Source organism: Furipterus horrens, unplaced genomic scaffold, assembly GCF_987537825.1.
Source record: "Furipterus horrens unplaced genomic scaffold, mFurHor1.1.pri manual_scaffold_6, whole genome shotgun sequence".
Taxonomy (NCBI): Eukaryota; Metazoa; Chordata; class Mammalia; order Chiroptera; family Furipteridae; genus Furipterus; species Furipterus horrens.
The window spans coordinates 188,398,629-188,542,320 of record NW_028327176.1 but is presented as its reverse complement, the minus strand read 5'-3'; the positions used below and the strand labels follow the sequence as shown (position 1 = coordinate 188,542,320).

The 143,692-nt window shown below is 49.2% G+C and overlaps 1 protein-coding gene across 1 annotated transcript; it reads right to left on the bottom strand.

Annotated features, from left to right (window-relative positions):
* Positions 1-52,182: 52,182 nt before the first annotated feature.
* FNDC1 (fibronectin type III domain containing 1) lies at positions 52,183-131,625 on the bottom strand. The gene is made up of 23 exons (XM_090280043.1): positions 131,442-131,625; positions 111,033-111,251; positions 108,645-108,731; positions 108,170-108,238; positions 96,524-96,730; positions 95,865-95,963; positions 92,933-93,050; positions 90,943-91,130; positions 90,114-90,221; positions 87,596-87,784; positions 83,693-86,218; positions 81,881-81,981; positions 79,629-79,740; positions 78,078-78,479; positions 69,458-69,529; positions 67,312-67,458; positions 65,078-65,308; positions 64,204-64,312; positions 59,058-59,137; positions 57,344-57,373; positions 56,456-56,617; positions 54,806-54,928; positions 52,183-52,956 (listed from the first exon to the last, which is right to left on the bottom strand). The coding sequence occupies exons 1-23, from the start codon at positions 131,548-131,550 to the stop codon at positions 52,841-52,843; spliced, it is 5,604 nt and encodes a 1,867-aa protein (XP_090136169.1). The 5' UTR covers positions 131,551-131,625; the 3' UTR covers positions 52,183-52,840.
* Positions 131,626-143,692: the final 12,067 nt, after the last annotated feature.

Here is a 143,692-nt window from a genome sequence, read left to right as displayed (position 1 = left end):
ATCAGTACAGGGTGACTTGTCTCACCACGTTGTGGCGCTGTATGTTGGGGAGGGGTCTGAAAGGAAACAAAGCTGCTTGCTCAGCACTCACACCTTTTCCAGGCACTTCTCCCACTTCCCATATGGGACTGGTGCCCCTCTAGCTGTTGCCCTGGTTGTGGTTCCCAGAGTGGGTGGGTCTGCAGATGTTTTAGGACCGTGGGGGCCCTCTAAACAAACCAACTCTGCTGAGAGACCAGTAGTTTCTTCCACCCCAACCACCACTGTTTTTCACAGTCAGAAGCAATGAGGCTTTATTTTCCCTGTCACTGGAACTGTGAGCTGCGTGGTCTGGCCTGGGGCTGGGATCATTCCCCAAGTTTCCCTGCCAATTTTTCTAATGTGTGACTGCGCTTTCCACCAGTGGTCACAGACACTGTGCTGCTGCTACCACCACTGCCACCACCGCACTGAGTCCTCTCTGCCTTGGCTCCGCCCCTCCTATCTGTCTGGATGAGGATTTCTTTTTTATATCTTTGTTTGTTGGACTTCGATTCAGTTCGATTTCCTGGTATTTCTGGTTGATTTTTTTGTAGTTTTGAGGTAGTTGTATTCTTCTTAGTTGTGAAGGGAGATGCAGCATGTCTACCTTTGCCTCCATCTTGGCCGGAACTCTATTTTTGTTTTTTAGATTCTACACATAAGTGAAATCCTATGGTATTTGTCTTTCTCTGTCTGGTTTATTTCTACTAACACAATACTCTCTAGGTTCGTCCAAACTATTGGAAATGGCAAGATTTCATCCTTTTCATGGCTGAGTAATATTCCATCAAATATATACGCCATGCCTTCTTTATTGACTTATCCACTGATGGACACTTAGGCTGCTTCCATACCTGGACTATTGTAAGTAATGCTGCACTGAACACATGGATGCAGATGTCTTTTTGATTTAGTATTTGGGGTTTCTTAGACTAAATACCCAGAAATGAACTTGCTGGGTCCTTCTTTGTCTCTTGTTAAAGCCTTTGTTGTAAAATATTTTATCTGATATAAATATTGCTACCTGAGCTTTTAAAAAAAAATTCCTTTTGCATAAAGTATCTTTTTCCATCTCTTTCCATCTCTGTGTGTGTCTTTCGATCTGAGCTGGGCCTCTCGTAAGCAGCATCTATGAGTGTCGTGTGTTCTTATCTGTTCAGCCACCCAGTGTCTTTTTATTGGAGCATTTAGGTCATTTCCATTTAAAGTAATTGTTGATAGGTATGTAGTTATTGCCATTTTATTATTCCTATTTTGATCTTTTTTTCTTCTTCTTAAAGAAGCCCCTTTAACATTTCTTGTAACACTGGTTTGCTGGCAATGAACTTCTTTAGCTTTTGTCTTGTCTGGGATCTATCGCTTTCTTTACTAACCTCAGAAAGCACATGTGGCAAGGAACAGAGGGTGGCCTCTGGCCAGCAGCCAGCAGGGAAGTGAACTCTGCCTGTAACCACTTGAACTTGGGTGTGGCTCTTTCCCCAGGGAAGCCTTCAAATCTTGCTGACAACTTCATGCAGCCCATGAGACCCAGAAACAGAGGACTCAGCTCAGCCCTGCCTGGAGTCCTGGCTCACAGAAACCGCGAAAGAAGAAATGTTGTTTTAAAACATTTGATTTGTGACTAGTTGTTTTGCAACAACAGATAACTGGCCCAAGTAGTGCCCTTAAAACCTGCTAAAGATACCTGAGGATATGTAAGTGGAAGGTGCTGTTACTGACACCCAGGGCCCTAGGGCCCTTTTGCTATAAAAATGTGATATTAAAAAAGAAGAGCAATCAGGTTTGTAGTCACAGGTTGATGAAAAGAGCCTAGTTATTTGGGAAACTCTTTGTGAATTCCTTGTTTCTTAAAATGACCTATCGCACCCTTTGCTTGGAACTGCCTCCCTCTTGTCTCCTCACCCTCCTGTTGCCCGCCCGGAAACTGCCCTCCTGCCTCCCTTCATGGACCAGTGATTCAGTCAGACCCTGTGCCTGTCTTTGATTTTAGTTTCTTCAGAAGGAGTTGATTCCCACTGGCTCTTTTCATGGCATCTAGTGATCAAGGGCAGCTGCCCATCCTCCCCCCCCCCCCCCCATGCTCAGGTCTGGGTTTGGGGACTTTGTATCCCAAGGGGCACCAGACCCTCCGAGCCCTCATCTGTCCAGAGAGGGGGACTGGACATGACATGCATCTGTTCAGGAAAGACTTGGAGCAATCAAAGTATAATCAACGCCAAATGAGTCTGCAACAGGAGCGATATTTAAGGGAATAGCGTGCGGCTTTAAAGTCTGAAGCCTTGGAAGCCAGCCAGGCCCCCACACAGCCTACTTGTTGGGATCGCTGTTTCAAGTGGAATTCAGGCTAGAACACGGGACAGAATGCAGGCCAACCCCTGCTGGCAATGCCACGTTGCCTGTGGTCCTTCCACCAGATGTGATCTGTGGTATCCACTCCTGATGGTGGCGATTCCAAGCAAGGCTCTCCACCACAAGTCTGGAGAAAGCCCAGGGAGCTTTGTCATCCGGGAGGCTGCTACCTCCTGCCGCTCACCATGTCTCGGCTTTACTCTATCTTGATTAAGATCAAGGCCTCATTCCTCAGAGTGTTTTCTCTCAGTTGAAATCCAGTCAAAGTGGAGAATTGGCGTATTTCAAAGTTTACAGTTGAATTTAGAGTATTCTTATGTCTCCTCAGCGTTTCAACTCCTGCTCCCAGGCCTGGTGCCCGACGGACACTTCCTTGGTTGTTGCCTTTGTGACGTTGCAGGTTCTGCTGACAGACGTTCCGAGTTTGATGAAACCCTGGAAAATTTTCTGCAATGAACAAATGTTGTGTTTAGGAAATTACCCACATTATGTTGTCAGAATATGTTTTCCTGCTTAACTTGCTTTTTATCAAAGTATTTGGATGAAGTTTACTTTCAAGATAAATTGGGAGGTTTTCTTTAATACAACAACCATTTGTATCTCCTTACTTTGACGACCAAAAACAAATAAACAATCACCACCTACACGTGAAGAAAGATAAAAGTAAAAGGATTCATACATGTGACCACTTACTTTGTCACGCCTGACCTTCACACAGATGTTCTGAGACAAAGGTTAAGTCAGACATGAGATCGGCCGAGTAAATATTCTCTTGCCAGTCTTTGCGTGCAGCATCCTTGGCCTTGGGAAACTCGTTAGTTTCTAGGCCAGGAAGGAAGCTAGCTGGGTGAACCCAGGCGTGCCACAGGGTGCTGAGGATGCTACAGCCTCAGGCTGAGCATTGGGTCAGGTAACTCCCAACTCTTCCATCCTGATAAACTTATCTGCCGGACTCTGTCCTCCTATGGCCACGGGAGCAGGTGAGCTGGAGGAATTCTGTAGAATGGAGGTTAGAGGGTGGGTGTGCTCACCTGGACATCGTGAAAGCCCAGAGCAAGGGACAAAGCAAAACTGAATGGAGTGTATCCCAGCTTTTCTTTCTTTGGCACTGGGTCTCCGGGGATCTGGCCTTGGCCTGGGAGCTGACCTCGCAGGGAGGAGGGATGGGGCTGCAGACCTAGAGCACATTCAGAATTGAACAGGCAGAGTAGGAAGAATAGAAAGGGACTGGGCGGAAAGGAGAAGCCCTGTGGCAAAAGGACTGTGCCCGGGAACAGCAGCAAGAGTGAGGACAGGGGCGCGGAGAGGAGGATGAGGAGGTAAGAGACCCCGGGAGACACTGCATGGCGCAGGGACCTCTGCAGGGCCTGCCATCTTGTCTCTGGTGGAGAGGGAGCAGGAAACCTGGCTCAGCAAAGCAGACCCACGGTTCACAAGCCAGGAATGGAGCCTGGAGGGTTGTCAGATGTAGAGTTAGCAAGACGAGACCAAGTTCAAATAAGGACCAATCGCGAAGGGATATGCAGGGTGGAGGGGAGACTTTGCCTGGTCCAGGAAACGTGTTTAGTCTCTGCTTGCATTATTAAATCAGCCAACTCACAACTCACGGGTGGATCAGGTGGGCTCCGGGAGGGCGGGGGCTGGGAGTGATAACGTGTGCTTACCATGGACAGTCGCCGCACACGGACGGCAATGGCTCAGGGTGGGAAAAAGAAACACGAGCCATAAGGCCTTTAGGCCCTGGTTCTGCTGCTCTCCAGTTGTTCGTGGGGAGCAGTGTCTGCTGTGGAGAAGGAGGCAGAGGCTGGATTTAGGTCTTCTGCCTGGTGCCCCAGGGGCCAGATGGAGGTCTTGCGGGGGGAGAAGGCAGGTTAGGGATTAGGACATTTAGCTGACTTTTCTGGAAGCCCATTTAGCCCTTGCGATCCTGGGGATGCTACCGATGCCGAAGAAAAATTGCTGAGGACCGAGAATGCAAATGTGCCAGCTAGAGAATTCTTTTTTCTTTGCTGAATTTAGCATTTTCAAATTTTCCTGCTTTGGGTTATTTTGCTGTGAGGATTTTTTACCTTATTTTTTTTCCTTTGCCAGTAGGAAAATGTTTGTTTCACATTTTTCTTGAATGTCTTCTTCTTTTTCCCTCAAGGGCGAGGGTGGGTCTGGTTTTGTGAGGCCTGAAGCTTAACAAGTTGGGAGGGTCCTCTTTGAGATGAAGAATATAAAAATTCTCACATAAAGTTAGGTACTAAAGTGATAATATTCATTTGGAATGAGAAAAGCCACAACATCTTCCAAATTTTAAAAAACTGTCAGATGTAAAGTATCGTAGGATCTAGAGAAATATCGCACTATTTTTATTAATCAGCTTCCTTACTGTACCCCACATTTCCTACATTTTTGACTGCATGCTCTGATCACCTCCGCCTGTACCAACAATTTTCATAATATTCAGTCCTCTCTTGAGTGTGGCTGTTTCAACTCATTTATGACGCCATGTAAAGTTTAGGATTATTGTCAACTGGGAGAATGTCTCCATCAATCTCCCTTCTCCGAGGGACTGTTATGAACGTGCCTTGGTGGGGCAGGGCTGCTGGCTTGTGCCCGTGAAACACAGAAGTTCCCGTAAAGTCCGTTTTGCATGATTCCCCTTAAAGAAGAGCAAAGCTGTACAACACGTTTATAATCCCACGCACTGTCTTACGGAGTCTGTTCTGTGGGAGGGAACTTGAGTTTTGAATAGGCGTTGAGGGGAACTAAGTCCTCTGCTGACAGTGTTCATGCCTGCTGTTGGAAAAACTTCCTGCGAAGTAACTTCTGACTGTATGCATTTCAAACCTTGTTTCTCCTCCACTGCCCACGCGCGTCCAGGGTCCAGCACCAGAGGACACATTCATGCTAATTCCCCGTGACCTTGTATCTCTGTGTCTGACCCGAGTGAGTCAGCACTTCCTGGAAGCCATCCTCGTGTCGGGACAGCTCGCAGTGATTGTGAGGCATAAACACATAATCCCACGAAGCCCAACTCAACTTCTCTTTACACAGACCCCCAAATGCCCTCTGACTCTCCAGTGGGACCTCACCTGGGCGGAGGGGCCACTGGGGGGAAGTCGCAGTGCAGAGAGACAATGCGCTTGACTGTGGGCAGCCTGAACATCCTACTTCATCCACGTGACTGGAAACGTGGCCTGTGACAAGTTGCCAGGGTCCCGTCTCGGGAGGAGCTCAGTAAGTGCGCAGCCCAAGGCGCGTGTGCTGGTCGCTGCCCACGCCAGCCTTCCCTCCAATCCCTCGTCTCCCCGAAGGCCTGATTTCAAGCTCCATGATTCCGTTCTTAGTCCTAGGAGAGCGCTTTCAATTCCTTCTCTTTCCCGCAGTTTATTTCTCTCCTGGTTTTTGCCGTGGGCCCTTAGCTGGTTTCCCGCCGACCGGGGTCAAGTCCTTAGGAATTTGGATGTCAGGTTATGATTGTTATTTGAAGAGGGTGGCATTATCAGATGTAAGATTCGTTAAGGTTAGCGCGGCGCGGGCGCGCACAGAGAGGGCAGCTCCCTGTCTGCCCCCTGGCAGGGGCCCCTACTTCCCCATCAGCTCCTGCAGGTGGGCGGGCGGGGACTCGGGACGTCCCGACAGCGAGGGCATTCCAGGGCTCCCAAAGGAGGCCTCACTCCCAGGAAGTTGTCGCATTTTAAATCACCGGTTAAAAAAAAAAATACACGGGAAATGTAAATGTCTAAATGTTGGAAATGTTTAAAAAAACCCAGGAGGCCGGCAAATTATGATTTCCTAACTGCATGCACACACCCCCTGTCCGGCGGCGGCTCAGCTCTGCGGTGTCCCGACGAGCCTGAAGCCGGGGCCGGCGCACCCACCGCCGGGTGGCAGCCTGGCCGCTTCCAGACCCCGACACCACGTCACTTCCCCGTGGGTGCAGTCTGCCACCTGGGCAAGGAGGAGCGTGGCAGGGGAGTCCCAAAGGCCCTCCTGGTTCTGCGACTCCGGGTAAACCCAGGTCTCTTTTAAAATCCTGTGGCCCTATTTCTGTTGGAACTGTTTTTTGTAACATTCAGCCCCCGTGCAGAAGAGAACCCTCAGTCACCCCCTTTCACCAGCAAGAAACGAATGTTCTGCAGAACGTCTGTTCCGATGAGATTGAGCTACGGAGCCGGGCGCTCCTTCTCCGTTTGGCAGGAGAGCATAGCCCGGGCCCCGGCAAGAGAAGAAAATGCTTCTCATTTAAGAACCTCCGAGCAAGAAGGTTCCAGAACCCACTCATTCTTCCCGTCATGTAGCAGTCGTCCGGTTAGCATGGACAGGGGCCTCAGTGAGGCGCAGGGGACGGGAGGAGAGCAGACAGCCTGCCGGGGAGACTGGCACCGCCCCGCTGGGAACAGGCGGGGAGCTGGGGGGGTGCAGTGCGGGGGTCTCACGCGGCCTGCGGGCGGCTCTGGCTCCCACGCCTTTTGTTTGGCCGGGATGCTGCTGCGCTACATTCTTTTTGGAAGTTATAACATCGTTGCCAACATTGGAAAATTAGGAAAATTTATGCTCGCTCCCTACACATGCACAACTCGGGTTTCCACCGTCTCTTTAAAAACGGAGGAGAGAGAGCCGCTGCTCCCGACGGTCCCCGCCACCCGAACGCGGTCTCGGAGCGGCCACCCGCGTTCCCAGCCCGCCTCTCTGGAGTCCTTTGACTTGACCACGCTAACAGAAATATAACGCCCACCCCAGATGCGAGCAACATATGTAATGTACAGTGTCTAGCAGCCATGGTTTTAAAAAGCAGGAATACACAGGCAATTTTAATAATGTATGTTGTTTAGCCCAATATGTCAAAAATAGGATGCAACCAATATAAAAATTATTAATGAGAGAGTCACATCATTCCTACTAAGTCCTCAAAGTCCGGTTTCACTCCAAAAGCACGAGGCAAGGCCGGCTCAGCCCGCTACCCGTGAGGTGAGGGTCGCGGGTCAGAGTTGCGGGTCGCAGGCCGCCTGCGCAGGGGGGCCCCAGGGACGCGGGGGAGGGGGCGAGGCTGGACGGCGGGATTGCAGAGAGAGGCTGGGGCCCGATCATGGGGCCCCTAAAGAAGGTGCTGCTTCCTGTGCTTCCTTCTATCGACAATGAGCAGCCCTGGGAATTCTGTTTGGGGGCCTCAGTTGAAGGCTGAAGAACCCTTCATTGTACCCTGCCTTCCCGCTTCCACATTTTAAATCCATTTCCTCTTGGACTGCCTTGAATGGACGTGAGCGGGTGCTTCTAGAGGTTTCCAAACTGTTTCCTTTCGAGCACCAGGGTCCCAAGGAGGGAGCTCAGAGGAGCTGTGGGTGGGCGAGCAGACCCGGGCTCCATCCCAGGCCCGGCAGGAGCACCCCCTCAGCTTCACACACATGGGTGTGTGCGAGGTTTTATTATAGAAAAGGCTCTACAGGGTTTTGTTAGGTTTTTTTTAAAAAAAAAAAAACTGTTTGAAAAACACTCTTTTATGCTAGAATCCTCCAGAATATATAAAATAGTTGGCTGTGAAAGGACTTGGTATGTTCCTATTCCCTTCATGTGCCTTTTATGGATCCTTTATTCACTGAAAACCGCTTTATCTGGGTGGCCCAATATAAATCGTGCCATGTATGGTCATGTTATGCTAAAGGAGGCTTTTAAAACACAGTCACATATAATGCCTTACAAACCTCAAGGGGTTATTTTGTTACCATGTGTCTTCATGAACCTCATGTTAATGAGTAACTGTAGGTCTGATTGTAAAATTACAAGCTTTAAAAATAACTGTTAAGCTCCTTTTTTAAATTAAATAAATCTGGGCAATGGTCTTTTTGAGAAGCAGATTTTCTCCAAGGAGGAAACGGACTGTGAGGAAAGACTTGGCCCCTAAGCCTTCTGACCAGACTGACCAGGCTCTGCCACTCTGTCCCAAACCCATTTGTAAGCAGATCTCTTAGCAAAAGAGAAACAGGCTTTCCATGTTTATGACTTCTGTGCAACAAACACCGTCTCCGCCTCTACACTGTGACCGTCTCTGACTTTCCTGTAACCTGTGGTGAGAGGGTGCAATTCACAGAGAAGGTTCTGGAACTGCGTAGACAGGCTTTTGGGGAGTGTGTCGGCCTCTGCTGCTGAGCTGTCTGGTCTCCCTTCTCTGCTCCTCAGCGCTTTCTTTTTGTTTTAGTTGATAACCGATCATGTCTTACCTGTCAATCAACTGAAACATCTTATGATGTTTGCAAACACAACTTTATAGCGCCAGGTAGTTTCTTTTAATAAATTCTTTCCATATGAATCTGATATGTCCAGGCAAAGCTGGGGACAGAAACCCAGCTGCACTCAGAAGTGTCTGCAAAGGAATTCCTCAGGGTGGATTTGGCTAACTTCCTTAGCGGCCCTCGCAGACTTCCAAGAGGGCAAGCAGGGAAGCCAGATGTGTCTGTGAAGTCACAATGGCTAATGTGACAAGGACTGGGCAGGGAAAGCATGCTTGGGGACTTTGGGTAGGACCAGAGGCAGTGCCCCAACCACTGTTCAGAGCTCATTCATCCAGGGCTGAGCACAGGGCACCCTCCGGAGAGGGGACCCAAGTCCAGGAAATCCATTCTCGGGAGAAACGTGGGAGGGCGCCCACGAGCAAGTCCAGCTAGGTGGCCCCAGCTCCACCCCTTTGCTCTCACAAGAGATCGTGTAGAAGAACGCAAGGGGGGAAGGTTGCTAGTACAGCCGTAGATTTAAGTCAGTCCTAACATATATAAAACAGTAAATCATTTGCAAACTTTGGTACCTGAATATCAACCTATCACATTCCATAGAAATGATCCCTGCAACCCATGTCTTTCAGTAACAAGTTCAAAGGCAAAAAGACTCCAAGTATCCTGGTAGGAAAAGATGGCACATTCATCGTCATCGGCAGCCGTCCGTCTCGAGAGACGATGGCGTAGCTTCTTGAGAGTCTATCTGCACCGCCGAGAATGGCTGTGCAGTCCGACTCGGGAGTGACAATCCCTGCCGCACTTGTTACAGGTGAAGGCAGATGGCTGTTGTTGCTGCTGTTGACGCTGCTTCCGCCTCGATCTTTTCTGGACCGCCTCCTCGTTGCGCACAGCCTCCGCGCGTGACGTACCTTGCCTGACCGCGAGCCTCCAGGCTAGGCGGTCGTCTGCTTGAACTTCCCATGTGTTGAGATTGATGGAGCATTGTGTCATGTCCTTTTTGCAGATGTCTTTGAACCGCAGTTTTGGGCGCCCTGTCATCCTCTTGCCTTCTGCTAGCTCGCCGTAGAGGAGGTCTTTGGGGATACGGCCTGCATCCATTCTTTTGACATGGCTGAGCCACCTGAGGCGTCTCTCACTAAGAACTGCATGCAAACTGCTCATATTGGCTCGCTTCAGCACCTCGGTGTTGGGAACCTTATCCTGCCAGGCGACATGCAGGACGCGTCGCAGGCACCTCATGTGGAAGCTGTTGAGTTTCCTTTCGTGCCTTGCGTAGGTGGTCCACGTCTCGCTGCCATAGAGGAGAGTGCTGAGTACGCAGGCTTGGTAGATGCGCAGTCTGGTTTTCTCAGTGAGGCTGGAATTGTTCCACACTCGCCGGTTCAGTTTGGCCATAACTGTGGCTGCCCTGGCGATTCTCCGGTTGACCTCCAAGTCAACTGACAGAGAGCTCGAGATGGTGGACCCGAGGTAAGTGAAGTCGTTGACAACCTCCAGGGTGTATCCGTCGATGGTGATGCATGGGGGAGTCCCCGTGCCTTGAGCCATAACGTTCGTCTTCGTCAGGCTGATGGCGAGTCCGAACTCCTTGCATGCGTGGGAAAGGGAAGTGACTAACTGCTGGAGTCCCTCTTCGGAGTGTGATGTCAAGGCTGCGTCGTCGGCGAAGAGCATCTCACGGATGAGCACCTCTTTGACTTTGGTCTTGGCTCGTAGACGGGCCAGGTTGTAGAGCTTGCCATCGGATCTGGTGTGAATGAAGACACCCTCGCTGCAGTCCTTAAAGGCGTATTGGAGGAGCATGGAGAAGAAGATTCCGAACAGCGTAGGCGCGAGGACGCAGCCCTGCTTTACTTCGCTGCTGACTGGGAAGGCCTCAGAGGTTGCGCCGTTGTAGGACACCGTGCTGTGCATGTTGTCGTGAAAGGACATGACCACAGCAAGCAGATGTGGTGGACAGCCAATCTTCCGTAGCAAGCTGAAGAGTCCGCTTCGACTGACCAGATCAAACGCCTTCGTAAGGTCGATAAAGGCGAGGTAGAGTGGTTTATGCTGCTCGTGACACTTCTCCTGCAGCTGGCGTAGGGAGAAGATCATGTCCACTGTTGATCGGCCAGCTCTGAAGCCACACTGGGACTCTGGGTAGACGCGGGAAGCAAGGGTCTGCAGGCGGGCAAGAGCGACCCGGGCGAATACTTTGCCGACGACGCTGAGGAGAGAGATGCCCCGGTAGTTGTTGCAGTCGCTGCGGTCTCCTTTGCTCTTGTACATGGTGATAATGTTGGCGTCTCTCATATCCTGGGGGATGTAACCCTCCTTCCAGCAGCGACAGAGTAGATGGTGGAGCGGCTGTAGCAGGACTGGTTTCCCGCTCTTTAGGATTTCTGGAGGGATTCCGTCGCTTCCTGGTGCTTTCCCGCAAGCGAGGCGGTCGATGGCTTTGCCGAGCTCTGCCGCAGTAGGTGGGGTGTCTAGCTCCTCCATGACTGGTAGGTCTGGGATGGCGTTAAGAGCAGTGTCTGTTACGGTGTTCTTCGTTGCGTACAGCTCGAGGTAGTGCTCAGTCCACCGCCGCATTTGCTGTTCCTGGTCAGTGATGACCTCACCTGTCTTGGACTTAAGGGGGGCGATCTTGGAGGGGATTGGGCCTGTTGCCTTCTTGATACCCTCATACATTCCTCGTGCGTTGCCTATATCGGCGGCTTCCTGGATGCTTCTGCACAGGTTTAGCCAATAGGTGTTGGCACAGTGGCGGGCGGTCTTCTGGACTTTGTTCCTGGCAGCCCGTAGAGCTTGAAGTGTACTGGGAGTGGGCGTGACCTTGTAAGCCAGTAGGGCCTTCCTCTTAGCCTCGATCACGGGTTCCATTTCTTCCCAGTGAGCCTCGTACCAGTCAGCGTTCTTCCGCTCTTTCTTCCCGTAAGCAATAATGGCGGAGTTGTATATGGCGTCGCGGAGACGTGGCCAATTGGATTCGATAATGTCATCTGCCGCCACTCCCTCGCCGAGTGCATGTTCCATCTTGTTGATGAATTGCTGGGTCTTAACTGGGTTGCTGGCACAACTGGTGTTGATGCGTGGGCGACCCTTCATCTTGGAGTGGTGCAACCTCTTCGGCATTATGCGCACCTTGCTTACCACGAGGGCATGGTCCGTGTCGCAGTCTGCACTGTGGTAGCTGCGGGTGAGGAGGGTGCTGCCAATATCCGTTCTTCTGGTGATGACGAGGTCAAGCTGGTGCCAGTGGCGGGAGCGGGGGTGCCTCCATGACACCTGGTGGATCTCTTTGCACTTGAAGAATGTGTTTGTCACGCACAGGCCGTGGTGACACAAAAGCTCAAGCAGTCGCTGACCATTCTCATTGGTCTTTCCTCTCCCAAAGTTTCCGAGGCAGGTGGGCCAGGCCATGTGGTCGGCTCCTACTCTTGCGTTGAAGTCTCCAAGGAGATAAAGAGCGTTACTTCTGGGGATCTTGGATAACGCTTCGTCCAGTGCATGGTAGAACTGTTCTTTCTCTTCAGTGGTGGCGCAGAGGGTTGGGGCATACGCGCTAAGAATGCTGACTGGGCCGAAAGTTGTTGACAATCGGAGGGTAAGTAATCTCTCTGTGCCTCCTGTGGGTGGCTCTATGGAGTTAACAAGCGTGTTCTTCACAGCGAACCCAACACCGTGCTGTCTTGGTTGGTCCGGAGACTTCCCTTGCCAGTAGAAGGTGTAGTTGGTTTCTCTGATAGTTCCGTTGTCGGCCAACCGGGTCTCCTGTAGAGCCGCAATGTCGATGTTTAGTCGTGCCAGTTCCCTGTCGATGACGGCGGTTTTCCTGGCACCATTGATCCACGGAAGGTCTGCAGTAAGTCCGGGACACATGGTCCTGATGTTCCAGCTAGCGAGGCGAAGAGCTGGAGGTTTCTTTCTTGTTGTTTGCTTGGAATTGCCTGGTGCGAGTGTTTTGTGGCCCACTTTTCGAGAGGCGCCTCTCTGATCCCCACGCACCCAGTGGGGCAGGCGAGCCATGGCGAGACGGCACCTAATTGGCTGGGGCTGCCCAGCTTGAGGCGGGCGGTAGCTGTCCAGTGAGGTGCGATGACCTCTCCCACCGTCAGAGGAGACCCCTGGCGCTCGTTTCCTTCGCCAATCGGATGAGCTTATAACCGGTAACTGTCTCCTCCCGTGTTGAGTCGACATCTTGCGATGACGCTGGAGTGTCCTCTCCAGTGAAGCTGAAGCTACAGAGCCTGGGCAGGGTGATATGGAGGGTCTGCTGTTGCCCATGCAACAGACCCCCCCTCTCTTCACAGCTGAAGGATCCAAGGGAAAGACGGAGTCAATACAGCTTGGCTTCAGGTGCGCCTCAGGAGTTGCCGGTGTTGACTACAAGGTCAAACCGCCTTAGGGACTCCGGCTCCGGATTTTCTGTCGGGGTTTACTCCCTTAGCCTTTCCCCTGAAGAGGTATGCCGCAAGGCAGCGGAGGTTTTTTGGAGTCAGAGTTTTCCTTCTCTGATGTGCCCTGACCGGAAGATCGAACCAGCGACACTTAGCTCGCAGGCCGACGCTCAATCCACTGAGCCAAACCAGCCAGGGGGAGATGGCACATTAGATGAGGATAATGAAGGGAAGTTGAAGATTGTGATTATTTGCAAAAAAATGTAAATAGACGTAAAAGAAACCAACATGGAACGGTGAAGCACAACAGAGCCAGCTACAGCAAGGAGCCTTTACTCCCCTGAGCCCAAAGGGAGGGCAGGTGTGGTCAGCAGATCCCCGAGACTCTGCGGGGAGGTCCTCAATGGGAGCTGCAGCCTTTGGGGAAAATGCTGACACCCTGCAGCTCAGCTCCCTCTGTCTTCCGGGTCGCTGCTCGTAAATGCCGCTGTAAGCCAGGGGGCCAGGGATGCTGTCGGGGCAGCTCCTAGAACCCAGCCGCCCTGGGCACAGAGCAATGTGGGCAGCGGTCAGAGGACCAAAGGGCAAATGTCCCGCTCAGGTATTATTCCCAGGTCCAAGAGGACGGGGCTGTTCATCAGCCAGTGGCCCAGGGAGTCAGGGCCGCGTGGTCCACAGTTGGAGTTATCAGCATCTGAAGCGGAAGAGCACATTTTCTCTCAGTTATTACTTAAAGCATGTGCTACTCTAATGAATGGTTCATTCTATATTCTCTCTCACACGCCAGACTGTGAGCTCCCTGCAGTAAGTGCACACCTGCCTCTGGGCACAGCTTCCTGCAGAGTGGCTGACGTACAGTAAATGTTCAACACATGGCGGTGGGCTGGATACAGGAATGTTCCAGGCCACTACTGAACTGACACTCTGTTCCTTTTAGCTCTCCCCCTTGGTGAGGATCGGTCTTTAAGACTGTACAGGTCAATGAAATGACGAGTTAGTTTTTTGAAAAGAGAAATAAAATGGACAAATCATTAGCTAGACTTACCAAGAACAAAGAGTGGGGACTCAATAAAATTTTAGGTGACTGAGGAGACATTGTAACTAATGTCACAGAAATACCAAAGATCATGAGAGACTATTAAGAACAATTATACACCAACAATTAAACATGCCTAAATAAATAAATAAATAAAATCCTAGACGCATTCAACCTCATAAAACTGAATCATGAAAAAATAGAAACTCTGAACCTACGAAGAACAAGGAAGAGACTGAATCAGTCATCAAAAACCTCCCAACAAAGAAAAGCTCGGGACCAGATAGCTTGACAATGAAATTCTACCAAACCTTTAAAGAAGCATTAATACTAATTCTTTTCAAATTCCTCCAGAAAGTTGGAGAGGAAAGAACACTTTCAAACTCATTTTATAAAGCCAGCATGTCTGTGATATCCAAGCCACATGACGACACTACAGGAAAAGAAAACTACGGGCCAGTATCCCTGATGAATATAGATAGACGCAAAAATTCACGACAAAAGACTAGCAAATAGGATTCAACAGCACAACAGAAGGATCACACACCATGATCAAATGGGAAGCCAGGATGGTTCAACATGTGCAAATCAATAAATGTGATACATAACATCAAGAGAATGAAAGAGAGCTCTGGCTGGTGTGGCTCAGCGGATTGAGCTCTGACTTGCAAACCAAAGGGACACCGGTTTGATTCTCAGTCAGGGCACATGTCTGGGTTGTGGGCCAGGTCCCCAGTTGGGTGTGTGCGAGAGGCAACCACACATTGATGTTTCTCTCCCTCTCTTTCTCCCTCCCTTCTCTCTCTAAAAATAAACAAATAACTAAAATGGAATGAAAGATAAAAATTATATCATCACCTTACTAGATGCAGAAAAGCATTTGATACAATCCAACATCCTTTCATGATAAAAACGCAGCAAGTGGGTATAGAAGGAACAAACCGCAACAGAATGAAGGCCAAATGTAACAAGCCCACAGCTGAAGTCGTACTCAATGGGTGCGACACCAAAAGCACAGGCAACAAAGGCAAAAGTCAACAACGGGGACTACATCGAACTAAAAACCTCTTCAATGCAAAACAACAACAACAAAATGAAAAGTCAGCCTACAGAATGGGAGAAAATATTTGCAAGCCAAACATCTGACCAAGGATTAATATCCAAAATGTATCAGAAACACATACAACTCAAAAGCAGACACATGTGCACACACACACAAATAATATAATTTAATAATGAACGAAGAACCGGAACAGACATGTTTCCAAAGCAGACGTGCCCATGGTCACCCGGTGCCCAGCATCACGAATCATCAGGAAGGTGCAGGTGAAAAGCAGAGCGCGCCGTCACGTCACACCTGTTAGAGTGGCCACCATCGAGAACACGAGGGATAACAAACACTGGGGCGCTGTTGGTGGCAATGAGAACCGGTGCGGTCATTATTGAAAACAGTATGGAAGTTGTTCAGAAAATTAATAAACTGATTAGGAGAACTACCATATGGTCCAGAAATCCCACACTGGGTATGCAGGAAACAAAATCATTATCTTGAAGAGATATCTGTACCCACATATTCACTGCAACATTATTTATAGTAGCCAAGATATGAAAACAACCTAAATGTTCATTGATAGAAAAATGGATAAAGAAAATGCGTGACACACACACACGCACACACACAGGCACACTGGAATATTACTTAGCCATGAGAAAGAAGAAAATCCTACCATTAGTGACAAGGTGGCTGGGCCCCGAAGGCATTATACTAAATAAAGTAAGTCAGACCGTAAAAGAAAAATATTGTATGATCTCACATGTGAAATATTAAAAGACCAAACTCATAGAAATAGTAGACCAGCAGTTGCTGGGTGCTGGGTCGGAGGGGAGATGGGGTGTTGGTCAGAGGGTGCAGACTTCCAGTCATATCAGATAAATAAGCCCTGGGGATGTAATGTACAACATGCTGACTATAGTTAACAATATTTTATTGTGTACTTGAAAGCTGCTAATAGACTAAAGCTTAAATATTCTCTCCACTTTCACCACAATAAAAAAAAAAGTGCTTATGTGAGGGGATAGATATGTTGACAACCTTATGTGATAATCATTTTGTAATAGATGAGTATCAAATCATCACATTGTACACCTGAAACTAACACAGTGTTATCTGTCAATCACGTCTCAATAAATCGGGGTGGAGGGAAGGGAGGAAAGTGTTGTGGTGCTGACCCATAGGGTTAGAGGCATTGGAGAAACTTGGGGTTCAGATGCTTATTGGCATAGCTGAAATTGGGGGCAGTAGTCATGGTGCTGAGGCTTCCCAGCCCCAGCGGTGTGTTTGGAAGGCTGAGCAACCCAAATGCTGGCAGGTAGGCAGCTCAGTGGGGCCCGGAGGGTTTACTCATCCCAGCAGCAGGAGCATGAGCAGGCCTCTCCGTGGGCTGAACAATAGTCTGGACATCTCAGTGGAGGGCAAGTTCAAAGCCTGTTGATATAATCCTGACACCGATGCAGACCATAATAAATGGGGCAGGCCAAGTAACAAAGACAAACAGCTCTATGCCTGAACTTGAAGAGCAGACTCTGTGTATATAGACATACAAAATACACAGGTTTATAGGACTGCAAAAATGACAATAATTGATCCATTTTTCCTGAGGACTTAAGAAAGTAAATCGGATCATCTTTCAGGCTCATTGTTTCTGGTAAAGTCACATAGATGTGCATAGATAAATATACACGTCTTTGCAGTAATTTGAGGTTTGCCACAATAGTTTAACTCTGTAAAACTTATGGTGGTCCTGCCTCAAGGGCACCATGTTTACCCTACAGAAATGCAGTTGGCAGGGGCTGTATTCTTCAATAGGAGGACCACCATGCACTTGGCCCGGCTTAGATGTGTCATTTCTTCCTGAATTTGGGGACTTGGATCAGTGAAGCCCTCTTCCAGGGCCATAAGAGTCCTCACGTGATATTCTTAACAGTTACTATGTTTGGATGCCATTTAAGACAGTTATGCTTTTCTGCCATATTTCCTTAGGGGTAAAGTAAAAGTCATTAATCAAAGTAACCGCTTAAACCCCCAGACCTTTTAGGACAATGAGCAGTGCTTTTAATAATAGTGAAAGCAGTAGGCTATAACATGAGTTTATAGTACATTGAGTGAGTTATGGGAAATTGGGAAATCCACTCTAAGTCAGAGAAAGAGGAACTGGTTTTGATTTTCCCATTTTCTTCCTCTTGGAACCAAGTTCATCCAGGAAGCCTCCAGTACTGAAAAAGGATGTAGGTTCTCCTACTGACAATGACGTAGAGAGAGCACTAGTTCTCTTTATGGGGCCTGAGCTTCCAGTACAGACTTTGACCCTTTGAGTGTGTGGCTGACTCTGGCTGAAATAAGAAACCTCAGTCCACATCCTTCCTTGAACAGCCGCTGTCTGTAAGCCCTTCCTGGGACTCAGTGTTCTCTGGAAACATGTGACTTGCAGCTTGTCAGTTTCTGTCTTTCGGATCCCTGAGCCCGCCCACCCCTTTGTGATGTGATTCCCGTAAGACCACCAGGAAACATTAGCAGGGAGTCTAACAGAGCTGGTTTGACCCTATTTTCCAGTAACAGCAGGAGAGTTCCTTGGGATTCTTGTGGTCCTGCAGAGAATTCGTCTGTTTCTCTGTTAATTCAAGTTTTGTGGATGTACCCAGTGTTTTACTTTCTCCTCTAAAGCCTTGAAAGAAGCCGTCCCTCATTCTTATCCTCCGCTGTCATGTTCAGTCCCAAGTTAGGTAAACCAACATGAAGAATTTGAGGTCAGCTTCATTCTGGAGTCTAGGATCTGATTGCACCAGTAGCTAGGAAAGCCCAGGCCCTACAGAGAAGTGGTGGTTTAACTGCCTGATTCTACTCCTAGAAGCATCAGCCAAACCAGGCCTTGCTTGCCCAGTGGAGTGGGCCTGGGACTCTTGCTGTGGTCTTAGGGTAGACTGAATGAGGGAAGAGGACTCCTGCATGCAGAAGTAAGGAAACTTGGAATGCTCCTGGCTGTCTCCAAGCCTGGAACCCGAGTTCGCCGAGGAGGAGGAAGCCCAGGTATCCAGGCCAGTTCTCAGTGGGTTTCAGGGTGTGATTCTGTCCTTATGCACAGAAATTGAAGGTCTGATGAAGAGTGCTCACTTCTCTGGAGGGACCCCAAATTACCTTGTCTGACTTCAGCCCTATAAGAGTCACCCCTACAGGGGTGATTGACTAGCCCTGATCTGCACCACGGACAAAAGGCTCCAGAACAAAGCTGACCCTTGTTAGGGTCTCTTACAGCAGCTCTTCTCCCTGATCCACATCCTTCTGGAGGATTTGCTGTTCTTCCAGGTTCTGTCCCTGCTGGTCTCTAGTCACAACCTCTCCTGGACACAATGTCCTCCATGGACCAGCTCACCCAAGGGTGACCAGGCTGGTCTGATCATCTCCTTTGGATATTTACAACCTAACAGCATCCGAAGAGGTCTGAGTCCACCCTTGACTGGCAAGGTGTCTGTCATCAAACCAGCCAAAATGAAGAGCTAAAAATTCATGTCCCTTCTCTATAAGACCACTCTCAAGAGCGAACACTGGTTTCTCTATCAGTTAACTTAAAATACATATTTTTCACCTTGGGAAGAAATTATTGTTTTTTGTCCTGTGAAGGATAACTCACTGGGCAAAGATATGCTGAAGTGGAAGATACCCAGTACGCCCCTGTCAGTGACTTCTCTGGGCATCGGCAGATTTGTCCTGCTGAAACGGCAACGGCAGGAGGTTGTTCCCAAGAAATCACTTGTAATGTCTCCTAATACTACATTCACCTTAACATTGTTCTACACTGATATAGCCGCCCATGGAGTAATGAGCTTTCTTCTAAGAAGTTTCCACTTAGTGAGTGAGAAAAAAGACTGGCATTTGATCATCGCTAGTCTGATTCCCATGAGGCCTAAACCCATGAACTCAAATGTCCTTCTTCTTTTCTCATACGGTCTCTTTGTTCTGTTCCGTTATAAAATGAAGATTTATGTTAATGAACTTCTAGTCATGGGAACATTCCATGTATGGTGGAAATATAGAAGTGGCTTTGGTTCATACGTTCTTCAGAAAGTCCTAAGAATTCCTATTTATAAAGCCCCAGCCTGGTGCTGAAGAACACGGTCCTCCCCACAGCCCGGCCAGGAGGTGTGGCTTCCCCTGTTCTGCAGAGGCTCAGAGCAGGGAAATAGAGCCTCAGCGGTTGGATAGCTAGCAAGTGGCAGCCCCTGGGTTTGATTCCTAGTTGGTGCCAGACCCCAAAGCTGTGTCCTTAGCCCCTCCTTGCAAGTAACCAAGAAGCAGCCCCCAAACCTCACAGCCTGCAGTGCCTTTGTGCCACGAGATGGAGGATTAACGTGGCTAGCCTGGGGGTTTGCCAGTCCCAAGGCACGACTCCCAAAACGGACGATCCCAAACGAGGGAGCAGAAGTGTTAGAGGAAGTACATCAGCCGAGCTCCCAACGGGGCGCACAGCCCTGCGAGGCTTTCAATAGTGACGATTAAGATTCCTGTTTGAAACCCAATACACTTGACAAGTGGCCCTGGCTTCAGGCCTCTCCCGAGTTTCCACATGGCTGGGTCACTTACACGGCAGTGACAATTTAGGGATTTGTCTTGTTCCAAGTGCATTTCAAAGTGGAAAGTTTGCTCAAGCCTCATTGCCTTCCTTGGTGCTTTAAATCCCTGGCCCAGGACACAGCGGCAGGGATCCCTGGCCACCAAAGCAAAGCAGGACAGGCCCAGGGCTGGGAGGCCGGGGGACACGGAAGCGCACCCCGCTGAGTCCAGGGCCTCTGCTGGCTTCCTCCACACTGTGTTTCAGACCCTCCCCCTCTTTCCTGGGGGTTTTGGTTTACAAACGCGAGCACGGCCAGTGAAGCCCGGACACGAAGGTAAAAACACAGCCTCCTTACGCTGGGGCTGGAGCCGGAGGGTGCTGCTTCCTTGCATCTGCGGAGAGAAAGTCCAATTCGCTAAGGTTTCAGGCTGCAGCGTGCCTTGAGGCTGAAGTGAAGATGCCTGGGAAAATGTTACGAGGATTTGCTTTTATTGCTAGGACTTTAATTTGCTCTGAAACTCGGGTACATCTTGAAATTTCAGTTTCAAACGTGTGTTTTTATATAAAGCCCACCTCACCTTTTCTTAAAGCTTCCAGACCGATTTCCCAAAGTCCTCATTCCTACAGAGAGTCTGTCTGATCAAGCCGTTTTTGTCCCCAGGTGGGTGATGGGCATGTTCTCTTACTGAACGCTTTCAAAACTGTTATTTTCTTCTTGTGGTGCTCAGAAACTAACAACACAATGAAAGAGAGAGAAATAAATTCAATTAAAATTTGAAAAAGAATAAAAAGAATAGAACATCTGACATTTTCAAAGTTGTAAGGCTTTGAGTAGTTTTTTCAAAAATAAAAACGCTATTCTTGCTATTGTCAAGTTAAGGTAAAAACCGGGACTCAACCAGTTCCTTATTCCCTAATTCAATCAGCATATCTTTAGCATGCCAGCAGCCTGGGTGTTCTGCCCTGAGGCTGCATAAAGCTGGCATTGAGCCCAGAACACGTATGTGCGAAGAGGAGAAAGACACGCGCATCAAACAAACGTCATAGTGCAGAAGAGCCCCACGGTACCTGGTCAGCAGGATGGGCTCCATGGCCAGCAGTGCCCCATCCTGTGTGCAGGTGGGGCCCCTCCCATCAGGAGGTGAAATCAACTTCCCTCCCCTGAGTCAGGGCTGCCCGGAGACTGGCTGGACCATCACGACATGGCACAGGCAATGACATGCTACCTCGGAGGCTGGACCTCAGGAGGCCTTTTGTCTGCACCCTCTTCAAAGCCAGCTGCTAGGTTGGAAATTTGGGGTAGACTGTGAATGGTGAGAGGTCATAGGTCACAGGGAGGGAGAGAGGCCACGTGAATGAGAACTGGGCCACCCAACTGCTCTATGTGAGGCCACGTGGATGAGAACTGGGCCACCTGGCTGATGCCACGTGAGGACACGTGGATGAGAACTGGGCCACCTGAGTGTACCACATGAGGACACGTGGATGAGAACTGGGCCACCTGAGTGTACCACGTGAAGACACGTGGATGAGAACTGGGCCACCTGAGTGTACCACGTGAAGACACGTGGATGAGAACAGGGCCACCTGACTGATGCCACGTGAGGACACGTGGATGAGAACTGAGCCCCTCAATTGACTTCTTCTCAGTCCTGCCCAAACTCCAAGGGCACAGGATCTCAGGCAGGGAGCCGGCCGTGGCTATGAGCCCCTGAATTTTGGGTGGTTTGTCACAGAACAAAAGATAACAAAAGCAACAGAGGTGGCGATCTACACAGTTGGGAGTGAAGAGAAAATACGGTTAATTCCACCTGCCTTACCTGAATGTGTCAAAGAGGCCATGGTGTCTGCTGGGACAGAGGACCTCCTCGTCACAGGTGACAAATGCTGAGCTCCCAGCAGGAAGCAGTCATGGTGGCCACAGCGAGCGCCCGCCTGCGTGACGCTTACCCACGCCAGGTGCGCAGCCTTACACCCAACGCACACGGGCCTCGCAGCAAGCTTCTGAGGCTGGGCACCGTGACCAATGGGCAGCCGCGGCTCCGAGGGAATGAAGAACTTGTCCCAAGTCACACAGTTAGGAAGTGGGGGCACATCCTTGGCCCTCCAGGCCCTGAGGCACCGGGGGAGGCTTTTAGCCTCCACGTGCCTCTCTGCTCAAAGCAGGGGGTCAGGCCGGGGCCCAACTTCATCCCTTAGCTGTTAGAATCCTGTGGAGGGAAAGGTTCTGGGATTCTTCAACTCGATTGGCTGTACCCCCCAGACCCCAGACCGCTGATTGCTGCGTGTCTCTGAGCACACGCCTCCTTTTCTGTGCCACTCCCCCTTTCCTGCATCAGTCTGGCCATTTCTAAAGGCTGCAGGCCCAGGGACACAGTCCGATTCCCCACTTTGCATGGGACCCTCATGCAGGGCAGGGCTGAGGGGATGAGGGTGTCTGCCAGGAATTCGTTACCTTCTGCACGAAACCAGAAGACAACCAGGGCTAGAGTGCAGCCCTGTTTTTTAATACTTCAAAGTTTTATTCAGATTTTCCTAGGAAAAGGTCACTTCTTAATGGAAAGCTGTATTATATGCATATTATTTGGGGACCATATCAAGAATGGTCTGTGAAGTCCAATGAAATCGACGCCGGAGGTCACAGTGATCCCGCAGAGTGAGTGCCACCGCCTCAGGAAGCTTTCACTTCTTCTTGCGGAAATCAGAAGCAATTCTGTCCCCAGGAGGAGGGTCCGACGGGGAAAGGCCATCCTGCCTCACAGTGGCCGAGGCCGAGGGGCTGGTCTGCAGGTGCCGGCCTCAGTTCTCAAGGGGGCCCTGGGTCCGTCCAGGCCTCCTCGCACAAACACTTGAAAGCCTGCCCCCTTCCCACTGGGGCCCCCGCCTCCTTCCTTTCTGGTCCTTTCCCACTGAGTTCCTGCGGCCATGTGTGGTCGGTCCTGCTCTCCATTAAGCTGAGCTCTTCACAACCATCTATGCAGGGAACCAAGAAAAACAAGCCTCTGGATCGGCGACAGGCCAGGCCAGGGGCTGTGGAAGCCTGTCTGGCCCCACACGGACCCGGTACCGCCCCAGGACTGAGGAGAACCACATTCTCCTTTTGGCTCTGACGCTCACGTTGTCATGTGACTTCGGGCAAGTCACCTTTAGCAAGTCAAGCTAATCACGCGTGCTCTCCCAACTTCCCAGACTAGTCATGAGAATTCAGTGAGATGTGGCAAAAGTATTGACTAGATTGTGCCCGATGTCGGTGTGGTCTCTTAAATGACAGCCGCACATTAGGCAGAGTTCACTTCTGTCACGGAGCTGAGGCTCGTTGTGCCTTCTGTCCGTGCTGTGTTTTTGATAAGAGATGAATCGTGGTAAGTTTAAGAATATTCATCTCATGCCAACCTAATTTTTTTCTAGTGTACTAGTAATAAAAACCAGTTCAAATTTGTTCTGCTGCATGGGGAGAAGCCACATGTTAGATGTGATCATCTTCAAACAAAAGGTCAGTGCCCACGGGTTGTCCTCTGCCTTTCAGCAACCCCCTTGCTGCCAGGTCACAGAAGCAGCCCAGCCATCAGGGCCCCAGCTGGTGACAGGGGCCTCCAGCATCTGCTCGGAGCCCAGAGAAAGGCCCCGCCCAGCAGCGGTGGCTGAAGAGTAGACCGTGTTTCATGGGGAAAAGGACAGTCGCCAGCCCCATGGTGGGGACGCTGAGACTCCGATTTGACCACCGAGTCAGAAGGCAGCAGCCTCTGGGTTCTCTCGGAGGGATCCCGCCAGACCGGAAGGCCGAGGACCGCAGGCCTGCGACTGCAGAGGCAAGAATGCTCGGCTGGGAGCAGACAGAGCCGAGGAAGTTTGTGTTGGAAGCTGCCATCAGGACACGTGTTTCTTGGCTCCGGGTGGCTCCCGCAGAAGGGTGGCTGCACTAACCAACCCCCGCTGGAGCAGCGGGAAGTGGGACTGAAGCCTACTGCTTTGAGGTTCCCCGTGGCCGAATCGGGTTTTTCTGCTGTATGAGCAGAAAGTTTCAGCGTCCTGGGGTTGGCAGGGACATTGTTTTTCTGCTCCCATCACATCCTAAGGGACCAGTGGCTGGTGAGGGCTGCCCTTCTCCCCTGGACCTAAAGCCAGTTTCAGGAGAGGCTGGCAGGGAGCTGAGGCCCCAGCTGGGGAGGCCTGAAGCCACGTGACTCTTGAAACTTCCAGAACATTTTAAACCTCCGTTTACTATACCAGAAAGCTTTCCTTTTTCTAGTTTGGCCTCTGATATGCTCTGCCGTTTTAAAAGGTGATGTCTAGTTAAGGACATGCCCTGTTCTCTTCACCATTTCTGTGTCCTCGTGCGTGTCCTTGCAGCTGCTGAGGGGTGGGGGGTGGGGAAGTGGGAAGGACGAGCTGCTGTCTTGGGAAGAGATGTCCCCAGTGTGGCGGGGAAGGAGGACCCCAGTGGGGGCTCAGCAATGACGGGAAAGAGTCGCGATATTTTCCCTTACCCCTTGCATTTTTGCCTGTTTCCTCAGCACATTTTCAAGTTTGGGAACTTTGCAGACACTAGCACAGACGGTTCAAACCCTTCATTAAAAGTTTAGATGTCGGGATGAAGTCAGGCCGTGGATACGGTCAGAGGCGCTTTCTCTCTGAAAATGAGACAGATGCCATCTGTGCAGCCGAGCGCCACCCCTGCATGAGGCCTGGTGGGTGTGGGGGACCTGGACCCTTGCCGGGGGACACAGAGCTCCAGAGGGGCTTGCGGTGGCGGGGGGGGGTGGGCAGAGGCGACACTTCCCACCACACCACGATGCCCACCAGCGAAGTCCAGAGATGCTCACTTCCTCAAAACAGGAACTAACAGGAAAGGCTTCTAAGTCAGTGAAAGTCAATACATCTATTCAGTTACCTTTTTTTCCCTTTATTAGTTGGTTAATATGGTGAAATAAATGGAAAGAGTTATGGGGGAGCCCTTCACTCTGGAGTGAGCAGAGGCTGAACTCAAAGGGCAGAGGATGAACCTGGAAGGAATCTGATAAGTCTCCCACTCTTCAGCTCTGAAGAACAGTATGCTTTTATTTATTTTTTAACTTTATTTTTATTGCTGACACTATTACAGATGTCTCCAACACCCCCCCCTTTGCTCACCTCCATCCAGTCCCTGTCCCCGCTTCCCCCTGGCCGTCACCACACTGCTGTCTGTGTCCGTGGGTCACGCATCTGTGTTCTGTGGCTGATCCCTTCACCTCCTTTCACCCAGCCCCCCTCCCACCTGACAGCTGTCAGTCTGTCCGTGCCTCTTTCTATTTTGTTATCAGTTTACTCTGTTCATTAGATTCCACATACAAGTGAGATCACACACGTCCTTCTCTGACGGGGTTGTTTCACTTCGCGCAATGGTCTCCGGGTCCATCCACGCTGTTGCGTGCTATTATTTCTGAAACAAGTCCAAAGTCTTTATAAGTTGAATCAGGCCGCTTAGTTATTAGCTATTTTCATCTTTTCTTAGGCCTTGCACATTCTGTGATTTCCTTTCTCTATGGAATTTAAAGATATAAAATTATGGGAAGATAAATTATTTTTTATACAACCCCCAACAAACTAACAAATAAAACCTCAAGGGTATCTGGCAAACATTTGGGCCGATTCTGGATGTATACTTTCACCTCGTAATCATAAGCCCAAACCGCTGCGAGTGGAACTGCTGGCACGCTCCACCACGGAACAAACCACGTTGTGTCATTCTGGCCCGAGGGCACCTAACTCTGTGGCCCCTCCTCTTTATATATAAGGATTACCTCCAAGCAGAAAAAATAGAGCGTTAAATCTTTCTGCAGGAATAATGGAAACTATACTTGCTGCCAGCTCTCTGCTCCCCGAGTTGAAGGAGAAGGACAAGGGGTCATGACTTTGGAAGGACCGCCGCCATCAGCCATGCAGAAGGTCGCAGGGTCTCCCTCTGACCGGGGAGGTGTCAGGTGGTAGACACTCAGCCACCTTCTTGGAGAGGCCAGACAGATATTCCCATGAGAAAAGTAGGAAGACCAAGGAAGGAGCAGTCCAGGAAACTGGAAATGAGGACAGTCTATGTCGGAAGAAGCGACAGGAACAGACTCCAAATTGTCGAGAACTCCCAAGCATGTAGCTGTCAGAGGACCAGACCTCCAAGCCAACTCTCTCCCATGTCCTTTGTTGTTAGAAGTTAGACATGTAAACATAGGGTCTCTAAGGGTGTTCCAACTGCTCAGAACATTTGTTTGATTTAATGAGCTCCCGCGCCCCAGACGTCCTGCAACTCAGCCTTCCACAGAGCATGATGCTCATACATCCGATCTGGATCATTCCTTTCAGATCCGGGTAAAAGAAAAGATCAGAGAGTGTGTGGACCCTCAGGGAGGTCTTCATCCGGGAGGGCAGGCACACTGTTCCAACAGGAAAGCACTTCCTGTTGTCCTGCTGTTTATCAATATCCAAGACAACCTTCCTTCCCTGCCCCACAAAATGCATCTAGAACTTCCCATTTGTGGAGGCCAGTTCTAGACACATAGGGAACAGAGTTTTGGAAGGATGCTTTACCTCTAAATGTAAACCCACGAGTGGCTGCAACATTAAAATAATCGCAGGAAATTTTTAAAAAGAATCTGTTGGAGGTAGATTTCCATTGCAGTAGACTGCCAGAAAAGCCTCTGTGTCTTCCCGTCCCCTGGAGGACGTGCCGGCAATAGCAGTGTGTGTTTGTCATTCCCCCGGTACCCGCAGTGGGTTACCTGGAGCTGCCCTGTGCTGGTGCCTTTCGAAAAGCGGCAGGTGCGCCTTGCCGTGGCTCAGCTCACAGCTTAGCTCCTCCATCTGCTCTTGCTCCTGCATGTCTGCGTTTGCAGACGTGGTTTAATGTGCAGACAACCACCGTATCAACACCACCCGTGGCTCTCAGCGGAGGCGGCTCTCCAGGGACTCACTCTGAGCTCTGGGCCGGAGCCACGCCCATCAGTGCAATGGTTTAGCTCATTCATTGAACAAAGCTGAGTCGGTACCAGCAGAGGGTACCAGCCTCTGGGACCGCTCCTAACTGATCTTCCTCCCTAACTGATACCACCCCATAATACTCATTTGTATAATGGCTTCAGAGATGGCTTGAAGTGGTTGGAAGGAGAAAGCAGGAAACAGCACCAGATCGACTCAGATCTAGTGGGAATCTCAGGACAAAGTCATCCTCGGGGTGGTATTGAGAAATATTGAAGTTTCAAGTGTTTTCCAAAATACTCTGACAACTACAAGAACTACAAGCAGAACACAGCTGGGGATAAGCCCTTTATAGTCAATAACACCAAAGGGAAGACCCCCAAAAGTTCTAATATTGGTAATAAACACCAAGAAGAACAGGGGACTTGATTTAAAGTAAAAACTTTCCGTATGTGAGTCCCAACTTGGCAGCCCAAAACACTTTGAAGGTTATGACTACCGTTTTACCCTCTACCCCGGTTACATTATTATATCCAGTGAGTCAGAGAGGGGGCAATGTCAAAAAGCAACACTCTTAGAGCACTTTATATTTTACTCACCTCAACAGCACCCACACCCATGTGGGAAATATCATGTGCCGTATTTATTGTCCACATGGCTTTACAGACCCCTTTGCCCTCTACCCATCAGGGAGCCGCTGCCCAGAGTTTGGGGACCATTAGTCTGTTTGGCACAATATTGGTGATGCTACAAGGTGAGTTCTGGGAGGACATCAAGCCTTTGAGACTCACTCAGTATTTCTGGAATCATTGGTCCACTTACTTAGGTTGGAGAGCAGGAGGAACTGAGCCTCAGAGGTGCATGCTTTCTCTTGTGATACGCAGATTATCTTGGCTGACGTCCTCATGAAGTCCCCTTGAATCAAAGACAGCAGGGGAATGACCATATATTTTGTACTATAAGACGCACCTAGGATTAGAGGAGGAAAACAAAAAAAATTCCGAACCAAATGGTGTACTAAAATGTTTAATAAAATATAACAGAATATTTAAACCATGTAAAGTGAACAGCAGTCCACAGTGGTATTAAGAACCATCATCACTGTCATTAACAAATGAAGCGAGACTTTAAGCTTCAAGTACTCTTCTAGTTTTCTGGGAACCCCAAGAACTCATCATTGTTAGTGTCAGAATTTATGGGGGCCTTTAATAACAGGCATTGAGGGAGTTAAGAGGTATCACTGGTTGTAACAGTCACTGAGAGAATCACTATCCTAGTTACAGGTGCTGGCGGGTGACCCCCAGTGCCTGTTACGGCTGGTGACACCCCTTCATCCCCACAGTGCCTGTGTTACTACTAGAATACTGACCCCACCATGACTCCCTTTATATACTACAAACTTCAGCACTTATGGCTGCTCGCCCAGTTACTGCTGGCCTCCTCACACAGAAACTGGGGTGCACTGGAAACTGTATGGAGGTAGACGAGACAGCTGTAGCACCTAATGGAGCCAGTCGTCGTCGTCGTCGTTGTCGTCGTCGTCGGCAGCCGTCCGTCTCGAGAGACGATGGCGTAGCTTCTTGAGAGTCTATCTGCACCGCCGAGAATGGCTGTGCAGTCCGATTCGGGAGTGACAATCCCTGCCGCACTTGGTACAGGTGAAGGCAGATGGCCGTTGTTGCTGCTGTTGACGCTGCTTCCGCCTCGATCTTTCCTGGACCGCCTCCTCGTTGCGCGCAGCCTCCGCGCGTGACGTACCTTGCCTGACCGCGAGCCTCCAGGCTAGGCGGTCGTCTGCTTGAACTTCCCATGTGTTGAGATTGATGGAGCATTGTGTCATGTCCTTTTTGCAGATGTCTTTGAACCGCAGTTTTGGGCGCCCTGTCATCCTCTTGCCTTCTGCTAGCTCGCCGTAGAGGAGGTCTTTGGGGATACGGCCTGCATCCATTCTTTTGACATGGCCGAGCCACCTGAGGCGTCTCTCGCTAAGAACTGCATGCAAACTGCTCATATTGGCTCGTTTCAGCACCTCGGTGTTGGGGACCTTATCCTGCCAGGCGACATGCAGGACGCGTGGCAGGCACCTCATGTGGAAGCTGTTGAGTTTCCTTTCGTGCCTTGCGTAGGTGGTCCACGTCTCGCTGCCATAGAGGAGAGTGCTGAGTACGCAGGCTTGGTAGATGCGCAGTCTGGTTTTCTCAGTGAGGCTGGAATTGTTCCACGCTCGCCGGTTCAGTCTGGCCATAACTGTGGCTGCCCTGGCGATTCTCCGGTTGACCTCCAAGTCGACTGACAGAGAGCTCGAGATGGTGGACCCGAGGTAAGTGAAGTCGTTGACAACCTCCAGGGTGTATCCGTCGATGGTGATGCATGGGGGAGTCCCCGTGCCTTGAGCCATAACATGTTAATGGAGCCAGTAGCCAGTCGAGAACATGTTACTTCAGCTCCACCCACCTGCCTCTCGTGATTGGCAGAGCTTAAGACACAGTGATTGGTGATCGGAGGCAGTTCTACTGACACAGGCCCCGCCCAGTGTCAAAGACAATTGGCGCCTGGCACTGTGACTCATACCCCTTATTAGCCTCAGCTGGTTCGACAGGTCAGCGGTTGTAACTGGGAGCGTCAGGCGGCTCTGCGCTCTCCCAGGTCCGGGTGATGGGCAGAGGCAGATGGCAACTGACCAGATGCCCTGAGATTCAGCAGGAAAGTGGGACATTTAAGCGTCCCAGGGGGTTTTGTGTGGGCCCACCACTTCCTCTTCTAACAGCTGTCGCCACCGCTGACAGGTCAGGTAATGCATGTCACGGTCTGTGATGCAATATTTGCTCCATAAGACACACAGATATTTCCCCCCACTTTTTAGGGAAAAAAAAAGTGCATCTTATGGAGTGAAAAACATGGTATATCTTCTTTGGGCTGTTAATAAGTGACACCTTGGTTTCTGGACAAAACATAATGGTGATTACATTTCTACAAGTGTAGCAGGCAGTTAGACAGTCGTGAGCAGGTCAGGAATGATGAGCCAGGTGCGGAGGGTCACCAGGCTGCAGAGCCCGGGGGTCTGGCAGTGGGCAAAACGACAAGCCCTTGCACGGCCACTCCCTTAAGCGTTAACCCACGGAGATGTCATCTCGGCCTCAGCTGTGTTTCAGCTCTGGGCCCAGAGAAGCAGCAAAGCCAGGTGAAGGGAGGCTGTGGCTGCCTTCAGGACCAGGTGCAGTGACTAATGACGCCCTGCCCCGGTGCTGACCAATCCATGGAGACCACAGTGAGTGTTCTATTGAGACCCACCCCTGAGACCTCAGATGAAAACCTTCAGGAGGGAGCACCCAGCTGCCTTTCTCTGCAGCGCGCTCCCAGGCCTTTCCACAGCCCCTTCTTTCCCTGCGCTCCTCCCCCCGCCCTCGCCAGAACCTCTCCCCGCTCTCTTGCCTCTCAAGGCACAAGACACGTATCTCCTGCACCCTCTACCCCCAGCTCCAAGGGCCTTTCTTTTGCTGAAACTTGTTTCCCGAGTCCATTTCTTCTACCACTCACTTCTTCTGCCTCTATGATTTTCTAAATAAACTTTCTCTTAACATTGAGTCTTGGCTCTGAATTCTTCTCTTAGCCAGAACTCAAGAACTGAGGTCGCTGAACCGAGGCAAACGCCTGGTGCCGTTTTTCCACTGCCAGCGGAAGGACTCCACTTTTTCCAAATCTGAGCCATTCCAAGTTTATATTTGTCTAGACAGTATTAGGCGTTTTTGCTAGTGCTGCCATCAATATTTTTGCATGTGCACTGCTCTTATGAAATAGGCTTTGCCAATTATTTAAGTGTTTTTTAGAAGTTAAGACATTTGTTTTACTTCTTAAATTTCAATATCTCATTTTAAAAACAAAACATATTTTACATCAAGCGCCATTATTCAAATGCCTGGACATCTATATTTATGAAAAAGTCACAGCACACGTTTGTGTTGGTGTGTTTTATGGGTCTTAATAAACTGAATATAAATGGCCGGTATTTGCAATAAGCTGCCCTAGCCACTGTGGACAGATAAGAAACTTTCCTGCAGAGCCCAAGACAGGAGCCAGGGCCATGTGTCCACATTTGACAGCAAAGCCACCCACATTGCCGGGCTACTTCCTCTGAGATCAAGGGGGTCACCAAAGATGGCGTTGAACCGGCTTCCCAAGTACAGCCTCCTCCTGCCCTGTCCCTGGGGGAGGTGAGTCTGGCTCCGGCAGCTGCGTTGGAAGGAAGTAGGGACTCTTGGAGGGTTTTCAGTGGCCTCATGTAACGTGATCTCCTCGGAAGCGTAGCGAAGAAGACCTTTAGGGGAGAAAAACCTGTCACTCTGTTTTCTCTCTACTTAGTCGTCCTGGAGGAGGGCAGTAGTAGACGGCCCAGAGGCAAGAACAGGCAGATATGTAGAATGGGAGGGGCTGAGAGTGGAACCAAGGAAAGGTTGTCAGAGAGGAGGGGGACACAGCGAGGAGCGGGGAGACCACGCCTGCTCCTGAGTGCCGCCTGCAGCACCCCATCCCGTGGGAAGAGGAAGCCGCCAAAGTGCCACGGGAGCAGGAGATGAGGACCTGGGCGTGATGAATCTCGAACCCCAGATGAGGCAGGGCCGGAGCTGATGGAATGGGATGCCCGTGCTCATATGCATCAGGGCCGCACAGAGGCAAAGCAGCCACTCTGTCCCCACCGGCCTTCACCAGGCCATGCACCTCTGGTGGAGATCCCCGGGCCGTGCCGGAGAGCTGCGGAGCTGGACAGAGATGGGCCATGGGGGTGCTGCGTAGTCTTGGGAGCTGAACACAGCCGCTTTGTCCCTAAAGAGCCAATGACAACTGCCTTTCCCGCTTGAGAGCTCGAGGTGATGGGGGGCTTCAGTCCCCAGGGGCCCCTTGCCAGGATATGCTCATGCCAATTGGAGTCTGCCGGGGAGCTGCAGACCCTCGGTGACCCAGGCTATGGGCAGGCGAAGAAAGCAAGGTGAAAGAAGAACCCAGTAAAACGAGGCGGGCACTGAGGCAATGATTTAAAAAATAACAACCCTTGCCCTGACTGGGTAGCTCCGTTGGTTGGAGGCGTCCTGATATTACCAACGCTGGGGGTTTGGTTCCAGTCAGGGCACATACAAGCACCAACCAGTGAACGCTTAAATAAGAGGAATGGCAAATCCGTGTTTCTCCCCCTCTCTCAAATTATTAAATAAAAATCTTTAAAAATGACCACCCACATTTTCCAAATCATGGGACACACTTTCCACCTCTTATATAAGCGTCCCCTAACCTGGTGGTTGTGACAGGCACCAGGAGCAGACACAGCGCAGTCGGCCCACGCGTGTGGACGAGAGAACACAGGCCAATGTGTTCTCTTTGTGGAGAGGCGTGGAGAGGCGCAGAGGGGCGTTGCTTGGTGAGACTCCGAGGCCCACCTTCTGTCACCCCGGCGCGCGTGTCGGGTGAATCTGTTTTCTTCTCTACTATCTGTCCAGGCAGGCGGTGGCTCCCGCTCACAAAGCCATGGGAGTCTCTGCCGCTGGGAAGTCCAGCCAGTGACGTAGGGCCTTCTTTCCCTTAGAAGCTGGTCCCGCCTTCCCACCCCACATGCATACGTGTCTTCGCCTTCCCCGGACCATGTCCCCTCTGGCCAGTTGCCCGGCAGTGAGCAGAGGGGCAGCCTGCTGCGTCTGAACGTGAGCTCCGGGCTTCCCTGACCCCCGCTGCTTTCTGCCAGCCCCCGGCTAGGCCAGCTAGCAATCAGGGTGGTGGCAGGTCAGCTGACGAGTGGAGGACTTCCAACACAAATTTCCCCTTCTCACCACAGCTTTACAGCACTTTGCAAAGATGCACATCAGCACTTCTGCAAGCTGGGCTTTCTCCTGAAAGGAATCTAGCCTGTCAAAGCTCTTGACTTTTATGTTGTTATTTTTAATGGTTTAATCAATTACCCAGCACATGATGTTCCCGTAACCCTATCCTGAGCCATAAGAAGAGGGTCGAATCCATGCCAGGGTTTCAGAGAAATCCATTGGCCCTACCAACCAGTTTTATGTAATTCACCCCCTGTTCAGGGACCCACTTAGTGTATTTTCTCCCGTGTTCTCAGATTCTGACTGCTTTCCTTTATCCTGACAGCTCCTTACTGTCTTTTTACTGTCCTGGAGTGCATTTCAGGTCTGACGCGGCGAGGCAGTGTTGCCATGAACCATCTTCCTAGCCTCTGCTCCTACGTGGATCCCCAGCAGAGAGGGCCGCTGGCTCAGGCTGACAGGAGTCCTGCAGGAGAGGATGAAAGTGAGAGGTGATAGCAGAGTGACAGCCCCCCATAAAAGGGCATCAACTTCTAGCAAATTCCAGAAATGCGTTATAGGCTGCTGATCTCATTGTGCTCTTTGGTCAAGGAGGCTTATTGTGCAATTACTTAACTTTTCTGTGTTTCTCAGACAAAAATTCAGAGCTCCCAAGTGGGAAAGGCAATTTCATTGTCATGACCTGAACCCTTCCAAGTGAATCAAAACTGGTGAATGGCGCCAACCGGCTTCAGAATCAACATTGGGGCTTCCCTTAAATTATAATGTTTTTCATGTCTATGCCAAAACAAAAACCTGACAAGGAATTATTTTGATTTAGAGGTCTGATTGGTCATATAGTATGTGAGCTCTTTGATGGCAAACTGCTGCATAATTTTCCTTTTGTCAAAAAGTACTTTTTATAATGGAATGGAACCTAGCACTGAGGGCTTGGCGCTGTCCCAGAGGGAGGCCCCTGGCCTTGTCTTGCACAGCTGTCTACCTGGACTCTCTATCTGCCAGGGCAACACCTGCTCATCTCCCAAGATCCCCCTTGTCCAGAGTCTTCCATGAGCCCCTTGCATTCCCTGCACCCTCCCGGGCCTGTCGCAGTAGACTTGGTCATCCTGTCCATTGCGTCCCCACTGCATCCTGTATAGTCCTGGTACCATGACACACCCAACACTTCATTGCATGCACAGTTCGACACCTGGATTTCACTTTCTCAGGTGGGTTTCTCAGTCTCTGTACTATTGGCAACGTGGGCCAGATGACTCTTTGCTGTGGGAGCTGGCCCGTGCATTGTGGGATCATCCCTGGCCACTACCCACTAGGTGCCAGCCACTAGCACCCCGCCCCCCCAGTAGTGACAACCATGTGTTGTCAGGCAAATGTCTCTTGGGAGGCAAAATCGCCCCTCCTGAGAACCATTGTTCTAGACTGTAAGGTCAGATGGGGATGACAATGTTATATTTATCTTTAAATTCCTAGCACCTGGCAGAATCCCTGCTCTATTGTGGGCGTTTGGTCCTTGTTGAATTTTGAGAGTCAGCTGAACTAGTACCTGTTAATACGGTGTTCATATTCAGTACATGTGGACCACTCTGCTGTTACCGGGAACTGTCGCCCCTCACAGCTCTAGTGATGAGTCATGCCAACTGCACAACTTTACGGTGAGGCCTACGTGGCGTTGGTGCCTAGCGCCTGTGGTGCAGTGCTGGTCGACTCTGAACTTGGGCCAACCTCTGAATGGGTCATGATCATCAAAACTCTGGACTACCGCTGGCAGGTTTGATCCCAGACCTCTGGTAGTCCTGGCTTCTGGACTCGTAGTTATTGACGTTAGTTACTCGACCTTGCTTGGGTGACATCAGTCTCTTGGTGACATCTGCTTTCCACATGGAGTTGGTGACATGCCAAAGTGATCCCTGCACAGAGGGGTACACATCCACCCTCTTTTCTCCTTCTCCTAACACTACTAACATGCAGCCCACAATGAGGAGCCTGATGTGGGCAGAGATCACAAAAGCTGACCTGTCAACAGGGCTTGCACCCCCACTGGCATTTCCCAAACTGGACTGCTCATTTATTCATTTCATTCATTCTGCCCATTCATGTATTTGTTCATTCAACAGACATGGTACTCAGTACCCATGATGCACCTGTGCTGTGTGTGCTGAGAGCTGGCATTCAGGAATTAGTGAGAACGACACAGGCCCTGCTCTTGTGAGTTTTGGTCAAGTTGGGAAGACAGATAATAACCAATAATCATGCAAATGAATCGACAATCTGCACTGCAGCCGACCCTACAGCGAAGTCAGGGAAGGCTTCCCCGAAAAGGTGATGCTTATGCTACATTCTGAAGGACAGGCAGGCGTTCTCTAAATAAAGTGTCAGAACAGCACGGGTGGCTTAAAATACTTCCTCCTCTGTAGGAGCAACCTTCAGAAATTCTGACTCAGGAGGTCTGAGGCGGGCCTGGAAGGTGCACTTCCTAAGAGCATGCCTGAGAACTGCCTTGAACTGTGCACCCCTTACAGAAGGGTGGCCCCCGACCACAGAGAGCTCTGTCCATTGAGAAGACAATTCACAGGGCCAGAGAATCGTGAGCACGTCGGGGTGGAGACCAAGGGAACGCAGGCTACAGAAAGTCTGATCTGTCCCCTTGCTCCCAACCCTCTTCCTGAGCTGGGGCCCAACATGCTATGATTCTCTTGGACTCTTTTCCTTTTAAAGATAATTCCCATTTAAAATAATTTCTAATACTCATCACCTCCAACTCAGGTGCATGCTACTGACATTGGGCTCTAGTCCTACTGGATGCTGGCTGAGCTGGTTTTTCCTCATCTGCTTTGTGTTACTTACTAGTATCTGTGCGAGGCCCTGGGCCCCTCTGAGAGATCCAGTTTCTTCAGAAGCCTAGAGCTTGCAAAATTCACTGTGAAAGTTCATCCTGGAAGGGATGTTCCAGAGGTCTCTTTAACTATTTCTGAGTGAGCGATCAAAAAGCAGGATTGTGTTCACTGAGTTAGTTTGCCTTTTTTCCTTGTGTGAGTTCAACTTCAAATCCAGCAGGACTGAACCCATCAATGGGAAGAGTTGGGAACCCAGGAAGGCTCCTCAGCATTCCCTCAGCCAGGTCAAGACCTAAGCAACTCGAGACCCCAGAACACGAGAACCACATCACCAGACACCTGTTTGCTACCACGAGCACACAAACCTTAATAAACTGGTCATATATATACGTGTGTGTGTGTGTGTGATTTAAAGAAGGAAGCCAATCAGTAAGTTTCAGAGGTCCTGACTCGGACCCTGATGGCCCATTGACGTGCAGGATCCAGTCTGTGGCATTATAAATACAGCCCTTGGAAGGTCATTTAATGTATTATTGAACTGGTGTCAAGAAGAAAATGTCAGAATACTAAAAACAGACTGAAGTCAAAAATCTGGCCCCGGTCCATTAGAAGTTTACTTATTCCTCTGCTTTTATACACACAGAGGTGATCTCACCCCGTCACATGCAGTGGGAGCAGAGTAACATGAAAACAATCAGATGGGCTGCACAGAAGTTCCAAAAGCAGGACCTCGTGAGTGAGGGTGGGGGGAGGGAGGGAGGGGAGGGGGAGGGGCGCGGCCCTCAGAGAGAAGCAAAGGCCAACTTCCTGCTCTGTCTGCCCCAGCCTCCCCGCTCCCACCCAAGACCCAGGCTCTCTGGAGTTTGCCATTTCCATCAGTGCCTGGTTCGGCTGTACCGAATCAGATCTGGCCGATGTAAATTCATTAACACGTGTAGAGTTGGAAGAGTATTTAAGGGATCTCTTGTTTAGTTTTCAAAATGTGTGCCTCCATTGCTAACATTCCTTGCAGAAATTCCAGAGGATTCCATAAGATGAGACTGAGGAGAAGACAGTGAGGGTCAGAGCCCAGGCTCCAAGCCTCCTCTTCAGCCAGACACATCATGCTTTTATCTGTTATTTATATTAGGGCGCTGAATTCAGATCATTTTTAAAAAATGCTTTCAAAACATTACACTCCCTCACCCCTGCTGAAGCTCAGATGTCCAGAAGGGCTGGGGATTGCCCAAGACCACATAATTAATCACTGGAAAAGTACAGTGGAGTCTCGTTCATCTGGGTTTCAATACACTTTGTAGATTTTGAAATTTCAATCTCAATTTCAGATTTCAAAGCTCTCTGCTTAAGCCCTCAAACGCTTCTTTGCAGTCATGGTTGAATTCATGCTGTGAGTGGACTGGAAAGAATTCAGGAAAGATTCGTTTTGTTTTAGTTCATTCTCCACCAACAGGTCCTCGTAATTACCAACCTACTTTATTTTCTTAAGCACAAAGCCTATAGGCACAGACCCAGATGAAATTCTCCAACTGGGAATCCATCTGAGCATTTGTATCATGTATTCCAGGGATGGAGAAGAGGCTTAGTTAACATACCAATGCTGATCTCTTGGTGGTGACTGACTGAGAAAGATCCCGGGATACTGCTGGCCACAGAGATATGCAGCAATGATTAGCAATGTCTGCCAGTGAAACCGGAGAAGCTGGTGTTCCTGCTGCCTGTCACCTACCAGACCCAATAAGCAGAGACAAGGGTTGAATCTGTATGGACGCTTTATTCAGATGGTCGGTGATCTGAGAAGATGGTGGGTTTGTTTGTACCATAACAGACCGTCTTAAATTCCATTATAAATGGGCCCTTTTTATAAGGAGAAGGAAAGTGTAGTAAGGGGTTTGGAATTCGAGGAAAAGTTAATCATATAAAAGCTGCAGGCGGTGGTCCCTGTGCCCTGGGCAGTGGTCTCTGAGCCCTGGGTGGTGGTCTTTGTGCCCTGGGCGGTGGTCCCTGTGCCCTGGGCAGTGGTCTCTGAGCCCTGGGCGGTGGTCTTTGTGCCCTGGGCGGTGGTCCCTGTGCCCTGGGCAGTGGTCTCTGAGCCCTGGGCGGTGGTCTTTGTGCCCTGGGCGGTGGTCAATGGCTTGGTGATGGCCTGCAGTTCTCCTGAGGCACGAGGTGGAACTGCTTCTGGTCTCCTGGAGTCAGGCTGGGCCACACCCCCAGTTCCTAAAGCAGCAGCTCTTTATATACATTGATTACCAAGCTTATCAGCTGTTACCTGAAACTAAAATTCTCCCGCATTTGAGTCCCTCATCTCCACTTGTGTGGAATTACAGTGTGGTAGGACTGCTCACCTTTGTCAGCCCTGGCTTCTCCTGAGTGCCCGGCTTTGGCCTACCAGTGATCTTAGAACTGTTACTTCTTCCCAATTAAACCAGGAGCTTTCAGATTTAGAGACTGATTGAAACGCCCAGCACATTGCTGTGTAAGAATGGAGGTATTAATAAACAATAAGTGTGACGGAACTGAGCTGAGCTGAACGAAATCAAATCAAATCGCATCAGATTGAAGTAAATGGTGTATCTCCAAAGGAACCTCAACGTGAACACTCAACAGGGAACACATATCTAATCAGAGGCTCCAGAATATTTGCAGCAAAACTTAAAAACATTCTGGATTTTATCTGAGACCATCTCCCAACCAGTTAGTTTAAATTGGCACAGGGTTTCCAAAAAAAAAATTTGTCTGTAGCGTATCAAAAGCATTGGGTCTTGGAACAAAATGAAGCTTAAACAAAATTAAATGTATTTTGTAGCTGTGCTGTGCTTGGCTGCTGGGTTATCAGGAGTCGTGAAAAACTGGGAATGTAGATAACAGGAAACCGAATCTCGGACAATTCGAAAAGAGTGATTAGAAACAGGAATGAATGAGATCACAGGATGGAGCCAACGCCACAGAGATTTGTAAGCATCACGAGGATGGGGTTTGTCTTCCAGAGATGCTATTTTTGAATGCATTGTCTCTTCCCAGAAGCCTTTGCTCTCAGCTTTCCTCAGCAGCTTCCCATTCCTCAGGCAAAGCAGGAAGTGCATGTTTCTGAGCCCACTCAGGCTGCTCAAACAGAGCACCATAGACTGGGGGGCTTAAACAACAAGCCCTATTCCTCCCAGCTCTACAGGCTGGAAGTCTGAGATCAAAGGCCAGCAGGGTCGGGTCCTGGTGAGACCCTTTTCCCGGCAGGGGAGGGAGATCGCAAGCCCCCTGGGGTCCCTTCCTATTACTATAAGGGCTCCACCCTCATGACCATATCACCTTCCCAAGGCCCTATCTCCTGACAACCTCACACTGGGATTAGGGCTTCAATCCATGAATTCTGGGGGCACACCGACTTTCAGTCCATTGCAGAGTGTGAGAAGAGGGCTGGGTCTAGGGCTGACCTGGGGACAGTCTAGCCTTGCCTGACTTTTGAAGCGGGAACGTCAGCAAAGAGCAGAGGAGGTGAGGTGGCAGGGGCGGGAAGAAACTGGCAGGGCCCAGTGTCCCCCCCTGCTCCTTGGGGTGGAGCTGGCTCACTGACCTCCCCAGGCTGTCTCCTGCCTGGTCAGCGACAGGCCGAGACTCGTTGTCTTACTTGGACATGCAGACCTGTTAAATTTGCTTTGCTGCTTTTTAGTATGGGTTTCAAGTACAGACTATCTCTAGGAAGAAATGTTATTTGTGCCTATTGGATATAAATCTCAGTCCACCATGTGACAATGGTGGAAGCTGGGTTTTCAGCCTCACGGCCCTGACTCCACTGAGCGGCAAACACAGACTGTCGGTTCATTTCTCTGGGGTGGTGGCTAAATTCTAGAGGGCGTACATTAAACCAAGCCATTGCGCACGTGGGAGGGAACAAGGACATGCTAGCCTCAATTTTGTCTGTGCGAGCAGGTGTCTGCTGAGACCTCTCTCCTCTCATTGGGCTCTGATTATCTGTACATGTAGGTCCTGTTGACCGGACCCCTGCAGACTCAGGGACTCTGCTGTTTCCTATGCTCCTCCACTGGGTACAGGGACAGTTTTCCTTCTGACTTGGGAACCTTCATGAGACTTGCCCTGTCTGCCTGGATTTGCTCTTCCCTCCCCAAGATCTAGCCACTCGGGCAGGATTCTCTAGGAACCAATACATAGGCACCCCCCCCTTGGTTTTTCTGGTCTACCCCAGACTTTTTTTGCCTTGCCAGGAGGCGGGATGCAGAGCCACCGTCCAGGGGAAGGAGGAAGTAGTCCAGCCACACTTTTCTCAAAGCTTGATCCATCCGCCATCTTGTTGTCGCTTGAATTATCTGATTCTCAATAGAGACGCTCGAAACTCAAAGCCAGAAGAGAGTGTGGGCTCCATGATTCACAGCTTGATCTTTAGAACTGAGATCTGTGTCGGGCACGCAACCTTAAGGGTAGTTACGAAATGAGTTCATACCTGACTAAATGAATGAATGTCTGCTCTTCACCCCTCCTGAGGCAGTGAGCACCGAAGAACCAACCACAACAGGGGAGGGAAAAGGAAGAAAGAAATCTTGGGTGGTGGTGGTAGAGTTTAATATTTCTGAAATATTATCCTGACACATGTACTTTGACCTGAATTTGTAAGTAACTCAAAAATAAGTCTCTGCAATTTAAGATTACACTTATAAAATAAATTAGACCTCACCTAGAAAATAGTTCCCTGATGACTAGGATTTATGGTTAGTTGAGTTGGGTGATAATCCTTTATGTGGTAAATGTATTAAATATAGGAGGTTGGGTAAAAAAGACCTTTACTCCCAAGCAGCTCTGTGAGCATCTTGGGCTCCGAATCTTCATTTGTAAGCAAGAGAGTTAGACTTCTCCTTTGTTCATTCAATGAACATTGGTTGACCACTTAGAGCACCTGGCACTGGGCTGGGGACAGAGATGCTGGCTTCCAACCTAGTGAGAATGGCAGCCGTTAACCAAACACCTAATTACAAAATACGCTGAGTGTAATGTAGGAATGCAGAGGACTGTGGGGAACCAAGGTCCTGCCCAGCTCCAAAGTTCTGTGATTCCACAGCGATCTCCACCCTTTCCCACCCTGGGGTCCCCGCAGTCTCACAGTGGGCACCGTTCAGGGAGTTGGAGGCACCATTACAGGCATGAAGAGATGCTGGGGCCCAGTGGCCTGCCAGGATTCCACCACTGGCCTGTCTGCTCAGGTCACCTTGGCCAGTCTTTTTCTTTGAAGCCTTAAAAGGAAAATGAACATCAGTTGAATTTAAAATACTTTCTTGGAGGAGAATGAAGCATTTCTCAGAAAAGCCTTCACCATTAAATTCTTCCTTTGCTCTGATCCAAACCTTTCTAGTTGCCTCACAAACCCATCCACGGATGCTTGTCCTTCTCGAGATGGAGGACACCTGCTACCACCACCCACAAGCTCCTCCAGGCCAGTCTCTATGTGCGTCTGCTCCTGCACCTCTGCAGGGAGACCTTCCCGTCTCTGAGAAACTCACTGTAGACGTACCCCTCCACCCTGAAGTCCTTCCAATCTCTGCCAATGGAACAACATGAAAAGTAGACCCAACTCTTGGGAAAGGCTTTCAGCAAGAATGGAGAGTAGTAACGTTTACCTTCCTTTTCTGGTCTTCCTTGTCTTTCAGTTCTGAGCAACAGCACCTCGTGATTTTACTACATCTCAAATAGCAGTTAGACTAGTTAGAGTGCCATTCACTTACTCGCATGTAACCTTCCAAGCACTAGCGTTCTAAGTTCAGGGTGTCAAAGTGGGATGACAGAGTGAGAGTAACCGCAACGCTGTCAGCCATAACGGTGTCGACTCGGTGAGCAGACGGAGCTTTGGCAAGGGTTATGCTACATTTCTGGGATGATTAGTGAGGTTGGTTGTCGTCTGTCTGTACTGCTAACTAAATTTGGCCTCCGGAAATGTATCCAAATCAGTTCAGACAACAAAAAACAAGGGAACTTTGTTCAGCACCAATTTCATTATGAAGTACAACACACGTATTTTCTAAGAGTCCTGGGTAAAAGAGAATCTTTTTCTTAGTCTGCTTTTTAAAATAACACTATACTGGAAACTTCAATATTTCTATAGTCTTATATCAGTCCTTTCCTAATTCTACTTTATCATTTTTCTAAAAATAGTTACTAGGCAAATATAAAGTTTATAGATATTTTTCTGTTCATAGCAGCACTATTCACAATAGCCAAGTGCTGGGAACAGCCTAAGTGCCCATCAGTGGATGAGTGGATGGAAAAACTGTGGTACATTTACACAATGGAATACTATGCAGCAGAAAAAAAGAAGGAACTGCTACCATTTGTGACAGCATGGATGGAACTGGAGAGAATTATACTTAGTGAAATAAGCCAGGCAGTGAAAGACAAATATCATATAATCTCAGCTAATACGGGAACCTAATGAACAAAAGAAACAAATGAGGAAAATGGAACCAGAGGCATGGAAACAACGGACAGACTGACAGTGACCAGAGGGGAGGGGGGAAGGAGAGAAGGAGGGAAAGAAGAGGAAGGGGCTAGTCAAGGAACTATAATAGTATAAATGGCCCATGAACATGGACAACAGGGTGGGGACTGACTGTGGGAGAGGGGGGACATGGGCGGGGCAGGGAAGAGCAAAGGGGGAAAATGGGACAACTGTAACAGAACAACAATAAAAAGAAATGAGAAAAAAAAAAGAAAGTATTCTACTTTAAGCAGCCCCACTGTGCTATAGAAAGAGATGCACATGATTTATAGACAGAGAGCACTAAAGGGGCCAGGAACAGAGCGACATCAGGTTCAAGGAGCTGAGTTTAAAACCCACCGCAATTTAAAAGAGCTTCCTTCACAGCCAACATCTCTTGAAGGACGTTGACGATCGCAATCCAGGGTCTTAGACTATAGAGTCATTCACAAAAGTCTTCCGTGTCTCTCAGCCGCCCCAGCCCTGTACCTCACAAATTCAGTCCATGAGTCTTAGGATCTATTTTGATCCCATGGGGCTTAGCATATACTATTGCACTCTGCTTACCTCTCTTAATTTGTACTTAAGAATTGTCTTGGGGGAACCCAAGGGATGGGGGAGTCTGTGACTTCTCCCATTGTTCATGGCTTTCCTAAGTGTATTATTCCGTACGGTTTCAGTTCCATGTCTCAAACACCAACTCAAACCGAAGTGTGTGCAAAAGCCACGCTATTGACCAGTTTGACTGTGATTTAGCTATAGCTGGATCCAGGTGCTCAGATCACGTTTCCGGGAATCCACTTCTCTTCATCTCTTGGCTCTGCCTTCTTCTGTGTTGGCTTTGATCTATGTCAGGCTCTCTGTGCCAGTTGGTGGCGCGGTGGCCCCATCAGGATTGGACTTATGTCCTGGCATCCTAAACACCCTGGCGGAGAGACACTCATTAGCCTACTGAACCATGGACACTGTGGATCCTAAAGAATGACACTCTCATGGGCCTGGCTCTTCTCACTTACCCGTTCCTGGAGCTGGAGGACAGGCAGCTCCACCCACATCACATGGGAAGTTGGTGGGACACTGGGGGGTCTCTTTGAGGGAAACCAAGGGGCTTTTATCTGAATAATAGAAAATGGATGCTGGAAAAGTCAGAACAGCATATGGTAGTCAGGATGGGCTAGGATGATGTGTAGTAACCAATAACCTCCCATCCCTGGGAGAAAACAAGAGGATGGTCCCTTGCTCCGCCACACTTGCTGTGTGCATCAGAGGGGACCTCTGCTCACTGCTGTCACCAGCATCTAGGACGGTCATGGATTCGTGGCAACACTTTTGCCTTCATAACACCCAAAGCAGGAAAAGAGGGGGCTGGGGGCCTCACCTGGACAGTTAAGTGCTTCTGCCTGGAAGTTACACACATTAGTTTTGCTGGAAGGACAGGTGTTTGGAAGGAAGAGAACTAGAATATTTGGGAAGAGCCCTGATGATATCCTCTGTCCATTTACTCTGAAGACAATAATGTCTGGAACAGGAAAGAGCCTTGGGCCCTATGGACACATTTCTGCAGCAGTCACACAAACCTTACCTCTGTCCTAGTGACGGGGCCAGGTGGACACCTGTGGCCATAGACCCAACTTGGAACGAACACAAGTCAGCAGCCCACCCCCTCTGCCTTCCTCTCCTTCTTCACCTTTTTTTCATCTGCAGCCTCTCATGTCTCTACCAAGATTTTCCTCTTTCTAAAGAGAAAAGAAACTTTGGTGCTGATGAGGTTGAAGATTTTCCTCGCCATGTCTCCATCCGGAAGAGCCCTGTGTCCCACACGGCCCCTGGCTGACGGGGCCGCATGTCTGCCTGGGCACATACAAGGTAAGGACAGCCGGAGCTTCCGGGCATTTGAGGAACCGGGTACCTTAAATAAGCAACGGGCGTTGTGTCTTCTCGTGTCAGTGGAAGGAATTCAGCAACAGATTATGATAATTTGAAACATGAGGAAACTAATAGAAAAGCAGAGATGGAGTTCTTAAACATCCTCTTTTTAACTAGGTCTTTCCACATGCCTGCCCCGGAGGTAGCACGTATTCACTGTCACATGCACAAATACAGCAGCACAGTCCGCGGGTCCTGCGACAGTTTTTGCAGACACTCTTAAGCAGCCATCATTAAATATAAGTGCCTAGAAAGTTCTCCCAAGGCCCAGGCCTGGCTGCATGCTGGGTTTATAATGTCAAAGGACGTTATACAAGCAACATTCACCCAGGGCTTGTCTCCAAAAGACACTCTAAAATGAAGCTGATTTTCCCACAGAAACGGGCATAGAGAACTTTATAATTCCTATCTTATATACATATATTTAATTTCCACATTTAAGAAATCATTTATGATGGTGTCAAAATTCAGGTGGTTTTCTTTAAGGAGGGTCCATCAGCAATATTTGGTAAAATATTTGGAAAGGCCTTAGAGTATCTTGGTGGCTTTTGAGGGGAATGTTTGTTTTGTACCGGTTATTATAGCAGAAACCAAGTAAGTATGAATCTTTTATGGATGGAGCACTGCCCATACTGGCCCAGATCAGAAGCCACTAAAAATTAGTGGCTTTTAGGATTTCAGACTAAATTCAGATTTTTGTTATTCCTCAGCTGCAAAAATGTGGCTTTCGCTTTTTTCACAAAGCAAAGACAGCCTTGTTGGCTCCAAATGAATAGGATTTTAGTCAATGAGATGTAGATGGATCATCAACATAGGAATCAAATTTCTATTAATAGGTGGGTGGAATTCAAGTTGCAGAGAGAGTCTGCCTAACTGCACTTGAATTTTAATCAAACCCAAAACATACAAACAATGGTTCTGAGTGATTAATGAGCCCATCACAGTCTGAGGGGTTCACCCACCATAACCTGGCAAGAGACACGGGAAACTGCAATCATTCATGAACATGCAGTTGACTCTCTGAGACCAGAGAACTGAGGGCAGATTGTTGGTCATCGGGTAATAGTTGCAATTGTTTGACTATCGACTATATGCGAGGCACTGGGCACCTGAAGCAAATTATCTTGCTCCATCCACACAATGGTCTTCTGAGTATTTACGTCAATGCACCCCTTCCTCTGTCTACCTCTGGGAGGTGGTTCACCACTCATGCCTTAAGTAGTTCAGTGCGCACACAGAGTCTGGAGTTCACTCACCTGTGTGCTGGATCTTTCCCGAGTGCTCAGCACATCACACATCCCTGAGCTCTTGGAGTTCCCACCCATGATGGTTAATTTTACGTGTTGACTTGACTGGGCTTTGGGCTGACATCATACCGAGTGGCGAAAGGTCAGATGCTGTCCCCCAGGAATCAGGAGCATGGCAACGATGTCTTCTTGCACCATCCCACCTCCTCAGTACAGAGGAGGTCCTCAGTAGAGTGACAGGCAAGAAAAAAAAGTAAGAGGCATAGAGATTGGTGAGGAAGAAATAGGACTGTCCTTGTACATGACATTCTGGACAAGGCAAGATCAGGGAGACAGGAAGCAACAGGGCTGGGATGGGGAAGAGGGATTTGGGGACTGATGGGACTGGTGGCTGTTTTCATTACAGTAACGCTTGCACAACTATAAATTGGTCAAAATTCAGAAGTGTATAGTAGAAATGTTTAAAAAGTGAGCAAAAACCTGAGGCATACACATACAATGGAACACGATTCAGCCTTTAAAAAGAAGAAACTCCTGTCAACTGTGACAATATGGACACACCCAGAGGACATTATGCCAAGTAAAGTAAGCCAGTCACAGAAGGACAGATATTGCATGAGTCCACTTCTACGTGGAATCTAAAATGAACTCTTGAAGCAGAGTGTGGAATGGTGGTTGGCGGGGTGGGGGAGGGGAAGAGGAGAGGTAGTAGTCAAAGCTACAAAGTCTCAGTTATAATATTGAAACAACATGAGTAAGTCCTAGAGATCTACTGCCCAGCATGGTGCCTATGGTTAACAATACTGCATTGTATACTTAGAATTTTGCTACAAGTGTAGATCTTATGTTGTGTTCTTATCATACACACAAAATAATAATAAATAGAACGGTGGGAGGAGCCTTTCGCAGGGGATGGGTATGTTTATGGGTTAGATTTTGGTGTTGGCTTCAGTTACACTCAGCTTCAAACTCATCAAGTTGTGCGCATTAATTACACACAGCTTTTTGTATGCCAGTCATGCCTCCGTACAATGGCTTTTAAAAAATCAAAAAAGAAAAACACAGAAAGAATGACTCTGAGCTTGGAAGAGCCCCTGGCACTTGGAAGGGACTTGCTACAATGGTCTGTGACGGGTGTATACATGAACACATTAATCACAGTTGCCTTGTATTGGAGCTGTAATACCAGCTACTCCCCACTCAACAATCACAAATTACTTCGGAACGATCCCGGCCACAGAGAAAGCCGACTTAGTCAACAAGCTGCGTACCTCTCAGGCCACCATCTGTTTCTCGTTAACTAGAACATTCTCAAAGGACAAACGGCATCAAAAACAGAACAGGGCTGCAGTCCCCGAACAAATATTTCCAATACAACAAGGCAACACAGAAACGTAGTGAACGGAACTTAAGAGTCTCAGAGCGGTGGTGCCTGGGCAGAGCCCGAACCACAGAGGTGACAGCGGACAGAGTGACCCATGAGCACAACGTGCCTCTCCACAGGCCCCGCTTTCCCAGCGCGGCTTCCCTGCAGGCTGAGTTCTGACGTGGCCGTGGCCCGTGCGTATCGATCGCTTGAGCATGCTCCCTATCACACGTGTGGCCACTGAAAGTTTGTTGAATTAAGGAAAGGACAGACACCTGCTGAGCCCCAGCGACAGCCCGGCATTGCTTCTGCACATCATTGCGGGCAGTGGGCCCCAACTGGGCTGCACTCGTGCCCCCAACACCCCCTGAGTCTGAAGTGGGCGCCCACAGGAGCTGAGCCAGACGGGGTGCAGTGCGGGGAGCCCCACGCACACACCCACCTCCGGATGAACCGCGGATGTTTCTGGAGCAGGACTGGTCCCTGTGCAGTGCTTTCAGATCCTTCTTTGAATCCCCCACGGAATTCCCGAGGCCCAACCTCTTACTTTCAGACCTTCCCAGAAGGTGGTAGCAGGGCGGGCGGGGGTCTGTGAGCCAGGCCTGCACAGGGCCGTTGGGGGGCTGGGAGCGGAGGGTGCCTGGCTCCTGCTGGGACAGGGACGAAGGAGGGCGAAGAGCTCAGCAATCGGAGGTCACAGGAGGTGGCCACAGGAGGCCTCTGGGGTCAGTCCTGGGGTGTGCGCACAGGAGAGGCATCTGCGCCTCCCCCTAAATCTGGCTGAACTTGGAGGCTCACAAACACATGTGCTCTTCCTGTGGCCTGAGCCGCAGCGAGCGCAGTGCTGAGTGCGGAGCAAAGGCTTAACTTGGTGCTGAAGGAACCCATGATTGTCAGCCATGCCCACACTGGGTTCCCCTGGGGGGAAAACTCTGGTTTAGTTCCAACTGTCCTTTCTCCCCTATTCTGACCACATAGCGAGGGGCCCTGAGCGGGCAAGGTTAGCTCTGATAGTAGCACACCTGGGAGACATTTACAAGGGTGGGGGCAGAGACGGCAAGGAGGTTGGAACTCGACAGTGGGTGCTCTTCATCCGCAAGGTCAGGGTTGGCAGTGATGCTCTCGTCTAATGCAGATTCCACACGAAACGGCCTCAATGACGAGCAATGTCTGCCGGTGTCTGGGGAGGGGGCAGTGCCCACACCGGTCACCTCTGTGGGCCGGACGAGCAGGGGCTGAAACGAGGTGTGACTGGCAGGCCACTCCGGGTTTCAGGGTCTCAGTTTCCTTAACTAGAAGATGACTTAAACCAAGGCCCTTTAAAGCCCCCACCTGCTCCAGGAAGGGAAGGGAGTGTGAAGGCCCTTGCTCCTCCCGTGAGCTCTCTGACAGGGGTCCCGAACTCGCCCCTCTGCACGCTGTCTCATCTGAGCTGAGAGCCAGGGTGGCTGGGAAAAGGCGCCACCACTGCCCAGAGGCGGCCATGGCTCCGCAGAGCTGCCCCCTTCCTTCCCTCACCCTGCCCTCTGCCCGAGGCGCCCACCTGCTGCACGCCCTCACCTGGCTTCACGTGGGTGTGGGCGATGGGCACCCCTGCAGGGAAGAGGAGGGGCTGCAGGAGAAAGGGGAAGGGGAAGCAGGGAGGAGAGCGAGGAGGAGGGAGCCGGGCTCCCTGCCTGCAGGGTCGCCTTGGTCCCCAGCTTCTCGGAACTGGCCTCGTGTCTGAGGCTCTGCTGGATTCTGCTAACCACCCCGCACTCTGGGCCGCCGGGCTCAGGGCTGGTGGGGACGATTCAGGTCGGGTGCGGTGGCAGGTGGTGAGTGATGTGGGGGTGCTGTAGTGTTCTGGGATGCACACGAGGGGAGCGTGGAAGGAGACATTTTCCCCGACACGGGGAGATGCTAGCTGGGGTCCGGCCAGGAGCAGGGCCCTGCAGGCCCCGAGGCACGTGTGGGTGAGGACGGCTGCGGCCAGCCTATGAGAAGGGGCCTGCGCACCTGGAGGCTTCCAGCTCACCCCCATCTGAGCCTGATCCCACCCCGACACGGTACGGTGCAAGGCGGCGTTCACCTTCAGGGGGCCCAGAGGCCTGGGCAGTGGACACAGCACGTGTGACAAGTCACCCCTCCTCCCACTCACTCAGCAAATGTCAACTGAATCCACGATACGTGCCAGACACTTGCAGACGCTGCAGCTCCAGGGTGATGCAAGCGGCCCCGTCCCCTGCCCTCACGGGGAGCCCGCTCTGCGTCAGGGCTTCTGAAAGAAACGCCGGGGAGAGAGCTGCCTTCAGGTCTGTCCCTGAAGCACCGAATCCCCTTGAACAGGCGTGGGAGGCCCAGCTACCCTCTGGGAGCCGAGAGGGAGAACCCAGGAAGAGAGAGGCTCAAGAATCCCGAGCTAGACACACTGCCGAGTGCTGCCCAGGGTCACACAGAAGACCGACCTCTGTGCACTGGATTTTGCTGCCAGGAGAGATGGGGCCTGGAGAGTCAAGTGTGGCACCCTGACACAGGCACCAGAGTGTGGGGATGCGGGAGGCGTGGGGGACCCAGGAGGCGGGCGGAGGGGGAGCGGAGGTGACTAATTCAGGCGCTCAGTTCAAAGGAAAGTGTGAGGGGAACAGTTGAAAGGGGATGTGGGTGATGAAAACACATTTTAAAATTTAAATTAACAATAAATTTTTTTAAGAGGAGAAAGGCTAGCGGATGCCTGAATGTTGGGGAAGAATCTTTTAAGCAGGAGACAGAGCAGTTGCACGAAGTGAGTCTCTGAGTTCTCTGGGGAGCTGGGCACTGATCACCGCAGGTCCCAGGGGCCCCACCCAAATGTCACTTCCCGTCCTGAGGTGGTGTGGCTGGCCTCACTCACCCAACCCTTGACCCTTGGGGCACTTCTATTCTTGTCTAACAACCAATCTCTGCTTGAGAGAGTAGTGCTTTCCCAGTCTGGACCAAGAATTTTGTGTGTGTGTGAAATGTATCGCCTTCCATTTCTATTCTAATTTTATTTCACTTTTATCCTAAATCCTTCGGCGCTTAGCTCTCGTTTTGATTTCTAAATTTTATGCATTAATAATCTTACACCTAAGATTTAAAACCACATCTCCCTTCATAGCAAGTGCACTCTGGGTTTTCCTACAGTTTCAGTGAGCTGACCCTAATCTGAGAATCAGGGCATGGCTGGAAGGGTATTTTACTTTTGAACCTCACTTTTTACCTCCAACTGCAAAGTAGAGGCCTCTCAAAGAGCTGGTTTCAAGGCACCTACCGTGTGTAAGATGTTACGGAGCCACGAGCTGATCCTGCGGGTGGAATGTTTTACCTTCGTGTGTCATGACTAAGATCCATGTCCCAGGCCGAGACATGCAAGCCCATTCTAATTCCATTCGTCAGCACACTCAGGTCCCCCACCCTCGTGAACTTCCAACACATGTGGCCGGAATAGATCAAAAGGGAAAAAGTGAGTCAAAACTTACCCGCGGAGGCCTGGAAACCTTGTTTCCACCAAAGGGCAATATTAAATATGCATGAGGCCACCTAGAGAACGAGATGCTCCCTGAGACCACAGCACAAGTGAAGGGCTTGCCTAGTGGGAACTGGGACTTCAGGACCCCATGCCTCCACAGAGAGCTCAAGTTCATGGGTAAGAAAACAAATCAACTCAAGTAAGAGAAAAGCAAACAAACGTCTACTAAGTAGGAGATGATAGTTCGGACTTGGCGTAAACCTTCTTTACACCTCAGGAAAACTAACCCATGGCTACACACACTTCCTTATGGGGTAAGGCAGTCAAAATTATAGGGCTGTTTCTGTTTTTGTTTTTTGTTTTTGCTTGTCTGTTTGTTTGGTTTACAACACTTTAAATTCATAGAAATCACTCTGAGCCCGCAGGGCATGTGAAAACAGGCCGGGAGCCTCCAACGGCAAGTCAGGACATTTCCAGGTCTGCCTCGGGCTTTTCAGGGACAGACACGTCACCGTTTTCCAAGGAGGCTCATGTGGCAGTTGAACGGAAACTCTTCATCAACTTGAGTCATTTTCTTCCCCTTGAAGTCCCACTTCGGTCTACTTCTGACCTCTAGAGTTGGCAAACTCTCTTCTTCTTCAGAACCCTTGAAGCAGACTGAGACTTCTCTAGGAAAACAGTCCCGTCAATGTCCTCCTAACAGGGTGTGAAGTGGTTCTCAGACCCACGGCGTTGCTAAAACCTGGCCTTGCAATTTCACACGGTGCTGGCGCCTGGACGTGACCAGCAGACACGCCTTCGAGCTGTGTGGTAACCGCCTTTGGACAGGATAGTGGTGATGATGGCACCTATGCTCAGAGCCTACGTTTTTGTTTTGGCTGCCCTATCACCTGGGGTGTGTAGTGATTTCCATCAAAACTTGCAAACACTTATTTTTAATAAAAGTTCAGATTTCTATAATCAAATACAGTCTAAGGTCCCCGGGCAGGGCTTGAAAATCACTGCACGAGGGAACAGCAGCAAGATCTTTTTACTTCTGTGAAATCAGCATGAAATCCTTCAGAAGGAACGTGTCCTTTCTTCCATGAAATGAGCATGGAACATGCCACCTAGTTATGAGAAGAGCAAGTCGCAAAGGAGAGAGAGGTCGCCTGCTGGTCTGTGCTGATCTGACCGCCATCTCTTCCAAAGGAGGCCCGGAGCCAAGGCGGGCTTGTGGACCAGACCGAACGACCCTCCTCTTGCCCATGCCGACAAGTTACTTACACCAAAGAAGCTCCTTCAGAAGACTGCACCCTGCTGGCCCCGCCCCCAGGGACCGCATCCTGGCCCTGCTCTCTTCTCTCCGACAGTGCCTGCTGAAGCCAGACAGAAGTCTGGAGGAGTGGGTAGGAGAACTAAAGGAAGCTAGTTATGTGCTTATTAGGAAAATTCATTTATATTTAAAGATCTTATCTCTGGCTTGGCATTGTGAAGAATGTGAGTATTAATAGAGTGAAAAATAAGGTGTTCTTCAGATATCCTCCTTTAAAAAATAATTAATTATTAATTCCCCTTTTGTGTACAAAAATCTTCAAAAGCCGCTTAAAGATTATTATCCCATTTTGCACATGGGGGTATGAGTAACATATGAACTGGGTATAAGACCTGTGCCCTAAAGATTCTCCCAGGTCGTCAGAACGCTCACACGGGCTTTCCTGTTGCTCCCTGCACAAAGGGGGTGACGGAAGCTGAGGGATGTGCTGGCCATCGCAGCCCCATCACAAAGATTTGCAACATCATCACTTGCTTCCTTTTAAGTTTCACCCTCAAGCCTGCAAGATGCATTAGGTTTCACTCAACACAGCACCGGCCCAACCACAGTTGACTCCAGGAGCCTGGACTGCGTTCTGCCGTGACAGCCTTTACGTGAGTGGTGAAGCCAGCGGGCCCCAGAAAAGCCTTTGCCTCTAATCCATTCCCACCCCAGCTTCTCTCACGTGGAGCCCTTCACCCTCCATCCTGCAGAGCTGTCGGAGGGTGCGGAGGAGCCACGCACAGGGAACGGACACCATGTTTTCCAAAGAATTAGAATAACGTGTCTTTAAATAAACCCTCCTGTGCTGGAGTGAAGAGGGGTGAGATCCTTCTATTTCAAGGAGTAGACACTGAGGTGGGCAGGAAATAGAAAAGCAGGTTTGTGTTTTGTGAGACTGGATGTTCAAACCATTTGGGACCTATAATCTTAATTAATTTGAAAACATACTGGGTGTGTCCCCATAGAGGCAAGGAGCACACCTCTCACACGGGTATGCAAGGCGGAAGGCACTCGGTTTGCTGCTGGTTTGTCATCCCTGCGGCAGCGTCCCCAGCGCCCCGCAGTCAGCGGCACGCACGGGCAGGAGGCGGACCTTCCCGTGCCCGTCTGCTCACCTGCACGTGCAGCTGTGGGCCCTTCGGAAAGAGGTTAATAACTAGCAACTTCACTCCAAAAAGTCCCACACACATTTATCTGGTGAACAGGTACAAAGTTAGCGATTTTAATCAATGTTCTTGCAGAGAAGTGCAGATATGTATATGCATATATACATATATATATCAAAATGAGAATTTACAAAGAAGATTTGATACATTTGGTCTAGCAGCAGGTAAGTCCACGGGATAAATCTTAAGTAGGTTATATTTCCTTTGGTGGTGATTTTAGTAGTTCAGCTCTACTGCACAGAAAAAGACCCGAAGCTTAAAGTGAGCTAGGTTGGGAGGCGTCCAGTGAGAAGAAAGAAACCATGTAGCCTCCCATGAAGCCAGCTTCTGCTGTTCCCTGGAGGTACGGAGGGGTCTGGATTTTTGTGCCTACGGAGCGTGACAACCGCCCTGATTCAGTGGGCAGTCCCTGTAGCCATGGGCTTCAGTTGTCTCTGGATGTGCTATCCCAAGCGAAATGGGTGGAGAAGCAAAGTGAACAGCGGCGTGGAATCCTGCGTGCGGCCCAGGCCAGGAAGTGGGGCTGAGGTCCAGACTGAAGGTGCCCCGCATGTCCAGTGTCCATCTTGTGGCCTCGCTGACACCAGGGCAGAGGGGCTTGGGACACCGTCTTCCTTTTCCCGCTCCTGGCCCCTAGTGCAAGTTCGCCAAGTGGGCCAGGCAGGGAGAGCGGTCAGTATGCTCGTCCTGGGGTCACCACTTCCCTGGGATGGAGACCCCACACTCGTACCAGCCCACATAGTAGTAAGGGGTCCCAAAGCCAATGCTGCCAAAGCTGACAGGTTCCTGGCGGTACTGGCGATGGTAGCCTGCGAGGATAAAAGGAGAGAGAGGGAGAGAAAATGCATCTGTGATGTTGCAACTGGCAAGGAGAACTATGTATTCAGTCTTCATTCCTGTTCCTGGCACAGAGCTACCAAAACCCTTGGGATTTCCTAAGTCATAAGATCAATAAAGGTGTGTTGATATTCGTAATGAAACCCTTTCAACCACACCTAAGTTGATGTTAATACGGTGACTTTTGAAAAGCACCTCAGCGTGGAAGCTGGGCACCAGAAGAACTAACCATGTGATAAGTGGGTTGAAACTTTCAGTGTGAGCTCCCCCACCCCCAAACTCTGGCAAAGGGAGGGGGGCTGGGGATGACTTCGGTCATCAGTGACCAATGACTCCATTCATCATGCCTATGTAATGAAGCCCCCATAGAACCCCAAAGGGCAGGGTTCAGGGAGCTCCGGGCTGGTGGCCATGTGGAGATTTGGGGAGAGCGGCGCCTGGAGAGGGGCCTCCAAGTTCCATGCCCTTCCCTGCATACCTCGCCCTATGCATCTCTTCCATCTGCCTGCTCCTGAGTTACAGCCTTTTATCGCAGACTGGTCATCTAGTAAGTAAAATGTTTCTCCGTGTTCTGGGAGCTGACCTAGCAAGTTAATAGAACCCAAAGAGGAGGCTGTGGGAACCCTGGACCCATAGCCATGGGTCAGAAGCTCAGGGGTAACCTGGAGTTGTGACTGGCGGCCGAAGCTCATGAAGAGAGGCACTCTTAAGGATGGAGCCCTCAACCCATGGGGTCTAATGCTACCCCAGGGAGACAGTGTTGGAACTGAGCTGGATTACAGGACACCCGGCTGGTGTCAAAGTTGCTTGGTGGTGTGGGGGGGAAACCCACACTTGGAACTGGCACTAGAATCATAGCATCAAAAGTGCCCAGACCAACAGGAAAAATTCCCATCCTTACTAACTTGTTCAGACCGAAGACCTCTGACCATTTCTCTCATGAGAAACGTGGCTCCCAAGTACACAGAACCATTTCTGGGTGGGGTCACAGTAGGCTCTGAGGCTTATCCCCAGCATGATTATCAGGGACAATCCAGGCCCCACACATGGCGGACACAGGTAGAAAGGTGTCCATCAGCATCCCCCCTCCCTCTCTGCAAGAGAAGATAACCTAGCCCATCGCTCTGGAGCACTCCCCACAAGGCACGGTGCCCGCCTGGTCCTCACAGACCTCAGGCCTCGTGACCTGCCCCAAACCTCAAGCCTCCGAAGTTTACCTCACGGAGTCTCTGGTAGACTCTTAGATCTTTCAAGTAAACGCCTCAAAGGAAACAGCGCTGTGGCATTTCTGACCACTGATCCCTTGAAGTGCAGGTGATGCCCCAGCCTCCCCAAAAAGTTATTTTTGGTGACTCAGCAACAGCTCTCATCCTTTGGCCCAGTTTACTCCTTCCAGGTGAGGGGTCACCTGCCATTCCACCAGTGAGTGTATTGGTTAACCAGCACCTTTGTTCAGAGCCCAGTCCATGACCACAGTTGCAGAAACACAAAAATAGATTTATTTTCTCCTTCTGGTAATGGATCGTATTCCTGAAAGTAGGGATAAGGTCTTATATTCCATTGTAGCCCTGCCCTCCTTAGGCTCACCCCAGTTCCAGCATGTGGTAGGAGTCACCCCAATTCCAGCGCATGGTAGGAGCCACCCCAATTCCAGCACATGGTAGGAGTATTTATTTTTATTTTTATTTTTATGATCTGAAATGCTGCCAATGCCCTGTCTTCAAGGGGCAAACCAAAGGCAGGGCCACAGCGAATCTCCTCCTTGAATTAGCCCCCTCCTCTCACCCCCAGAGTAGTGTGACACATCTTTGTTCTCATTACCTTGAATGGTAGGGAGGCCCTCTATGTAGGACTGAGGCCCTGTTCTTCCATCGAGGTGTGAATCCACAAATTGGCAATGGTCTTCACCTCTTCCCCAGCTGTCTCCAATGCTGTAGAAGGTGTCTTCACGAAGGAATAACACAAGTCAGTGACTGTTCAAAAATGCCACAGCTGGTTTAGGAGTTTGCACAGGCTTTGGGGACTATTTGAATTGGGTGCACTACTTAAACTCTTTATCATACTTTCCACGTTTGAAAAATGGTGATCATGGCACCAATCTATAAGTGTTTGTAAGACCTCGGAGACACGTGTGACCAGTGTTCATTAAATGGAAACTATTATCTTACTGGCAGTTTTGGCCTAGAAATGGTAGACCTTTCTATTCCTTGGTTAAAAGAGAAGAATCGATGAAAGTAACCTTGTCAGAGAATGCATTGTGAAATAACTATGAAACGTATGAAGAACTAGAGAAATAGAACCTATTTTCATACATGACCAGCGGAGTCCGGTCTGTGGCATGAGACACTGTCCGTGGTGCTGAATCGCAGCTGCACAGTAGGGCCAAGCGGTCTTTTCTCAACCCTGGGATACCGGGCATGGCTGTGCAACCTCTCTCGGGAGTTCCGAAGCATGGGCGCAGAAGGGCAGCGGCGGGAGGAAAGGGAAAGAGCAGGGAGGAACGTATGGTGGGTGCTGGGCGAGGCGGAGACACTGAGAGATTGCCAGGGAGGGCTATTCAGGGCGACTTTGTTCTGACGTAATCTTAAAATGGCAGCACTAGCAAGAAAAACAACAACAAAAAAGCCTATACCTGTAATAAAATATAGACCAGCTGAGGGAAAGTTGAACAGAATGAATGTACCACCAAATTCAAAGTTGTACAAATTTTGAAATAAAAACAGATTTGTGTAGGTGGTTGAGTCAAAGCCCTCTGGGTCCAAACGGCATTTTAAAATGTTAGTAGTTCAAAGTGTGTATGTTATTCTTTGTTCAAATTCCCACCCGTGAGGAAAACAATGTAGTTTTTATTTGGACACAAGACAAATAGTGCTGCTGATGTATGTTTCACCATCTATATATATATATATATTTTGCCTGTAACACTGTGTCAATGGCAGGGAGGGAAGGGGTAGTTTTCCTCAATGCTTCTGGCTTATACTCATACCTATTATTGTTGAATTGACAGCAAAAATTATCCTTAGCCCTTTGGGTGCCATGCATAATTCAAAATTTGGATCAATGTGAGAAAAAATTATATCAATATATACCCTGAGGTACAAAAAAAGAGAACAAAACATAAAATACAAATTATTCCATTGTTAGTTACATTTCTAGCCATCGAAAAAAGAGTCGCTGGGAGCGACCCTGGCACTTCTGGGAAAATTTGTCAGCGTCGCTCACAGCGACGTTGGCACTCAAAGGGTTAAGTTTATAACAGAATTTTGGACTTCATTCCTAAAATGTAGTCAATTTAAAAGATATGTCTTTCTAGGTGCCAATGTCAAAACTCATCCCCCTAAAATAGAACCTGCAAGACCAGTTTGAATTTGAGTCAGACCTAAATATATTCTTATATACCTGTTACGTTGTTCGTATCTCCTAAAAGCAAAATTGTCATACTCCCACAGCCAACCACCCTCAGAGACCTACCTTTCAGGTTGTCACTGAGGTAGATCTTATACCGCAGCGAGTTACACAGGACGACTCCCACAAACTTTCTATACCACGTCCTCTTCACGTACTGCCGGCCATGGCAGTCCGTGTAGCCAGGGTCGTGCTTAAAAGCGAACGGGATCCAGATGGGCTCACCGCCTTAACCACAGAAAGCACACCAGGTGTTTATTCTTGCACAGAGTGCCAGGCAACTTGACCTCTTCGATGGGCCTTCCTCTTTCCTCAGGGCTTTTCTGAGCAGTCTTCCCACCACCCAACAGGCACCCCCTTTCTCTTTCCTCTTCTCTCTCAGGACTGAAACACATGGGGGGGGGGTCCCCTTTATGCTAACATGGCGAAGGGAACCTCAGAGTAAGGAAAAGGCTGTATGTCTCAAGGAAAAGAAGCTATAATGGCAAGTTTGATCTCGCATGCCCTCCTAGCTCCTCCCCCCAACAAAGCCCCTCGCCATCAACACCTGCTGTTCTCTCCACTTACAACACCTGTCCTGAACTTAAGCAACAGAGCTTCCTCAGGTTTTTTTTTAGTAACTTTTCTTGTACACTTAATGCATTTTGCTATCTTTTCAGCAACTTAAAATACTCAAAGGGGGTTAAATACAAATAAACACATGTATTCTCATAGACATTGGCCACCCATAATGCTTTTTATAGATATCGGCTGCTATGGCTGTATTAAAAAGTTCCCAGATCATTCTTTTCCCTAGATTAGGAGGAAGGGTACAAAGAAACCATGCAAGTTGTTATAAAATTATAAAAGTGCAAAAATGATTTAGCATGTCTACTTGTGAGTAATTGTAATAAACTGATATTCAACATTCAACTTGATTACTAAAATATCAAGTTTATCAAGAAGAAAACTTACCTGGTGGCCTCACAACAAGTAGAGGATTGTCTGTAGAATAAAAGAGATACAATTGACTTCATTATCATATTTCACAATCATGCAGTTGTTGAAATGTTTATTCTAATTAAAGGGCTAACCAAACTGGAACAGGTAAAGAAAAATGTAAGATTTATTTGAGAGACAACAACCTTTCTCCTTAGTTTTCATTTTCTAAGCACTTCCTTTTGAGAAATACTTCCTTATTAATATAGATGCTGTAGGGATCTGAAGATAATATTTTGACCTTGGGTGCTGCAAAATAATTGAATACTCATTATGTTTTAAAATGTGTCCATCTTGGGAAAATCATCTGTGGTTTCTTAAAAAGGTAAACTTGCATCTACTATACAATCCATCCCTTGTACTCTTATTTATCCAAGCAAAATTAAAACATGTCCATACAAACACTTATACATGCATGTTCATGGTCAAAGAGCAGAAACAACCCAAGGTCTATCCACAGGTGAATGGATAAACCAATTGTGGCACCCCCGTGCCATGGAATACTGCCAATAAAACAGAATGAACTACTTTTGTATCTCCCTACTCTCAGATAGATATTGGACCTCAGTCTCTTGATAGATGCTTAAATATGAAATATTTGCTTTTCTTTCTATAGGTCTTTTTCATGTTAATTCTGGTAGCTTCCAAAAGTCCACTTTATTTTAGGAAATGCACCCATAAACTTAGACACATTCCGTACTTTAGCACATTAACCACGAATAATGGTTTTCTCGCACTCCTTAATTACTAATGACAAACACACTTCTTAGAGGAAAGAGGTGAAAACGCTTTTGAGGTCGTTCGCCTACATTTCCAGTAGAAAGCATATTCTCACAAAATATTTAACTTTGTTCCACGTATTTGATTCAGTAGATTTCAAGTCGTTCCATTGAAAGATAGATGTCCTCTTATAACCAACATTCTGGGATCAAGCCACTTGTAGGAAGGAATATCACCAAACAGCAGCTCGAGTTTCTGCTTCAGGGTAGAGCTGGCTCCCCTGGGCTTCTGTAGGTGCCCGGGCTTCGAGCCTCAGCCCCAGCTCCCCCGCTTGGCCTCCCTGCACAGGGGCCGCTGTAACCCGGGAAGTGTCTCATGGCCAGCTCCATGTGCTGCTTTAGGTCACGCACATGGACACGTGCTGCCATAGGGCCGTGGAGCCCGCACGCCTGCACACAGGGGCAGCCTCTGAGTGCTCCTGCTAGCAAGGCTGCACGGCATTTTCATTAAACATTCCACAGTCAGGAAAGACACCTCCATCTCCTAGTCAAAGAAGCGTCTTAGAGACAGAGCTCATTATTAGAAGGAACTGCCTCTTGGGCCTCATGACATTTCTGCTCTTCAGCTGTTGGCAATAAAAAAAAAATTATCTCTGCAACTAACTCTTCTACAGACAGAGTCCAACTTCTCTTTCCCACATGGTTGAACATTCGATTTTTTTTCCCCTCTCATTGGAATTTGACCTTGCCACTTTCCAGGCAAGTCCAATAAAGACTACTTTTAATGTTATTACCCAAGTTTTAACCAAGCAGAAAGAAAATAATGTTTATTTTATAAAACAATATCCAATATGAATTCATTAAATAGAAAAGTTAGGAATTAACGCCTCTGGTTTTTATTCTATTGTCATTATTCCAAATTATTTATTTTTGAGAAAAGGAAAAAAACTGAGAAGTAAAGCCAGCAGTACCTGATTCTGTAACAAATGAGACCGAGGGGCTGATGGGTCCATAGCCGTGAGGATTTTTGGCTTGAACTTTAAAATAATACCTGAAATGGGAAGAAAACACATTTTGAAAGAGAAGCTGGTTTAAGTTCTGTGCAATGAGAGCTTCCCAAACTACTGAGCACCTACTCGGTGGCAGAGTTTGATTCCTGTTTTTATTTTTTTTTTTACTAGTGCATACAGCACTGTTATTTCTTTAGGTTTCTCTGAACTTCCTCATTTTCTGCAACTTTTCAAGATCATACAATTAACGGCATAGCTATGTGGCTAATGGGAGCAGGCAAATAATTAGAGAGAGTGTGTTCCTTAGGGCGTCCCGGGGTGTTTTGCTCTGCGAGACACGTCCCTGGACGAAAGGGTCCCCTCTTGTCCTCGTCTTGTCCCAGCTCGAGGTCCACAGCTCGGGAGGGAGAAGCTGCGGCAGCCACACACAGCAGAATTCCCATGTGAACCCCCTGCTTATCCCTGGCCTCCGTGTGAACAAGGCAGGCTGTCTGACCCGGGCCTGGCTGTTGGCAGAGACACGGGGAACCGGTCCAGAGGTCAGTGTCCTCAGTGAAGTAACAGGACAACAATGTTCCGGGCGCGTCCCACGTGCTGGGCTGGGCTCTAGAGCTCGGAGTGAGTTTCAAGTGTCTGTGCCTCAAGGATGGGGACGTGGACGCTGGGGGAAAGTGCTGACGGAGTCATCTTTGTCTTGGAAAGGAGACCGTGCTCTGAAGCACATTGTCTGAATCAGCTGGTTCCTCTAGAGCAGTGGTTCTCAACCTTCCTAACGCCGCGACCCTCTAATACAGCCCCTCATGGTGTGGGGACCCCCCCCAACATAAAATTATTTTCGTTGCTACTTCATAACTGTCATTTTGCTACCGTTATGAATCGTAATGTAAATATCTGATATGCAGGATGTATTTTTATTGTTACAAATTGAACATAATTAAAGCATAGTGATTAATCACAAAAACAATATGTAATTATATATGTGTTTTCTGATGGTCTTAGGCGACCCTTGTGAAAGGGTCGTTTGACCCCCAAAGGGGTCATGACCCACAGGTTGAGAACTGTTGCTCTAGAGGGAACCTGAAAAGCCACCCGGGCCAGGAGTCCCAAGACATCTTGCTTTGCCCTCTGAGGATCTACAGGGCAAAAAGCGGGGGCTGGGCAGTCCTGGAGACCGCCACCGTGGCTGTGACATTGTTTCTCTGCGAAGCTTTGGGTTTTCCCCCTCTCACGCTCTCCCAGCCCCCGGCTCCTTCCAGGCGCAGATTGGGGGGGATCCTATGCACGCAGCTCTCCGCCATTCGGCAGAGTTCAGGACGGGCCTTTCTCCGCGGCTCTGGCCAGTGGAAGGTATGCTTCAAGGTTATAGAACCGTTAATGGCAGGCACACAGATCATATGCACTAGTTAAAATGCATGGCCCTGCCTGGTGTGGCTCAGTGGGTTGGGCATCGTCCTGCAAACCATTAGACTCCAGGTCAGGGCACATGTCTGGGTTGTGGGTCAGGTTCCGGCTGGGGGCGTGTGAGAAGCAACTGATCGATGTCTCTCTCCCTCATCGACGTTTCCCTCCCTCTCTTCCCCCCTTCCTACCCCTCTCTCTAAAAACAAATAAATAAAAATTTTTAATGCACTGAATTTTTAAAAGGTGAGTGGTGGCCGCCAAGAGTGCGAAGGCACAGGTGTGCTGCAGCGCTGTCCAGGCCCAAGGCCCAGGACGGCTGGCCTCACCAAGGGAGCCCGTGGCCTCGCAGTGACACAGAGAGGCTGCGTGATTTGTGTTTGATTAAACAGACAGCTGATTGAAATAATTAAGCCATTTGGTAAAATTAGGCTTCTTGTAAGCCTTTCAAGAAAGTCATTCACATCTCATTAAGGAGGGATTCCTTTCTAAAATTTCATGTAAAAAAAAAAAAAGATATGCACAATTGAGAACATATGAGTTTCCAAAACTCCATTCGCTCAGCAGTTCATGTTTTCCCAATTACACAGACTCTTATTCGGTGGTTGTGGAGTTATTTAAGGCAAAACTCTGCAGGCAGTTCAAGCGGTGGGTTTGGCATCTGTTAAGATGCTGGTTAAACTTTACAGATACTTTTTTTTCCCTTAAAAAAAAAAGAAATCAAAGCCCAAAGAATGATACTTATATTCCAAGGCTACAGGGGACGTTTCTACTGAAGCTTTCTCCCGCGCCGCTGGGGCCTCCCTGGACCACTTGCCCGAGCCCCACGCTCGGCTGCTATGCAGCTAAGGAGACGAAGAGGGGAGCTATTCCAACTTCTGCGTTGTGTCCGTGTGTTTTATCCCTGAACCCTAAGCGTTCTCCAAAGCGCCATTATTCTATCCTCCGCAAAGCCCACGTGGCCCAATTCCAAAGACATATTTCCACTTGAACTTCACCTAATGTGTCAAAGTAAATTTAAATATGCTGAGCTGAAAAGCGGCATGGCATTATGAAGAAAGTAAAGTTCCTATTTTCAAAAACCACATGAAGCTTTTTCTGTGAACTGAAATACATATTTCATTCTCTGAATAGTCCCAACCTCGTCCAAGTAACAGGAGCAGCCCCTGCCTCCTTATATAAGCTTTTGGCCCCTTCCTCTGAATAGACCTCAGAATGACAAATCTCTGCGCTTTAAGTATGGATTAAAATACGCAGACTTCAGAAAGCGCATTGGCGCTGAGCTGGGTGGATAATGCCCACGTTAAGTCAAAAACAAGATTCGACAATAACGAACCACAGATGGCTTTTACACTCTGGCTCCACGTGAGTCCATGGGTTTCTGGTGTCCCCTGTGCACGGGGCTCTGAAGTGGGTTCCTGAGAAGCCCCAGGGCCTGTGATGACAGAGGGAAGACAGACTCCATGGAGGAAGCACGTGGATTCCTAAAGGGCGTCTGTTAGAGCCACTCCGCACCAGGGTCACGCAGGGGACAATGAGCATCCTCACGTCATAGCAACGCTCCCCCAGCAGCTGCTCCTGGGGAGCTGGGGGAAATCTGTGTGGGAGGAGGTGCCCGCACTGGCACCCCAGCCAGCACTCCCTGTCAGAAGAATGACGCTCCGGGGGAGGCATCCTGGCAAGGCCCCAAGAGCAGCCATTGTTGCCAGTCTGTCCACCAGGGTGGAGGGTAGGACAGAAGCCACGGGGCCTCCACAGGCCCTCGGGGACCAGTGTGTCTGGCCTCCAGCCTTCCCACCCCGTCTTGTCGTACCAGCCTCCTGGAACACACTGTCTTTTTGAACATCCTTTCTGCTGGGAACAACCTGGTTGTGCCTCACCCTCCTTCCCCAGGCTAATGACGGCTTGTCTTACTGTCCCCACAAAACTGATCTGACTGCCCCGTGGTCCCCAAGCTCAGAAAATAATGCCCTGCTGGACACTGACAGCACTGCATGCTTCTCCCTCAGGATAGTGACCAGTGAAAGTTTACGTTTATGTTGTTTCAAAACAGTCCGTTTCCGCTGCCGGACTGTGGGCGGGACCCCCCTGTGGTTTACCCCGCTCCCCCCACCCGCTTCCACGCTCCGTGAGCATCCTGGTGCCTGGCGCAGAGCCAGGAGTAAGCCCTCATTCAGTGCATCCTGGCTCATCCACACCTGCTGAAAGGATGAATAAACCCGCCCCCTGCGGGACCATCTCCTGACGTTATTCAAAACTCAGTGTGAGCCTGGCAGCAACAGCTGTGGAAAGAGCACTGGCCACGGGGGTAGGACACCAAAGACCGGGCTGCAGGGGCTCTGGGCAAAGCACCCCAGACGGACGCCTCTGGCGGCTTTCTGACATCATGGCTGGGCTGGAAAACCATCACCGCGCTGCACGCACAGAAGTTGGGTGCTGACCCATTTCCCTTCACTGTTTTATTTGTTTGTTTGTTTCCTTTAGTTGATTTTTCATCACTATTGGGGAAAAGTTAAGTGTTTTCTCGATTTCTTGTTTTGCTACTTGCTTGTTATCTGCCAGATCCTGAATTCATAATAGTTTATAAAAGCTCAGTGCAGGTGAAACCCAAGGGGCACGTGAAGACGCCCCAAGGAAAGGTCTCAGCTACTTCAGAAGGCCCGTGGTTGTCGTCTCATTTCTATTCCCTTCAGCACGTTTCTGGTTAAGGACAGTGTTTTGTCCCACCCTTTTCCATGGTCCTCTGATGATACAGAAAACAGGAGCCCCTGGCCCACCGTCATGCCACTGAGCACTCTTTGCCATGTACACACGGTGGCTTGACGTGATGGTGTACACTGGAGCCATTTGTAGGGGCTCGAGCAAGCTGATCATCAAATATTTAGGAACACTGAGCGTTCACAGGTAGCTTAGAATTGGCCGTGGTGGGAGTATTTACACGACGGGAAATTGCAAACACCAAAAACCAGGGAATTTTGTCTCTTCCCGAAGAACTGGTTTATAAGCCCGCCGCTGCTTGACCATCACGTGCTTGGTGCTCTGCCCATGTTCCCTTGCCAGGGCAGCTTTCCTGATGGTCATCACCATGAAGACCAGATAGCATAAAAGTGGAAATGCACGCTCCCCCGCTCTGCACCCTTGGGAACAACTTTTGCCTATTTCGCACCGAGGACTGTGACCCCTGGCTCCCAGAGGGCCCTCTGGCCGGCCAGCCCCTTGCCCAGCTTAGGAAGACGTGGTTATAACCTACATTAATGTGTAAAACGCATCTTTCTTGAATGATCTAAACTTCTACGTCATAGAGATTGAGTACCAGGTAAGATGCTTAGCGATTGCTGCTACACACATGTGACATGTGAAGGTTGTGCTGTCTAACACTATCACATGGGTGATTAGAAATGGACCAATTCCTTTTCAGCACACAGAACAACTGTCCTTACCCCAAAGGCAGGTCATGCTTGGTCTCTGGAAACTAGGGAACAAAATGTTAACACACTAGACTGACAACCACAATACATACGGTAATTTCCTCCAAGAAAAAGACGCGGCGCGTGGCAAGCGTTCAGGGAGAGTCCATGAGGACTGAACGGGGAACGCAAACGAACTCATGAAACCGTTTTGACCAAGCCTTTCATTCTCAGCCCCAGGGCATCAGTGACCATGGACGCAGGTCTGATTTTTTGGTTCTTTAACAACAAACACACCATACCTTGTATTTGGCTTCAAGTTCTCAATGGGCAAGTGAGTTACTGCTGAAGTCTGAGTGGACCACTTGTTCCTGATGAAGTCTTCGTAGGAGGCGCTGTAAACCAGGTAACCTGCGCGTGGAGGGAAGGAAGAACCCAGTGAGCGTCAAGGAGCCAGGTCACACAAGAGGTGCGACACCCTGGGGGGGGGGGGGGGACAGGCTCCCGAAGGAGCCAGCTGCGTGTGGGGTGAGGGTGGGGCCTGACGCTGGGATATCCTGGTGAACCCAGATGTGGATATCAAAATCGGAGATGCTTCCTGAGCCTTGCCAGTTCCCTACTCCTCTTCCTTCTCCATATCTCCCACATTCCCTGGCCTTCCCTGTCTCCTCAGAACCAATCACACCTCAGCGTGACCGCACAGGGGAAAAGCAGAAGAAAAAGCAGTGACTGTCACACCAGTATTTAAGAATTTCCTGGTAGAGGCATATACAACTGTCCCTCACACGAAACACAGAAATTGTCGAATGTCATGTATGCCTGTGTGGCTGAAAGAGCCCAGACTCAGGGAGGTCTCCTCGCCCATTTGGTGAAGGGTCTCCTTTGATTTCTCGTTGTTGAATACCTGTGTGTGCCCTTGACCTCGATGTCTAATGACAGCAGCCAGACAGCTCTTCTTTCTGCCTAATCTGCTATTAACAGACCCCAGGGGTGGGCCCTCAGCCCTCACCCCAGCCCAGGCTGCCTCAGAAGGTCAAGTGAAGTTCATGTCTCAGCTGCATGCATCCCTCCCTCCAGCCAGCGATCCACCCACTCATCCCTCGTCTGTCTGCCTGCCACTGCCAGTATTTCCCACCTATATACGGGAGGGGACTCTGAGCATCTGCCTGGACACACCTGTGACCACATCTCCCGGTGTGGCCTTGTCCCAGTCTACAATGACGAATGAGTGGCAGCCTTCCATAGCAACAATGGTGATATTGCGGGGGGCACGCTGTGGAGGCAGCTCACTCTTCCTCATGTCACTCGGGATGATTTCGTCCAGGCTCTCCACTTGGAAGTGATCCAGAGCATCGGTCAGCGAGCAAGGGGCTGCCGGGTCTTTGCTGAGGTACGTCACATAAGGAGCTGTGAAAGAACAGAGACACCCGGTCCGGTCGCCGAAGGCTCTCTCTGGAGGCAGAAACATAGTGTCTGCTCCACGAAGTCAACCAAGCATTCAGCCTCTTCCTGCCAGACAGAGGCTCCAAGGCCACCAGTCCTGATGCCAAGCTCAGAAGCACATTCCTAGCTCTCCTTAACAGATCCACGCCATTACATCTGTTCACCTGTGATTTCAAAAGATCCTACTGTCCCAGGACCATGGATGACCTTGGCCTCAAAGCGCCTCTGAAAGATCCCCAAACTGCAGTCAATGTAGCACACATTAGGTCTGCATATTTTACCCTTCCAAAGCCCAAACGTGTGAAAAAGTGAGCATCAGGCCCAGCGGGGGTTCTCTCAGCACAAGTCATGGCCTAGACCGACTTGGGACCACAAAGAAATATATACTCTGATCAAAATACATAACCTCTCGCCTCAGTCCTGCGCGGCCCTCCCTAGGGCTTCAGGGGCACCCGGACCATCTGGAATGTCCGCCAAGGCCAGGCCTGGCCAGCCTTCTGCAACATTTCTGCTCAGTGCAGTAATAGCTACTCCCATGTACTAACAGGTCCGAGATTTCTCTACACACGTTATCGCAGGCGGCACAAGGGCCCCGGGAACAAGGCAGGTCTTGGGTGGTCGTCCCCTGCCCTGGCTGAGTCTGCGGCCCCTGAGTGGAGGCCCATGAAACAGGGGCCGGGCATGAGCCTGTACCTCCAACCCGCAGACCTTCTTGTCACGCACGCTGCGTAAGAAGACAGAAATGCCAGGGGAGCTGAGTTGGGCTCTATACATGCAAGACCCCCGGGCGCTCTCATATAACAAGTTCCTAATACTTTCTAAACACTTCATTGCATCTTTGGTTCAGGTTCTCATTCTCGGTGACCATTATGACTAAACGCAATGTTTAGCTCCTGTATTTACCAGTAATTTGTATAAAATCAGGCCTTTAGAGTTTGTGCATGGATCTCGTCAGGAGGTCTTGGGGAGTAATCTGCTATGCTTTATAGAGTCATAGACATATAAAAATTGCCAGACAATGGCAAGCCTTTCAGCCTTCCAAAGAGTTCTCAGGAACAGCTAATAATAGTGCTAAAAGGATTTCAGAGCCTGTCACGGAACAATAGAGAGAAAGTCAGGCGTGGTGAACTCAGCCAGGCTGCTGAGTGCCGCGGGTCAGCATTAGCATTGGCCGCAGGAATGCTACCTCAAACTAATTATCCTTATTCTTCAAGTGCATGGAGATTAGACACTCAATACTACATCTTGGCTGGCAAGAGCTGTTCTCTGCTCCTGGCAGGGCATTTGTTTTGGAAACAAAACGTGTGATATTAGTTTAAGCTGTTGCCAGTCTCTACTTAGTCATACATTATTTTTTTCCACTTAGTAATGCATTAATCTGTCTCATTAGTGAAGTTCATTAAGGGCACAGGAAAAGAAGACTCCCAATGGGGATGAAACGTGGTTTCGCGAAACAATTTCCTCTTGAAATTGTTTTCATGACTGACAAAAAAAAAAGAGCAAAGTGAATTTCTAGATCCCACGTTCCTAAGGCTAATGGAAACGGGAGGAAATAAGCAGGAGCGGCAGCACCAGCAGCTCAGTTCTGTCAAGCGCTCATCTTTGAGGATGAACTGAACTAGGAACGTGCAGGCCAAGCCCAGGGGAAGTCTTGTCTAGAGAACGTGGCTGCCATAAAAATAGTCGGGTTCCCTGCCGCTGACAGTATTTAAGTGGTTCTTACTCTGAGGCGACAAAGGCAGCACTTTCTACTCTCTCCTCTGTCGAGTTCCAGATGTTCTCCTGCACAGTTCCGTCCCCTTACCTGAGCAGAAAGTAAGTTCACGTGCGTCGGAGCAGGTACGCATCGCCCCCAGGGAAACTTCACTCTGGGAAAGCTCTGCTCCAAATGTGCCTCCTTGGCCAAGCCAAGAGACCTGCTATGCTCTTCTTCAAAGAGCGACCGTTAAACACCCATGTTTCTTTACCAACAAATCGTTTCTTTCCAGCCAGATCGAATTCTTCTTCAGGAAAGGAACTGACGGTGCCTTCGGGCGGGATGACTCCGGGTGCCGCAGCCGTGGCGGGGGAGGGCGTGGTGGCGGCCCGGGGCCTGGAGGTCTCAAATGCGTAATCTGAAACAATATGAAGGTTTTGTGATTGGGTCCTTCCTGCAAAGGAGCAGTGTTTGCAGTCAAAAGATACCTTCCCCGAGATCCAACGCTAGAGGAAAGCATGCTAAACATAAATGCCAGGTCCAAACGTAACTCGTTTCTAATAAAACTGCATTTTTCCCCATTTCAGTGCCCTCAGAAAAGCAGCTGCAGAGAAAAGAGAGGCAGGGAAAGAACAAAGATGTACATGCCCAGAAGAATTAGGTTTTGAATCCAAGCTGGAGCGAGCCTCAGACTTCATCCAGTTTAGCATGTTCCCATTACTGGTCCAAGGTCATTCTCTACCTAAATAATGTTCTCTTTTAGAGCCATGAAAGATTCACATCAGAAAATAAACTTGATTTTTTTTTTCATGGATCATCTTTGAGCTTTTTTCTGGAGAGAAGATGGGATTAACTCTACTAAGAAAATTCTTTAACATTTAAAAAAGAAACTAAAATTCAGCTCTCTTTTCTTTTTTTTTAAGTATATTTTATTGATTATGCTGCTATTGTCCCAATTTTTCCCCCTTTGCCCGCCTCCACCTGGTACCCCCCTTCCCTCCAGCAATCCTCTCCCCTTAGTTCATGTCCATGGGTCGTGTGTGTAAGTTCTTTCACCTCACCCTTTCCTATATTATTCTTAACATCCCCGTCTATTTTGTGTATTTTGTTCCTACCAATTATGCTTCTTAATCCCTGCACCATATCCCTCATTCTCTCCCAGCTGAAAACCCCCCAATTGATCTCCATCTCTATGATTCTGTTCCTGTTCTGGTTGTTTTTGTTTTTTAGATTCAGTTGTTGATAGTTATGATTTTGTTGTCCTTTTAATGTTCTTCTTTTTCTTAAGTCCCTTTGACATTTCATATAATAACGGCTTGGTGATGATAGTAAGAAAGGTGCACAGTACTTTCAAAGGTGCTAAGAAACGTTCTTTTGCTTTCTGAGATCTGATGCTTTTCTAAGTCCATTTTTGTTTGAAAGATTAAACCACTACATCAAACTTCATTATGATTACATCAAAGGTGATATCACTTGCAACATTTGTGATTTAAGACCCATTGGAGCTACAGATAACCAGGAAGGTGACGTGCAAAAGTGAGGGCCTTCTGAGTGTCAAAGGCTGGCACCAGGGAGGGGACAAGATCCCTGCCTAATTTTTCCAACTGCAGAGGTACCTCATGAAACACACAGGAGAGCCAGAGGGTGGTAAGTATAACACCACCATTAGTTACCACTCATTGAGAAACTGTCCAGATGCTTAATCTTATAAGCTTACCCTTACATGAAAATATTCTGTGATTCAAAAAATTCAATACATCCCTAGCCCTGCTTTTCTTTTCTTTTTTTAAATCCTCACCTGGGGATATGCTTTTATTGATTTTGGAGAGGAAAGGAGAGAGAGAGAGACATCGATGTGATTGGTTGCCTCCCGTACACACCCCGACCGGGGATTGAACTCACAATCCAGGTAGGTACCCCGACCAGGGATTGAACCCACAACCTTTTTGGTGCACGAGATGATGCTCCAACCAATGAAGCCACCCAGCCACGGCATTACATTTTTTAATGTAATTAGAAAAAGAGAGAACAGGGAAGAATGAGAAGAGCCGAAAGAGGAAGCTGAGACATTGGTTAGTTTACAAAGAGCTGTGGGCAGCAGTGGTCGGGGGGAGGGGGTACTCAGACCTGCTGGCTCCAGAATTTCTGGACGAAAAGGGGGCTGGAAAGGAGGGATGGGAAGCCCAGGGCACCTGTTTGGAAGCTGTGTGTTCCACCAAGCATACTCCTCCTTTGGATCAAATACGTACTGGGGGTAGCTTACAAGTGTGGGGTGCAATCCCCATTCCCTAAGCATGGCCACCCAGCCCAGAGATCTGAAGGAAACTACAATCCAGATCATCCACTTAGTGATTAAAATAAGATCCTCCCATCAGGGAAGAAATTATTCAAATAACGTGCTTAAAATCAGCGCATACCTTCATCATAGACCACGTAGGCCTCCTCCTCCGTGGGCACAGCCGTGTCGGTCTCTAGTCCGGAGAAATCATCTAGTGAAGAAGGAGAGGACAGAGTTATCAATGCTCCGGGCTCTTTCCCAGGTGGCTCAGAATCCTGTCCAGGACACACGGTCCATTCCCCGTGGCCATTACATGGGACTAAGTCCTCAAAGCTTGGCCTCCAGTGCTTGCTCAGCAGGAAGAGCGTCAGCGCTGAGATGGGCCCGGGACCCCGTCTCCTCTGGGCCCAGCACAGGGCCCTCGGGTGCCCTCCCGCGACCAAAGACCCTGCCCAGTGTTTCGGCCTCTGGCCCAGCGAGTGCTTTCTGGCTTCCCTCCCGTCCACCTCGGTGCCCCTCACCCTGCCTGCTGGGGGAAGGTCACAGGCCTGAGGCAGGCACAGTCAGGAAGCAAGGAGTCTGGGGAGAGCGTGGGCAGCTGGTTCTCAGGGTGGGGACAGGAATCCTGTGTCTGCACTCTCTCCGGCCCCCTGCCTCCTGCGCATTCTAGAAGCAGAGTGAGTTCCTGCCTCCCTGATGGTCTAACTTTGCAGAGCACACCTACAGGGCCTCGGGGCCTTGCGCATCCCTCCCACCTCTCGCCTGGCCTCAGACTCAGGAGGTAACTCCGTGCTAATCAGACGTCTTAATTTGCAGATGAAGTTTGGAAATAACATTCCAACGGCTGCAAATTTCTCTTTACAAACAGGTTGGGCTTTCCTTACAAAACCACCGGATTTATTATGCCTGCAGAATTATCCTTTAAATGCAATTTACAGAATTTCATGTATGATTTTTTTTTCTGAGTCTTCCAAGAAGCCCTAATTATAAGAACCATTATTAAAATGACTATATTAATGATGGAACTGATATTATGAGCATGAATAATGGTCAATGATTTAAGCAAAAAAAACAATGCATTTTTGCCACCATTATCTGGATGTTTTGAACCCAAATCTTTGTTAAGAAAATCAATGAATTATTACTCTACTTGGGGGAAAGTAGATGAGGCTGTGGAAAGGAGAATATCTCTCTGAGGCAAAAATATTCTAACTCAAAACAATTCAGAGGCATTTCTTCCTCCTTCTTCTGACCTGAAGCCCACAGCAGTTACACCGAACTCTGAAGTCCATGCACCTGTACAAGGTGGTGGGGGAGGGGCAGAGAAGAAGAAATAACTACAATTTATCAGATGCTTTCTGGGCACCAGGCACTGTCAATGCCATAAGATTGGAGTTAATCCTCACATAAGACTCTTAAGGTCCATGCATAGGCTGATACCCACTCCGCAGCCAAGGGCACTGAGGATTTGTAATGTGCCCGGAGTCACAGCTGGTGAAGGACAGAGCTAAGACTGAACTTGGACTTCAAGCCCTCTGGCTCCAAAGACTGTGTACTTTGGCCTTCATAAAACTGCCTCCACTTTTTAAAGCTAATCTAACCAATGAAATTGCTTATAAACCTTAAGGCGCTCTATTAGAATCATCATTCCACCACATAATGAAGGGGAAATTGAAGTAGAAAGTGTATAAACCCCCATCACTAAAAAATTATAGGCATCAATTTGAATTTTTTATTGTTAGAAAATCATTGATCATTCCCCAGAAGTATTCCAATAGAATCGTTCTACTGGCCTATTTTGAGCCTAGTTCGGATAACATCATGAACATAATGGTGCCAAAACAAACCCCACCAGCGGCGGACATTGGTGACCTCGCGTTGCCTGTCCAGCCCTGCTGAGGGACACAATGCAAGCCCGAAGCCACGGGAGGCCTGCGAGGTGCCCAGCACCCACTTCACTGTCGTGGTGCTAACACTGGGCATGTTCTGGGGGGATGGGCAATGAACGTCCACAAGAGAGAAGTGGTCTATGATCCACCCTCAGGGTCCCAAAGGTCATTTTATGAAAAACAATTAAATATAATTTTCCCTGCTGTCATTCCAATGTCAATATGCCTGCATCCAAGTAGAATTACTTCTGGGCTGGTTCGAATCAGGCAGTTTGCAAGTTCACAGCCCCTGACGTTTGGGGTTATCCTGCCATTGTTTCCTGGAACACCGTTTTCTTTCCCTCATCAATTTCACTCTTAAGAACATAGTCTTGTTTTTCCTCATTAGCGGTTCAGATCCATTTCTTTTCACTGTTATTTTTGGCCAAGTCAAAAATGAATAAATTGTGCGATTTTTGCATCTCGGAGTGAACCAGAAAGGGGAAAAGGGTAGGGTTTTCTTCATGGACCCCAGGGTCAAGTGCAAGTCCCAGAAGTGCTGAATAGTCCAGGGTGGCAGCCAGTCACAGAAACGATGTCTTTTTCCTGCAAACAAAGATCACTTCTCGAGGTGAGTGGCAGTTAAGTCTTCTGGCAAAAGTAAACACTGTCTGGGGTAATTTACTGCTCTTTATTTTTTTAAAGACCAAATGAAGTCAGACATATTTTTCTAAAATACCGCCATCTGGATTCCAAGTAAGAGTTCCTTCCAAGATGTGATGAAGTGTCTTTACATTTGTTTTCTTACAAAGCTGACCATCAGAATTTGCCCCACCTGAATGCCTTTTCAACCACGGGGAACGATGTAAAGGCGGATGTTTCATAGGTCAACCCTGCCTCAATGTCAAAAGCGTCCACTTCTTCACTGACAGCCACCAACCATGGCTTTCGGTCCAGAGATATTTTTTAAAACGATACAAAATATTCTCAGAAGTTCAGAGAGAAGGTGAATGCCAGCCACAGCCCAGGTGAGTTTTTAATTATTCTCTTTACATATTCAGTCCTGAGAGCGAGCTGTGGCGGTGGGACCACGTCATAATGACGGGTGCTTTTCAGGCACGGGCCCCATGGTCACGTCACAGGTTGTTGAAGACGCTCTGTTGGCGCATCACGTTCCCAAACCCACACAATCTCCGCAGGTCCACTGCAGAAGTGGGCCCTGAAAGGCAAGGATCCCCAGCTCTTACTTCTCAGTTAGAAAACGGAGCACACCTAGAGCTGACAGTGTTATTTGGATACCCGAAGGTGAAGGATTAAGTATCGTGAAGAAGAAGACACCTTCTCTACGCAAGGACTGTATTATCTAACGGGGATGTCAGAGCAAGCAGAGAGTATCCGTGTGCATGTGTGCACATGCGTACAGAGAGAGAGAGAGAGGAGAGAGGGGAGGAGTGGAAGCAAGGAGACACTGGAAACAGTGAGTGAGTTGCATCTATGCCCCCAGGAAGAGGCCCCCAGGATGGCATCCATAGCAAATGCAGAAGTACATAAACACACTTGCATTACTGAAATGACTGAATAAATCAAGGTTATTCCTAGAATGTTATTTTAAAGCAGCGTTTTCAAGGGAAAGGGGGCACGCTTTAACCAGGGGAGCCCAGACTTTGTGCTCTGAAATAATGATCTTAACATTGGAGGGCTAGGAACAAAGTTTTAGGACCTTCCCAATGGCATATAATGGCAAACGTCAACTAGATGAAGGTTGGGGTGATGTGGGGGGCTTGGAAGAGCAGATACTTAGTCATTGATCACTGATGCTGGTTCTAAACCATAATTACTACAGCAATGACCGTTTCAGGCTACAAGGCTGCAAGGTGCCACGGGCAGAGTCACTTGGTAGACACTGGTTGTGCACATGTGGACCCGAGACCTTGGGAGCGCGCCCTGTGGCCTGAACTATGCTTGCTATGCCAGGAGAGAAGGGGCGTGAGAGAAAACACGGGCTTGCGAGCACCAGTAGAGGCCGGGAGCCATGGTACAGGTGGTTCTGCAGACTACGGTCAAGGGGAGACCGAGGACTCTTCCTCTCCTGACATCACAGCTTCTTCCTGATAGACTCTCTGTTCTGAGTGTCACTATGGCATTTACAGAATGTGTTGGCACATTAAGGCCACTACAAGGTGTTCAACCAGGAAATGGCAGGCTATTGTATTTTCTACACAATGCACAGGGGTTTCAAGAGTAATTCTGACTCCAATTTTCACACTGCAGTTGACCCTTGAACAATGCAGGGGTTAGGGGCATCGGCAACCCATGCAGTCAGAAGTCAGAGTACGACTCTGACTCCCTCAAAACTTAACTACTAATCGCCTGCTATTGACCAGAGCCTTACCGATAACATAGACAGTCAATTAGCATATACTTTTAAGTGTATTTTATTGGTTATGTTGTTACAGTTGTCCCAATTGTTTCCCTTTGCTCCCCTTGCCAGGTACCCCCTTTTATCCAGCAATCCCACTCCCTTAGTTCATGTCCATGAGCCGTGCATATAAGTTCTTTGGCTTCACCCTTTCCTATGTTATTCTTAACTTCCCCTGTCTGTTTTGTACCAACCGATCATGCTTCTTAGTCCCTGCACCATTTCCCCATTTCTCCCCCTTCCCCCTCCCAGCTGATAACCCTCCAAATGATCCCCACACCTATGATTCTGTTCCTATTCTGGTTGTTTGCTTAGTTGGATTTTGTTTTTATTTTTTAGATTCTGTTGTTGATAGTTGTGTGTTGTCATTTTAGTGTTTACAGTTTTGATCTTCTTTTTCTTAAATAAGTCCCTTTGACATCTTGTATAATAATGGCTTTGTGATGATGAGCTCCTTTAGCTTCACTTTGTCTGGGAAGCACTTCATCTGCCCTTCCATTCCAAATGACAGCTTTACTGGATAGAGTAGTCTTGGTTGTAGGTTGCTTTTGATCACATTAAATAGTTCTTGCCAGCCCCTTCTTGCCTGCAAAGTGTCTTTTGAGAAATCAGCTGAGTCATATAGGCACCCTTTTGCAGGCAACTCTCCACTTCTCTCTTGCTGCTTTTAGGATTCTCTCTTTATCTTTCACCTTTGGCATTTTAATCATGATGTGTCTGGGTGTGGTCCCCTCTGGGTCCAGCTCGCCTGGGACTCTCCGTGCTTCCTGGACTTGTATGTCTATTTCTTTCGCCAAATTTGGGAAGTTTGCCTCCATTTTTTTTGATTTGGGTGTTGGCACATTTAAAGTTGTCCCAGAGGTTTCCAAGCCTCTCCTCATTTATTTTTTCAATTCTTGTTTCCTCATTCTGCACTGGTTGACTGTTTTTTTTTCTTCTTGTGTTCCAAATCATTGATTTGAACCCCGGTTTCCTTCCCTTCACCATTGGTTTTGTGTGGATTTTCCTTCATTTCATTTAGCGTAACTTTCACTTCTTCTCTTGTGTGTTTGCCATACTCAAGCATATCTGTTAAGCCTGTGGCATCTTTATTACCAGTGTTTTGAACTCTGCATCTGTTAGATTGGCTGTCTCCTCGTCACTTAGTTCTCCCACTGGAACCTTGATCCGTTCCCCCTTCTTGGCCATACTTCTCTGTCTCCTCATTCTGACAGGCTCCTGTGTGTGTTTGCCTCTGTGTCTTAGGTAGAGCTGTTGCTCCTGTTATGTTGTAAGGAGCAGAGCCTTAGGGATTCATCAGTACAGGGCAATAAGTTTCCCACGTTGTGGCACTGTGTGTGGGGGAGGGTCCGAGAGGGAACAATGCCCCCTGCTCAGCACTCACCCCTTTTCCAGGCACCTCTCCCACTTCCACACCGGACTGGCGCCTCTCTAGCTGCTGTCCTGGCCATCGTTCCCAGAGTGCGTGGGTCTGTGGACGATCTAGGACCATGGGGACCCCTTAAACAAGCGGACTCTGCTGAGAGACCCGCAGTTTCTGTCTCCGCCCCAACCCCCACTGGTCTGCACAGTCAGAAGCAATGAGGCTTGATTTTCCCCGGTGCTGGGACCGTGAGCTGTGCGGTCTGGTGAGGAGTTAGAATGCTCCCCAGGTGTCCCTCCTGATTTTTTAAAACATGTGACTGCACTTTCTGCTGGCCTGCTGCTGCTGCCGCCTCTCCTGCCGCTGCCGCCGCCGCCACACCGCGTCCTCTCTGCCCGGGCTCTGCCCCTCCTGCCTGTCTGGGTGAGTGTTTCTTCTTTATATCTTTGTTTGCTGGACTTCCATGCAGTTTAATTTTCTGGAACTTCTGGTTGTCTCTGGTTCTGAGGTAGTTGTGTTCCTTCTTAGTTGTGGAGGGAGATGCAGCGTGTCTGTCTAGGCCTCCGTCTTGGCTGGAAGTCCGCAATTAACACATATTTTGTATGTTACATATATTATATAGTGTGTTCTTATGATAAAGTAAGCTAGAGGAAAAGTGTTACTAAGAAAATCATATGAGAAATATGTTTACAGTTTTTATTGAAAAAATCTGAATATAAGTAGACTTGTGCATGCATTCAAACCTCTATTGTTCAAGGGTCAACTGTATTTTTAAAATTATGAATTCTGGTACATTATAATATTGTTTAAAGAAGACACTTTTTTTTTTCTTTAAATTTAATTTCTTCCCAGGACTTTGTACTGATTTGTACTTAGTTTGAAAATGCTGCTTAGAAGCAAGCTGTGGACACTTGGACATTAGGGAATCAGAAGACTGGACGTGGGTAAAGAAAAAGATACATACGGGGTGGGAACCCAGGGGTCTACAGTTGTAGTACAAATAAATAAGATTACAATTAGTAATAACACAAGAATAAGCTCTGTGATTCATGTCCTCACAACTGTAAACCCACTCTGGCCCACCCCTGTGTGTGTACGTATGTATGTATGTATGTATATATATGTATATATAATCATTTGGAAAGAAAAGGAGAAACAAAATGCCAAGAAAAATATTGACTTTCATGCCAAATGAAAGGCCAGAAACACGAAGTGAATGAAAAGAACATCTACAAAGTCTATCTAAAAGCAGACAAAAGAAAATGCAAAATATTCATAATGATAAAGCAAAATCCAAAATAGTCACTCTTCTATTTATAACCGATTATTAAGTAAATATCTATTCTAATTTCCCCTGGCTGGTTTGGCTCAGTGGATTGAGCGTCGGCCTGCGAGCTACGTGTCGCTGGTTCGATCTTCCAGTCAGGGCACATCAGAGAAGGAAAACTCTGACTCCAAAAAACCTCCGCTGCCTTGCGGCATACCTCTTCAGGGGAAAGGCTAAGGGAGTAAACCCCGACAGAAAATCCGGAGCCGGAGTCCCTAAGGCGGTTTGACGTTGTAGTCAACACCGGCAACTCCTGCGGCGCACCTGAAGCCAAGCTGTATTGACTCCGTCTTTCCCTTGGATCCTTCAGCTGCGAAGAGAGGGGGGGTCTGCTGCATGGGCAACAGCAGACCCTCCATATCACCCTGCCCAGGCTCTGTAGCTTCAGCTTCACTGGAGAGGACACTCCAGCGTCATCGCAAGATGTCGATTCAACACGGGAGGAGACAGATACTGTGTCACTCCCGAGTTGGACTGCACAGCCATTCTCGGCGGTGCAGATAGACTCTTAAGAAGCTACACCATCGTCTCTCGAGACGGACGGCTGCCGACGATCTATTCTAATTATAGCTCAATTTTTTAAAATACACATGTTCGTCTATGCAGAAGAGGTCAAGGAAAGTACATACTATGTCATGCCAGAAATCCAAAGGTGAAATCTAAGTTGTATCCACTGGGAGAATTCTTCCCAATACTTCTCTTCCTCAGTATGTTTCCTTGTTCTTTGGTATTGAATTTTTCGATGTGTGAAACATTCCTCTTTATTTGGAAATTTTTCATGCAACGACTGACCTCAAACAGCGTTCCTGCCTCAGATACGGCATTCAAGTTCACATTGATAGGGCTTATCGTGGCCAACGACTCCGTGTGAGAATTCTGGGTGCGCAAATGATTGCTGAAATGAAGGGTCTTCACTCTGCCTGAGCTTAAAAAGACACAAGCTTTACAGCTGACACTACAACGCCCTTCAACCCGAGGGCAAGAGCATTGCTTCCTCCAAGCCTGGTGCACATGCAAGGTGACCTCTTCCGAAGCCACTTGAGTGGGGACTCAGCAGCAAAGATGCTGACGTCGCAGCTCCACCATGACCAGAGGGAAAGTGTCCTAGCTCTATGTAGGGGGCAGGGAGCAGACCCTCCGCAGGAGGAAGACACAGCAGGGGCAGAGGACAACCCTGTCTGGGGGCCCGGAAGCAGGGAAATGGTGCGGGGCCCCTACGCAGCGGGAAGCCCCTGCTGCTGATCCAAAAAGCGCTCTGCTGCCAAACGTGCTTGGGAAACACGACTCTTCTGGGAAATTCACAATAAGGCTGTTCAATGATCTGAATGATCTAACAGTAAGAAACCCATTTAACTTTGTCTAAATCACATAGCTAATCACAGAACTCTATATATATCATCAATCCAACATGTACTAACCTACTAATACCCAGTGCGACACTTTGGAAATGCTAGTCCAAGCTAATAATGTCCTGTGTTTTAGCTAAGTTTTGACTTGGGTTGCGGAAAGTGTTGCCAGATAAAACACAGGCTGCCCAGTTATACTTGAATTTAAGTAAGTAGCAAATAATTTATCATGTGAGCATGTCCCGTGCAATATTTTGTTTTGCTAAATCTGACAACCCTCACTGTGACAGAGTCTTGTTGCACAAACCTGGTGGGGTTTGAAACGGCCCTAATTTCCATTCCATTGTGCACCCTGCTTCCCCTGGGAGCCTTGGGGACCCTCCTCTGACAGGCAGCAGGCCAGTTATGCAGCTACTGTTGGGCTGAAGATGGTTACCTTCTTCAGGGTAGCACGCCGGGACCCCGCGGGAGCCCATTATCAGGTTGCCATCTTCATCGTGCCGCTCCAGGGTCCCCGGGGGACAGGTGGGGATGGGGGTGGTGGGCTCAGGGGTGGTGGTGGTGGTGGTTGTCGGTGTAGTGGTCTGGACGGTGGTCGTTGGGCGCGTGGTGGTGGTGGGCCGGCGCGTGGTGGTTCTGGGCCGCGGGGTTGTTGTGGCGGGCCTCGCAGTCGTGGTGGGGGCGCGAGTGGTTGTTTTGATGACCTCCAAGCCCACCAGGGGCTTCCCTCCAAGACTCAAAATGGGCTTATCCTGGGCACTGGCCACGGGTTTGCCATGTCGCCCCTGCCCGAAGAGGGGGAGCCCATCAGGGCTCACCACCGGGGTCCCTCCAAGATCTGGAACAAAATCAGACACAATCTGTGTAACGAGGGGACACGATTGGAGGAAACAAAAAGCAAGGGGAAAGTTCTTCTCAAAGCTTATCTATTCTTATCTTTTAATCCGTGAACAGCAAGGAAATAATTAAAAGGGTATCAGCTGAGGTAGGAACATCTGCTGTTACAGAGAAATTTCTAGACTTACTATATTGCCCAGTACTCTCTACCACTTTATCTAAATGAATGAATATTCCCTCAATACTGCCCATTACCCTGAAATAACTCTTAGTCTTTAGAAGGAAAGTAACTCTTTCCTTTTTCTCATTCCTACATCTAAGGAGGAAAAGTCTTACTTTGGACCAGGGGTGGCAAATATTTTCTGTAAAAGCCAGAGACTAAACACTTTTAATTTTTATGGGCCATGTTGAAACTACTCAACTCTGCCATTGTGGGCAAAAAGCCATAGACGGTCCACAAACACACGAGTGCTTTTATGTTCCAATAAGTCTTTGTGAGTGAGCAGCGAAATGTGAATTTCATATAATTTTCACGTCCCAAATACAGGCGCCTCGGTACTTGTTAATTCATTCTGGAACTTGTGACAAGTGCCAAAACTGATGAGTACCGAGCAAGTGACAAGCAATGAAGCATGTTCCCTTGTGGGGTGGCCTCATGACTCATACAAGTTCTAGCAGGCGCAGTGAGCCCCGGGTGAGCACCGAGTGCTGGGACCGTTCTTTCGTGCCAAAATGAGATGCGTGCAGGGTCTGATGAGTTGCAAAGCTAACGGGTACTGAGGTAGGACTGGATTATTATTCTTTGATTTTTTTTTTATTTTTATTTTTTTGCAATCATTTGAAAATGAAAAAAACTCTTCTGAGCTCACAAGCCATAGAAAACAGGCAGCAGACAGGGTTCGTCCTGGGGGTCGCAGTTTGCTGACTCCTGCTCTAGGCTGCCCATTTCCAGAACAAAGTTGAGTACCACCTCTCTTAGGATGGCGGATTCTATTGGAAGAATTACTGACATCTGTATCAGGGAAAAAGCACATGGCCAAAAGCAACAAGACCAAGGGCACCCATTCAGGATCAGGGATAGGAGGAAAAGAAGTTGTATCCTACAGCTAAGTCAGGACACTTCTGTTCCTTCCAAACCGGTCTCACTTACCCACTATGGTTCGACCATCTCCTCCTAGTTTAACCCGAAGAGCATTGCCATGTGAATCTTGGAGGTACCTTCCTTCTGCATTCAACACTAACCCACGATCAAGATCCACCACCTAAATCCATGACATAGATTAAAGACTATTTTGGACATTTCAAAATGTTCACATTAATCCAACTGCATGAATACATGCATGAAGCTTCCAGAGAAGGAAACCCTAAAGTGAGTAGAAAACATTATTTTTGTTGGCATCCCTCAGAAGGTTTAAAAAGAATAAAGTACAAAACAGTCATATTTCATATTACAGTCTTACCCATACCACATATACAGTCGTCCCTCTCTATATCGTGGTTCACTTATCACGGCCTCACTGTACCGCAGGATTTTTAAAAATATTATACTTAATTATTTACCGCGGATTTTTTGCTCTATCGCAGGATTTTGTGTTACTGTACAGTAAATACTAAAATAAATATAAGGTTCTCACTTCGCAGATTTTCACCTATTGCAGAGGGTCTAGAATGTAATACCCATGATAAGTGGGGGATCACTGTAAATTATTTTAAGTTTCTCAAATATACAAAAGATGTTCAAAATAGTTTTGCCATGTAGTACACTGTGTTAATGCTGACAAGCAGGAAAAAACCCAAGTGTCCATTAGGCAGAGATTAAATAAATTTGGCATGTCCATACAGTGGAATACTATGCAGCCCATGAAAAGGACTTAGAAATTCTACGTATATTGGCATATACAGATATGAACTCAGATCACAGGGCTGATGGTTTTTCAAAAATAAAAATATATTCTTTTTTGTCTATAAGCTTAACACTACAGAGAAAATAATCTGGAAGGGTATATCCCAAAGTGTTAACAGTGATTATCTTTGAAAAGTGGTTTAGAATGTTTATCTTTTTCCTATCTTAATGAATCATTTTAATCTCTTGCAATAAACATGTATTGCTAGTGTATTAAAAACATGACGTTTTTTCATGTTACTGTTAATGTTAAAAATCAAAGTTGCTATAATAAAAACAACGTAATTTGTAATTAAATTTCCCAATAAAGTATGTATGCAAAAAGTTTATATATCCTAAGGAATTATAAAACTTGGGGAAAAAAGGGTATTTTTACCTCTGTTAAGGAACAAACTCATGGTCCACACTTGTGGTTCTCAAACTGTGGTCCTAGCCCAGCAGACTGTCACCTGGGAACTTGTCAGATATGCCCATTACCTGGTCCTCCCTCAGGCCGTATCTGATAAACCCCCAGGGACTCTGATGCTCCCTAATGTTTGGGAACCACAGCTCAGCAGGAAGCAAGAGGCCAGTGAAGGCACCCCGCTATCAGACTACTTTGTTGGAACCTGTCTCAGTAATTAAAATAAGACTCATGGATATTAACCCTATTTTCGAAATCTACCATTACAGTTCAATTCAAAATTGTTTACATGACATTTGCTTTAATATCTATTCTTCGTATAATAAATTTCTGTCCCTTTGGGAAACGATAAGGTGTGTCTTTAGAACGCTTCATGAAATCCTTCAAAATGTTTTTCTAATTAGTATAGATGGGAAGCGTTGATTGGGAATTAATTCCACCATGAATAACTTTTCGATTCTTTGAAAAAATACTTTTACCCTCAACCCACCCAAAATCCCTAAACATTTATCTTAAATCCAGGGAGCTGGTCATTTAGCTTAAACGTACATAAAATACTAATACTTGTTTTTTATTTTGGACAAACAACAATTACTGTAAGATTCAAAAGGTGATCTGATAAGAATTGCCTATTTGACCCAGGTTTTTCTTGTTTGTTCATTTATTTTTACCCGACTTCCTTTTATAAAGGATTTAAGGCAGTTTATAGAAAATATGTGTACTATTTAATTAAACAATAAACAAAAAATAAACTGGAAAAATAAGAGTGCCTTTGAGAGGCCAGGCATCAAGTTTTACACCACTCCTGTGGTTAGACCATACCTTTGTCTGCGCTCCCTAACCAGTCAAAGCAAACGGAAACAAGCGCTCATCATGCCCTATTAGGTATGAGAAGAAAACTAGCCACCTAGGAGAATCAAAGGTTTTTCTGATTGCTGGAAGAAATGTGTATAGTGTGGCAGATTGAACAGATGAGGGGTTAAAACTAGAGAAAAGGGGGAAAAAACACCGCCGCATGATTAGTACACAATGTCCGCCATATTCCTCCTCCCAATGGCGCGAGAACAACCGAGATGCGTAAGGAAGTTTACCCTACCCACTTTGTTCCTTGAGGGCCATTGATAACTCTCTGTCCACTCGGTTTTCCATTACTGCCAGGCAGTACTTGCCCTTCCACACTGGGTCTGCCATTATAACCTACAGTGGAAAAAATAGTAATAATGAGAACCTGGTCAATTCAGCATTCCTGGGGAGTTGGCTTCATACCAATCGACACGTAGCAACACCTCATTTCAAACAGAAACACGAAATAGAATTGTAAACCAATAGCTTGTCTGGATGAGATAATGATAGTCTAAACTGCGGCTTCTACATGACAAATACGAATGTCAATCAAGAGTAAAGTCACGGTGTGCTGGCAGGACTAGGGGGACGGGCGTGTTCGGCGTAAGTAAATTATCCAGATGACGAGTCAAGGCCGCAGTAGCCGGAGCTTTATTTTAGCCAGTTGGAAGGTGGAGTGGGGGTGGCGCTGGAAGGATGGAGAAAACTGTCTCTAAAATGTTCTAGCTGCTGAACTGATCTTCTCAGTAGGTTCACTAAACACGATGACTATTTCTGGCAGACTCGTGCCCCATCGTCAACCGCCAAGTACAAATGCACAGTGCTGTCTCAGAGTTTGCTGAGCTCTGTGGGACTGCGGGGGAAAGCATCTGCTCAGAGAGGAAGGACGAGGTCCGGCTGGCAGCCCTTTCGGTTGCTGTTCCCGTTGGTGCCTTTCTCCTGCCCTTCCTCTCCGTCTCCTGCCATCTCTCAGCTGCGGTTCGCAGGGGGCTCTGCTGGGGGCCCTCTGCGGTCCGGTCCCTGAGTGGGCTTTCTGACAATGATTTGCAAGCCGGAGACTTATTTCTTTTGCTCAAATAGTTAATGAAAATTAAATCGTTACTGAGTACTATGTACAAGGGCCTGTGAGTTTCACGTTTATATCCAGGGTCTTACTTAAAATAGTCCATTTTAATGGAAAGTGGCCTTCATGTGAGGCCTGTACCCTGTCTTTACATTGGACTAAACTAACAGCACGTTGTACAGATGAACAAATACTAATACATTCATTCAGAAATGTCCCTTTAAGCCCTGATTCCCTACAAGGAGAAGGCAAGGTGCTACTTAGCTGAATGCACACTTAGGAGAAATACCTTGGGTCCCGCCCTGAGGTCCATGTGGACTCCAGGTCACGGTCATGGCTGTCTACGTCTGTCTATCCCCACTGTAAGTCACACATCGGCCTGTGACAACTCTGTGTGACAACTGTCTTTAACATGTATTTTCTACAGGCTTTAAACAACATTCACTGAGTGCCAACCCTAAGCAATTCATAGCCAAGACGGAGTTTGCTCCGTGGGGCGTTCAGCTGAGAGTTGTGTGTTCGGAATCGACAAGAACATGATCAAAGAACACAGGATGTATCTAATTTCCTACTCCAGTTCCTTAAATGGGCCCTGGCACGTGAACAACTAAAAATGACCCAAATACAGGAACCTGCGTTTGGCATCATGGCTGTGACACATTGTCACAGGTGAAGAGCATATGCTGTGCAGTCGGAAGGGCAGCATGGGACAGTGGGGCGACGCGGGCTGCGGAACTCTGTTTCCGGATTAGGGTTAGAGCTCAGCCACGTCCTAGCCGTCGGCCGTGGGGCAAGCCGCTCAGAGCCCTCAGCCCCAGCTTCCTCCTCTGAAACCCGGGAGAACCCCTGCAAACCCTACCGGGGGCTCAGAGGATGAAATCGCGTCCCGTCTGCGAAGCTGCTAACACCGCGCTAGGGCGGAGCAGGCGTGGGAGAAAACAGAACCGGAACTGCTGTGAACACTATTGACAACAGTAACGAAAACGTGGGAGAACCGAGTACCTGGTCTGAACGGGGGCCTCGCAGGCTGGCGTGAGAAAGGGTTCCGGAACCTCGAGTTCATCATGCGCTGCCGCAGGGACAGCATGGGGGTGGTGGAGGCGTAGACCGGCGGCGCGCGGGTGGTGTGCTGTGGCCGGGCCGGGGTGCCCACGGCGGCTCGGGGGGTGCCGGAGCTGTGAGGGGGGAGTCTGGGCGGGTGGTGGGAGGCTCTCGGGGAGCTGCCTGGAGAAGGAGGGCGCTGCGCCGGAGTGGGGTTCTCGTCCTGCGGGGGACTCCCTCTGGGGGGCGCCGGGACAACGGCTGACTCCGTCTCAGCGCTGTCCCCACCCGCGTATTTGCTGCCCCTGGGGAGCGAGGGGGAGGGCCACTTTGAGACAGAGGAAAGCAGCGGGTCCTCCTCCTTTCCTCCTTTGAAAATCCCCGCGTCCTCCTCCTCCTCGGCCGAGACCGACTGCTGAGATTTAGACGTCAGGGGCTCCTTCTTGGGCGGCGTGGCCTGGGACGCCCCGTCCTTCCTCCCCGCCGCCTGGGGTCCTGCCCGACCGGGGGCCCTGGCGCGGGGGTGGGCGTGGGGCCTTCCGGGCCTCGGGAAGGAGCCCGGGGGTCTGCGGAGGTGGCCGTCGCTCGCGCGTCCCGCAGGAGCCTCCACCTGGCGGTGCTTGGGAAGGGCCGGGGTGGCGTCCTTGGCCCCGGCCGAATGTGCGGGCGCCCGGACACCCGGGCTCTCCACCTCCGTGCTGTCGTCGAGGTTTCCACCGTTCCTGCTCTCGGAATCCTCGTTCTGGTTCCGGGGAGACGTGGGGGACGACTGACCGCTTCTGGGCGCGTCAGCGGAAGGGTCCAAGGAGGCGCTTTCGGGCGACACAGGGTGGGGACGCGCGGCCTGGGGGAGCACGGGCTTCCTTCTGGACGCACTAGAGCCCGGGTGGTGCCGTGACTGCGCCGCGGGCAGCCGAGCGGGGGACGGTTGCGTTTTGGGAGACTCCCTTTCCGCGCCCGGATCTGTGCCCCGTTGCACATCGTGTGCCTTAGAGGGCAGAGCTGTGTCCTGAAGGTGCGTGCCTGCCCGGGTCCCGGCGGCTTTGGGGTTCTCTGCCAGCGCTTCCTTCCGCTGAAGGCCCATCCCTCTCTGGGGACCTCTGCGTGCGTGGTCCAGGCCCCGGGAGGCAGGCTGCTGGGAGGAGGAAGGCACGTGGTCGTTCACCGCAGTGGCAGCGAGTGGCTTTTCATCTTCTGGTTCGCCCTCCTCATCACGGATCCCCGAGCCACCCCTGCGATCGGACGCTGGGTGAGAATTCCCCCTCGTGTGAACTCGGGAGGGCGTGGTGGATGGCGCGGAGCTGGAGGGCTGGAGTCGGGGTCCTCGGCCGTAGCCGAACCTGTTTGGGTATCTGCCGTGGGCAGTAAAGGGCCTGTTTCTGTGCGAACTGAAATGACCAGAGACAGGGGGACGTGCGGGCAGCCGGGCCCGAAGCGTCTGGGCGGTGACCTCAGCCTGCCTCCCCTCTTCTTCTGCATCATTGTCACCATCGCCATCAGAAGCATCCACTCTCTCAGGCACCTGTGTCCTTAAGGCGAGACGCGAAGAGACCAAGGAGGACTTGGTAGGGCGTGATGGTGCATGGGACTTAGTGGCTGGAGCGTGGTGTCCATCCTTTCTGCCCCTGGAGAGCGGAGGCCCAGGGTGCGGTTTGGGGAGCAGCAGCCTAGATGATCCCCCAGGGGCTGCAGAAGGTCTCGAGGGTGGGGCTGAAGCACTTGAGTTTTCCTCCCCAACCTCAGAATGGGGAGGCCTCCGCGCTGGCAGGGCTGGTCTGACACCATGGTGTGCGGGGCCTCTGTCACGCAGGGGACTGGAGGCAGACTGGCGGCCGGGCCACAGGGCCGGCTGGGTGGGGGCTGCACTCTTGGGCTGCAGGTGCTCAGCGGAGGTGTCCTTGAGGTGGGGAGAGCCTGCGGCCTGCTTTTCCTCCTCTTCGTCCAGGGAGTCATTGTCTGTAGAGCTGGAAGGCAGGTGGGCAGGGCGGTGAGGGCTGCCCTCTGTGGATGTGAAGGGGACAAGGGCGGCCGAGGCCAACGGGGATGCCCCCGGACGAGGGTGGGAGGGCCGCAAGGAGCCAGGCTTATCCACGCCTTCCTTCCGGGGCAGCACAGGCGTTCGGACTCTCACGGGAGTCCTTCCAGAAGCAAGGACCGGGTGGACAGGGCTGCTTGGTGGCCTCTGCTGTCGCTTCCGGTCCTGGGTCCCCAAGGGCAACGTCGGTGGGTCCCCCTGGGAATCCAGCTCCTCCTCATTCGTGAGCTCAGTGGACTGAGGGTTTCTGGGCACCCCACCATTGGCCAATATTTTGTTCTTCAAGTCGAGAATAGGGTTCTTGACATTTCTCCCTTGAGGAGAAACAGGCAGATGGGTGTGTTCGGAGGAAGCTGGGGCTTTGGGAGAGGAAGAGGAAGGCTCGCGGTTTTCAGATTTCCAGTTATCCTCCACATCTGTGTTCTGCTGAGCATCAGACTCACTCGTCCTGGCTGAAACAGATTTTAAAGAATTTGCCATCAAAGAAGCCATTCAAAGGCAGTGCAACAGGAAGTGAGTATTAAAGATGGTGGGGGAAGCATTTAAAATGGGTAATTATAATTGACCGCTTCTCATTCTATAGAACACGGGACACATTTTCTCGATTATAGCGGTCTCTTTTAAAGTCTTCTTTTGCTTTAAGTAATAGATAAGGTTCTAGAAAATATGTGTGAACTGAATTTCTATAAATTAAATTAGGTTATGTCACAGCTTGTTACTGGAAGGAATTCTCAAGTGAGTACTTCGAAGTAATCCACTGATTTTGCAAAAGCAAGAATCTTAGGTAGGATTTTCTTAATAAAACTAATTTTCAGCATCTTACAAATGTGTTCTAGCTGTTCTTGACAATGTAGGCAACAAAACCATATCACCCTGGTCTAAAATGTTGAACAATCTCTACTCCTGGCGATATGGGGAAGTGGTGTATGTGACTGGCAAGTGATTTGGGTGAACAACAAATTTGTAATTTTTGAAGCGTTACAACAAGTTCCGTATCCCCCCGACATGTCCTTACTTGCGTTCTCTTTCTCCATTAAAATCTCTTCAATAATGGTTACATTTGTAATTCCAAAATAGGGCCAAAAATAAAAAGACTCTTGAGGTAGGCAAAACGTTACGTCTACCCTACAATCTACCCTTTCTGGAGAGCAGAAACGAATAGGGAGAGGCATGCTGTGAGGAGGGGCTACTACATAACAAAGGGGAACCCCGAGGGAGCAAACGTCACCTATTTCCGTTTCTTCCAGGGCAGAACTGGGTGATGCTGCACTGCGTGGGGGGAACCTTGCAGCGTGTTCTGGAGAGAGTACCTGTATCTGGTGGGAATGTGGGGAAGCAGGAAGGACGTCTCTCCAGTTTTAGATTTCATTAACTTGCTTGTATTGCTATGGATCAGATGACTAAGGTAGCTGAAATTCTTCTGAGTAAAACCGCCCTCCAAAACAACAGAATACAAACTAAACGTTTCACGTGCTATTTAGAAATTGAAGAGAGCGAACAACTAAAAATGTCACGTGGCACTTCTAAAAATGGTCTTTCCCTGTCATCACAAACCCCAGATTACACAGTGTGTCATATTTTGGTAATGTTTTTATAATAATGTAATAGTAATTAGTGTTATTAGCAATCAGTAACATTTCAGTCTTTGGGGACACTAATTTCTAAAGGGACTATAAAAATATTTTTAAATATTTTAGAAATTACTGTGCAGACTTAGCCCCCCAAATCATCAGTGGAGCAGTTCTGAGCCCCAGAACCTTGATCCACAGTAACACGCCGCCATTCGCAAAGAGAGAGGGAAGGAAGAGACGCGAACACACGGTGCTTACTTGTTGGCATGGCGACGACGAAGGCTTTGGAGTGAGGCCCCATTCCTCTCCGGTTTGCGGCCCGGACTTTGAAAAGATAGCGTTCCCCAGGCTGCAGACCGTCCACCAGGGCAGATGTGGTCTCTCCAGGGTAGGTGAGGGACTTTGCTCCAAACGGTTTGAGAGCCGGGGCGTATGAAAGAATGTATTCTGAAATGATTTGGCAGACGGTTGGAAGGAGGAAACTGAAAACAGTCCTGTGTCCAGCAGACAGACTGTATGGGCAGGATGAATTAGAACGTGCATCACTAGGATGAATCCTCTAGCAATGCACGCCAAGGCAGCAGCTGGAGCGTCCAGACACAGGAGAAGGGAGACTAGCATGCACTTGGGCTGTGAGAGAGAGCCACCTAGTTCATTAGCTGGCAGTTGCCCATTCTCAGCAAATTCAATACATGGTGCCCTGGCTTGGCAGTTCAGCAGGTTAGAGTGTCGTCCCAATACACCAGGTTGCGGGTTCGATCCCCGGTCAGGTCACATACAAGAATCAACCCGTGAATGCATAAATGGGTAAAGAAACAAATCAATGTTTCTATCTCTAATCAATAAATACAATTTTTAAAAAAGTTTAACACGTGGAACCCAAGAGTCCATCTTCATATAGTATACCAAAGACTTTTTTATGGATTCAGTTCATTTGAAAAAATTTAATTGTGTCAAAGCATATTCTTCTATTGCGTTTTATATTTCTCATACATAAAAAAATGTCCCAATGTAATGATGACTTTTCAATGCCACAACTACACCTTTATGAAAACTACCTAAAGCAGGGTTAAGACCTGTGAGTCCTTTTGGGCATGAAAACTCAGTAGCTGTTATTATTTCTGGAAATATTGAATTGACTACCAGGGAGCTGCTTTCACCAAAGAGAGGTAAATATAAACTAAGACGTGGGAGAAGGAAAGAAAATAAGTAGTGTGGTAATAATGTCACTAAAGGAGCAATGACTGATTTTTTAATAACTATAAAAAGAAGTTAGCTAAAAACTGCCTTTATTCATTTTTTAGAAGCCTCTGTGGCAGCACGACAGTACTTAATTCAGACAGAGCCAATGTTAAAATTTTTATAAAAAGAATTTTCAAAAGCGGCCAACTAAATATTTCTTCTCTTCATTTGTTTCTAATTTACTCCCCTGGGAAAACATGAGCAAGAAGAGTTCAATATATTCTCCTAAAAAAAAAAAAAAAAAAAACTGGGAAATTAGAAAGCATTAAGTTTAGAAAAGACGATCTCCTGTCTACCTTCTGTAGTTCCATGAAAAGCTCCTTACAGGTCCACAAAGATAACTCACAGTTGAATACCAAAGACAACCATTCTGTTTTTTTTTTTTTTTTTTTTTTTTTTAATTAAGAAATTCCTAAAGGAAATCAGTGCTAATTTTCTGGATTTCTTTAAGCTTACACAAACTTTTCATGGTTTCTGGACACTGCACTTCATAGTTTCTGAAGACACAGTTGTCTTCCAAAATTCTGTAACAATAAAAGGTACCCCTAGGGTACATTTGTACAAAGTGATGTCAAGGAAAAACCCCAGAACATCCCTTTAAAATATCTTTAGCAAGCCCTGGCTGCTGTGGCTCAGTGGATTGAGCCTCGGCCCGTGAGCCAAGTGTCTCAGGTTCAATTCCCAGTCAGAGCACATGACTAGGTTGCACGTCAGGTCCCCAGTTGGGGGCGCGTGAGAGGCAACCACACAGTGATGTTACTGTCCCTCTCTTTCTCCTTTCCCCTCTCTCTAAAGATAAATAGATAAATAAACAAATAAATAAATTATTTTTAAAAAATATCTTCAGCAGACTTATGTAAGGTTCGTCAATGTTTTTACATTAAAAAGAAAAGATTTGTGCCTTTATTTAGTGTTCTCGCCAGACTTTTAAAAATTTAACTATTTGTGAATATTGTATTCTATTTTCAAATCTACAGTCTTGTTATTTTAAGGTCATATTTTCTTCAATTCCCCAAAAGTAATAAATTTAAAAGGATGATCCATTTTCCATCTCATTTTCATACTTGTGTTTTCAAACCCATTAAAAATATTTTTGGTCTCATTCAAAACCCTTATGGTCCCACTGGGTACCTGCTCACTCCTACTTTCTGTGATGTTACCGGCACAGCGAAAAGAGCCGGACCATGAAAAACAAGGCATCATTTGTACAAGGAAAGGTCAGGATGTCGCACCCAGACAATTAAAAACGGAAAACACCCAACCCAGCAGCAGCACCCAAAACCTTGCGCATAAGGAAGGTGAAGGTCATCTTCATGACAACCTGGATGTTAATGACAATGGAAAAAACCAACGCTGCATGAAACACCCCGTCTGCTGGGTTAGCACCGCACAGATGTGTGTCGCTTCCCTGTTTCTTGCACAGATCACCAGACCCGTGATTAGAACCAGTGTTTATCAGAGTCAAGGTCAGTGTGTCTTATCTGAAGGTTTCACTTCCAGGCACACCTTCTACTTTAAGGAACGAGGCTCCTACCTTTCACTTTGCCCTCAGTCTCAGGCAGCGCGTCCCAGGCTACCGTGACAGCTGTAGTTTTGCCATTGACTGGCCAGACGTTTAAATTCTCAGGAGCTGTAGTAGGAGCTACAAAGGAAGGTCAAGGGTCCAAGTTTTAAAAATGCCCTCGTGCATACTTTAAAAGTCAATGGCATACAGTCCTTTCATGCACAGTTTTATGGAAGAGTTACTGAGTTAACTTTTATTATAATGAGGGAAAATTCTACATCTGCTCTTGCGTGACATGATTTATTCCAGCTCCACCAGCTCAGAGAGTGAGCTTAGACATACCTAGAGAAATGCTTTTAGGAATCAGGATTTCTCTCATTGCTGAATATTGAAGTAGACAAACAGGATTACAAATCCAGGCTTTTTAAAATAAAGACATAGTTCAAAGGAAAATAACTTTAACTCTGGATACAGAGCAGAATTCTCCCCCAGAATCAAATACAACCTCAGCCTAAGGAAAGAAGTCTGTCCTACACCCCAGAGCCATGGGTGCTGCACGGACATTCACATGTACAGGGATGATTCATGGATGCTTCACACTGGGATTTAACATGCTGCACATGTCAGAATAACAAGCTAATGAAAGGAACCAGTGAAGGGCATAACACGGATGTAAGGAAACAGTTCCTTAACTTCTTTGTGTTCATACATAGACACACTACCAAGATTTTGTGTTGGCGTAGCTTTAAAAAAAAACCTAGACTGGCCTTTATCACCCCTGGCTTCTTAAACTCTCTTTCAATCTTATGTTAGGGGCATTCCCAGACATGACCACCCTCAGGTCACTTTCAATACAGACCGGATTCCGGGGTTCTTTGGAAGACAGATGTACTCCACTTGCCATCTCTTTCACCCTGTGAAATACGGACCGCAAATTCATACATGGTGTCTGGAGCCAGGCCCTCGATCAGCACGCGCCGGTGGGAGGCCTGCTGGTAATCCCACCTTGCCAGTTCCCCCTTTTCCCGATGGCGCACAGTGTACTGTCTGGAAGAAAACACAAGGTGCCAACTTTCTGCAACTGAACACTAGGCTGCTTGATATTCTGCCTTCCCCGCGAGTGATAATTTGGGGCGGTGACTAGGGAGATCAGAGAAGATCTCTGTGCTTTTGACTGTATTAGTGGCTCAAAGAATCTATTTCAGATACAGGCAAAGGCGTCTGAAGCAGGTCAGAAAAGATGACTTTTTAAGATCGAGAAGTCTTACTGCTCAAAAGCTGAAGCAGGGATTCGGAAGGGGGAGGACAAGGGACGGCTTTGAGGGGGCAGGTGCCATATCAGGGATGTGTGTGCACATGCGTGCGCATGTTCGTGCATGTGTGTGCTGGAGGAAGGGCAATGTTCAGGATCAGAACTGGCCTGAAAAGAAAGACAAAAAGACTCATTTCATGCCAATTCAGGCATGTTTCCTAGAGGTTCTAGGGGGAAGGCCACATGTGGTTTTCAGTAGACTCATTAGCATGAAAAGGAGCAAAAATGTGTAACAAATGGCAGGACAGGGGAGCTGATGAAGAGAACTCGCACAGGAAATGATCAAGGGGAGAGCACAGTGGGACCCAACATGGCAGCCTTCCGTAGTCCCAGACAGAAGACATCCTCAGCCCCCTGAGCTCTGCAGATGACATCACTGGGCTTTTGCCAACAAACTGACTTTGCGGACACTTTGGAGTGGAAAGCATGGGATGCTTTAAAAGTGTGCTGTGCATTGTGACATTTACTCGGTCCGCATAAGGCTTCAGCTGCAGACATGGCCCGCCAGTGAACACGAGTGTCCTGCTCAGAAAACGCAAGCCCGCTTTTGTTTCCATGGAGATGCTGGAAATCCTAGTCCACGGGCAATCAGGGACACTCACATGGAGGGGCCCTGTGGCTGGGGAAAGCCACCACGAACTTCCTGAGGTCTTTCAGAGGAAGCAGATGTCTTTTTAAACTAACAGACAGTGAATGAAACTGTATCTAAATCAAATAACAGTGTATGTATCATATATCTAATATATATTTCTCAGTATTATAGTTCATTCGTTTTTTAAAGGACATTCACTTTTCCTGGTTGTAGGTTCAAAAATTAATACCAAACCTATGTCTATCTCTTGCTATATAAACTATTAAGTCACTTAACTCATAACATTTTGATGACTGTTTTACTGGACATAATGTTCACCAGTGGTCTTTTTAACACAAGACTTATTTTAACCTTCTGATTGGTTTTCCTTCTATTGCTATTGCAAACCAATATAAAAACCAGAACAGCACAAGGTCATGGCTTAAGAAAAAAATCCGGTGCATTTATAATGCACACATGAGCTACACATGTAGCAAGCGGGCCCCTGAAGAATGTCTAAAGGGGAGCCGCTGTGTGTGAGGCATCAGACGAACGCCCACCACTCCGCCAACTTCATGGCTCGCAGGAGGCAGGGAGAGGCCCCTCCCCAGCTGCGCCCATGTCCTCTGCCCATGAGGACGGCATTAATGAGGCCAAGCAAAGGCCACTGGGGATGAGAAAGAAATGCCACCGAGGACATTTGCAGACACAACATAAGACTGAGCAAGTGAGGTGTGAGGTCCCGCTGTGGGCGTCACACACACGAGGCCCTGGGAGCATCTGGTCTGTGGGACCGCGCTTGGGATTCACCGGATTGTTGCCAGGAGTCTGTTGTTTAGCTACCAGGGAGACCAGCATTCACACAAGTCAAAAGATAAAATCATTCCAATAAACACACGTCTCTTCAAGGCCAGAAAACCCGATCTCTCAGCCGTGAAAGAAGGACGGAGAAGTAAGGACGAGTACCTTGATGCAACAGTTTTCTTCTGTTTTTCCACCATGGGGTCCACCCAGGCTACAAGCACAGACTGGGATGACATAACGCGGACACTGATGTCCTCCGGGACGTCCAGTCCATCCTCCTCTGAAACGACAGGGGGGCGTGTGGAGAGGCCGTCCCTAACTACAGGCTCCGCCCTAGTGCCTTCGGCCTCCAGAATTTATTAGTCACCTGGACGACTGTTAAATTGCTTATGCGTAACGCAGCCATACAGAGAAGGAAAACTCTGACTCCAAAAAACCTCCGCTGCCTTGCGGCATACCTCTTCAGGGGAAAGGCTAAGGGAGTAAACCCCGACAGAAAATCCGGAGCCGGAGTCCCTAAGGCGGTTTGACGTTGTAGTCAACACCGGCAACTCCTGCGGCGCACCTGAAGCCAAGCTGTATTGACTCCGTCTTTCCCTTGGACCCTTCAGCTGCGAAGAGAGGGGGGGTCTGCTGCATGGGCAACAGCAGACCCTCCATATCACCCTGCCCAGGCTCTGTAGCTTCAGCTTCACTGGAGAGGACACTCCAGCGTCATCGCAAGATGTCGATTCAACACGGGAGGAGACAGATACCGTGTCACTCCCGAGTCGGACTGCACAGCCATTCTCGGCGGTGCAGATAGACTCTTAAGAAGCTACACCATCGTCTCTCGAGACGGACGGCTGCCGACGAACGCAGCCATAATGAAATAAATAGAAAGGTAAGCCGTTATTAGGTCTGTTGAAGAACCCGAGTCCCCACGCTCGCCCTTCTTAACCCCAGTCTAAGAAAGAGGCCGTGTGCGTGAAAAGCCGCCCCGTCGGCGTACAGCGCAGCCTGACAGGGAGGCTTTGCCTCGGTCACAGCGACTCTGAGTGACTCGGTGTTTTCTCGGGATTCGCTGTAAGTTGCTGGAAAATAATTCTTCGCAGGACGCAAAACTTGGGGGGAAGAAAAGCCCAAGCCAGCATTTCCTTGGCAATCATGACACGAAATGAAAATTCTGATGCAAACAACAGCACGCGAGTCACGTTGGGCTCAACGTCCTCCCTCTGGAGAGCATGGGGTTCCAGGACAAAGTGACAGGCGTCTTCGCTACAGAAGGGACTCAGTTTGCCGATTTCCAGTGGAGTGCGTCCCCCACACAAAGCATACAGCTTGTGTTCGTCTCTAATGTAAACTCACAAGATGTCTTCCGTTTTGCTTTTGAGTCTCTTGGGCTTTTTTTTATCTGTTTGTTTGTTTGTTTTTCTTTTCAACTTTCAGGGACCATGTTTGCAGCTGTAACTACCAGTAAGGAAAGATAGAACTACTTAGCCTGTTAGAAAAGTCATTGAGGAGCTTCTTCTAGAGCAGCGATTAATGACTAAAAAGAGTGAAACATCGTGTAGGTAGGTCTTCTGCTATGTAATGTAAAAATTATAATAATAAATATATAATTATAATATATTACATAGTCGTCGTCGGCAGCCGTCCGTCTCGAGAGACGATGGTGTAGCTTCCTAAGAGTCTATCTGCACCGCCGAAAATGGCTGTGCAGTCCGACTCGGGAGTGACACGGTATCTGTCTCCTCCCGTGTTGAATCGACATCTTGCGATGACGCTGAAGCTACAGAGCCTGGGCAGGGTAATATGGAGGGTCTGCTGTTGCCCATGCAGCAGACCCCCCCTCTCTTCGCAGCTGAAGGGTCCAAGGGAAAGACGGAGTCAATACAGCTTGGCTTCAGGTGCGCCGCAGGAGTTGCCGGTGTTGACTACAACGTCAAACCGCCTTAGGGACTCCGGCTCCGGATTTTCTGTCGGGGTTTACTCCCTTAGCCTTTCCCCTGAAGAGGTATGCCGCAAGGCAGCGGAGGTTTTTTGGAGTCAGAGTTTTCCTTCTCTGATGTACCCTGACTGGAAGATCGAACCAGCGATACTTAGCTCGCGGGCCGACGCTCAATCCACTGAGCTAAACCAGCCAGGGCTATATTACATAGTAATATAGTGATATTTAACATAAAATTATAATTGACAAATAAATTTTAAGTTCATGAAATAGTTATGCTTAGGCTGTTTCCAGCACTTGGCTATTGTGAACAGCCAACACTAACAAACAAGCAAAATAGAACCAGAGGCATGTCAACAAGGAATGGACTGACAGTGACCAGGGGGGAGGGGCCAGGGGGGAAAGTGAGGAAAGAAGGGGAGGGGTCTATTCAAGGAGATCGTATAAATGACCCATGGACTTGAACCACAGGGTGGGAATGACTGTGGGAGAGGGGGTGGGGTGGGTGGGTCAGGGGAGAGAAATGGGGGAGGAAAGGCGACGACTGTAATAGGAAAGCGACCGAAGAAATAAAATTTAATTTAAAAAGATAATTGTGCTATAGGTGGCCTCTACGAGGCACATGATCCAGAAAAGGTAGATGCGATTTGTTAATAAATGAGTGCTCTAAGAGATATCTGTGAACGGATGTGGGAAAAAGTGTCCCTTAGCCCGTGACCGGGGATCAGGCTCTCGGCGAGCCCCTGCCACCTCTTCTCTCCCTCTTCTCAGTGCCCTTTGTGCTCGCTTTTAGCTGAAACACAGTTTGCCTGCGATCTCCCGTGCCGCCCCGGGTGCTCTTCCCTCTCTCTGTTCAGTCTATCCCGGGGGACAATTTCTGCGTGGATGACACCGTGTGCTTAAATGGAATAAAGGCTTGGCTGCTCTTATCACGGCAAATCTATCGCATGTGAAGGTATTCAATACCTACAGAGATATATATCTCATCGCAAGAATCCTCTAGCCTCTGAGTGTAAATGAAACACGCATGTATCCAAAAGGAAGCCCTGCTGCTTCCTTTACACTCAAGAAAACCCATGACTTCGTCGCCCCGCCAGCGTCCCTTGGAAACCACCCTGAAGTCACGCCGGGCCACGGCTGACCGATGTGCCTGTCGGACCCTACCTGCAATCTTCCGCTTCGTGAGGGCGGCCCTGTAGACGGGCTGGCTGCGCCCCCGGGAGTTCATGGACTGCAGGGAGACCACGTACACCGACTCGGAGGCTGTGGACCAAGGAGCAGGCGGTGAGGCTCTGTGGCTGGTTTTCCCGGAAGATCCGTCCCTCGGTCCTTGGTGCCGTCCCCCGCCCTCCTTCCCAGTTCATCTTTCTGGGGTGCTCCCTCTTCCTCCGCACAACCAGAGATGAGACCGAGCACGGGGGAGCAGCAGGCCTGGCCTGCGGGCTCCCTCGGTCGGGACCCGCGGCCCAGTGTCCCGGGCTCTCAGACAAAGTTTAGGGAATGAAACGCTGAAAGCAGAACCAAGACGTGGAAAGCATTAGCTCCGCCACATCCAGAGACATGGCCCCACCGAGGGGTCCGCGCTGCCTGTCCGGACGCAGCTGACCGGCGCTGGGAAGGCGGCCGTGTCCCACTGCTAAACGAAGGCTGGAAGGACGGAGGCTCAGAGGGAGGACAGAACAGGGAGAGTCACTGAATAATTATAATACCTGCAAAATAAAACGTGACAACTAAAGCATAATGTCTGTCACCAGCGAGCTTCCAGATACCAAAGTGATGGGGAAGATCGCCAGATCCTGAGCACCGGTTAACACTGAACTCACCTAGTTTTTTAATTTCATGCGTTCGCTCATCTCTGGCCAGTGGAACATAATTCATCTTCCGGCCACTTTCCCCGTAGCCCAGAAGGAAGCCCCGTGATCTGCGTGGACTCTTGGCTCCAGACAGGCGTGGCGCCTTCCAGGCCACGGACAGCCGGTCGTCTGAGGGTCGGACTCGAACACGCAAGGGCTTGTTTGGTACTTCCTTTTCTTAAAGAGGACATGACACGGAAACTATTAAACAGTGTACCTTTGGAGTCCACCGGTGACTAAGGAAAGGTGGTCCGAAGACCTGAGCCGCAGCCATGAGCAGCTGGGCTTAAAACACCCATTTTGGGAACCGATTCTAGTAAGAACATTCTGTCCCCGTGTGCCTGTGTCCCTCCCATATTTCAGACCAAGATGTCTTAAGACTTAAAACGAACACATACCATGTGCGAGACGGCCAGCCAGAAACTTGAGTGTTTTAGAAATGTTCTCTGTCATCTACTTCCTTTTGTCCCCTTAAGTCCCAAACTATATGTTCTCTGGTGAGAGCTAAAGGTGAGCATAAGAATATAGCAAACGCACATTATGTGCCGTTGATAACTGTCCCCTGGGCAGCGTTTTCAGGTAAAGCTGAAAAGGGAGGCTTTCCTGGCCCTGCAGTGAATCACTGGGGCTGACCAGTAACCGATTTCTGGTTTTGATCTTCCTTTTTCTGACGCCCCTGGGGTTGTGAGTATAACTCCTTTCATTGGGGTCGTACTGAACTGATCTCAGTTTCGTTCCAGGTTACAAGGTGGGCTCTCAATGTCAAAGTCTGGCCTGTGTAAGAACCGAGGACCTCCATGACAGATATGCTTATTCACATAGTTCAAGAGGAAACAGTTGTCCCTAAGTGTCCCGTGCTAATAGTCCAACTCACTAATGGCACAGTACTGATTCAACGTATGAGTTCCCATGTAAACCCTATGACTTGCTAAGTCCTGTGGGTTCCAGTATTGATTCTCGAGGTTGATTGTTCTCTGAGTTCCCATCGGGGATCACTCGCTTCATACTCCTGACTATGTGATGTCCATGCAGCCACACGGAAGTGTCTGAGTTCTCCATGGGTGACTGTATCACAGGAGAGGACATGCGTTTTCTTCATTAGCAGGTATCACTGCTAAACAGACCTTGCATGAGGCTAGGGTAAGAATGGTATTTTTTTAAAAATCCCTGCTGGCATGGCTGAGTGGGTTAGGAGTCACCCACAAACCGAAAGGTTGCCAATGTGATTCCCAGTGAGGGTTCGTACCTGGGTTGTGGGTTCAGCTCCCGACTGGGGGGCATGCGAGAGGCAACCGAGTGATGTTTCTCTCTCACATTGAGTTTCTCTCCCTCTCTTTCTCCCTCCCTTCCCCTCTCTCTAAAAACAAATTTTAAAAATGTTTTTTTTTTTTTAAATCCTGAGGAAAACATGTTGTATAAACTACTTATGCAAAGCAAAATCTGGACAAGGAGCAGGAGTCTTATTTATCAGCCATGAAGCTTTGGTTTGCTTTTTAAAGTTCGTTGGCAGATTTTTGTTTATGGGACCAAAATACAGAAACAATTTAATTTTTCAGGAATAGGGCTCATGTCATTTTCAGATTTATGCAACATGATGAAATAGGCTTTATGCGAGCCATGACCATTGGAACAGCAATTGAGAGAAAAAATTTTAAAGGAAGCAAAAAACTATGCTCCACCCTCTTTCCATCTCCCGAGTCATTTTTCCCTCTGTGTCATTTTGCCTCCAATACAAACTGTCACCACACACAAAAAACTCAGTGTTGACAGAAGACCTTCTCATGACATATATCACATACTACCTGTGGCTCTGAGGGTGAACCTGAGGTTGAGGTTTGATTTCATGGGTGCACATTTGGGGGCAAGGGTTGGGACTATGTTTTTAAATATTCTATACGGTGAAAATAATCTCTGGGCATAATATGTGATGTTTATTTTATTTTATGGAAAACCCATACCACAAGAGAATCTCAGTGTCGTGGGGTTGAGGAATGACTTCTGCACCAGCTGCCACAGGCCATTTGCACTGCTTGCTTTCCTGGGTAGGACTGGCAGGGTTACCACCCAGGCTGCCATGGTCTCTTTCCTGAGGGGCAGCAGGAAGTGGGACAGGTGTCTGTGGTGCTGTCATTGCCTGGGCTGGCCTCAGTGACACCCTCCACACCTCTCAGTCTAAAGCTCTCTGTGTCTCCAACAACGCTCCCCTCCACTGCAGAAAGAGCACATCCGCATGGGGGTTCTGGGGTGACCTCCAGCACAATGGGAAAATCTATAGATCATAGGCACATGGGTCTTATAGGATTCGGATAAAAAATAAATGAGGTTCTGCCCCAGTCCTGAGAGCCTTCCAGCCACTCGTCCTGCAGGGCAGCATGACCCTGGGCCTTGGGGAGCATTGCAGGTCCCTGCTCTAGTGTCTCCTGACACACAGAACAGTAAAATCCTGAATAAAACAGTCATAAGGAAAAGATCATTGGAATTTCCTAAAGCGATGGGGTCCCTGAGGAGGAGGTAGGGCTGAGGTTCCAAGGACAGAAGCTCGGTCCCAGATGGCACCCCCATTCGCCTGAGGTGCCCGGCCTATGGCTCTGTGCTGACCCAGGCCAAGCCCACTACCCATCGGCCAGGCCACCCAGAGGCCGGGACAGGCACTGTGGGGGACTTTCCCCCCAGGCTCCAGCCTGCTGCCTCACCTCTCCACACGAGGGTTCAGGAGTGAGCGAGGGCCGCTGAGCCGCCTGCGGGAACAGGGCTGGGCCCTCCCCGACACCAACCACAGCGCCCACTTTATGTGGGACCGTGCAGTCTGACATTAGCTCTCGCGTGGTTGAGTTTACCTGTCCTTACACAGCTCCCAGGTAAGTAGGATAGCTGTCGTAACCCCGTGAGAAAACAGGTTCAAAGCAGTGAAGTGACCGACCCAAGGCCACACAGCTACTAAGTGCCAAGCAGGGACCTGAATTCTACCACTCTGGTGCCACGTGTCACTCTTGTCTTACTTGTCCATTAATTTATGCCTGCTTGTCACCACAGGTGCCATCCCACCAACCACCTGACTCTTCTGCTGATGAACGTGTGGAGCAAGGGTTCCAAGCTGGATGGGCCCCATTCATAGTGTGGGCACAGTGGCTTGCACAGAGGGCATCGTGTGTGTGTGTGTGTGTGTGTGTGTGTGTGTGTGTAATGACCAGACAGTACACTCAGCAAGTAGCAGGTAAACCAGAGAAGGCCTATCACCAACAACTGCCCTGGAGAACCGTTCCCAGACTGCATGGCAGTCACTGACCCCGAAAGCCAGAGCAAAGGGACAACACTATCCCTCTAAACACAATCCTCTGTCTCTCAAGTATTTTAAAAAAATGTCCTTTCTTTGTCATTCTGGGTGATACCATCAAAAACATCTTTTTTAGATTTTTTCTGGATCACCTGGTAATCCTCTTTTAAACTGATGAGCACACTAAGAAACACTATCCAGATGGTTCAAATTCACTCACAATGAAAATTTTTAAGTGTTCTCTAAGCCATATAGGATGGCCTCACAGAAGTTTCCTGAAATTTTTCTAATAAATTCCTGTAAGTCTTTTATCTTGAAAACAGGAAGTCACAACTGCCAGGAGCAATGACGTTCACGTGCCCCAGTGCCGGGCGCGTGACCACTGGGCAGGCGCATCGCCGCCACCACGGATCTCGGCGCGTCCTCAGGTCACTCTCAGCCGGCGGATAACGTGAATCGCACGCTGTCCGCTCGGCAGGTCAGCTGCACGAAACAATCACCATCTAGGTTAGACTTCAGAAAGCCAGACAGGCATGTCTCCTGAGCTGCAGCATCAGCTACCCCAAATGGCAAGTATCCTCAAATTGTACAGGTTCAGAATCTGTTCTTCTCCCAAAGAAGAAATCCCAAACGCAGCACAATGCTTCGTCCATTTACAGTTCGATGCTAGTTCAGCATGGTGGCCTCTGATGTGGCTTCCACGGGCTCTCAAATCGCTGGCAAAGGGACTCTGGGACGCGCACTGACCCTCATTGTCCCTCCTTTGGAAAATAGTGTGTAGCTCATCGTGTTTTGTAACATAAGCTATGTGGGGCACCTAGTACTGTTCCTGGCGCATACGAAGCACACGTGAATTGCTACCTGTGTTTGGGGTTGTGATAAAAACTAAATCCTCGTCAGATCCACTGGATGGGGGAGCAGCCCCTTCCAGAATGGAACCCAAGTCACAGGACAGATTCGACCACAATGCCTTGCACGCAAGTGGCACTAACACATCTTTTTCAAAGAACCAGGCACGAGAGAAAGAGACAGGCTTATTGTCACAGATTTTTACATGAAACACATTTCAAACACGAGGTTGTGTATAGCCAGGCGACTTGGTATGCCGCGCACTGAAAGCACTAGTTGTGGCCTCTGTGGACTTCTAAGCCCCCCAACACTCTGCGCGAGTCCCCACTCTTCGCTGGCACAAGAGAGGGCACAGCCATCATCTCCTTGGCTGGGTCTCAGCTGGCAGGACATGCCCATTTTCCAGCACCAGCACGAGGTATCGTTCAGTCTGCAGCTTTGAAGAGTCTGCGGTTTGTCCCTCTGATGCCCTGACTCCTCACTGCACTAACTTCCCTCCACCTCCTGAAAAGGCAGGCCCACGTGCTCACTGGCCTTGCCCTCGCCCATCCACGGGCCCCGGCAGCTTCCCCACCAGCTGCAAACACCAAACCTCAGGGCAGCCTGGGACACTGGCCTGTAGGGCAGGAAGGGCCAGCCCATGTGGCTGGAGCCGTCGTCCTCATACCGGACATCAGACTCCCCTGGAGGACTCCCACCTGCGTCAGGCCGGGTGAGAGTCCAGAGCTTAGGCGCACTGTGGATGACGAACCATGATAAGGAAGAGGAGAGTGGGGTGGGAGAGGAGTGAGGGTGAACTGTCACAGCCAGCACCCGGACGGGACGTGTGCTTGGCTGTCCCCACCCTGAGTCCGACTTCCCTGCTCCCAGCCCGGGCCCAGCCCCAGCACTGGGTGACCGGCTGCCAAGGTCAGCCAGTGCCTCCCAGTCCCCTGCCTGCCAAGAGCTTCTTCCTGGGCGAGTTCACACACATCCTCCTCCTGAGATGTTTGTGAATGAGTCACAAAACTTTTCTCCCACGCACCAATATTTGCGATACTTATTCTAACTTCTCTCCTGAACGCCATGTTTTCCCCTCCAATAAACCACGCGGACACATGGAACTATTTACTGAGTTCTTGGGTGATATTTCACAATAAGGAGGAAGGGAGGCTCATTCATGGTTTTGGAGTTGCGTCTATCAGAATGTCACCAACCTCCATAAGTTGCTGGACCCCTGCCAACTACAAGGTATGTGACGAGCTCCCTCACAGTTACACAATAACACCCCTTTACAGGCAAACGAAGCAAAGCTCGGCAAGGTGAGAGAGGACCTGGGAGGCGGGCAGGTGGGCGCTAAGCTGACGCCGGAGCCAGCTCTGCAGCCCCGGTCCCTCCACTCCACGTGCTCGGGTGCTCGGGCTGGTTGCAGAGCTGGCGTCACCAGCTGTCCCACTGTGGCAGGAGCGTGTGCCTGCTCTGGATGAAGGGCCCCTCGGAGCCTCCCACACGCCGTTGGCAATGGATCCAGTCTGTCACACTGGGAACCATGGCCCAGGACTTCGGTGCCATGGGCCACCCACTGAGAGAAAATGCCAGCTAACTTCCCAAGGGCCTGGTGCTCCTCAGGGAAGTCAGCCCACCTGCCCCCTGAGGACCACCCATCGCACTCTGGCTCTGACACGTGTCGTGTCTCAGGTCTCCAAGGAAGGACCCCCCGGGGAAGAGCCTGGCCGGCCACACAGAGAGCCTAGCTGACCGACTGTAGAGCGCGTGAGCGGAGCGGGCTGTTTGGACACCTTTGACCATCCCAGATAGAGTCACGGTCAGCCAGGACAGTTACATCAAGTGCTGTGTCAACACTGAGGTCATGGGGTGTGACAGGAATGCCCTGAGGAGCGGCCTGGAATGCCCAAAACCACAAGTCTGGGCAGTTGGATAAGGACTCCATCTGGACACCGAGATGAGCGGGGCCTCCAGCCCTGGGCGACTGCAGGGACTCAGAGCTCTGACCACACAACGCTCAAGCTGGGCTGTACCGCAGGTCACGCTCCGTGCCCTGACGGACTTCCACTCCACCGGACGCGTGCAATACTGCAACCGCCTGGCTTGGGACCAGTGCCCGCCTCTCTACCTGTGGACACTGTCAGTGACCAGGACTTCACGCCCACCGCTCGCTCTGCTTGCTTCCGTCACATAGACTCCCCTCTCTGTCTGTGACCTGCGTGTGACTCGACTGACTTATGGGGAGGTCTCCCCTACCAAACCTGGCACGGCGGAAAGACACAAAGTGGTGTGAATGACTCCCTTGGGGGATGCTCATGACAATGACCCACCCTGGGAAGAAGTCAGGACCCTACGGAGAAAATGAGTGTGGCATCTCATCGTCCTTCAGAGACACCGGAATAGCACACTTGGTCATCGCTTGGAGTCTGTAAACCCTTGCTGCCTTCTCAGGGATTGGGAGAAGAGAGGCAGTCTTAAAAGGAAAAGAAGAACCAAAAAAAAGAAAAAGAAAGGAAAAAAGAATCTTGATCTCCCTCATGCTAATCAATGCCATTTACTAAAAATGTTACAGGTCGTGGAGGCCTTAATAAAGCATTTAAAACTTTCTTTTAAAACTAACAAGCTCAAGGGCCTTCCATCCGAGATGTCTGCTGCGTGCTGGGCCTGTCCGGTACCCCCCAGGGCCTCCTCCAGCTTCCTGGGGCCACGAGGTGAAGTCCCTACTGTTGCTGGACTCTCGAGGGCCACAGAGTGCGAAGGAAGCAACAGCCTTCTCTGACTCCCAGGAGCGACATCAGGTGTCTCCTCGCCCGACGAGTGGCACAGGGGCTGCCCTGAGACAGCGCAGCTACGGGAAGGATGTGAGTTTTCTGGGGAAAATTCTAGCTTCAACCCAAGGTTCGCTTGGTTTGGTTGCTTTAGCCTAAAGTCCTGCATTTGCTTCCTCTGGGAACAGAAGAGTAAATAATGCAGCCGCTTCCTGGCAACGGAAAGCCTGGTTTGGTTCAACAGCTCGGCGAGTGCGATGTTTTACTGTTCGCTAAATGAACGATCCAGTTATCACATATGAATACATTTACACCTTAAAAAAGAAAGTGCTTTCTCTCAGGACTACGATCTGCACACAGGGGTCCTGCGTGGGAAGCTGCCTCTGTCCGCGGCAGCAGTGGCGTTGAGGCCCCAGCTCGTGCTCTTCCCACTCCCACGCCATGGGGAAAGCCCCCGGTGGCTGAGCGCTCAGAAAGTGGCATCCGGCGCCGACATGCTGACCTCTTCAGAAGCAGCAGGTTTATTAACGAGGGCGGGTTCCTCCAGGACATGAAGGCAAAGTTGGCAAACATGTCATTCAAGTCCACACATGCGGGGACAGTTCCCCTCTCCAGCTTCCGGCAGTCCCCTGCGCCTCCCACTCGGGACAGCCGCCCGCCAGCTTCTGAAGGAAGCCGCATCCCTTCCGCACCTCCCTGTATGGCCGCAGCTCCTGAGTTCTCTGTCCCTATCCGAGAGCACTTGGCTAAATGACGCGCCACACAGAAGCCTCCACTCTTCTTTGTTAGAGTTGGTGCGGTCTGTGTTCTCAGGGGAGTGGCGGCTTTGAAATGGGCTCTCAGATTAAGAGATCAGAGCCCCTGGGAAGAAGGTGCCCGTCGCCAGGGAGGGTCCCCCCAGGAGGGAGGGGCCGCCTCACAGCAGATGGATCTGACTGTAAGCACCCGTCTTCCTAGCCCAGCCAGGCTTGAGGAATTCCAATCTGCAAAGGCATGCAGCACCATGCCTCAGCCAGGCCCTTCCAGGACACTGGAGGCAGGAATTAGGATCTCTGACTAATAAAGACAGCACTTCGCTGTGGCTGACAAGCTGGCCTGCCCAGGACCGCCCCCAGCTGAACTAGACAGGTGATGCTGGCCTTCTGAGGGACATCTCTGCATCACTCTGCAGCCAGCTCTGGGCAACACACATTTCCACTTCCAAATGCATTTCCGCTAAGCATTTATTGAGCATGGGCAACACACTTGTCGCAGGCTCTGGGAGACAGAGATGAATAAACTGAAGTGGACTGCCCTTGTGGGCTCACCAACCTGGCCATGAACCAGACACTGAGCTTGGCCCTGAAAATTGCACACCAAATAAAACTTAAAATTGCACGAGAAAACAGTGCCATAGACATTCCTTCCCCATTGGCCACAGACTTTAATTAAACTACTATGCGGGGGGAGGAGTCTTTGATTCATTACTTGGCACACAGCAGCCGCATGCTCTGGCCTGTGTTAGCGGATGATGCCCTGAGGCAGCATGAATAAAACTGCACAGGATCCTGCGGAGGGCTGAAATGTCCCAGACGAAGAGTGTGGCAAAAGCAGCTGAACTGCAGAGTTGGGCCTCCGTCCTTGTCCGGCCCTCCAAGGCCTGTCTTTGTGTATAACAGATAAGCCCAGACCCAGGGACAGAAACCCGCTAAAACAACTTCAGAAAAGAAGTCCGCAGGAAAGGTACATAACAGGATTCCACTCTGCGGAAGGACCTGAGACATCTCTTCCGTGGGGACAGAACAGAGGGATGTGGATTTCCATCTCGACAGGAGAGATTTCCCATTTACATACAAAGAAAACTTTCCAACTAAAAGATCCAAGATGAGCTCGCCCAGGAGGAAGCCCGGAGTCTGCTGTGGAGTCGCATGTAGTCCTATCATTCTCTGAGTCCTAAGAGTTTTCATACTTGGACCAGTGGCCGGTCTGAGACTCGCCCAAGTCCTCCAGGCTCCAGGACTCCTGACATGCTCTTCCCTCCCCTCCCACAGCTTCACGGCTGCGGTGCCCACGGGCCTGGCGCTGCTGTGCTATCAGGCCTCTCGGCTCACCCCGACCGGCTGCATATTACAGAGCTGTCTGTTTTTCAAAGAATTCATGATTATGCCATAGGGTGAATTTTGTCCCCCCCCCACCCCCCAAAATTCATATGTTGAAGTCCTAACCCTGTTAGTCCAGCGTGTGACTATTCGAGATGGGGCGTTTTAAGACGTGGTTAAATTAAACGGGGCCATTAGGATGGGCCCCAATCCAGTCTGACAGATGTTCTTACGAGAAGAGGAAATCTGGACACAAAGGGACACAAAGGGGCTCAGGAAGACAGGCCACGTGGGGACTCAGAAAGAAGGGGGGGCACCTGCAAGGCCAGGAGAAATCAGACCTAATTTGACACCTCGATCTTGGACTTTCAGCTTCCAAACTGTGCAAACATGAATTTCTGTGACCGAAGTCACCCAGTTGGCGGAATTTTGCCATGGCAGCCCCAGCAAACTACCGAAGTGACACGCATGACGGCTGCTCCCGTGCTCCCTGCCTGCCTTGCCGGCGAGAAGGTGGCCTTCATGAAGGCCCGCCCCCGCGCGTCTTGTTCGCCGCCGTCTCTCTGGCAGCCGGGCCTGTGCCCGGACACCCACGGGTGCCGAACGGGGGACTCTAACGACTACAGAGAAGACAATGGGGTCAAGGGGGTCTCAGCCAGCAAAGGGAGGCCTTCCGGAATGTGGACTGAAACTACCCGTGTAGAGTGGGTTTTCCTCTAGTTTCAAATAAAACCCTAGAAGGAAGTGAAGTGTTAACGGTCCAAGCACTAAAGCACACCCTCAGGGCCTCACACCAAGGACTGACGGCAATGTCTCCATTTCAGGAGAAGCCACTCCGTGGAACGAAGAATCCTCTCTTGTTGGGCAGGACAATCACAGAGTAGCTGTTCCTCACAACACGAGCAAAGCAGGCCGTCCGAGCGACATTAAAAAATATAAATGCATGTGGGTCACTAATTGATCATTTCTCATACATGATTATTTTTTAATTAGGAATTAAATGTGATTTTTTTTTCTGGAGCACTATAACCAAGTCTATGCATTCTTTTTTAAAAAGATCTGCTTTATATCATATGCTGCAAATGGGTTCAGCTAGTAATTTCTTCCAGTATCTTTTTTTTTTTTTATCATAATGTATGACAAATGTAGTGTCATGTATTACAGCACAGTGTTCTTTGGCAGCTGGGGCCTGCAAAGGCCCCTGCGGAGGGAGAGTAAATGCTTTCACAGCACAGAGAACCAATATTGAGCTGGAACATGACTGTTCCTGACCCCCAGTTCCCAGGCTTTCTGTGACACGTGCTTACTTAGGAAGGTCACCCACACTCACAGAGACGTAGTCCTATTGAAGAAGCCATACGCAATTAATTACTTAAGAAAAAGCAAGAAAATCACTTGTTCTAAAACTATTTATCGTTCAAAAAAATATCAGGGCGATTATAAAAATGAAATACGTCATTTTAAAATACAAAACAGGAGATTCCAATGCAAGGTTTGTGGGTCTCTGTGAGCATTTACATGTGTGTCTTCAGGAATAGAAATCCCTGATGTAAACTTGGCTTCTATCGCGCACTGCCCAGGTGTACTACCTTCTCGGCTATTTCACTGCCAATGTGGTCCCAGGTTTACTCCTCCCTGTCTGCGCGTCTCTCATAATTCTCGCCCTCTCGTGTACTCTCTCTGCTTCTCTCTACAGCATGTCCACCTCTGACTTCTCCCTTCCAACTTTCATTCCCTTGTCTCCAATCCCCTCCAGGCATGTCCGTCAGAACCTCCAAGCTCACCTGAAGTCTGAACCAGAACACATCACCTTTCCTCCAGCGCCAGTTTCCTTTCCTGATTGGGTTGTTCTTTCATCCTTTTTCCTGGAAAAGGATGTTGAACTCTGCCTACACCCATCCCATCCGATCTGAGAAGCAGATTAGAGTCCCTGGTGTCAACATACTCACCTTCCTCTCAACAGTGACACAAGATTGACGTCTTTAAAAACATGGTTCATGAAAATAAAATGCAGCTCCTCTCCCATTGCCTTGGGAGAGGAGCCAACGCACTCCAAAACACTGCGTTCATTCTGCATTATTTTTCACCATTAATTAAACACATTCGGGGAACACACAGACATGTCAACACTTCTCTCAACAAGTAAAAACAACAGGATCGGACAACATCAACACCCAGATGATGAAACAGACACATATACAAATATGGAGCAGAGATGGAAGGCAGGTAATCTAACATATCACCAAATGCCCCGTGGTTTTAAGAAAAGAAAGACTTGATGGAGCAGATTAGCCAATCAGCGCCCCTGTTTGGTGGGTCCCCTTCATGGATGCCACCCACGGGTAAAAGAGCCACAGGGGTCCTCCTCGGGCCAGGGCTCCATCTCAGCCACCATATTTGCCTGTTCGCAGCACAACACCGTCCCCAGACGGAGACAAGACCCCACCCCGCCCCTGCGCGTGAGAGGACAGCGAGAGGCGAACCTCACCGGCTGCCTCCGGCCCGCGGGTGCACAGCGGACTGACCGACACTGGGTGGCGTGGCTGTTAGTTTAGCGATGGGAACTGAATGAAGGGTGGTGAGCGCATGGGAGTGACAGAAGCACGACCTTCTTGCGAGACGGTGCTTCAATGAGGACATGAACCGAGTGAGCAAATAGTACCTGTGACGGTTTCATTAAATGGTCCTCGACCCTTAATGGGAAAACCATCAGTCTTGATCCATTCACCTCCTAAATTAGGAAAATGCAACCTGGTAGTTAGAAACAAGGACCAGAGGGTTTGGCACATTACAGAGCGTCCCTAACATGCCTCTGAGTGGTCTTTTCAACAAGGTGAAAGGTCACGCTAGCGACTCAGCACTAAGCTCTCTGGACAACACATCCTTTTAGTCTCTTGCACACAGCTTACTCTAGTGAGCACTCGGAGACGGAGTTCCAAATGCTAACACCCTACATCACGTGGCTTTAAAGGAAGAGACAAAGCTCTCCTAGTTTTCATTCTCTCAGCTTGCTCTACGAGTCTAAAAATGGTTGTTCAGGAACTCTGCAATGATTCTATCGACCTGAGAAAGCAAGGAGGATGTTTCTCCCAAGCGAAGGAACAAACGCACAGCCTCCGGTGCTAGGTCAGACTTACCAGGAAGGCTCTCAGCTCTGTAAACGGGGCGGCTCACTCCACGGTGGTTTTCTGCAGTAACCAGCACAAAGCTCACCACCCCCGGCTCTGAAACATACGGTTCATACCAAGCCACCATTTCACATCTCCGAGAAGGACAGTTTGATTTGCTGTCTTCCTCATACCAGTTACAACCAAATATAACAATGTAAACTAAGGGGTGGGCGGGGGAGGGGAAACAATAGGGGGAAAGGTGGGACAACTGTAATAGAAAAATCATAAATAAAATTTTTAAAATGTGAATTAAGTGATGAGTCTAACTATAGCTTTCTCTTTCTCTTTTTAAATCTAAATACTAACACTCCTCTCCTGCGACTGAAATACATCTGACCAAAGAACATAAAACTTATTTAGTAGAAAGTACACAAATTCATGAGCAGTCAACAAAAAAGCTTTTGCCCTTTTTAATGTGAAATCAATGTAGGAAAATAGGAATGCATTGTCCACTAAATAAATGTTTTAATCTACAGTGTCCATGGCTATAAATAATATTTCCCCATGAAAGTTCCAAATGGAAATCTTCAAAACCAATTAGAAAATGTAAAGCTTCATGACATTTCCTCCTTTCACGATAAATGTCTGCATGTTGTCTTTGGCTATTTCAACAAATATCTAGGAAAGTATTTCCTGGAATCTTGGAAATACTAATCTTGAAATAATTGGGATTCGCTTTTGGACTTGACTCTCGGGGTCAAGGTCAAATAGCAGTGGTCCCTTTGGCTGAGCTCCTGAAGCTATGGGGATGCGAAAGGAAACCAAGATGCCAGGTTATGACATGAGTGTTCCCTGAAATTGCCACTTGGAAAAGCAAAACTCTAGTGGGGCTGGTTTTCCTTGAAATGAATTAGTATCTTAAGAAAGGTGAGTGAAAGCACCAGTCCTTTGAAGAGATGGAAGCTGGCAGGCATTTGAGAGGATGACCCTTTGGAGAGGTTCGAGTTACTTCTATCAAAGGCAATGGTGGTAAACACGTCCCTCGAAGTGAAGAGCATCCCTCTAACAAACTTCAGTTCTCTAGCCAGAGGCCCAGGAACACAATGCCAATGCCACTACCATCTGGGACACCTGCTGTGCTCAAGCCTGGTGTGACTTCTGTCTGACTATGGCAGGGCCTGGTGGCATTTAGGATTTGGCACGACCTGCCGGCCCAACTGGGAAACACTTCAGGGCTGGACAGAATGCTAAATGATGCTTTGCCAGGTACTTTCTCTCATCCTTCTGAGCTTATTTGTATTTCAAAGAAATGTAATCCACATGTCTCTGATTCCCATGAGCTCATCAGAGTTGCCTGGGAGACACTGCTTTTTAGTGAGTGCTAAGTCTCTCTTTTTACATGTTTGTCTTCTCTGCAGCAATCCTAACAACCGCAGCTCTGAGCAGGCAGATGTGACCCTGCTCAGGCCTTTCTCCAATAGAGCCGCCCTTTAACCCCACAGGTGGACTCCATGGGGCCGTAGGGAGGTGAACGAGATTCAGAGAACTGTGTGTTTATCTGGAATCATGAGGAAGGGACTCTGGCCCCTTTGTGTCCCTTCTGTGCACTTGCTGCCCTGGTGCCCAGAGAGTCTGGTGTCATAACCCAGAGACAGAGAAGGATGCATAGTAGCCTGTGCCCAGGAAACCGAGGAGCACTGTGGGTTCTGATCCACTGAAGGAAGGCAGCTCACTGGGCGTGGGGACACCTGACGTCACACACGCTGACTGCTGTTACTTCCTGACGATTCACCTTCAGGCTGGACCATGAGGTGACTAGAGGGTAAAGGGAGCTTCTGGCTCCTGGGGTCCAAAGGGCAGAAGACAGAGGACCCACAGGAGGCCATCCAAAGCCCAAGTAAGTTCAAAACCATCTACACCTGCTCTTATACAACAATCCATTCGGGTAAAATTTAAAATACTCCCCACCTCCAGAGTGAAATTGCATGGGGAGAAATGTTACAGCTTTGAATGAGACGTGGCTGAGCATGCACAGCACACGCACCTTTACAGGGACATATTACTTGAAAAATCCCTAATTATAAAATGGTCCATGAATGAGAAATCTCCAGATTAGACAACAAAGTTGCCCAGTAGTCAAGTTTCCACAAGACAAAAAAAAAAAAAAAAAAAAAAACACATTTGGAAACTAGAAGTGGTCTCTGACTTCAGTTTGGAGAGAGATCCAGGAGCGATGGCGTTCAAGTGTGGGACGGGAAACCCCCCTGGAAGGATGAAGGCTGTGAAAGCCACAGATTCGTGACCATGGCTTACCGTTGCCAAGCAACCACGTGAGCCTGGACACACTCCATCTCTCACAAGCAGTCACATCCTAAGAACGGAACTGAGAACGTAGGTGCACAGAGCGTCACTTACCCACATCCTCAATAAGGTAGGACTGTGTCTCCGCATTCACCTTGATGTATTTAAGACTTTTCAGTGACTTCCCATAGGCAATGTTGTAATGTTCCACGGGCCTACTGGTAGCGTCTTTGGGCGGGTCCCACGTGACTTTCAGGCCCGTCTTAGCGGACAGCAACCTCACGTGCCGCGGCTTCAGGGGGTGGTCAGCCGCGCAAAGAGCGCAGCTGTCAACTGAAGGCAAGGGCGGGTTGGGAAAACGCATTTTTTCCGGGGTCCTCTGACATTGTTAGCAAGCGCGCGAATGGCTTTTAATCTGTCTGATCCTGAGGACTTTAAGCACAGTCATGTGTGGACATCGTTACAGCATGACAGCAAAACAAACATTCCAAACCCACACGCTCTCATGTATGCTGGAAAGCTGTGGGTGGTAAATTTAAACCCTAAGGGAAACAAATCAAAATAAACTCCAGGCATTCTCGGGTTTGATGAGGTTGCCTCACCAGCGCGAGAACACGGATTGCGTACTTTGCCATACTGTCCCGAGGTGGTCATATATGCAGTAAGGTCTTAGTATTTTGCACATACAGTTAGACAGTCTTGAGACTACCTCTGAGAAGAATAACATAAAACCCTCATGATCAGGAAGAATGGCCATTGTATCTAGAGGGAGATAGCAGAAGCATTCATTTCCACGGGGACAACGAGCCAGAGTCACCCACACCTTAAAAGGCAGATAAACCCCTGGTTCTACCTGCACGCAGCTCATTTAAATGTTTCCCTATTTAGTCACCGAAGAAGAAAATCAAGTTATGAAGAAGCACAATTACATTTTTATCTTCAGTTATGAGGTTCTAAAAAATATTCTTAATTTTTAAAAGTAATCAAAATGAAGCATAACATGTAACTGATATTACAATGTAACATAATATAAAGATATGTGAAATACTCACGCAAAAGTCAAACTGGGGGCCAACTGGGATCTGAAACTGATTATTTGACAACACAAGGCTTTCTCAGGGGTGGGGAGGGAGTGAGGGAAAATACCCAGAACCCTTTAAACTTAGTAACACTAAGAAAAATGAATTTGGGCACTCGTGGAAGAAGAAAGGGAAGGGGGCGTGTTTCATGAAGACACATAGATCGGTTAGTATGCCGTTTCAACACTGAAGGGAGATTCTGCCCAGGGTAAGGATGGCTGAGTCTCACATACATCACTGATTCTTCCCAAAACTGCCCGACTGCCTCTGGAGTAAAACAATTAAAAAAGGAGAGAACTTCCCTGACTCTGTTAGAGAAATTTGAGGAATTGAAAAAAAAAAAAAAAAAAGAAGTATCAAAATGATGATTTCAAAGCATTAGGAAAAGAAAGTCCATTTGGGAGGCAAAAGCATGATGTCAGGCTAGGGTCATGGATGGAAACCCACAAAGCATCCCCTCCAACAGGTTCAGAGCTGAGGTTCCCGTAAGCCATGACGGGAAATGTCACAGACACGGAACCCCCCAGTCGGCGGGACGTTTGGGTAAGGGGTCCGGGGAGGCAGCACGCTCGTGGGTTTCTGGGCGCGTGCAGTCAGCAATCGTGGCTGCCCACCAATCACTCCCATTGACCCTTGCCCGCCTATGAGAAACTTCAGGGTTTTCTTGGCCAGAGGTCTGGGATTCCCCTTCCTCCATTTCCTCTGTTGCTCCCAAGGCTTCACTGCAAAAACCTCTCTTCCTGCCCTGCCACTTGTCCACTTTCTCCGGTTGCAATCCCTATTTCCCACACAGCGGAAAGCACCCCAGGAATCCAATGTTTCACAGCGACCCACGGAGACAGAGCCAAGTCTCAGAAACCACAACAGGACATGGCCCAGTGATTCTCAGGAAGAAAACGAATGGATACATGACTGACGCTCTGCTTTGCGGCTCCATCCCAAGTCCCCCCCAGAAAAGGGCGGCCCTGGACACAGTCTGCAAGTGAGACCTCGAACCCCCAAACATCCTCCCGTTTCCCACTCGGCACTTGCAATTCAATCAGTTCCTAACCGCCTGGGCCTGCAAACCATTTACTCTGGTTACTGACATCGGAAAAGAACACCTGACCAATGCGGTCAGTGTGCTCCCCTGCATGCTTTGCATCTGGCCCCGGACACCACATGGAATGATTTTTAACTCACACGAGAATCCGTATTCAGATGGGAGCATCACCCCAGCGTAAGGAGAGACACGCAAAACCTTCAAGGAGCGGCAGTAATATGGACAAAAGAAAGAACAGGAGCAAATGCGATCGGGTTGCCAAACCTAATGACTATCCACTCACTCTGCTTACCCGTCAGACCGTCACGTGAGCCCACGCATGAGTTTGTTCTCTGCCGCCGGCCACCCCCTTCTGGGGACACTTCCCCTCACGCTGCAGAGGTGCTTGTGCATAGCACACGCACCTGGGAGGCGTGGCTGGCTCCCTCCACGCCGCAGGTGAGGGAAGCAGGCCTGGACCAGAGAGCTTAGGGGAACTGCCCGGAGCCACATCGCTGTGCGGGACGGGCGCCCAAGGCCAGGGCTGCTTCGTCAGCTCTAATCTCCGGTCTTCCCCGCAGCTCACAAGCCTTCAGACTCTGTCCCTGCTCATAGGACCAGTGACCACATTCACTAAAAATTAATTAAGCTAGGAAGCCACTGCTCTCCCAGAGAAACTGCGAGACCCCCGCAGCTGTGTTAACCCTTTCCTCTACCGCCTTCCTCACCTCCCACATCACTGTCCTCCCGACAGAGCCCTCCTGCCCCCGCCCACAGGCACATCCCTGGTGCCAGCTGCCCTCACTTCCCTCCTCTCGGGAAGAAACGGAATAAGTGACTGCCTCTCTAGAGAGAAAAAGGACCAATCCAAGGTGCATACAACAGGAAGGTGGCCTGATTGATGCAGGGAACATTAGGAGGTTCCTCGCAGAGCGTGTGTGACAGGGCAGGACCAAGACAGGCTGGGTTCCCACCTCCTCGGGATGCAGAACTAGGAAATGGGCTGCAGCTGCAGCCTAAGGGATTTCAGGTGAAGTCGAAAGAATTTCCTGCCTTTGAACAGAGACAGACGCCGAGGTGCGCCGGATGGAAGAAGGAAACCAATGAGTCTGCTGTGACTCAAGTCATTTCATACCACGACAAAGACATTTCTATACTTCATACCGGTGACCTTTATCCAGATTCAAGACTATTTTGCCAGAGACCAAGTGGTAAAATGATATTGCGGTGGCCTTCCAGATACCTGGCAGCTGCCAGGCTAGACAGCTCTGCGCCACTGGTCCGATGAGACCTCTACTGGTCTGTCCTGGAATGGGGCATTTGGTCACAGTCAGCTCCTAGAGTTTTCACTTGGATCTAGCTCCAAACTCCAGGTCTTATCCAAGCGGGCCAGTTTGGGTTTGCGCCTACTCAAGGTTGGAAACCAAGATGCCAACAGCTCTGCCGTGTCTGTCTTCAGAGAGGGTCCTTAGCTTCTGCAGCGTGGCCTCAAGGGATTCTCCAAGCTGACAATTGCCCTCAGAAGCCTGAGTCCAGAGCTAGGTTCCCGGGCCAGCCTGGGTGACCAATATCTTCACAGCCCATTCATCATGGTAGACAGGGGCAGAGTACCTCACCTGCCCCTCCTGTGTCTTCCCACTCTGGTGTCACTCTTGACACCTGATATGCCCACATACCTGGTTCTCACTTTAAATGCTGATGGATTCAAGAAATATATTAGCAGGATTTAGACTAATGAGGTCAACCAATGGTCTCCTACCAAAACACCTCCAAGGACCAGAAAGACCAAGCAGATCAATGAAGACATATTAAGAAGTACATACTCCTTCTAGAGGCACAGTTTAGTTCTTAGGCACCTGTTGACAAATGGAATTCAGGGCCCGTATTGTCTGATATTCTGGGGAGGGGGTTAAGAAGCTAGAAATCCTGATTTTTTTTTTTTTTTTATGCAATCTCCCAATTTTATACTAGTTGGTGGTTAATTCAACTTTTTAAAAACATTGTGTGAGGCAACACACACCCCAACTCTCCAGACTCAGTGCACTGGTCGACCTTGAAGTCCAGGAGGAACCCTGTAGCTGCTCATCTGTACAACTTCCCAAAGTCCTATTTCAATGCTGAGCGTCTTCTGGGAGTCTGGAAGGTCTACAGGTCAAGATGAATGCTACATTCTGAGGGACTGAAACTAAAGCTTTCCCTGCCCTGAAGGCTTTAAGTACAGATCTGCTCAAAGACTCATACCCACCTCCAGACTCCACCCCCCGCACCCGACCCCGAGAGACCCAAAGGCTGAAAAAACTGATCTAGGCTCCAAGGAAATAGGAAGGAAGACACAACCCAGGATGGCTTTGGGGAGGGGAGTGTGGTATGCTACCTATAAGCTTCAACTACCAGCAAAACCAACAACTTCCCCTGGTCTAGCTCTGGCCTAACCATTCCAGATCAACAGTCTACTGCCTCTTCGACAGTCCCACGTGAGCTCCAAGCAGAACATGAATAAAATGAAACCCACTTACTGCTCACTACCCTGGTACGGATGTCGCCACTCAGCCTGAAGTGTGCAGGTGTATCCACAATGGACAAACATGACTATGGTCCTGGAAAGGGAACGATGTCTCAGAACAAAGGGAAGGGAAAGCTTAGACACAGTTAATAACATGAATCAGTGGTAAAATCCCCAAATCACACAAGTCATGGTGAAATCATGTGCTTAGAAGACTGGGACTCAAAATAGGAATGGAATCTTTCTGGATCCAAAGTGTTGTTTTTGCTTGTTTGTTTCTTTGTTTTGTTTTTCTTCTTTTTTTTTTTAATGGCACATCGTTACTTCACTACATTCTCCTGGTTTGCAACAAGAGAAAGAACAATGGATAGACGGTAAATGTGAGAGAGAAGTTTCGAGAACACCACAGGCCCAGGGAGAAAACAGGGAAGAACTCTCTCCTCCTCAGCACACACCCTGAGTGTCTTCCCCAGCACTTCCTGGGCTTGTAGGTGGGGATTCCCCTCCGCACTTGCAGGTTTCCAAAAGGTTCTGAAATGAGGAAGGCTGCTTCTTCAGCCAGCTCCGAAGCCGAGTTGACCTCTAGGCTGAAAACCCGTTCCTGGCCTGTCCTGGCCCAGTCCCAAACCTTGCCCGGCCCACGCTGCCCACAGGAGCCCACCAGCGTCTCAGCAAGGCGATAAAATGGCAGCCAGAGATACCCCGATAATACAATTCCAGGCACAGAAATCGTCCCAATGTCAACAGAAGCCGCTCCCCTTAGAAAATTCCCAGGGAAAATTGAAGTCCAAGAGCGAGGACTTCTTGGTCTTATGGCTTAATTTCAAGCTAAAGGAATTCAAGTCCATGTTTCTCTCCCCTCAAACTGATCCTGTTTCACCTTAGCCAGCATAGATCCACTGATGTGCCCAGAGGGAATCAGGGTGCCCTTGGCAAGTGCAGTCTCTGCCACCTGTCACTGGAATTGGCGGAAACCCTTCAGGACTCCAAGAAGTAAAAGGAGTTGAATCTAGTCTCCCACTCGCCTTTGTTCTTACAGCCCTGAGGTGCTAAATTCTCTCTGAGGCAGTGAGTTTGAAATGTGCTGTGTGCAGACACACACTCATTTTGCCTGCCCGGAGAAGCCCTGGTTCGAGGCATCCCCCGAACCGGCTCAACCCCTGAACGTCCCCACACGCAGTTCCCCAAGCCAATTCTGTGATTTAGATTTGCTCAAGTTGGGTTTTTGCCACTTGCAGTCAGTCCCTGATGGACAAAGAGACTATTAATCAAGATCTTCTATGAAAGTCGAAAATAACTCTTTGAAGCAACCAATACATTTGGTCACAAAGGCGTCCAGCACAGACACACCCAAAGATGTTAAAGCACATACCAGCCGGGGGTGGCTGCCGTCCCAAGCTGAGCGCCCGCGCAGCCCGGCCTGGCAGTTGGCACGAGGGGAAAGGGAGGACAGCCTTGGTTCAGGAGAAAACCCCCGAAGGAACGGGAAGGGCATCTGAAATAAGCTAGACCCTTGAAACCCCCAAAACGCAAAAATTATTTCTTAAAAGTATACCGAGGATTTAATGCAACAAACGCTCTTATTTATGTAAGTCTCCCAGCTTCATCTTTGTTTGAAATGCAAGTCTTACTTTCCACTGGGAACCGCCAAATACTTCCCAGACTCTGAAATGAAGAAAACACAGCTCTCAGTGAAACGGTGAGTGTTTGACCAAAAATCCGATCCATAAGCCAGGAAGGGTGAGGAGGCGCTGAAACTGCAGCATTGCTTGGGGACAGGAATTGACGTGATATTGCACTTTGAGACCACGACTCCAAGGAAAGGTGGGAAAATGCAGATGTTATCCACAATCCACCGGAGAGTACAGGAATATTCCAAAATGTGGAAACATCCAGATGGTTGGCAACATGTGGACAAGAAAATGAAATGGCCGAGTTTTACATAATTTTTCAAATGGATGCTGGAATCGTATTTACCAAATAATTATGACTCAAAAAAAAATAAAATAAAATAAAAAGGAGGACAGAGAAAGGAAGCAGAGGTTGTTTTGCATCCTTATGAAATGAAAGTGATGCCAGTGAAATTTACAGGTGATTGATTGCATTTTCCACCTGGAAGGAAGGCTGGGTTGAGCAGACACAGGCTGAGTATTTAAATGATGGCCTGGCTCCTCTTCTGACCCTTCCCAGTATGCACCGGCTCAAGAAAAAGTTTTCCACACTTGGCATGGTTCTCTAGGGATAATAGTATTTAAAAAATGAAACCAAAATCTAGGTCTCTGGCGTCTTTAAACTTAAAACACACTCCAGGGAGCTGAAAGAACTTTGCAGACAGAACCTGTGACCCTAACCCCACGGAGGCCACACAGCACGGCCCCCTCAATCAGAGAGAAGCAGAAAGCCAAGCAGATGGTCTGGTCCCTCAGAAGGTCCGGGGCAGCCAGGGCTCTCCAGACTTCAGTCCTGGCCCACATCCCTCAAAACCCAATCAATTTCCGCATGTCACGGTGGCTGAGTGGATTCACTCCCTAAGTGTCCTGGCCTGGTCGCCTGGTGAGGACGTAAGCCAGTGGAGTGAGAAGCTAGGAGACTCCAAGAGCCCTTCTATGCTGTGTGTGGCTGGGCACCAGGCACTCACTCCCCTCGGACTTTATTAATGAACAGAGGTGGCAGTTGGGCCACGGGGCCCGGTGTGTCCCCCTACGCACCTCTGCTGTGGCCTCTGCCAACTGGGTTCCCCTGGTGACCCACGACCCCTCAGGCACTTTCCGGTATTTTGATAACAACAAAGCATCGTTTATTCACACGCAGAGGCCAGATCAGCACGCATGTGTGCCCACGTGCTTATAAGGACACTAGATGGCCACCGAATACAATTGTGAATCGCATTTGTTTCTCCAAGGTCACCAGGCACTCCTGCTGGCACGTGGAACTCCCCAAGGAGCGAGTCCCAGTGCTCCCTGCGCAGTGCTCCCTCTGCGCTCTTCCTTCTCCTCAGGGGTGGGCCCCTTACCTCCCACTCAAGGCACCCCCAATGCAGCTGCCATCCTGAGACGCTGGTGAACAAAACCTCCTTGTTACCTGCAGGGTTCGTGGCTCCTTACAGACAAAGTCTGCCTAGGATATTCTAGAATCTAGGTGGTTTGTTTGTATTTGAGGGAAACAGATGACGAAAGATCAAATACTTATTCACATAGTTTACTTCACATTATTCCCTTTCATTATCTTCTTCCTTTCCTCCCCCCACCTCCTAAGATGGGAAAGATCTACAAAGCAGAAAGACACAAAAATGGACAATAAAATGAAGGAGCAAGAAATTCTGTTTCAAATTAACAAGTGGCAAAACTAAAATCAAATTCTCAGGTCCAAAGGATACTCTTAAAATGAATCTGCCTTCTTCCTCAAGATGTTTTGTGACCATGAAAGTTGAGTTTTTGTTAGTTCCATTCAAATCAAGTTTTCCAATTAATTTGTAACAGTTTAGCAGCTTGCGTGGAATTCAGACACTGCCGTGGTAGGCACTGTGGTTTGGGTACCCCAGCCGCTTCTTCCTCCCTTGCCTTCTTCTACAATAGAAGCGGGGGTGCAAATATTCATGACCCTCAGCCTCTCTTGCAGCTAGGGGCAGTCACGTGATCAATTCTAGCCAATGACACGCATGAGGAAGTTACTGCTGCTGCCACTGCTGGGGGGAAAACATTATAAAGGGGTCAGGATCTGCTGCCATGTGCTTTTGGCCTTTTGTATCTTCTGTTTTCCCTCTCTGGGATGTCAGCATGATACCTAGAGATGCAGCAGCCACTCGGAACATGAAGCAACAAGCCTGAGAATGATGACCTGGCCTTGGATGGAGGGGTGGAAACATGTAAAGGCCCTGGGTCCCTGGGTCTCTGCTCCCAGGTTTATTGGTGAGATTAGCGATTCCCTTCCACAGTTGGCCACTGTTCTTGAGATATTGTGTTCTCAGCAGCTCAGTCCATTGCTACCTGGTGGTGTCATTTCTGGAGCCATAAAACCGTCACCTTTCTTTTTGACTTCTAAATGAGAGCTGCTTTGTTACAACTTAAGTTTCTGCCTGTGCATTCTTTCTAGGCTAGCCACCCTGGGGACTTAATTTTGACAACGTCAGTGCTTTCTTTGTCACATGCCATGGACTTGAGAGAGTACATCTATCCAGACCAGGATGTAGCCAGAAATGAGAGTGAACTTCACCAGCAGAGCTGGCAGGATCTGATCATTAGGATTTAAGGTTTTAAAGCTGTTGGCCCTTTTCTTCGGGACCCCATGTAAGCAAAAGCTACTGTTCCAGAGAAAAAGCAAGAATGTCTCCCATTTGCCAAAGAGCTTCCAAGAATGGTCAAGGGAAATGAACTTGGAGGAACTCCATAGATACAGTTATTTATAACAACAATAAGAAAACAAGGGACCTGGAGAAAATGCCTACGACCAGCACCAGAGCGCTTAGAAGGAACCAGTACTTTCCAGGTTTCTGTGGGATCTTTTGCACATTCTTCAGATTCATTTCTCAACGGAGAAATAGTTTCTTAAAGAATTACCATTGTTTGCTGGTCCAGCTTAAACTCAGCCTACTTATAAACTGCTTGACATGCCTGCCACAAAAACTCCCTAAAAATTCATTCCTTTCCCCCAAATGTGAAAGTCATTGTCTAACTATGTTAAACACTTGGGCATTACCATCGCTAAAGTCACCACTCATTTTACTCAGAAAGGTCCCTGAAAAAAATATCCTTAGAAGACAGGCCAGGCAAGGGTTGTAGCGAGGAAGGAATGAAACAGCATAAAGGAAAGAGCCATGCCCGAAAGCCAGCCCCCACGGGGACCCAAAGGCAACTCAGATTCCTCACAAATATCACCTTTTTAAAGATTTCATATGGTCCCTTAATGGTTATGAATGGGCGCAGGAAAATAATCTTTTACTGAGGAGGAAAAATGCACCACACACCTAACGAGCCAAGAGTCTGTTCTGCAGCAGGGCCATTTGTAATAAAGAAAAAGCAGAGAGAAGTAAAAGAGCAGATGGACATTTGTCGTTACCTACTGAGTGCCCACCATCTAGTTTACTTCTACAACAGATAGTTATCGACTACCTACTACACGTCAGCTCCTGAGCTAGGCGCCGGGGGTCCAGAGGGGACGACAAGGGGTTCCGCATCGTCATAACTATTAGCTCCTGAACCTCCAACCCTGAGTACTGTGCTTCGGTATTCTACCCGTGGGGACTCTGGGTCTGAGAGAGTTCGGTGACTTGCCAAGGGCGCACAGCTACTAAGGGACAGTTGTCGGACCCAGACCTCTCTGAAAGCATGCAGCATGCTCTTCCTACCACGCTTTGCTGTCGATCAGCTGCAACGGTAACTAAAAACAGCAAAGGTGGGCCTGGAGAAGAATCGAAATCAAAGGGATAACCTGCACGTCAGCCCTCGAAGCTCAGCCCATCCCCGGGGATGCATGCGCGCATGGCACGGACCCAGCCCGTGCGACCGTCAAGAAGACTCCGTGTTGCCCAGTCCTCCTCTCTTGGGACTTGACTTTCTCTATGGTCAATAAGAACTCCGTGTCCTGGAAGCACCTCTTCTTCTGTTCTCCCTCACCCCACAGTCTCCTGCCTTCCGGGACCCGTACTCCCTGCCTTCTCTTCCGTGTCATCGGTCTCCTTCGCCAGAACTCCACACCATTGAGTGCCCCAGAGCCCAGGCTCGGCCCGCCCCCACTCTGCACGCCTGCCCTCCCTAAGCCAGCACATCTGGGCCTGTGACCGCAAATATCATCCACACGCCGACGACTCCCTCCCCAGCGTTTGCTCGGAGCCCCAGTGTGTCCAACTGTCTACCTGACATTTCCAGGGGGACCCAACGAACAAAGGTGTCTGAGGCATGACTGGGGAGAAGGCTCCTTAAATCAGAAATGCTGGTGATAAAGGGGAGAAGCAGGGGACACATTGCGTCACGGACAACCGGAGGAAAGCGCTTTTCAGGAAGAAGGAACGGCCGTCACTGTCGAGTGAAGGCCGAGAAGAATCCCTTTTTCCCTGCTTAGAATTAGCACACTGCCCACCCCGACTCGAGCCCCCAAACAAAGCTGATATGCCACCAGAGTTTCTCTCTGCAAATATCAAACTTAGTTAGGTTCTTTTCTACAGCTGCCCTCCAAGGATTGATGTAAGAATAAAATGCAAAAGAAAATCATAAATCACTCAGCAGATGTTTGATACAGTAGGAGAAAGAAGGGCCACGGAAGAAGGATGTCACCAGTGAAAACCCAATCAAGCCCTGGCCAGTTGCTCAGTTGGTTAGAGTATCGTCCTGTTATGCCAAGGTTGTGAGTCCAATCCCCGGTCAGGGCACATACAAGAATCAACCAAAGAAACAACAAATCAATGATTCATTCTCTCTCTCTCTCTCTCAAAAAAAAAAAAATAAAAAATAAATAAAATAAAATAAAATAAAAAAACAATCAGAAATGGCCAGCATGACTCCCAACCTGGGCTCTCAGCCAACCTCCCTCCTCACATGGCCTGAGCAGGCTTTGGGTCCTCATCTTCCTCCATCTTGGGAAATAGACTTCGAATTAGAATTTAAAAACCTTCAGAGTTGAAAGAAAACTTAGGCAATCGAATCCCACTGCCCTCTTCAATCTGCCTCTCAACTGCAGTCTTCAATACTTTCCGTGACTGGACATTTCTATCCCGATTCTGACATGCTCTCCCCAGCCTCGAAAGTAAGCGTCTATGACTGTGTTACCCAGGTGGGTGACACAGAGTTACCAATAAAGCCAATTAGTCACAGACACAGCAGAAAGGCAAAGGTCATCAATCTCCTGCGGGAAGCAGTACATTGGCACCGGCCAAGAAGAGTGAGGGTACCAGCCACGCACTAACGGCGGAGGGCTGCCAGCAGTGAGCACCGTCAGGGGCGGGAGGGTGGGGAAGGGGAGTCCTCCTCCCGCCAGGACAACCCGAGTGTGGCCCTGGGGGGGCTCCAGGAGGGGCACTGCTTCCCACGGCCTGAGCTCGAAGAGGATACTTACTCAAGGCCTCTCTGTGACCCTGACCCAGGCTTCCCTTCCCCTGCAGAATGCTCTGACTTGCTTCCTATCAGAGCACCCCTGGACTTTGTCAGCTCACTCCAGAGACCCCAAGTCAAAACCCCTCGTGTTCTGTAAGAGAGACACATCCATCTGCTCCGACGATAGCCTGCGTCTCGTCTCCCAGACCCTCTGCTCCCAGGTGTGAGAGTCCACGTGGCCTCACAGCGCAGCTGTGACGTAAGGTCAGTTCGGGTCTCAGGGAAGTCCAAGGGCTTAGGGTTCCCTGCCCCTCCTTTCCCTTCCCTTTGGCTGGGGATAGCTTGGACTCTGAGAGTCAGTAACCACAAGAAGATGCTTCAGTTCTCCCAATCAATCCGAAAATAATAGAAGGAGATTGTTGGGTGGGGCGGGAAATGGTCTTTAAAAGAGCAGGGCCAGGACATCTGGTACGGCAGTGGGGACCGTGGCGGCTTCGCACAACGGGAAAACATTAAAGAGAGCAGACATTCGGTGGGCGAACAAGGCCCCCTCATCTCATCTCCCAGAAGGCTCGATGAGAAAACAAAACTACATAAAAGAAAGACAGACGTTTTACTGAAGAGGAAAAAAAAAAAAAACTGGATTGTGTCAACATCGAAGCGTGCCCTCCAGGCAAAGTTCTCAGACAAATTTTGTGATTTCTCTTGCGATCTAACAATTCTCTATATACATCAGTGTAAAAGCATTGAGAACTGAACACTGTGACCGGCCAAGGCGAAGCTAATCACAACAGAAGCAGCAGATGACCCTGTATTGCTACACTTACCGCCATCAGTGCCTTTATTTATTGCCACACTGATCCCGACTCCTTTATTAAGTGTCTGTGGCCTGGGCCTCAAGAGCTCAGCACAGTCACTTGCCCGCAGGAGCTCTGAGTTAATTGCTTAATTACTTACTTTATGAATGAAGGCTCTAGCCAGGCTTGAGCTGCGAATGGGCCCCCTGAATGTGCGTAGGACTTGGGCCCCTCGGGTGACAGTTCAGCGCACACAATACCACCCAGTGACTCACGTCTTCCCACATCTCAATTGCGGCCCGATGTTGGAAGCTCTGTGAATTCTTTCACCTACTTAAGGGGAGCTGTGCTGGTCAGCATTCCATGTGTTGTGGGGTGGATTATGACCCCCTCCAAAGATATGCTGGCCAGTCTGACCTGGGAATGTGATTTGGAAATAGGATTTTTGAAGGTGTAATCAAGCAAAGATAATGTCATGCTTGATGAGGGTTGGCTTTAACCCAGTCTGACCAGTGCCCTTAAAGAAGACTCACAGACAATTCCCAGTCAGGGCACCTGACTAGGTTGCACGTCAGGTCCCCAGTTGGGGGCGTGAGTGAGGGGCAACCACACAGGGATGTTTCTCTCCCTCTCTTTCTCCTTTCCCCTCTCTCCAAAAATAAATAAATAAATAAACAAACAAACAAATAAATAAATTATTTTTTTAAAAAAAAGAAGAAGAAGACTCACAGAAAATACCACCCGACAACGACACAGATCGGGGTGATGCAGCCGCAAACTGAGGAACATGCGGGGTTGCTGGGAACCACCAGAAGCTGAGAAGAGACAGGAAAGGTCTCTTCTCCAGAGCCTTCAGGGTGACTATGACCCTGCCACACAGATCTCAGATGTCCCCCCTCCAGAATTATAAGAGAACACACGTCTGTTCCTTCAAACCACCCAGTCCGCAGCCCCAGGAAACGAGTGCACTGCGTAAATACAATTCTTCACTCCCGCCACGCCCCGGACTCCCAACTCGAGCCAACGCCCTTCAAAACTCATGTGCTGACCCCACGGGGTCAGGGTGAGAGGGATGCAGGGGACAGTCCCACACTCGTCACCCCCACATACCCTGCTGGTGTCACGTCAACCTACATAAATATATTTCATGCCTATCGCATGTAATTAATACCGAAGAAGGTCATCCAATCATCCTTCAGATATTTACTAAACATGTACCATTTGCGGGAAGCTTGGTAGGCACTGAGGAGACTTCAATGAACAAAACCCACAAAAGGTCCTGTCCTCGTGGGGGTTCCATTCCAGCAGAGGAGGATGGGCAGGGAGCAAATGCAACTGAAGGATCAGGTGGAATCGATGAAGCTAGAACAAGAAGAGCTGGGGGTAGGACTAGGCTGACACTGTTAAATGAGAAGATGATGCTCCCTAAAGCACCTGAAGACAGTGAGGGTCAATCTGCAGATAAAAGGTTAAGGGAAGTCGTTCCAGCAAAGGGAACTGGTGAGTGCCAAGGCCCTGGGGCTGCAAGGCGCCCAGCACATCAGAGAACCAGCCAGGAGGCCAGGGGGCTGGAGCTGAGAGTGGCAGCCCTGAAAAGCCGGTCAGGCCGACCGCATTTTATAAAACACATGAGGATGAGGCAGCGCCGACCTCACAAAACCGTACCGTGAGGCAACTTCCCTCTGTCACCCCAGAGAACCTGCCTGTTGTCACCCACAGCCCTGCCTGGTCCTTCAGAATGCAGCTCATGGGGACCGCCTGCCCAGCTGCCCACATCTCACCTCGGAAGATTGCCTCTCCCAAGCTCCCAGGAGGCCACAGCTGCCCACTCGGGGTCTTTGACCTCCTTCACCCTGCGCAGCCTTGGGGTCTCCGGCCATGGGTGACGGTCAATGGGGTTTCATCTCTGGGACAACTTGGTGTCGTCTCAAATTAGGGGCCATGGATGCAACCCTGGTCACGCTGTTGACTAGGATGCTAACAAGTCCCAGGTGCTTGGGGAACTCAGCGCCCACTCTTCTCCCAAGACCAGCACCGCTCATGTCCAGAGGGGGTCTGCTAGCTCCGACCAGTCATCTGTCCGTGACAAAGCGGCTTCTGAACCCGAAAATGAGTCGATTCTTAGGTGGCCTTCAGGGTGGAGCAGCACTGTGTAGAGTAAAAATCTACATAAATCACATCACTGATTTCCTCTCTAATCCAAGTGACTTCCCACTTGGAGTTTCAGTGATTCCTACAATGACTTGCACAGGGCTTTCCCCTTAGAAACCACACTGCACTCTGCCCACAGGCCCCATGGCCGTTGACTGAACCACTCAGCACTTTAAAATAATAATAATTTGTTTGTTTGTTTATTTTTAGAGAGAGGGGAAAGGAGAAAGAGAGGGAGAGAAACATCACTGTGTGGTTGCCTCTCACGCGCCTCCAACTGGGGACCTGATGTGCAACCTAGTCATGTGCCCTGACCGGGAATCGAACCAGCGACACTTGGCTCGCAGGCCGATGCTCAATCCACTGAGCCACAGCAGCCAGGGCTCGCTCAGCACTTTTGAACCGTGAGGTCTGCTAGTCTGCCCACAGGTGAGTGCATGTGACCTGTTCCAAAATGGAACTTTGCTAGAACACAGGAGCCATTTCAGACAGTCGGCTTGGTCTATTTTGTAATGAAGAACCCCTACCCCACCCTCACATAAATAAGCAGATATAAAAGAGTCCCCAAACACAATGAACGGAGGCGTCATCTGCCCCCTGGCCTGACTCCACCGCCGTCCTCCACTCCACTGCCCCCACGACCTTGCACCGACCCTGTGACGTGCCACGCGGCAGACGCTCCTTTAGTGGCCGCGGTTGGTTTGGCTCATGGTCAAACTCCCAGACCTTCCTGTGCTGGCTGCTGCTGACCCCCCTCACCCCAAATGTCACTGTCGCCCGAGGGGGCCACACTGCCGGAGACACCCAGAACACGCTTCACGCGGCGTCTGGCTTCTGTGCCCGCACACGTGCAGCGGGGTCTGTTCCTCCACCTGAAATGTCCTTCCTTGCCCTCTGCTGTCAAAGTCCGGCTCAAATATGGTTGCCCTGGACCTTCCAGTCTGATCCACCCCCACCCCCACCCTGGGGACCATCCTAGCATGTGCCACACTGCCTGTATCCTCTCCTCTACCCTCCTCCCCTGATTTAAATGGTCTACTGTAAACAAACTTGAATTTGGGGAGTCTTCTGGATAAAATGTGAGGCTCACAGGTCCAGGGTTGTGAATTCTGCCCTGAGATCAAACATTCACTGAGAACCGCTGTATGAAATGTTAAAGGGTTTCTGTAATGAACATCCCCCAGGGCCCTGCTGGAGGGCACGCTGTCCCAGGACCCACTAGCAAAGGGCACTTCCCCCAGTGACACAAATGCCAAACCTGAGTTATAGCAGGGCACAGGGCTGACTGCGGCTTCACCTTAAGTGAAGCCCTCCCTGCTGGAGGTGAACAGGCAGCTGCCAGGTGCGCTCCAATCAGGCTCCGCAGCCAGCGGCCTCGGGAGGAGAGCGCAGCGTGAGAAGGGGGTCTTGGGCAAATCAGAGAGGGCGGTGCCCCGCCCCCCAGCCTAAAAAAGAAAAGCAAGGGAAAGGCAGAAAACGCATGCAAAGCATGGGGTGCCGGGAGTGTCTGCAGGGAGGAGCGTGGGGTTTGGGTCCAGAGCCTGGGGTCGAAATCCTGAGACCGCCACATGCTGAGTGATGGACAGCACCCGCCCCCCAAATTGAGAATGTCGCTACCTTCACAAATTGCTGTGAAAATTAAATGACATGACATGCAGGGAAATGGTAACCTCTGTTATTATTAAAAATGAACAAAAGAAACTCACAAACAAAATAGAACCACAGGCATGGCAACATGGAACAGACTGACAGAGACCAGAGAGGCGGGAGGAGGGGATACAGGCGGGAAGAACATGTAGGAATGACCCATGTCATGGACATGAGTGTGGGAATTGACTCGGGAGCGGGGGCTGGGATGGGCGGAGGAGGGCATAAGGGGAGACATTGGGACAACTGTAATACAATGACAATAAAAAAATGATTTAAAAAAAGAAATTAAAACACACACCGAAGAACTCATAAAAATACAAATAGAATTCAGTGGCTTGTACTTTATAGATTAGGGTGCTGTGATAATTTAATCATTTTCCCCCATCCAGGAGGCCACAGGAGGGAAATGTGAGGCAGTCACAGGTTCCAGGGATTTCTCTGCACCTATAAACCTGCCTTAGAATTTCCAGCACTCTCCCTGATACAAAAAACACCCATTGAGCATCAAGGGGGGATACTTAGAGAGACCGATTAATCAAAACTCACTCATAACTGATAGCCAGTGCTCAGGTGTCCCTTGTCCCCCCACGGTCCCCCAGCTGTTGCAGCTTTGGCAGGACCCGCTAAAGGGCTGCTGCCCCGCTTTAGGTTTAGGCTTCAAATTCCTTCTCACCAATGGTCAGTTGAAAATTACTAACAAGTAGCAAAGTTGAAAGAAAAAAAAAAAAGGGCAAACGCTAAGGGAAAACCGAAGCAGATAACTTGAACGTTTGTCCTCATTCTGAGCTCCCGGGGTCAGCGGGCGGTGGAGACGCTGCCAGAAGGCCAGGGGCGCCCTCTAAGGGTCACGGGGCACAAGCACTGTCACCCGCCAGGGCCGGAGCGGGGGAAAAAAAAGGAACTGGGAGGAAACCTGGGAGAAAAATCTGTGCTCCACATGGCGTCACCTAATACTCAGCGGCACAAGAATTCCCTCGTCACAGTTTCTAAATTTTAACCATCTGGTCCATATTGGATAATTTTCCTTAATTAAACAGTAATAACACTTCCCAAAAATTGAATCAAATTAATATTCTTTGTAAGACAAGGATAGCTTCCAGAAGGAAGGAAAAGAGGGTGTTTACTCACATGTACAACCAATACCTCCCTGATTCCGAGTGGGCTAGCACGTGCCTCCTAAGTGGCTAAGAGAAATCATGAAACAACATTCCTCCCACCCCCAGCGACACAGTTCTCCTCAAAGGTACCCAAGATTCCAGTTTCCGGTCTATCCTGACATAAACATTCTATAGACCAACAAGTAAGTACATATCTCTTCTTCTAGCTCCTTTATTTTTCTACCTTTATACACTCACCTCTATATTTTCTAACTAAAATAAAAGCTCCGATGACAGGTTTAATTGTCATTCAAGAACCCCCCACATTCCATAAGGAAGAGTGAACAGAAGTCTGATCCTTGACTAGCAAAGCATGATGGGGCTTCCCCCTGAAACCCACCCTTACCCTGCAATAGAATAATGCCCCCCCTCCCGAGATGTGCAGGTATGATTAAATTAAGGACCTGGAGATGGGGAGATTGTCCCATAGGCCCAGTGTAATCACAAGGGCCTTGTCAGTGAAGAGCAGACAGGAAGTTCAAAGTCAGAGAAGATGGCGTGTGCACAGAAGTGGAGTAACTACAGACAGGGGTCATGAGCGGAAGGGCATGGGCACCTCTAGACCCTGGAAAGGGTGAGGCTGGATCTTCCCCTGGAGCCTGCAGAAGGAACACAGCCCTGATTTTAGCCCACGGAGACCATTTCAGTCCTTTGACTTCCAGAACAGCAAGATAATAAACTTGTTCGGTTTTAAGCCATTAAGTGTGTGATAATTTGTTACAACACCAATAGGAAACTAAAACATATTGTTAATGCTCTGGAACTGTCTTGGGTTATCTTTCCAGGGACATGAATTGTCTCTGTGACAACCTCTCATTCCAAAGTGATGAACTGTATGCTCAGTTGATGAATCAAACAGTTCTTCATCGGGGTGGGCTCTTGGCACAAAGTAGGAGGAAAGGGCATGTTCACGCCCTCTTCTCAAGGAAAACAGACGTAGGAGGGAAACCCCGCAGAGCTGGAGGTAGGCTAGGCCACAGGAAAGCCCTTGAGGGCTTCTACAGCTGGAAGGAAGCTACCCATTCACTTGGCCCTGTGTTTTCAGAAAAATGTCTCCATCATGCAGTGGCAGGGGGCATCACGTGCTTATTTTGTTCCACGTTTTGAGTGACCACCAGGTTGAAGGGTTTATTTAGCTTTTTAGTGTGCCCTGCAAATCACCTCTCTTTTAAGGAAAGGAAAATCCCTTTGAGCTGTGGTGATCTGCCACTCTGAATGTGGCTCTTCATGATTTCATTACAGGGATCCTGGCCCCAAGGATTTGGGGGGGTCAGGGGAGGGCCTGGCTCCAGCAGCCAGAGAGGGGGCACGGTGGCCACGGCCTTGCTATCAGACCGGGAGCACAGACAGGAAGCCTTCTGGAGGTGCAGGTGGAATAAATGGCAGGCCCCGTGGCCTCTTTCACAGCGTGGGGAGCTCTCTGCAGCTTGCCTCTGGGTCTTCCCCCAATTATTTCATTTAAATGCCATAAATATCTATTTCAAAACGTGCTTCTCCTCCTTTGTCCATTTCTAATCTGGTCGTGATGTTACTACAAATACCACATCACCACACTAGAGAGAAGGCTCAGCAGCAGTTCCGACAGGTCACACACAGCTAGCTCAGCAATGCACGGAGCAGCAGGCCGGGGGAGGTGCCAAGGGCAGCCCTGACTTCAGACACCCTGGCCCGGAACCCGAGGCAGGTGGCAGTGGGACCTAACACGATAAAGCGGCAATCCTCATGAAGCCAGTGTGGCGTTGGCTCCATTTCAGTCTGCTTCCTAGAACAAAAACTCTTCTAACATTCAGAAAATTTTAATTTAGAAAATAAATAAATAAAAGCCATGGGTTGTAGGCGGGGAGATTGAAAGACTTTAAAATAGTTTTATTCTTGTTAAATACTGTACAAAACGTTCAGTGACTGCTTTCCTAGGGGTTGCTAACGAAGGAGAAAACAAAACCGACAACTAGTACTATCTTTTATGGGAAAAAAAAAAACGTGGCATTTGGCATCCCAGCACTTGCTAGAGACCTGAAGCAAGCACTGTGCTTGAGAGACCCACCAAAAAGAATCACAAGGCCATGCAACCCCCAACTTCCCCCTTCCCCTTGCAGTGAGAGGGCAGCAGAGACACTGAGTAGCATCATAATTTGAATTGGAACCGCGTCTGAATTGTTATACCCCAGCTGGGAGGGAACAGTTCTGACAAACATGTCGACTTCTTGGATTCCTGCAAACCGATGACATGAATAAAAGCCACACAGTTTCAAGCGTGAAAATGCCTGCACAGGAAGTGGGAACAAGGGCCACCAAAGGCTTAGGGATTTAAAAAAAGAAGAGGAAGAAAAGGAAAAACCCACAAACTTGTCGGCGGGAGACGACCAAGAACGCCGACAGCAGCGCGCGGGCATTTTCTGAAAGGCGTCGCTCCCATTTCAGCCCCCAAAGAAAACAGCCATCCTGTCTCCGGTCTCCAGCCTCAGCCTGGGAGGGAAGGGCGAGCTTCCCCGGAACCGACTCTTCCGATTCCCTCTCCCTCCGCTCACGACAAACGTTATCTGGCGGCTCCTACGTTCCCACCGGGATGCGCGGCCTCCGTAGGAGCGCGGCTCCCCTCGGCGCCACGGTACCAACCTTCCCCCGCGCCGTCTGCAACAGTCCTGTCTGTCACCTGCAGGCCCCCCAGCCTCGGGGCAGGTGAACTGGAGGGAACAAGGATGTCGCGGGGAAATTCTGGGCGAAGGAAAGCATCACCCCACCCCACCCCGCCCGCAGCGCCAAGAAGTCGCTTTTCTTCCCCCACCCCACTGCTGCCTGCATCTCCCCGGGAAGTTAGACGGCTCAGGTCTCCCGACTCCTGGGCGTTTGACGGCGAAGCTGAAACCGAGGGCACTGAGGTCCCCTGGCGCCGACGTTGTCCCCGCTCCCTCCTCCAGCGCGTGGGGCTCCAAGTGCCCAGACTCCGAGTCCCCAGCAGCCCCTCCGCGCCCTGGCCCGCGAGCGATGAGGACGCACAGGTTAGTGACACGACACGCAGCCAGCACAGAGCGGGGCGGCGGTCCCCGGAGCGACAGACGAGGTGGGTGCTGCCTGGAGGTGGACAGAGAGGCGGTGAGGAGGCGCGGGGAGCAGGGCAGCCCAGCGCGGGCCGCGCGTACCTGGAGCCCCAGCCGAGGAGACTGCGGGCAGCCGCGCTGCCAGGAGCAGCAGCGCCGCCCAGGGCAGCAGGCGCCGCGCGCGCGGGGGCGCCCCGGCTGCGGGCGCCATCGGGACCCCGGGGAGCGCGGCGGGCTGGGCGTAGGAGCTGGTCGGTGGGCGCTGGGCCGCGGTAGGAGAGTGCTGGGGCGCCGCCGTCGGGTCCCCGCCGTCCGTGGAGGTTGTGCGCCCCGGCCCCGCGCGGATCTCTCCTCGCCCGCGTGCCAGCCACCGAGCTCCGCACTGAGGCCGCCGGCCACCGGCCGTGCCTTTTAGCCGCGCGCCGGCGCCCCCTGCCGGCCACAGGGCGGGTGGGGGGGGGCTGCGGGGCGGCAGGGCTGCTAGGACCGTGGCCCGAGCTCAGGGTGCCCGATAGCCCCGGAGCCCCGCTGGGCGTTTCTGAAAACTCGGTGATTGATGTGCGGAACGAAGTGGCTGGGAAAGTTCCTCCCATTGTCTAGCCTCTCTCGTTTGCAGGCTCGGAAAATGGCCCCAGGCGCCCAGGCGCTGCCAAGCCCGCGCGCGGGTGCCCAGGTCCTCTTAAATGAATGCATCTGGTTTCAGCCTTGGGGCCAGGGGCCAGGCCCGCTCACCTCCATCTGCACTCTGCGGTCTCCCCTTCGGCTCACCTCGGCCGGCCTTCCCCACACCCCGTGCACCCAGGAGAGGAGTTTAGGTGCCTGGAGGCTGCAGCTCCTGCTATCCCAGTGCAGCGCGCCAGCTACTTTGAAAGGCAGCCATCCCTAACCAAGGACGCGAGGAGCCCAGGCCAAGGACCTGACTGGCCTTGCTTCCTCCAGCTCCTGAGAGGCTGACACTACCTAGAGTCTCCCTGTTCCTATTCCCAAATTCCCCACCTGGTTTCGTGCGGGTCGGCCCGGGCCTTGGAAGCCTCCCGCCCCTCCACCCGGACTGGAGCGCCCCTGGAGGCCACCGGGACGCCTGCGCCAGGCCCCGCGTGTCCTTGCAGACTTACGCGGCTGAAGCTGACCACCTGAAAGCGACTCAGCTAGGCTCCCCGTTGACAACTGAAAAAGCCAGATCTGTGTCATTCTGCAGAGAGGAAAAGGTCGGTAAATAAATCGTAGACTGATGACACAGGGAAATACGCATCCATGCCAGGAAGCCCTGGGGGGTGCTGATGCCTCCTGCCCAATGAGCACCCACAAAGGGCATGCCCTGCAGCCTTGCTTTCGGGGAAACTTCCTCCTGGTTCCCCACGAGGGTTCTTCTCCTATCATCTGCTAAGCTCAGTGAGCATCCAGAGCCCTTGGAGTTTGCAAGTGTGTTAGTGTTTAAACACACACTTTCTTACACCACTCCCTTCGGTGTTTGCCCACATGCCATGCTTGGAACTAGGGCTTTTGTCTGCCCAGCACCCTCCCCACCCTGCCCTTCTTTCTGGAATAATTGTCCTGCCCCCCCCCACTCCTCCCACCAAGAGGCTCTAGATCCCTCCCCAAAACTCTTTGCCCCCCAGTTGGTCCAAGGGTCCCCAGTGGCTTGAGCCTGGTGGTCTGCATTAGGGCTTTTCTAAGTGGAGCAGGTGGACAGTCTCTTCTTTCTCTAGTCTGTCCTGGATGTTGAAGGATGGTGGCTGTGGTCGGCCAAAATATGAACCCCCCCAAACATGCCCATGTCCTAATTCCTGGAACCCTGAATGTTACCATGTATGGGGGCATGGGGTCCTTGCAGATGTGATTAAGTTAAGAGTCTTGAGATGGAGGGATTATCCTGCATCTCCTGGGGTCACCGACATCCTTCTAAGGAGGAGGAAGAGGAGGAGACGTGACCCTACTCGGCAGACAGGGATGGGGGCGATGCTGCTGGCAGCCCTGAGAAGTTGGAGGAAAGAGGAGCAGATAGACGCTCCCCGGAGCCTCTGGAGGGCGTGCAGCCCTGCCAGCCCGTTGATTTCAGCCCAATGCGACTAATTTTGAGGTTCTGGCCTCCAAAACTGTGAGAGAATAAATTCCTATTGTTTTGCACCTGCAAACTGGTCATCATGACAGCAGCCCCGAGAACCTAATGTAGCGGCCAAGAGGGACTGGGTCTCTGGCTGGAGTGCTGAGGGGCACCATCCCGAGAGAACGAAGCCAGCACAGGGGAGACGACCAAACACGGAGCAAGTCCTGCAGGTGCATAAGTCCAGCTCCCACTCGCGCTTCCTGAAGATCAGTTCAGAGACAAAAGTTCCCTCTGGCTCAGGTGGGATTTCTACCCCATGTAGCCAGTGGGTCCTGATGAGCGCACTCCCCCGTTCTGAAGAGGATGAGAATCAAGATCTACCTTTATTTCCGTTCTGCTACCCAAAGAGGCCATCACCACACCAACTATACGGTAACTCCCAGGAAGTGCCTCTAGGTTCATTGCTAGTCATTTGTTCATTTAACAGATATTTATTGTGTATCTGTTGTGGGGATCTGACTCAAAACAGCAGTGATTAAAACTTGGCAGGAGGTAAGTTAAGGCAGATGAGGGGAAGGGAGGTTAAGGTCTTCCAGGCCACAGTCAGGACTCCTGCTTTTACTGGGAGCAGTGAGGGGCACTGGAGGATTCCAGTCAGAGGAGTGACAGGACCACATTTGCATACTGAGCAGGTAGGGGCAGGGAGACCAGTGAGCAGGTTCTTACCATCCAGCTGGGTGAAGAGCATGCTTGGAACACAAGGGTAGCGGTGTTGGGGGTAAGAGCTGATGAGGCTCTGGGCGCAGCCTGAAGGTACCAGCAGGTGATTTTCTGACTAACTGGGTGCAGGGATGGGGCGAGAGAAAGAGAACTGGCAATACACAAACTCACCCTGTTCTTACCCTGGTCATTAACTCTCCATTGGGACTTTTGATTTCAGGATTTCACTCTCCGATTTTGTTTCAATAGAATTAACCCAGGACATAATCTGCAGAAGCTCACAGTGAGCGCTCAGCCAAGGTGGTTTCGTTCCTTCCTTGTGAAGTCCATGTGCGCTCACCTGCCTCCCAGTACGTTATGTGTTAGAGCAACAGTCTCGTACGGAATTTTCAGCGTGACAGACGATCCAAAATTACCTCCAACTTTAGAGTTTTGATGTCTAGATTGAAACAATCAATGATATTTGATATGAAATGACGTTAGTGACATTTATGAGCCTGGATTCTGATCTGATTACACATTTGAGTGTAATCAAATTCCATTTAAAAGGCCCTAAAAGAAACTTCAAAAGAATCTGACCTAAAAGTCGTAATCATCTGTCTGACCATGACCGCCTCATAAACATAAGGTCTCCAAAGTCTTCTTCCTTCTAGTGCATTTTTAGTTCACTCTCTTGCCATCCTTGTCCTCACGGACTTTACTGTTCCCACATATTTTCATAAGCTCTCGGCTGTTGCTTCCATTTTGTTAATCCAAACCAAACGGCATGGACGTCCTCAGCTATTTTGCTGTGATCCTCGACTAACACGCCTCCAGGTTATTTCTGTGGATCATCTGCAGCTTTACCCATCAGTCTGGGATCACACACTGGATCTCTAGTTCCAGTTATGTTTGAATAGCCACACATTCAGAGAGCAACACTCACCATCCACGTTGGCGGGGCATTCCTGGGCGGTGAGGTAGATTGAAATGCCAGTCTCCTGTCCCGTGCGCATACATGAAAACCAAGCGCAGGCGACCACCTGGGAGAAACTCTGCCAGTTGTGAAAGCACACGCCTCACACCATCCTCTGATGTCAGATCTCATTCCGGCTTCAGATGGGCTCCTGTGGCCTTTAATTCCTTCCTGAGCACCATGTGTGAACATACCTATCTGCCGGGACAGCAGCAGGACATGATACAAGACTCACGCACGATGGTGGTGTGCACACAACTTTTAAAAGACTGCTAGAAGTGGGATGAAGGGGAGGGAGTGCCCACTGTGCTTGGAGCGGCTGGGGAAAATCATTAGTTCAGACACAACAGAGCTGGAGGAAAACAGTCTCTAGGGTTCCATTAACAGAGGAGAAAGGGACAAGAAAATAGAGGTAGGCGTGCAGACTTCACCTTGACATGGGACAGAAAAGAGACTCTGCTTCTCAGCAGCAATAAAATAAAATAACGGTTACCAAACTTTTCTGGAGCAGTATCCATTTTGTTCTGGTTCCCACAATGCCCCGAGAGGCGCTTATCTGATGTTACAGAGAGAAAACCAAGGCTCCGAGATGCTGTGTGGCTCGGCCACCCCACGGGAGGGACTGGCGAGGGCACGAACCCCTGCAAACCAACCAACCCAAGTGCATTCACTTCCATGACACTGCGCACCTCAGATTTTCAGTGAAAGTGTCCCGGTGGCCAGGGCAGATTGATCAGAGGCACCTCCTTATCACCCCAGTGGTGAGCAACCCTTCTCAGCAAACAGTGACACGAGACCTCGATGTCACCTTGTCCATCTTCGCAGGGTTGGGAAGGTGTGGGAAAGAAATGGTGCTCCTCAGGGGAAAAAAAAAAAAAAAAAAAAAAAACCTGCCAGAAATCCATCATCGCCTGAAACGTGCTTCTTTGGAGCAGAAGTTCTAACTTGTTTCAGTGCAAGGCAGTGCCAAGCCTAGTTCTCCTGCACAAATACACTGGGAGGTAGTGAACCCTAAAGGCTTAAGATATCAGATACGCAGCCCGGCCTGTGTCTTGTTCAGGACTCGGGCTGGGATGGCTGCTGTTGCCGTGATGTAAAGGCCCACGGACCTGCGTCCTGGCTTCCTGCCCGGTGGCCCACATCATGAGACGGACGCCCTGCAATGGAAGCAGCTAGATGGTCCCCTTCTGTCCTCCTGGGCATAGGGCTTGAGCTATAGCGAGAGAGATCATTCACTAATTTATTCATTTGCATGACCTTTCAGAACACCTATTTTTGTGTCAAGTGATGTGGTAGGGTCTGGGGATACAAATGTGACCGAGACTTAGGCAGCACTTGCCTCAAAGAGCTCATAATCAAGGTGAGAGAGTAACTACCCCCTCCCCAGAATTACAGCCTAGAATGCCATGGTAGCTGTGCCATGAAGCTTCCGGGGGCTGTTCCGAAGGCTGCCTATCTCTTCTCTTATTTTCTTTCCCCTAGAAGGTTTTTAATCATATGTGCACTTCTGTAGGCCGACTTGGGGGTGCATGCACGCTAATGCTGTGACATTAAAGAGCTCCTTTAGTGGAGGAAGCATTAATAAGTCAGGATGGGGACAAGATCGTCTTCAGGGTGCAGGAGGCAGAGCTAGAAGTCGCCCCAGGCCAGCTTCCAGCCCACCCTCCTGTGGAGAGCAGAGCCCGCGGCCAGTGGGCGGGTACCCCCAAGGCGCTGGGCACAGGCTGCTGTGCACGGACCATGCCCCGCCAGCCCCACACGCCTCCGATCGTGCGCCCCGACAGCTTTGCCGTTGGCAGCTCAGTGCGCCGCCCCAGGCAGAAGGCCCAGCGACATCCTGGTGCCCAGCAGGACCCTCCTTTCCCGAAGAACACCGCTGCTGGCTGCAGCAACGTGCTACTTACTGTCACCAACCCCACGCCAGGCGACAAAGAAGACGCTTCGTCAGTGGCGACCCCCAGCCTCTCCCCTCCTGGGCGCCGTCACCGCTCACCCTGGCACTAAACCCTTTGGCATTCTGCCTTCCCCACCCATCAAACATTCCTTCCAGGGAGGGTCTGATCCGCTCCCTCCAGCTGAGATGTGAGTGACTGATAAGGCTTCCAGGACTTGAGGTTATGTGCCCAGCCCGAGTTTATGGAGGGAGGAAGTGGCAGAGCCGGGAGGCAAACCCTGATACTCCGTTGGCAGACGCTGCAGCTCTTGGCCTCTCAGGCTAGTGGAAGAACAGTTCTCCAGTGTTAAATGAGCAGCAAAAACATATTGGCGGAGAGGCATTTTGGACTAAGATCTCTTTATTCACACTTAGGTTTCCCTGACTTTAGAAAAGGCACCATTGCCCTTTCTGGGTGGCTGAGTTCTTTGGATCAATGTCCCATACACCAAAAGGTTGCAGGTTCAAGTCCCATTGAAGGCATATGCTTAGGTTGTGGGTTCAGTGCTTACGGGAGGCAGCCGACCTATGTTTCTCTTTCACATCAGTGTTTCTCTCCTTCTCACCCCCTCCCTTCCCCCTCTCTGAAGTCAATAAGCATGTCCCAGAGTGAGGATTTTTTTAAAGTGTGGTCCTTTTGCATATTGAAATAGTTAGCAAAGTCCAAAACAAGGCTCATTAGTCAAGCTGGATACAGTATTCTCTTTAGGCAACTGTTAGCTTGGTTTGTTGAGTCTAACATGAAAAAGTCATTGGAATGTCTTTTTTTAAAGCAAAATTCTTGTTATAACTGTTGGCAAGAGAGGAAATATGCAAAGTTTCAAATATCACAGGGAAAACTTGAAACTGCTGAGCCACCAAATCAGGTGACTGTTGCAGTTTGCCCAAGAGGAGAGATCGCCAGGCCTCTGGGCAAGAGAGGAGAAGCTTCTCGGAAAGCAGGACCCTTCTCAGCACACCCCCCACTGTCAGCCTCCTGCCTGGGCTCCGACACCCTTGTCAACCCAGACGCTGCAGCCAGTCATTCGTTCAAGATGTAACCACAAGTTCAAGATTGTATCTCTGCCTCTTTATCCTCTTTTCCATGTAAAATACAATTTAGTAGAAAGCCTGTGTAAGCTTTAAGCTCTTAAGAATGAAGTCCCCTGAGATTATCCACTGAATGTACCCACTTCCAGTCCCACCACCCACGTAGAAGGCCTTTGGGGGCCCCTGGCGGTGAGTCTGAAGTCGGGGCCCCCACAGTTTTCCCAGGGAGGTCTCCCACCACTCTCCTCCCTTTCACAGCCAAAGGAACCTATAAATGTATTTCACCTTTACACAGAAGAATTATTAACGGTAGGGTTGGACGGAATAAAACAAGGGACTGGCTACAAAGACAAACTGGAACCTGGCCTTAAAAAGCAGACTGACAGCATCAGGGAAGAGGAGAAAGAACTCTGAGCAAACTACAAAGTAGTTCATTCCTGGGGGAAGGATGTGTCTATGTGTGTATGTCTATATCTGTGTGCCTGTGTGTGTGCTGCTTAATGCACAGGAGAGAGAAAGCGTGTTGAGCCAGGAAGGCAAATGAACGGTGTCTTGAAAGAGTCAGCATTTCAGCCAGTGATGCTCATCAGAGGGACCAATGGGAGGAAGGAAAGGAGAGGTTTGAGAGGTTCTGGTTGGCTAGACTGGAGGATGTGTGAAAGGGATCAGCAGGTGATGCTGGTTTAAAGGCAGGACGGAGCCAGTGAGAGGAGGCCACGAGGACAGTGCTGAGGAGTTTGGCTTTGCTCTGAAGGCCCGAGGAGGCCACTGGAAAGGAAGAGCTTATCCGTTGTTTTTCACAAAGTCACTGTGAGGTTCAGGTCAGATAATCCAGCGGCAGTACTTTCAAAAAGGTGACTAGTGATGCAAACCTGAGGGGTTTTCACTATGAACACCAGGATTGTGCTCTAGGAAGATTAATGAGACAACTGGCCGAAGGACTGATTGGATGGGGAAGGAACAGAGGCAGAGGGGCAGGTAGCCCCCTGAAATAACCTAGTGAGAGGCCTACGGTCCTTGATGGGGGCTGCAGCAGAGACATGGATTCACAGACAGGATACTGGGGGGTAGAATGAACAGAATGTGGTGTATGGTGTATGGGTGATGGCCAGGGGGCTTTTAATAGGCCCAATCATTAATCTTTGGGCTTCCCACTTGGCAGAGACTGAATCTGAGCACCTGCAATGCCCATATAAGCCTGGAATCCTGAGTGAGTCAGGTCACAGACATCTTCTCTCCTTGGCAGAACAAACAAAACCTTTCCAGGTGAAAAACCCCCAATTTAGGCCTCAGAATTTCCACAACTTCATATCCATTGAATATGAGCTCATAAACCCCCAAAGAAGCAAACATCAAAGGAAGGTCCAGCAGGAACAAGATTTGGGCTCCTACATGTTTTAGATATCAGAATTATTGGATTCAAAATAGAAAATAATTACATGTGGTATGTTTAAAGAAATAAAATACAATAAAAAATAAACAGTGGTTTGAACACCTGCCAAGATAGTATAAAAAGGAAAAATATTACCATAGGTAATAAAAGCTGAGTAGATGGCTGACTAGTAGGTTAGGCACAGCCGAAGAGAGAATTAGAGACCTGGAAGACTAGTCAAAGACTAGTCACAAGAAATTACCAAGATTGCAGCACAGAAATACAAGGAGTTGGAAAATATAAAGAGAGAAAAAGATATGGAAAAAATAGTCCTTGGAGAAAAGAATAGACAGAATAGATAAAAAACCATGTTTAAAATCTTTAAAAACAAGAAAGAAAATAAGTTGAACGTCCAATTAGCAGTTAGGTGAAGAACAAGAGAATAAACTCATTAAAGAAAAAGAACAAAGATTATAAAGACATGAATACACATTAACCAAAAGGAACACAAAGTTACAACTGAGAGAAAATGTCTTAAAAATTTGGTTTTTAAAAAAGACCAACATAATAACCAAATCTTGAGTGAGATTTATCTAAAAGAAAAGGGAAAAAGGCACACATTTTAAAATAATAAGAATAGAGGACAGATACAACTACACCAACAGCAGATATAAAAAGGAAAAGAAAATATTATGAATTATAATTTTATTATCAGGTCAAAACAATTACTTGATCTGCTCATAAATATTATGTTAATAAATGTGAGAACTTATATGACATAAACAAATTCCTGGAAAATTATAATGCACTAAACTTCACTTAAGACAAAAAAGAATGCCTGAAATTCAATCAGTAGTTAAAAATCTTCCAACAAAGAAAATAGCAGACCAGTCAATTTTATGAGCAAATTCTACATAACTTTCAAAAAAAATTGTTCCAATTTTCTAAGAGGTGGAACATGCAGCATTACTCCCCCAGTAGCTTTCCATGAGGTTAATACAGCCTCGATGCCGAAACTAGACAAAAATATGATGAACAGAAGTTACAGTCTAACTGGTAAACATTGATACAAAAATCCTCAACAACATGAACACACTGAATCCAGCTGAGCATAAAAAAGAAGATACATCTTGTCCAAATTTGCTTTTTCCCAGGAGTTCCGGGGAGGTTTATCATTAGAATAAGTGTAATTTACCACATTCATGGGTGAGAGGAGAAAAGCCATATGGTCTTCTCATTTGACTCAGAAAAGTATTAGGTAAAATCCATCATCCCCTCATGTTAAAAAAACAAAACACAAAAAAACAGCTTTGTTGAAGAAACTCAAAACACAAGGGAAATCACATAAACTGATGAATAATACCTGGTTTTAAAAAAACCCCTACATACGGCAAACACCGTTCTTAATGGTGAAATGTGAGAAGCATAGGGTGCCCCCTCTCCTCAGCCCCCCGAACCCGAGAACCTGGCACCCCGCCTTTATCTGTTTCGGGCGCTTGGCGATCTCGCAGCTGTCAGTTGCACTGCTTGGCACACCGAAGGCAAGCTTTTCCCCGTATCTTAGTAACAAAACAACACAACTTTATTTACTTAAGTAATCGTCCTTTCTACGATCCTATAAAACACGTGGTCACAATTAATTTAATTCTGTTTTACACACTCATTTACATTACAATACTGGCTGTTAAATACTTTTAACAGCACTCGGGCTCTTATATAAAACCTTTGGAGACTCCCATTCCAGCATTATCATTCTCTCTCCTCTGGATGTTTTCCACACTTGAAATTTCAACAAAGGGGGTGGAGTGAGGAAAGAAGGTAAAAGTCAAAAATGTACGTTATTTCTTTTATTCACGCTGCAGGAAATGTGTCAAGAAGCTGGGGTGGGCATGATTTCATTCCTCCATATTCTCCCTGGTACACACAATTTTTGGTGATGGAGAACTCACTGTCGTTCATAAATCACCTGGACATTTTCTTCACATGGGGCAACAAACCCTATATGATTCCTTTTCATGATGGTATTTGCCCGGTGGAGACACTGAATTCTTCATATGCCTTCAGTACAGATCACATTATTCTACTTCCACAGCTGGTTTTTCTCATGTATGTGTAGAAAATAAGGATAAAGTCATTGGCAAGCATGATGTTAAAGGAACTCTTTGTAGCACACTTCGCTGTTCTTTTGCTGCTATTTCACAATTACATAATTATTTACAGTTGCTAAGGTGATCATGTGAGAATACTCCGTTTGGGAAGACTTGGAGAGAACTTTGTGGCTCATGTTCTTGGGAAACACTCCACTTATAAATAAAATGAACTTGACACTGAGCCATGTCATCAACTACCTCTGGCAAATTAATACAAACCAGTTATATCGTAGCAGTAATAAATGAGTTAGTTACTGGCCAGACCCACTGTAAGAAGTGACATTTCAGTTATTTAGAAGTAGAGAGAATTATCAGGAAATCAAATAATCAAAAAGAGCCTCATCCATACCACAGAACTGTTGGAAGGAAATCGATATAAAACAAAGCCCAGAAGCTTCCAACAGTTGGCGGAAGTTTAAACTGCAGCCCCAGGTTGAAGGGCAACTAGAGGTATTTGCCAAAATATTAAGTTCACATATTCTTCATGTTCTTGCCAACAGAGGCGCACTTAGGCTAGAATAAGCAAAAAAACAAACAAAACAAAAGGAGGGCCAGCCCCCTGAATGAAGAAAAAGCTGACTACCGAGGTCCTGGGACAGAGAGCTCATGCGCAGGAATATTTCGGGGTGTCTTTAAGATGCCCCTTTTGAGACAGAGCACGGCTTCCCGTTTTCCATTTCTGTGTCACTCTGTCCAACACTCAGGGTCACGGGGGGAGCATCTGATTGGTTTAGTTGGGTGACATGACTCCCTTTCCCCCACTAGAGGGTGTGAGACCCCACAGGGCAAGCACTGGCCCCATTGCGTTTGTTTAAAAAAAAAAAAAAAGAAAAGAAACAGCAGAAGACACAAATTTAAGATGTTTTATTTTCCTTTTTTAAAAAGATTTTATTTATTTATTTCCAGAGAGAGGGGAGGTGAGGGAGAAAGTGAGGGAGAGAAATATCAATGTGTGGTTGCCTCTCACATCCCCAGCTGGGGAACTGGCCGGCACCTCGGGCATGTGCCTTGACTGGGAATCGAACCGGCGACCCTGTGCTTTGAAGCCCAGCGTGCAACCCGCTGCGTCACACTAGTCAGGGCATGAGATGTTTTTTTATTACATCTCCATTTCTCCAAAGGAAAATAGAGGTGCTATCATCAGCGAATGTATCCAGAGAGCCCACTCATCTCTATCACAAAGGTGGGGAGCAATGTTTTTGCAATGTTTTTATTTATCTATTTATTTGTATTGTTTATATGCTATTACAGTTGTTCCCACTTTTTCTCCTTTCCCCACTGCCACCCAGCCCCACCCTGTCCCCTCCCCAAGTCAGTATTATTCCTGGTGGTCAATAAGGGAAGTACTAGGCACTCCCATCAGTAGGGGACTAAAGACAGCATTGTGCGTCCAGACGGTGGGCTTCCAGGCAGCCCTCAAAGTCAACGGGGCGAGGTCACACTGACCAGGGACAATCCCGTGCACAGTGGTACATGAAAACACGGAAGTTCCACAACAGTCTGTAAAGTGTAATAATGGCCATGTAAAAACTTAAAAGGTGTATGTGGAACAAGAAAGCTTCTTTAGATGGCATAATTATGAAAACTTCCTCGTTTGGGGCTCCCCCCTCCCCCCAACCCCCTGCCCTGTTCCTTTAAACTGTACGCAGTGAGCAAATCTACTCTGCTCCAGGGACCAAACTCCAGCAGCCTCGTGGCTTCTATGAACTTAGAGGTAATAAACAAATCCTATGGTTGCTTTAAATCATAAACACCGTGTCGATTCAATAACTAAACCTGTCCAATCCTGTGTAATAAAAACTTCAAACTTGATTTAAGTCAGATTGTCTCGCAGGCCTCCCGCTGGAGCCTGCTGGACCTAGTGGCCTGCAGACGCTGAGGCCGCTTATTCTGTGTTTCTCTTTAGGTTTCTGCAGCCCTCGGCTTGCTGAAGGACGCTGACGCGTCCGGGCCCCACCTGGCTCAGTTGATTGAAGCATTGCCCCGTATACCAAAGGTTGCGGGTTCGATTCCCAGTCAGGACACATGCCCAGGTTGCAGGGTGGATCCCCAGTTGGGGGCACGTACAGGAAGCAGCCAATCAATGTTCCTCCCTCTCTCTCCATCTCCCCCCTCTCCCTTCCTTTCTCTCTAAAATCAGTTTTTTT

Excerpts from the sequence above, each read along its gene's own strand:
- FNDC1 (XM_090280043.1), bottom strand. The coding sequence starts at position 131,550 with ATGGCGCCCGCAGCCGGGGCGCCCCCGCGCGCGCGGCGCCTGCTGCCC. Across the intron at positions 81,982-83,692 it reads GAGGCCCCCGTTCAGACCAG|GTTATAATGGCAGACCCAGT; the intron begins GTACTCGGTTCT and ends TTTCCACTGTAG. Across the intron at positions 64,313-65,077 it reads ACCGGGAGATGTGGTCACAG|GTTACCTGGTTTACAGCGCC; the intron begins GTGTGTCCAGGC and ends CTCCACGCGCAG.